Genomic DNA, 121,896 nt, shown 5'->3' with positions numbered 1-121,896 from the left:
CATGAGGTCCTGGATTCATTCAATCCGCCATACCTCCATTAAAATAAATAAATAAACCTAATTACCTCCCTCCAAAAATTAAAAAGAAAAAGAAAAAAACCTCAAAAGCGACAAAGTACTTTTGTATCCTTACTGCATGCCTAAATGCTTATACTTTTTTTTCCATTTTTTCATGGTTGCATAATATATTGGTGTGTAGATTCATGATTCAACAATTTTGCTATTGATGGATATTTAGATTGCAGTTTGAACAAATAAAGGTCTTCATACCTATATCTTTGCATCATTTTCTTAGGGTTGGTTCTTAGAAGTGTAATCACTGAACACTCCCTCTCCAGACAGGTTGTATTTATTAATTTGCCCTCCCCACCAAAGGAGCCTCACCTGAAGAGTACTTTCCGTTTACCCTCAGCAGCGTGGAGTATTACTGTCCTTTTAAACCTCTTTGCTAGGCATTTCCTTGTTTCATTCATAGTTAATTGATTATAACTGAAATTGTACATTTTCCCCACGTGTATTGGCCAAGTGTAACTTATGTGAATTCTCTTCATTTGCCTTTTCCATGTAGGAAAAGTAAAAGACGCTCGTTTGCTCCACCTTCAGGACCATGGTTTTCTCACCGAGAACTTCACTGATGCTTTCAACATCCTTTAACTTGTCAGCCGTGTGCCAAACATTTATACCATGTAATGTGTGGCCTACAGACAACACTTTAAAAATTTACTTGTATTCTTTGTTGATTAACTTGAGAGTTTTCCAGAAAACTTCAAAAACTTGTGATCTTCAGATAGGTTCCCACAGCCAGTGTTGTAAGTATCCAGAGATAAGACCAATTTTGCTATCGTGTCCTTTACACTGTAGTTCTGAAGCTAACAAAGTCACAGAACCGTTGGAAGATATCAATTCAGAGCACATACTCAGCATATACAACACTGTTTAATGTGTGTATAAAAAGGGGTCATATTTCTATTGAACAGCATTGTTCTAGAATGTAAGTGCAAGGCACTGTGACTGTTTATTCACTTGGCCATAGAATCTTCTGACTGCCACATATTCTTTCTGCAAATTAACAGCTCTGTCAGCAGCAGTGTCTTTGATCTTGCACACTAGCCTGATGTAAGTAGCACTGTTAAGATTCTAGCTAGACGCTTGAGGTATGCATTTTCCTTGGAATTTGTACTCATATAGCATTATCATTCTTCTATGGAAAGAATACTTTTTTCCCCCATTTTTTTTTTTTTTTGAGGAGGTACTGGGGATAGAACCTAGGACCTCATGCATGCTAAGCACATGCTCTTAGCTATGCTAAGCATATCTCTCCTGAGCTATTACCCTCCCCTTGGAAAGAATACTTTCGATGATCCAACAACACAGGTTTGGATCTTTCTTTTGACAAGTGGCAGCACTTATCAAAAGTGAACAGGGGAACAGATAGGAGGCAGAGCAACCGGGAGGGACAGTTTTGCAAAAGCCAAGCCAAAAACAAGTACCTCTGCCACGGGGATGGTGAAAAGAAGACGAACTAGAAGCATTTAGAAATAATAGGTAGGGGGACCAGCTGAACGTAGGGGCTAAAAATAAAAAATGTGAAGTCAGGGATATAATTTCCTGCACAAAGAAAACCCGAGTAGATGATAAGAATGTCGATTAAGGAAATACAGAAAGAAGAGCAGATTTAGGGATTCCAAGTGGGGACAAGAGGTTCAGTTTGAGAGTTTATCTTAGACGTGTTGAGTTTGAAGTGCCTGTGGAACGATCAGGTTGGAAATGACGGTGTAAAGCTCAACAGTGAGACAAAAGTTTGAGATGTACAGGTTAACAGGATAACAACTAAGGACAGAGAGAGGAGACGTCAACCAAGGGGGATGCCCAGAGGAATCAAAGGAGATGGAAGTGCAGCCCAGAAGACTGCAGGAGGACAAAAAAGCATGTCACAGAAGCTGAATACAAGAATTCCAGGAAGGAAAGGGTGCTCATCAGTGAGATCAAGTTCAAAGAGGATGGAAAAGAAACCACTAACAGATGTGGTTAGAGTTCACTAGAATCAGCACCTAGGAGGGCACTCGTGATCTTTATAGGACCACAGTCTGCCAATGCCTGAAACTGCTCTAACGGGGGACACAATCTTTCATTCTGCAATAAGAAACAAAAGGCTTAAAATTCAAGTACCTCCTCAAGTTAAAATAACAAACTCATTTTTTTTCTAAAGTTTAATGAATCACAGAATTTTAGAATTGGAAGGGTGCTTGCTGATCATCTACCTAATCCATCCCCCTCATTGTATGGTTGAGGAAAGTCCAGTACAAGGAAAGTTTCAAGGAAGAACCAGACCAGGCCCAGAGCTAATACCGAGTCCAGGCCACGGAGCACACAAAGCCCCTACGTAAAGTCCCCTCTGCTTTAATCAAAATGGAAGTACATGTCCAGAATTAAACATACTATATTTGAGAGTAGAGGCTTTATTTACAATGATACTCAAACAGGATTTAGCAAAAGATCCCCTTCCTCCTCATCAGCACTGACTGTACCTCATAAACAAAAAGAAACATCCTGGGGGCAGGAAGTGAACGCTCTCCTCAGATTTCTTCTCTAAATCCCAAATAAGTTCCCTGCTCCCAGCTCTTAGTAGGACAGTTGGTAGACATTTATTAGCAGCTGGGAGTCAAACTCCTGTATCCGAGGAATGTGTCCAGGGAAGACTTCAACACAGGCAGGGAAAACTTCAGGCTTTCACCTCACTCATGGCCTCCATAAGGCGAGCGCTGTTGGTGACTGCTGTTGTCAGAAAAATGAACCTGTACCCTAAGGAGTCAAAAGCACCACCATATGTGACTGAGAGCAGAACTAGGCCCCCAACATGAGCCATGTCAAGCCTCTCCAGTTCCACGGCCTTAGCTGGGTCAGAGTACCAGTTTAGAGACACAGAGACATCAGTGTCATGCTCTTGGGCACAGCAACTTGCCATGCAAGCTTGTTGGAACCGGGCTCCCTGCTATTCAGCCCATAGCAAATGGAAGCAAATGGTACCCAGAGCCCAGTAAAAAAGGCTTCCTGAGTGCTGCCCTCAGGATCCCATGGAGGCTGGTTCTCACCTTTCTCTCTGCCCAGGAATCGGAGGGCTGAGATCTCCGAGAATGTGCAGCCACCCAAGAACACCACCAAGATGAGGCGCAGGGACTCGCTGGAAGCCTTGTCTTCCTTGGTCATGTCTGCGAAGATCAGACCAGACTCAGCTTTTCACCCAGCTCACTTGCTCGCTCGCTCACTCTACTGGGTGATGCATCCAGCCCTCCTCTCAGTCCACCCAGCCCGCCTCCACCCTCTGCCGGTCAAGGCCACTCACCTGTGAATGCCAACTCACTGCAGTTGAGCAGCCTCACCACTTCATCCAGGCCCTGCCAGCTTCGCCGCTCCAGCACCTGGGAAGGCACAAGCGCTAGGTTCAAGTCGAGTAGCAGTCAGACTGCCAGGGTTCTTGCCAGTCACTAGGGTAGTTAAAAACTAGGCCAGGCCAGGGACTAAGAGAAAGCAGAGAGCGTGAAATATGAATGGGAGCAAGTCACCTGTTCTCACCTGCTCAATGATTCGGCAGCTCAGGGGCACATAAGCCCCACTGAACACATACGCCATGTCGCGTGGCACTTTCAGATCATACTCGCCATCCACACGTGGGATCTAGAGGGTAAAAGGGACTGCATGAGGCAAGTGACAACTCAACCCTCTAGGCCTGTACAGGGTCAGAGAAAAGTGGCATATCCCTAAGAACAGTTCATACTTCAACTAAAGGGAGAACCAGTAATTACCTCTGGAAAAAAAAAAAAAAAAGAATCCGTAACTAAAGATGAAAGCTGTTTAGTACCTGCTGATTCTCTTGAATGAGTTCCCATGCTCCCTAAGAAGGGCAAGAGGGAAGGCTGCCCCTTTCTGACCCCTCAGTGACATGGGACGGGTCTGTCACTGAAGCAGCACTTAGCATATTCTGTGACATTGGCAGCTGCTTGTTACGTGTTTATTAAATGAATGAATCTTTGTGTTATTCTTGTTATTAAATTAAGCTCATGCTATAATGCTACTAAATGAAAGGATCTTTATAAAAACAAAATGACAGAGAAGCTTTTGTGGATTCAAAGTACTCCACAGAGGACTGAACCTGTCACCTCCCCTACCCACCCCTGTTCTACATACCAGATTCAGCTTCTTGCTGATGGCACGAAAATTGCTCCTCTTGGCCAAAGAACTGAAGGCATCAGTAATCTTTCCTGGGGAAGAAATCAGTGTTGAGTTTCATCTAAGGTTTATGGATTAATGATGCTGCCACAGGCTATACCATCCAGGAAATAAGAGGACCGCCTCTTCTCAAATAGCAAGACCTATCACATTTGAAGATCCCCCTCAAAGCTAGTCACCTCTACTTCCCTGGAATTGATGAAGACATTCACCACTCTTCCCACTCACAGTCTTCCCTCTCCTACAGGGTACCAGCTGTCTACTAAATGCAATCTACAGGGTGACCCTAGTTTACTGGTTAAGTGTATGACCTTTGGAGTCAAACCGACTTGGGTTCAAATCTGACTTACTGAGGAACCTCGAACAAGTCCCTTAACCTCTCTAAGTCTCAGTTTCCTCATCTGTAAAATGGAGATAATAAAACTTACCATATAGAAACTCTATGAGGATTAAATGAGGAACTGTATCTAAAGGGCTTAGCACATCAGTGTTCACTAACTGGAAAGTGCTCTTACTAGCAGAAGTAGTGGCAGTGAGGACAGTTAAAAGTAAGGAATCACTTCCTCCCCCAACCCCCAGCTCATTCTTTCCCTCTCAGGGTGCTCTGCCTGTTGAGAAGAGGCAACAACAGCTGAGGAGGGGAAACAGGTTACCTGGGCTCCTGCTCACCTGCAGCCTTGTCCGTTACCAGCTTGCTCACTTTACTCTCTACAGCTGTGAGGGTGTCCCCCGGGGCCTGCTCTGTTAGGAGCCCAGCTCGCCGCAGATTGGAGAAGGTGAGCAGGTGCTCAGGGCCATAGCTCTGAAGAAAATGCAATGCAGCTCTCTACCGAGCGTCTGCCAGAGGTCTAGCACTGTTAGCTGACATGAGGTGAAGGATTATGCAGTCTGTGTCCTGAGGAGCTCACTCTTGTTTGTGGGAAAGATTTTCATGCCAGAAATAACCAAACACCAAAGAAGAATAAAAGCAGCACGAAACAATGAAAGAACTCAGAAAGCTATGGATGTAAGGATGGTGGGGAAGGCTTCACAGATGAGGCAGGACTTGAGGAAGACCTGGAAGGAAAGCTGTATCACTGCCTCTCAAGGTGCTAAAGGGAGGGAGAGTCCAGGGGTAAGAACTCACCACTGGGTCCAATAGCTGAACTATACAAACTCCCCCTGCACTGGCCACATGAGAGGCGAGCAGAGTGATACAACAGCAGTGGGGAAGGGTCTCTGTGTGCTGAGGGGTGACTATCCCCACAACCTCTGAGAGGGAGGCCACATGGGAACAGGGTGGTGATGTGGGCAAGAACGGGACCATTTCTTTTGCCTCTTTCAAAAAGGTCCAATGACCTCCCTCCACCACGTTCCCTCAAGAATGCATTCTCCTGACCTTACCTGCAGATACTGGGTTTTCAGGGATCGGTAATCCTTGGGGATCAAACCTGAGGAAAATCAAGGTTCATGACAACATGTTCATGAGCCAGTTGAGGTGTCCTAAAGTGTATAGCCAAACCAACCAACCAGCAAACCCTCCTCCCCCCACCAAAACAAAAAACCAACAAAAAAACCCCAAAACCCTAATCAGAAGGAAGGCATCAGTAAATGATGTTAACCTTACATCCTATGCAGTTGACTCTAAATTGACTCCTAAATTTAAGTTTGCTTATTAAAAGCTTTATAAAGCCTGGAGCTGAGAGTTCCAAGGAAGAGCCCTGAGGAAGGAACACTGAAACGAATGCTAATCCAATCCGTAGTGGGAGGTGCGGTGGGATGCGGCAGAAGGGAGGAGGAGGGCCTTCATGGGCTTTTCTTCCAGGCTATGGGCCAGTTCTCCTGGGAACTGCTTTACAGCTACAGAGCAATAGGAAAAGTGTTTAAATGAGTTCCCAAAGTGCCGTCTTAGACATTTTTCTCCATAGAGGTAAGAAGAAATGAGCTTCCAACTACACTAAAGGGGATCCAGAATAAGCAGACTACTTCTCTGGGTAGGAACAACCTTAAAGAATGTTCACTAATTGGAAGACTTCAACAGTCAAAACAAGTTGCCATGAAAGGTTGGGCAGTCCAGGCTTTTAAAATGTTTATGAAATTGGTTTTTCTTGGACTGTGTCCTTATTATGAAATCTTATTGAGGATAGGAGGCAAGATGGAACGATGAGAGAATTGCTGCCCAGCTCTACCCCTTTGCAGTCCTATGATGGGACAGGCCTTGTTCTAGGGGCCTGGATATGGTCCTGCTTAGGGCTGGGACAATAAATTACTCTATGACCTGTTTCACCCAAAACAAAAACTGCTTTATTTTACAGGGGAAAGAATCCACAAGATTACACGGAAACATTCTGTCTGCTAAGATAGTTCTCTCTCATTCAAAATGATTTATTCCATTCCTAAGGGCTAGCTTTTCAATCTGGTATCTTTTGTCCCTGGGACTCACCATTCTCAGTGATGGACAAAAGGCACATGAGGCGAAGGCTTTCTATAGGTGACACCTGCACAGGAAGAAAGAGGCAAGGAGAATTCAAGTGTCATAACACATTCTTCTCCCCTCTTCCTTCTGCTTGAGCCCCACCTCTAAATGCCATTCCCACCACATCCCCGCATCCTTCACCCTCCCCACCCCGCTTCACCTGCCGGTCTATGTGCTCTTCAATGTAGTTGGTGCTTTCCCGGATGTTGAAGCCCTCCAGTAGCGCTGTGAGTAATCAGAGGACAGCCTGTTACTAGGGGAGTGGCTTGGCTGTTGCCGTCTATGCTAATGGGCATCTGTCTCCCCATCTCTTTCTCCATCCTTGGGGTGGGTTAAGGGGTCCCCAGGACTTCTAGCAGGAACCACCATTCCACACAGCCAGCATCAGCTGGAAAGAGCCAGAGAGCATCTCTTCAGGGTGGGCTGGGGCTGGGAGCCAGGGAAGCAGAGCATGAGAAGTAGCCAAGTTACCATGCTCAGTCTTGATGAGCTCCTGGAAGTCCTGCTTGGTTTTCTTCTTCATGATGGATTCACAGGCCCCAATATCTGCAGAGAGGATGGAAGGGGAGCTGACATAGTCCTGGTTCAAGAAGGATGTCTCTTTATTGTCCAGAAGAATAAAAACCTCTTAAGGCAAAATGCAAAAGCACTTCTTCCCACTTTAGACCAAATAAAAGCATTATCTGCCAGATGAACGGGGACCTCCTCCTGGGGGCAAATCTCTCAGCATTCCCTCACCCTGCCCTTAAGCTGAAACCTACGGAGGCTCAGCAGGCGGTGCTCCTGTTTCAGTCCCTTGAGCTCCTGGGACACAAAGTTCTTCATCTGCTTGATGTCCATGCCTCTCCGGCGCTGTGGGGACATCCCATGAGTTCAATCTCTCTGCCCTCAGATGTGAGCAACCACTACCCTCCCTCAGTGCCCACCCACTCTAGTATCAGAAGGGGAGCCGCTGAGGAAGCAGACAGAGAACCGGGCGGGGAGCCTCACGTCATACTGGGCCTGCAAGTTCCGGGCCTTCTGGCTCAAGAAGCCAAAGACGTTGGAGAAATGCTCATTACGAATCTCATTAAACACCTGTGAGGGGAACAAGACAGGAAGAACTTACTGTACAGAACCTCACCTTGTTCCTTCCTACCTCATCAGTGTCATGACAGCACAGGAAGAGTGCTCAGCTGTTCCAGCAAAAGTACCAAGACATCTGCACTGGTATCAATACATATATGTCAAATCCCTGCTACGTGCTCTGGGGTAAACTCTAAGTGGTGGGGCATCCCTCTGTCTGGGGGACTCAGCCTCCACTCCCAGCACCGGGACCCACAGCATCATGGAAGCAGTGGCCCTGGGTAAATGCACTGCTGGGACCCAAGCACTCACCTTGTCCTCGGCATTGAGTAGCACCTTCAGGCTCTTGTCAGAGGATGTGACTTCTGGGCCAAAGTCGACACTCCCTTTGAAAGCAGAGGGGACAGCTATGAGGATCTCTGATGAGGCCTTCCTTCTCCTCCCTTTCTTGAACTGCCATTAAAGGCCCCCGAAACTATTTGGAAGCCCTGCCAAATAGTCAGAGTCTGGGTCTCTCCCACAAGCCCCGCCCCACCGCAGGAGGCTCCAGGAGCTGAGGACACCTCCATCCCGCCGAGATGCCACTTACCACATTTGATACGGAAGGTGTCATCCACCAGGCCCTCGTAAACCACCTGGGAGCAAAGTGCCGTCACAAAGTCCACGTCTGAAAGCGAGATCCCTGACCATGAGGGTCCTCCCTGACGCAGCCTCTTACCCAGTTTGCTCAGTATCAGCTCAAGTGCCTTCCAAGGGGCCCAAGGGCCCACGATCCCAATTAACACTGGCATTTACAGCCCCAACTTGAGGATCCTAACTGTGTTACCATGTTTTCCACATTCTCATGTCTTCTAGGTCCACGGATGAGAGGAGTGCTGAGCATAGTTTACCTCTGTCCAGGAGAAAGATATGTCCAATTTCTGGCCTTCGGCCCTTGGTTTCACCATCCTCCTCCTCCTCCAGGTTCCTCCACAATTCATGTGACATCTGCCAGGACCCAAGAAATTCTCAATCTTATGTCCAGGTCCGTACTGCAGCCCCACTCCTACAGAACCCAACCTCTTTGACACCTCATGTGACACTTCCCCTTGACCCCAAGAGGGAAGCTAATTATTAACAATATTACCTACTCGACGCCCATCTGTGTCCATCCCTCCCCATCCTCCCCCACACCAGTGAAGGAATATCTCTGTCTCTAAAGATTTAGGAATGCTGCCCAGAGGACCTTGGCTCTTGCCATTCTGTTAGCCACACAAGCTCTCTCTGAGGCCTATTCTGGAGCAATAAAAGCAAAGTAAAGAATATACCTCACATCACAGGTGCCCATGAACAACCTCAGTGGGTAGACAGCAGGTGAAATAGGGACTATCAGGACAACAAAACTGCTCACCTTGGCACACCTGCCAATTCCATAGCAGTAAGGAAAAGGTCCATAGAGAGTGCTGAGGAGGTGCAAGGCCTGTGCCACAGTGTTGATCCAGCGCTGATCTCCTTCCTGCAGGGACCACATGGGCCACAAAGATATGGATCAGCCCGACAGATCCATCTGGAAAGTGGCTAGGCCTAGAAGCCCTGGAGCAGAAAGGCAGGGTCTGGGCAATGCTTGAAAGAGCTCATTTTCATTGATCCCAAAGGAAGCCCCGTGGACATCAACCAGTAACATTCAATCTCCAAATCACGATCACTCATAATAAATTACATGAGTTGGATGAAGGTTAAATCCACATTTCTAGCCCACGGGACCCCATGTTTGTCCCCACCCCTCAGTGCCAAGACCCAAGGGCCCTGCATTTACCAGAAAGTAGTCCCTGAAAAATTCTGGGAGTTCCATGCTCAACAGATCCACATCAAGAGGCAGCAAAGAGAAGGCCCATTCGTCACAGCTCACATCTGTGGGTACAGAGAGCATCAGCCTCCCTGCAGAAGGCACGTAGCTCCACATTAAGAAGGATGGGGAGGTATAGCTCAAGTGGTAGAGTTCCTGCTTAGCATGCACAAGGTCCTGGTTTCAATCCCCAGTACCTCCACTAAAAATAAATAAATTACCTACCCCCAAAATAAGAATTTTGTTTAATTTAAAAATGTATTAAACAAAAAAAGGACAGTCCACCACAGTCATGCAAAAATTCCTGAGTGCCTGCCACACGCCAGGTACTGCACTAAACACAGGATGCTCAGAGATGAATAAGGTACAGTTTCTGCCCAGAAGGGGCCCACAGGCTGGTAAGGAAAGGAGACACGTACATAACAGCCCATAATACAATGTGATAAATGGTGTGTTTTCATTAGCATGCTGGCAAAACATACATTCATTCACTATTCATTAAATACTGACTGAAAGCCACATATGTGCAAGCACCAGGCTAAACACTGGGGATGTGGTGGTGAAGAGGAACACACTCCTAACTTCTGGAGCCTCCAGTGTAGAAAGAGAGTTGAGCACCAGACAAACGTAATTAGTTTTGTGCTCCAAAGAAGTAAAACAGCAATCCATGGACACAAATATTTCAGGGATCTAACCTCAACGAGGGGTAGAGGAAAGACCTCCCTAAAAAAGTGACATTAGGCTTAGAATTTGAGTATGGTCTGGGTAGGCAAAAAGTTGTAGGGTGAGGAATATTCTAGGCAATAGGAACAGATGTGTGAAGTCCCCAGGGCTGGAGGGTAGTGAGTCGGGAGAAAGGAGAGGCATGTGATGAAGCTAAAGGCCAGGAAGGGGCCAGACTGAAGAGGCGGAGGAGCCACGCTGAGGAGCCTGGGCTTTATTCAGAGCCACTGCAGGATTTCTAGCAGGGAGTACCATGACCAGGTTTGTGTTGCACGGAGGATGGAGTGAGGCAAACACAGAGGAAAGAAGACACAAATTCTCCTGGTGGAAGTCTTGAAAGGTGAGAGGAGAGCGGCCGGTGATTTCCAACTGGAACCCTGGCATCCCTTTCACGCTGTCTCACCAGTGTTCTAATTTGGGGTCTGACTTCCTGTTCTCAGGACCCTCTCCTCCCGATAGGCCGACAGGAATAAGACATGGGAAAGGAGGAGATGGGGCAGGGGAACAACCATTATGTCCTTCTTCCATGTGCCCTCCCCGCTTCCACTCACACCAGTCTCCTCTCACCTCCATAGATGCCCTCTTCCTCGAGCACCATCTCACACGCATAAAACTGGAAGAGAAAGGGAAGCTGATTAGTAACCACCTTCTCTGGTCTTTTCATTTCTTAGGAGTTCCTCTGTGGTCACTGCTGAGGACCACACTTGTCGAACCCAATGAAAAAGATTAGAGAACCTGGACTCTTAGATCTAGAAAGGACCACTGTTATCATCTAGCCTAATGCATTGTTTCCTTTTCAGCCATTTTATTTAGTCATTGAGTCGGTTGTATTTTTCTTCCTGAGAGACTGGAGAAGCTTTACAAAGGAGAAGGGACTTCAACTGTCATGGAAGGGTGAGTCCTGCAGGCAGAGATGGGAAGAAGGGCATGAGAGGTTCTAGAAAAAGAGGAGGAGGAACAGGTGTAGGTAAAGCACAGTGGTGTGAGAGAGGATGGAGGAATTTCTGGTTAGGACATGTCCATGGGACCTCTGGAGACACTGAGGGAGGTCTGGACATACAGCCTTCGGGGGTCAATGGCACATATGCTGCACTTAAAGTGGGTGGTTTGTCCAAAGACCACACAGAGAGAAGAGAGCTAAGGGTAGGACTCCATGGAACCAAAACTAAAAGGGCGCACCATCCAAGACCTGGCAGAGAGGACTGAGGAAGAATACACAGAGAGGTGTGACCAGGAGAAAACGGCACCTCTAAAGGCAAAGGAGGTCAGAGCTTCAAGGAAGAATGAGCAACAGTGTCCAATGACAGAGAAGTTAAGTAGGATGAACATAAAATAGATATCACTGGATTTGACAACAGAGACCTTAGGGGACTAGATGAAAAGATGGAGGTGGATATGAGGAAGCAGAAGCAGTGACAGCAGATAACTCCTCACAGAAGCCTGGCCATGAAAGAAGGGAGAGTCCCTGATAGGGACAAGAGATGAAGGATGGAGAACTGTTTAGAAGAGACCGACATGGCTGAAGATATAAACAGTCTACCTGATGAAGCAAGAGAGTGGAGGAGGAAGGCAGAGATGGAGCCAAGAACACGGGTGAGCTGCTGATCTTAGATGGGACAAGGCCAGTGGCTCGTCCTCCTTTGAGATGGGTAGGAAAAGGATGAAACATTTGAAGGTAATGAGAAAGTTGAGGGCACTTCCATCTGATAAGGATGATGACAATAATAACAGTGGGTGTGTACGACACATTTTACATGTACTAGGCATTGCTGTTAGTGTTTCAGAAGGATTACCTCTCTTGACGCTCAAAGCTCTATGAGATGTGGCAGATTAATGCTATGTGCTCCTTGTTTTATGGTTACACAGAAGAGTCCTAATTACCCCTCACTCATTTCTGTCAGTAAAACTGAAATTGAAGGGCCTACTTCTAATGCTAAATGATGGAATTCCAGAGCCTGGTTTGAAGACTGCCAATGTTCACAATTAACAAAAAGGGTCTCAGGAAGAGATAAAGATTTCCTCTCCCCTACAGCTAATGAGGGAGAGATCATCTTGTGATGGAAAATTAGGTCAAAGAATTTGATTAGATAGGGTGTTAGAAACAGAAAATTCATTTAAAAATATCAATTTTGTTTTTCTGTGTGATATGGAGGTTTACAGGATGATTTGAAACTATTACCAACTTGTCCTATTCCCTATTTAAACAGATCTGTCCTTGGAAGTAAAATTTGAAAAAAAGGGTTTTGTAAGACTCCAAAAACTAGGAATTATTACTAAAGCTCCTTTAATAACATTCAAAAGCAACTTGTAATTCTGATTGGTTATTTGACTCAATAATTTCCTTGCCCTAACAACAATGTTATACTTGATATATTTGTATTCCTGAACAGGATAAATAGCTGTAAGATTGGGGAGGGTATAGCTCAGTGATGGGAGGGTATACCTCAGAGGGTATGCATGCATAAGGTCCTGGGTTCAATCTCCAGTATCTCCATTAAAATGAATAAACAAATGTAATTACTCTCCCCACAAAAAAAAAAAAGAAGAAAAAGAAAGAAAGAAAAGAAACCAACACTAAATAAATAAATAGCTGTAAAATTGTGCTATCAATCTTCAAATGATCTTCAAAGGAAGGTCATTGGTTCTTTCCTTTTCGTCCTTTTATGTGATAAGAAAACAGTAGAAGCCTGTGATTCCACTAGACATCTCAACAGAAACTGAAAGTCATCTCATTTAAAAAAGATAAGCACTATTATCAACTCCATTTTATAGATGAGAAAACTGAGACACAGAACAGTTAAATAACTTTTCCAAGATCACACAGGTAATAGGTGCTAAAGCAAGGATTCACACTGAAACAGTTTGGCTTCAGCATCTTTAGTCTTACCTGCTGCTATTTTCTCTAGAATTTTCTTGGGAAAATAGCAAAGGAATAAATCCCTGTGCTTTCCAGTTTAATTTCTACCTGCTCTAGGTGTGGCATGCACTGCTTGGTATAGCTTTTATAGGTCTATGGCTTGGTACATCATTCCTCCCAATCAATGAGATTGAGGATGTACCTACGATGCACCCCACTGATGTGGGGATGAGAGGGGAGCTCGATGGAATCGAGAAATGGAGATACTCTGATAGATCACCAAACACTTACTGCAGTTATTAAAGTAAAGATGGAAGAAACCTAGCCTGGCTATGCTAACTCACTGTGTGACTGTGGGCTTCAGTTTCCTAAGCTGCCTGAAGTCGGGTACAGTAAAATGGTCTCTAAGTTTCCTTTCCTGTGCAAGAAAAGGTTTTTCCAAAGTACACTGGTATAGTTCTAACAACCCAGGGAAAGCCCAGCCACATGCCTTAGAGGAGCATGGTGAGGGATGATTTATAATACTTATTATTAAAGGGATATAGGTAGAAAAAGCCATAACGTTGTGTACCATTACCATACAGGAATTTGTGTTAGAAGGTATACATAGTAGGTTCTACTTCAAAACTGTCAATATTTTCATTTAAAGAAGTCTCCACTACGCACAAAAATAGATAAAAAACAGATTTCTTCTGTATAGCACAGCGAACTCTATTCAATATCTTTTAATAACCTCTAAAGAAAAAGAATATGAAGATGAATATATGTATCTATATGCATAACTGGGACACTATGCTGTACACCAGACATTGACACATTATAACTTGCTATACTTCAATTAGAAAAAAGAGAAAAGGAAAGAAATCTATGTAGATGCCACCTCTCATAATCCCACAATCTTATCTAGGGAAGTTTGATGACAGACCCTCTGCTAAATGATCAGGACTACATTAAAGAAAAGACAATGACAGGTATTTTGTTCAGTCACACATAATTTGCTTAGAGGGAGATACAGCTGTTGGCCCCTTCCCCTCCCCTTTCCCAGTTCCCAATTCTGTTCTATCTTATCCCATGCCCACCAGGATCCAAACTCACCTTCTGAGGGCTGAAGATCACTTTGTATTTACGAGTTCGGCCAGCCAATTTGTCAGCATTGACAAGACCTACAGACAGAAGGGATGCAACCTAGAATGCCATGGGCCACTTGTTAGACTAGGAGCAAGGAAGTGGAGAGCCTCTACAAGGGGGATGGCCAGCCCAAACAAGTCTTTTCTCCTTAAAGGGTTCTTACGGCCAAGGCCCTTAGACCTTCCCATGCTTCCCCAGGTCTCAGATACATGGTACAGCCCAGCACACTCACTAGCAATGTACCGCATATTCTTGATGCGAGGTCTGACCAAGAAGCACAATCTATGGGAGAGAAGGGGAAAAAAAAAAACCTTATTGAAGAAAAATAATGAAGTTGGTAGAAACTGGAACAATGTCAACCCTTTTACCACTTGCTACAGTTCTCACCCCAGCCAAAGCCATGCCAGCTCTCTTGGCCGACCACATATCAACCACAGGAGACTCCCCTTGATAAAACAGGTATACTGGGGTGAGCTGGGGGCACTTGTTGGCCCTATGGTGGACCCAGGAGCTCCTGCTCTCAAATAAGTTACAGTCTATTGGGCAAAATAAGATGCACCTATGTATGGAGTAGATTAACAGTCAAGCATTAAAAAACACATTACGAGAAAGTATATAAAATAATGCTTTTCAAACTGGGGTTCATGGATGTATTCTCTATGTATCTAGGGGAACTTTTTTATTCCAAGGGAGGGTGTACATTACTTAGGTTGAGAAATATAAAAAATAAAAACAGAAAATAGACAACAGGCAGTATGTGACTGACTGTGCCAAGTGAACAGGACAAACACTAAACCCCATGCAAATCCAGAGGAGGAGAATATCACCCTGGGATAGCAACTAAGAGCCGCATGGAGGAGGGGAGCTGGGCTCTGAAGGCTGGGTATTTTTACAAGAGGAGTGAAGATAGGAAAGAATTTCAGGCAGGGTGGTCGGAGTGGCCAAAAGCACGGAGGTATGCGCACAGAACTGGAAGCACGTGAGAGCGCATACTGAGTTGAGCTCCAGGGCACCTGTGAGAGACCGGGCTGGAAAGGGGGTGTGAGGCCTCCCTGGAGATGGCCTGGGAATCTGTGGTGAGCGATGCGGACTTCACTTGGTAAGTAAAGGAAGCCTTGAAGGTTCTTGAGAGGAGCACAGTGAAAATATTTTTGAAAGATTAATCAATCTGGTTAAAGATGGTAGATTAGGTTAGAGAGAAGAGACAAGGGAGGGAGGAACTGCAGGAAGGGGGACAAATCAAGAGGCTAAAGCATAACTAATGGATGAAACTGTAGAAGTGCAGGGAGGTGAACTGTATCACAAACATCATGGTGCAGATCTTGGCCAAGGAGCCATGAAAGGCAAATGTGCAGGGACCTCCTCCAGCTTGGAGCTGAGACAGACCTTCTCAGATACTCACTGTTCACTGGAGCTGAGAGCTGGCTTGTTCTCCACTTTGTACAGTTTGTCTACTTCATGTTGCTACAGAAAGAATCCAGCAAAACAGTGGACATAAAAGTGCTTAGAAACCCAAAGCATGATACAAAGACAGGGCTCTTCTTGCAGGGCTCCCTCCCATTTATGTTAATTCTAGGAACAAGGTACCTCCCTGATGACCATCCCACTGAACCTTCCTCAAAGTGCCAAAAGAGAAACCAAAAATAAAACAATTCAAAAACAATACAAACAGCATTATCAATCCTCTTTTGTCCACTCAACTCAGCTACCTATATTTACCCTATAAGGGTAGTCACTCTTTAGTACCTCGTACTGTTCACCAAAAGAAAAACTGCTTAACGAGGAAAAAGGGGCCTGTTCCCACCTGGGTAAAGGGGCAGGTACCTTTAGGATGGAGACATTGGCGATTCGATCCAAAGGGCTCATGAGATCTGCCTCAATGAACAAGTCCTTTTTTCCTGGAAGCTGAGACAAAGACAGTATCTTGGGTCACTCACAGGTCACACAAGCTCCCTTGGCTGAGAGCCCATCCAGCCATCCATAAAATGGAAGCACAGTCTCTGAGGTGGAAGGGCACTAGACCTCATCTACGCCAGCCCCTAATTTATGGTCTATATTCACAGCTGACATTTCTCTACATGTTCACCTATTTTGTCTTCTCATTTTCTGCACCAGTGGAAAGATATTTCACCTTCTTTCTAAGGTTAAGTCTTTATCACTCAACCCTCCTGCTCGCTAGTGACCTTGTTGTCCTCCATCATTGCTGCTCTACTGCACTGCCTCCTCCACTCTGCCTCCTGATAACCCTGATCTCATGCTGAAGAAAGCCAAACAAAACAAATCCGTACCGTATATCCTGCAGCCCCTCAACTAACTGCCAAATATCTCTTTAAATAACATTTATCTTCTAATTACAAAAATAACCTAAGTCCAAGGCAGAAAACATAGCCCAGGATGGTCCTCACCCACCCACCCACTCTACCACCCCAAATCCCTGTCATCTGGTTCCCATTTCATCACTCCTGATGCTAATCTCTCATCTGTCCAGAGGAAGGAGAAGCCATACTGGGCAGCAGAGAGGGGGAAGTCATTCAAAGTTTCCTCTCATCTAGGCCTTGACAAATAGGTAGAGTGTTGGCAGTGATAAATTAAGATGGCAAACCAGCAAAGGCCAGGGAAAGCGAACAGGCTGAATGGTGAGGGCAGAACAAGCAATTCTGTCTGGCTGATGGGTGAGGTACATGTAAGGCAGTGGTTCCCAACCAGGGATGATTTTGCCCCACAGGGGACATTTGACAATATTTGCAGAAATTTTTGGTTGTCAACCTGGGTGCAGGGGATGTTACCAGCATCTAGTGGGTAGAGGTTAGGGATGCTGCTAAACATCCTACAATGCACAGGACACACAACAAAGGATTTACGAGCCCAAAAAGTCAGGCCAAAATGCAACAGCACCCAGGTTGAGAAATCTTGATGTAGGGCAATGGTGGGAAACAAGATTGAAACATCTGACTAGAATTGGAGCATGCAGGGTTCCAAATGTCAAGTTGGGGAATTTGGATTTCATCTTCTACAGAACAAGGGAAAACAGAAAGCTTTTGTGCACTGAAGCATCCAATTAGCTGAGAATTTCAGTTAGGTAAACCCGGGAACTGAGGGTAAAATGGATTGGAGATACGAGAAACCAGAAGCAAGGAGTCCATTCATATGATTAATGCAACCGTCCATTCATGTGATTAAGCAGCCCAAGCATGGGGTAATAAATGAGGACCTGATAAACTGGTGGTAATATGAACAAATATAGGTTAAGAGATACATGGAACATGTAATAGAACTTTTTTTAGTGGTTCTAACTAGCATCTCTTTTCAACTCCTCAGACATTTGTTGAGTGTCTTTCATGTGCAAATCACTGTGCTACCATCCAGGACCTATTACAGAGAAATAAAATATGGTTTCACATCCCCTGAGGTTCTCCTAAGTCCCCATCTTCACCCTAGCCGCAACCCTACATTTCTATCTGCTGAATGTTACAAGCAGTATTTCCTACTAGCATCTTAACTTCACCCTATCCAAACCCAAACTAATCAACTTCCCTCACCAAACCCATTTCTCTTTCTAATTCTTTTTCTCATTTCCATTCAGTGTTCATGCAACAAATATTTATTAAGCACATGCTAAGTGCCTGACTCTAAGCTGGGTACTCACTGGGTATACAATGTTGAACAAAACAGATATGTTCCGTGTCCTTAAGGACCTTCCAATCTAGTGGGGGAAATGGACATTAAACAAATGACTATATATGTAATCCTTACAATTGTGGTAACAGCACTGTTTTCCTATTAACCCAAGTTAAAAATCTCAAACTCAGCTTTGCTTCTCCCTTAATTTTTACAACCAATTAATAAATCTTTGAGTCTTCTTTCACCATGACTTAAAAATCCATCACTCCCTTTCATTTCCACTGCCACTAAGTTTGCATGGGCCTTTGTTATTACTTCAGTCTGATCTATGGTCTCCTAACTGGCCTTCTTGTTGCCCATTTACCCAACTCCATGATAGCTATTAGAATTATCTTCAAGTATTGTTTCATGCCACAGATGGAAGAAAAAATCTTCAGTGGCTGCCTAATGCCTACAGTGTAACTTCTAATCGTTCTCTTCCCTGTTCCACATGCCTTGTCCTTCCCTGTTCCTCAGCTCTGCTCCTACCAGTCCATCTGCCTGGAACATCCCCTCCCATCTCCAAGGAAAATATGCTTATCTTCAACTCCAGCTCCATAAAACTCCTAGATCACTCTAGCTAGAAATGATTGTTTCAGGCACCCAAGCTATCACTCCCTTACCACTTACTCATGACACCCTGTGTGTGGTAATTTGTGTTTCATACATCCCACTGGAGTGTAAAATCCCTAAGGACAAAGATGTCTTAACTATATTTCCATCCCCAGTGATGCCTGGCACTAGTGGTGTCTCCCTTGCCTGTATGGAAAAAAAAAAGGGAGGGGGTGATTTCCATTAATTCTCTGGTCAGGTTATCCCAAGCACCGGTTTTCTTCCAGCCACCGGTTTTTTTCCTTACTGCCACCGGTTTTCCTCCGGCTTCATTTTGGACCTGCCACAGAAGCTCCAAGGACAATACCAAGGGCCAAGAGCAAGATCAAGGGAACTCAGGAAGAAAGAACTATTCATCCACAGAGTGCAAAACTGCTGATGCAGTGAAGGCCCCCAGCGTGGCGGGCACTGACCTGCTCCAGCAGATAGATGAGCTGGTCTCGAGCAAGCCTCTTGAGCATGGAGAAGTCAGGTAGCTCTGGGGCGTCCGGCCGATGGGGAAAAGCCATGGCAGCGATCACCTCAGCCGCAGGGTGGAAGAAGTGGGGTGCCCTCCACTCTGAGAAGGCCGGCAGCGGCCCAGGGTAAGCGCAGGGTGGTTCTCCTTCAGGTCTGGCAGCTGACTTCGAAAGAGCCCCCGAAGGGGCCCTCGCTCCTCAGCCACACTCGAGGAATGAATGGCCACCTCTCAGTCAGGCAGCCGCAGCCTCAGGGGACCTCGCCTCAGGCCTGCAGCCTCCGTGCCCCGTCCTGCCCCTCCCGGTCCACTCGGCTTGTCAGCGGGATTCGGGTCTGCACCCGCAGAAAAACCCACCTCCAGCCAAAGAGAAAGGCGACTTCCTAGACCTCCCGGAAGTCCGTTACGCTCGCCCAGCGCTTAGCGTAAGGGGAAAGGGACGGCGTCCTGGAAGGGACATTTCAGAACGAGCGGCAACGCGTCATCGTTCCAGTCCCATACCTGGATAGCGGCGAGCGTTCCTTTCAAAAGAGGATTATGTCTTTAACTTTGAAGGGTACACCAGTTCTCCTCCTACCTCACTCAAGCAAGCGTTGGGCACTTGCTCGATTTTCAGAACTTCCTGAAATGGAAGAAACCACCTCGGAGTCCGGAGGGCACCGAGCACTGGGGATCTTGGCTGTCAATCAAATCTACTTCACAAATTTAGCCTCCAGCGAGGAGCTCTAGGGCTTCCGAACTGCGGCCGAACCTCAGGCGAGACGCATGAAGATGCGGGGCTGGTGTGAGGGGAGAGAAGAGGAACGCCTTAGGAGCCAATGGACGCGCAGTCCCACCAGCTGTTACCTTTGGATACCGGAATTTTCACTCATTAATGCCCTTAGTGGGAAAATGAATAAATAAACTGTGGCGTGTTCATACAGTGAAAATAACTGAATAGACGAAAGAAGCCAGACACGAGAGTGTCATGTATATGATGCCGTTTATAGCAGCTTCTTGAGAAAGAAAAACTTCAGAAAAGTGATTGACTTTGGGAATGAAAATTGGGAAGAAAATTAGTGAATTTTCAGGGGTGATGGTAATGATCTATACCTACCTTGTTGGGGAAAAAAGCTTGTAAGAGATATTATAATGCACAGATCTGGCTGACATATCTGAACTCATTAATCAATGGTAACATCACATCATCGTCTCCTGGTGAGATGCATAGGAAATATACAGCATCACCCATTGCCGAGAGTTAAACATGATCAAACCTAGAGATCTTGGATGGACCTGGAAATCGTCATTCTAAGCGAAGTAAGCCAGAAAGAGAAAGGAAAATACCGTATGATATCACTCATACGTGGAATAAAAAAAAAAAAAAAGAAAGACAAATGAACTTATTTGCAAAACAGAAACAGACTCACAGACATAGAAAACAAATTTATGGTTACCAGTGGGGGAGGGGGTGGGAAGGGATAAATTGGGAGTTCAAGATTTGCAGATACTAACTACTATATATAAAATATGTATACAAGTTTCTTCTGTATAGTACAGGGAACTATATTTGATATATTGTAGTAACCTGTAATGAAAAAGAATATGAAAATGAATATATGTATGTATATGTATGACTGAAATATGCTGTACACCAGAAATGGACACAACATTGTAAACTGACTATATTTCAATTAAAAAAAACCTAACTACTAGTTCATAGGAAATATAGGGAATAGTTAGAATATGATAAAAGACACCATGAATATATGTATGTTCATGTATAACTGGAAAATTGTGCTCTACACTGTAATTTGACACAACATTGTAAAATGACTATTACTCAATAAAAAAAGTTAAAAAAAACTGTAAGGATAAAATCAACCATATCCAAAATGCAGAAAATTATATGGGTCAAATGATCTGTCAAATGACAAGGAGAAGAAAGTGGAAGGGTAACACTTTAGAATAAAAGAGACTTCTGGGCCATAATGACACAATGCATTGTTTGGATCCCAATTCAAAGAAATTAACCAGAATACTATGAGGATATTAGCTGATTAGCTGATATTAAAGAATTACTAAAAATTTCAAGGTGTAGTAATGGCTTATATGCCCATGTTAAAAAGCAGTCCTTATCTCTTTGAGACACATACTGAAGTACTTACCAGTTAAATAATATGATGTCTGGCTTTGCCTTACAGTAAGCCAGGGGGAGATGTGGGGCAAGTATGCAGGATAATGAAAAAAGATTGGCCATTTGTTAAATGTTAAAGCTGGGTGATGGGTACACAGGGGTTCATTGTATTACAATATTCTACTTTTGAATGTTTGAAAATTTCTGTAATAGATTAAGCAAAAAACAAACAAACCTCTTATGCTCACACTAGGCTTCAAGAGCTCATCTGGTATTTTTTACTAAGCTTCCCCCTACCCACCCCTCCTTAGCTTGAATCTCAGCTGTGCAGAGAGGTAGAAGTGGCCCTTTGCAGATGAGTGACATATGTACCCTCAAGGGTGGAGGGACTTAAATCCCTTCTGTTATAGTTTGCAGCCTCTAGAGCTTGGCCCCAGGATTGCTGTGAGGTGCCCATTCCACCCAGTCACTTTCTCTCCAACTTGGGCACAGTCTTGTCCAATGTTGCCTTGTCATCTGTTGCATCCTCCATCAGATGCTTCACCTGTGTCCCCAAAGTGCAGCTCCACCTCATCCAGTGTGGTGTCAAAGTCCTTCATCATGTCCTAAAACAGGACTGCCTGGGGACAGAGCACTATGGAGTCCTAAGACCCTGGCCCAGTGGAACACAGGCTGAATGATTCCCTCCCCCTTTCCAGCCTCCCAGCTTGGGCTGGGGCTGTGGGGGTGGGAGTGGGGACAGTTCCCCAGAACACCTCAATGCTGGTGGATTAGGATCTGAGACACAGTGACAGGACAGGACAGAACAAGAACAGGTCGATCTACAGGAAGCTTAGGCCTTGCTGGCTGAGTTCTGGATGTGTAGGCTGGCAAATGTAAAACGCACAGCTTTCTGCCATTGTGGACCAGCTGATAGGTATGAAGTTCCCTAGCCATTTCTTCATTCACCCAACCAATATTGAAATCTATGTTGAGAGTTGGAACTACAGCAATGAACACAGACAGGTCTCCTGCACTCATGGGATCTACCTTGTAATGCGGGAAAGGTGGGTGATGACAAATAATACAGTCGTAATATATTTCAAATCCTGGGGAAATTTAAACAAGGTGTGGTGATAGAACATGAAGGGAGCTGGGTGATTAGGGAAGGCCTAAGAAAGTAACATTGACCTGAGACCTGAATGACAAGAACCAAGGAGCAAGCCAAGTGAAAATCTGGGGACAAAGAATTAGCAAATGCAAAAGCCTTAAAAGACCAGTATTTGCAAGAATGGAAAAAAAGATTTAAGCTTAGTGAGCATTAGAATGGTAGGGGATGAGGCAAATGGAAAACATATCCAAGCTTGCAATAAAGCTTCTAATTTTCCATAGCCCCTTGGGGAAAGGGCACAACTTGCAGGAGTCATAAATGGAAGTTTAAACAAACAGCATCTTGCTCCTCTGAAATGCCTAAAAATTTCTAATGGCAAAATACCATTTTTTTTAAATCATAAAAATACTGATAAACGTTTGTTACATGATAGTGACAGAACAGGGATAACAAGGTCCTATCTGTCCACTGCTGTTACCAGAATGTGGATTTTCTAACTTTGATTGGCATATGATAGGGCCTTGCCATTTTTACTAAACAAACACTCAAGTTAACAGTAATCAGTGATGTTGCAATTGCTATTAATAGCATTTGAAATAGCAGTGAGATACATGAACAGACTGGGAATGACAGGGTTGGAATATCAGTGTTTTCATTAAATATCCTTCATATATTCAAATTCTGAGCCATTTTTTGTTGGTAAATTGTTAATGTGAGACATCGTTGAAAACTGTCATTGGACTCTTACATTGCTTGCATGTCTCATTCTATCGGTCCATTGATAATCGCTTTCCAGTGTTAAGTATTTCTAAAACAATCAGTAAATTAACAGAAATTATGCCAGGCAGTGCTAGATTTCTGGAATTTTAAAAGCCTTGAATTAAGAATCAGACCTGACACAACATTGTAAACTGACTATAACTCCATTAAAAAAAAGAGAGAGAGAGAATCAGAACGGAGTTCAAGTCCCGCAGTCTCAGTGCTGTCACTCACCTGCAGCTGTGTGGTCTTGGGCATATCCAAAAACCTGAGACCAGCTCCTTATTTGTAAAAGGGGGCCTAGCAGCTGTTCTTGTGCAAATCACAATACCCTTGTAAAAATCTGATAAAAACTGTAAGATACTTAACCTTTTAGAAGTGGCTAGAGATTATGTTGAGAGCCCTTAAGTCTTTGCTTGTTTTGCATGTTTTTGTTTTGTCAAACCCCCATACCCCAATCTCTTTCAGAGCCCTAGCAACTAAAAGAGGAGCTACTTTTTTTAATGAAGTACTGGGGATTGAACCCAAGATCATGTGCATGCTATCTAAGCATGCACTCTACCACTGAGCTATACCCACCTCCTCAAAGAGTAGCCACTTTAGATTGGGTGTTTAGGGAAGGCCTAATATCCAGTTTTTAGCTGTCAAAATCCATCACTGAGCCTGCTGTATAATATAGCACAGGGAATTATATTCAGTATCTTATAACCTATAATGGAAAAGAATCTGAAAAAGAATAGATTTATATATAACTGCATCACTTTGCTGTACACCTGAAACATTAAAAATCAACTCTACTTCAGCTTTTTTTTTTAATAGAAAAAAAAAATCCATCACTGAGTAGGACTGATCTGCGCAGAGCTCTTTGTTGGGGGTTCCTCTAGCCCCATCTCTCTCCCAATATTTAGACAAGGGACACTTTGCCTCTTCCCTTCCCTTCACAGGGAAACCCTCCCAAACCCAGAAAGCACCAATCAACACAGACTGCTACATTTTACTTTATTTCGCACATAATGAAATCAACCAATGGACTAAGCAGTTCCAGAACTGTTAAAGAGTTCATTAATCAAAAAGTAAATGAGGTGAAAATGCAAATTTTTCATTTCCTCCCAAACATATACTGAAAGTATCACAAAAACTCCTAACAACACATGCAACACAACACAGGCTGGTTTCAACAAAGAGCCCAGGAAAGAAGGGTAAATCCTGAAGATCCACGCAGGTCAGACTAGGAGCAGTGCTCCAGGAGGCTGGAATCCACCCAGCCAGTCACTCACCCTGCTTCCATACATATCTGCTCTGTGAAGTTCTCTCCCCTTTGTCAGGTTCAGATCCAAGCAGCTTTCATCTCACATTCCAGGCTCATCATTTCCCCCCATTCCAAGGTGGATAATCCATCCACAGAAATCCAGGCAGATCCAAATATACTTGCTCAGCTGTGTTTCGAGTAGCATCACCACAAGCCAGGTTCCGCTCAAATTCTGTACAGGAAGTTCCCATTGCTGTCAAAGAACTCTCGCCCCCTCTGTACTACTTTGTTGCTAAAGTTCTGGTCATCTGGCTCCCCTGCCTTCAACTCTTCCAGCTTCCTGTCACTCGGCCATCCATCAAAGTCAGTTGCCCTGGTGCCCTCACAGTCACTGGTGGAGTACTTCTGCAGCTCTCTCGGATGACCTAGGGCTTCAGTAACAGGCATGAAGCTCTCCTCCTCCAGGCCCTGGATTCCTTTATTCCTTCCCTTCTGTCTCCTTGGTGTATTTGTACTGTGAGTGTTCGATTTGATCACCCTCAATGCTGTGATGTGACCATGGCCTTTGGATGAGACTTCATCCCCCGGCATCAGCAAAGAGCCTGATACAGAATGGCCTGCAGAAAGTGGTTTCAAGGTAACCCCAGAGCCTGGGAGCTGCCAGAGCGAGGGGGCAAGCCTAACTTTCTTAAGGACTTTTTGATCCTGCTTCAGTTTTTGTTCCAATGTGGGTACAAACTTGCTTTTTAAAACCCTTCTAATCACATCGGTGCTGACCTCAAAGCCTTCAGCCAATCTGGGAACTGACCAGGACTCTGCAAATTCCTTATGTAAATACCTATGAAAAAAAGAAACAGGTTTTCAATCTGTGAAGTCTCCTATCAAGATAGTTAACTGATAATACTAGCAATAAATACATGGAAAGAGGGCTTGGAAAAACTGCAAACATAGTCTCTATTTTCTGCTACTAAATGGCTGTGTTCCATTTCTGTGCGCTGACAATACTCAGCCACTCAAGTAACTTTATTTCATATCAGCTGACCACCTCCCACTGCATACCAGGCCCCAGTTAAAACCTGGGGATGCATGAAGACTGTCCTTCTCTTCAAAGAACATACAATCTGGTGGTGGAGACAGATAAGAACACTATGACAAGTGTCACAGCAGAGGATGCTGTGAGAGCACTCAGAGACCCAGGGACAGGCTATCACAACACTTGCAGTGTGGCCCAGGAATTGCTTCAGGAAGTCTGTGCTAGAGCTGGTCTGAAAGGCTGAGCCTTAATAAGCTGGCAGAGGGGAGTGGGGAGGAAGAAGAGCAAAGGTAATAATGGCAGAGTGAGAAGCATGTGAAATACAAAATGCACATCACCTTTGTTGGGAACAGCTCAACTTGTGTGACAGTGTGAGAAGGAGCAAGATAGTATCATGAATAGTGATTCTGGAGTTTATCCCAAAGCAACAGTGAAGAAAGGATTTTAAGTGGCAGAATGCCATGAGCAAATTTTCCTATTGAGGCTCAGTTCAGTGGTGTTGAAATGGAGGCAGTCATCAATTAGGTAGGGATCTGACCTAGAGAACCCAGAGGATTGGTTCTAGACTAGTGAAGAGCTACCACTTCCCCTGAGATGTGAATAAAGTGTAAGGTAATGGGAATGGAAGGTAAGGAGGAAGACCAAGAAGCTTTAAACGGTTCTTACCTAATGGCCTGTTTTTTTTCTTTGTAGTAAAAGGATATTTATATTGATCACAAAAGGGGAGGTGATAAGTAGGAAGATGTAAGCGTTGAAAAAGCTGGTATCCAAGACAGGAGAGGAAGCTGACAGGACAAAGGTGCTACAGCCTCATAAAATCTTGATCAGCTCTCACAATCCCCTTTACTCTAAGTCTCAATTCCAGAGTCATTCTAATGGGAATGGAAAAATGGTACATGACCTATGGAGGGCTACTTAGCAATATTTATCAAACGGCAAATCCATTTGCTCTTAGATTCAGCAAATCTACTTCTGGAAATGTACAAAGACTTCTGACAGATATGTGAAATGCTGCGTATACAAAGTTATGCACTAGAGCACTACTTGTTACAGCACGTGGGTGGAAACAACCCAAGTGTCCACCATAAAAGACTGGTAAAATAAACTACAGTTTACTGTGCATCTACAAAAAAGAATGAGGAGCTTTCTCTTGGGAAGTGTAAAAATATGTTAAGTAAACAAAGTGCAGAACAGCATAGTATTACACTGTGATTAAGGAAGTGAAAATAAAATTCTATATTCATACTTGCTTGTTTGTATTTGCATAAGGAAACCTAGAAAATGACACAGAAAACTTTATTTAAAATAGTCTCCAGAGGAGACTGGGTGGGATTAATACTTCTTAATACATGTCATGTTATACTGTTCTAATTTTGAGCCATATGTAATACATTATCTATTCAAAACAAAAAACTTCACATTTACAAAAGGATCTCTTTTCAAATATATGGATCCTCCCTTCAGAGAAATGAAACCATGGAAGCTCCATCCCTGGAACTTAGTCAAGAACCTCATGATCTACTTTGAAGGAGTTAAATGTTGTGACGCCTGCAATTTACTATTTAAAAATTTCAGCAAAAATGAACCATGTCAGAAAGTTAAAAACTATTAAAGCTAGATGAGGGTCTTAGGGAAGTTCGTTTTATTTCACTTTTCTGTTAGAAATCTTAAATACTAAAAAGTAAGATATAAAAACAGCGTTCTAGGCCCCAATATCATTCACTTCTCATCACAGCAGATCCGAACTACCAAGAGTCTTACCGGATCTGCTCCATGGCTTCCCACGTCAGGGTCCTGGGCGGGGCACCTGGCACCTCCATTTGCCTTCGAATTTTCTGGAACCGGATGGCTTTTTTCTGTCGTTTCAGGGCGCTAGGGGAGAGAACCAATGGCAGCAGCCATGCGTGGAAGCTAGATGGGTAGTTTAAGAGCCTTGGGCTAAACACAGGGCGCCCATCCCGCATCTCTTTGCAAGGGCAACCTGGCCATATAAGCCAGCCCAGATTTGCTCAGTACACCGCCCCGTAAGTCTAACACCTAGAACAACAGCAGCCCACAAGCTGCTGCCGAATTCTCTAAGCGGGCGATGAAATACGTCACTGGTGAAGGGACCCGTGGTCCCAAGGGAGCTAACACTCTGCGCCCCTGACAATGGGTGAGAAATAAGGGCCACTGCGGACGCCACGGCAGAACGCCTATGAGCCAACAGGGCGAGGCCTGGGGCGCCGGGGTACGAGGCTCTGTTTCAGGCTGAGGGCCCGGGAAGGAGCTGGTACCTCTCCACCTCCTGCAGCTCCCGCTCCTCCGGCTCCCAGTCAGAATCGGGGTCCGGCTCACGGCCGATAGAGCCTGGGCTCGCCACCCCTCGGGTCGCGAACCCACAGCGAGCGACCGCTGCACGTACACGCCCGCCCAGCAAGAGGTTCAGAGCAATCGCCATGTCGACAAAAACAGCCCTCAATAACCCAAAATGCTTCAGCACCGGAAGCCAGGAGCGGAACCGGAAGTAACGGGGGCGGGCAGGAAGCTGGGTTGATTGCGCCTCCTTCCCGCTTCCGGCTGAGGGCGTGACTTCAGAGCTTGAACCGTTCCAAGGCCCACCCTTCCTGACTGTAATTATGGAGAAGACTTCCCTACCATTCGCGGGCCGGAATGAGGTAGAGGACACGCCTGCAAAACGGCATAAATTTTAATAAAAAGACGGGTTCAATTGCCAAAAGCTGCCCCTCTGCCCCAACGGCTGCCCAGGCCGTCCTGTCTCCGCCACGGCGGCGGGAAGGGCGTCCTCTTGGCGGTCCACTGATGGCGACAGTCCCGTACCGTGGGGACTCGGCTCCTCTGGGAAAGGGGCTTCTTGTCTCCCAGATAACCTCCCGTCCCGGGCCTCACCCAGGGGTCAGACCCATCATCTAGTGGTAAATCCAGGCTGAGGTTTGAAGGTTAGAGATGAGCACATCGCCCTGGCTCCTCTTCATCTTATAGTCTTTACTGATCTGGAAATAATCTTATGGAATTGAGGAATTATGGGCGTCTTTGTGTTTTGCTTTATGCAAATAGGGTTCCTGGCCAGGGCTTTTAAAACTGAACTTTGGTGGCAGTCTGAGTTAGCAAAGATTGAAGACCCTTTGCCCCTTTGGAAACCTGAAGGGGGCTCTCCAGGAGAGCCTGAGTGCTGGGCTTCTTTCCTGCATTTACCTGTGGTGCTTGCTGTCCAGGAGTGCAGGGTTGTGCTACAGCAGGGGTGCAGAGGCAGGGCAGAGGGTGAGATCCTGGGCCTTGGCTGCTCTGTTTCCAGAGTCTAGCATGGAGGGCAAGGTGCATTCAATCCATAAGCCACTTACCACTCTTTCCCGTTGCAGAAGATGGCCCTGGCTTGGGGTTAAAGAGGGTGACACTCGTCCTGCCAGGGCTTGGTTTATGGCTTCTAGTCTTCTGCTGGCTTGGCCTTCTGCAGTGGAAACATGGGTCCCCCTGAGTTGATATTCACCCAAGAGATTTGCTCACCTCTTTCCCAACTGTTGCCCAGTTCCCAACACAGAGGAATGGCATCCCATGCTTCCCTCCAGCATCTGTACCACGCTGTATTGTAATTGGTGTGTTTACTTGTCCACAGCCCTGTTACTGTTTGTTGAGTGCTGTGGACTGTATTTCTGCTATTTCTATATCCAAGGTCTAGTACATAGGAGGTAAATAAATGGGTCCAGTACCTTCCTCATTCCCACACTGCTGGAAGTGCCATATAATATTTTGGAAGCATCCCAGCTGTAATGTTTGCTAGTGGGAATTTGCACGAGTCAGAGTGACCAAAGCTGGTTTTGCATACTTACGGCTTGTAAGGCTGACTCTGGCACTGGGAAAATAGTGCCTTCCAGATGTCTTCATTGACAATGAACAGAGGCTGATGGCTGCTGGAGCTCTTATCCAGTTGAAGTTCTTGGGCTGCAGATGGCACCAGGAATGATGTGGAACTGCAGCATTCATGCTTGACGGTGGCCCTACGATCCTGGGGATCAACTCGTGGGGCTGAACTGGATGCAGGAAGTGAGGAACCTGCTCTTTGGCAGCCCTTCTCAGGAGGACCAATGGGACCAAACTCACAGATTGCAGTTCTTGACTGCCCAGCCTGTCCTGGTGAAATCTAGGCTAGAGGAGAAGAGCAGCCCCTTACCACATTTCTTGTGAGTCTGGATGGAATGGTGGAAGAAAATAGGTAACTGAAAAAAATCTCTTCTAGGCTGTGGCCACTATTTAACCAGCTACTCCTTTGGGGTTCAACAAAAACAGAGGACCCAACAGGTTTTCTACTAGCCGAGGGAACAGTGAATTTGGCAGCTGTTTTGTTGGCCCAAAACTGTTTACTTTTCTCCCATTAGAGCCATGGCACTGGCAGTGATAGGGACGAATTACACAGAGGCCACTGAGGGTGGTGGCCTTGTTAGTTGTCAGTCATGAGTTTGGGTTACTGCAAGACAGGAATATAGAGAACAAGTCTCTTGTAAGTGAGGAGGTTGGGAGCTGCACTTTGCTGGATGTCATTACTAAAAACAAGGGAGCTTGGGAACAGATGCAAAAGGAACCAACAGACCCTTTCCCAAGGCCAGGCATACCCTGCTTTCCCAGGCTCCACTGCCAGATACCATCACATTAGCCTCCTTGGCTGTGGCCACCACCATGTGCCAGTACAGCCCTTGTTCCCTTGTTCTGTGAGAGGCTGTGTAGGGACTCTCACCTGATACTCGTGAAGTTTTTTCTGGCCCTGGTGGCTGGGGTGCAGAATGTGGGTGAGCTGCTCTACAATACCCAGACTTCGGATGAGATTTTCCCTTTGTAGCAGGGCCTTCATCCGCTCCAGCTCCTCCTCTTCCACAATTTCTTGAGGCTGCATGGTGTCCAGGTGTACTGGTGGCAGCTGCAAGGTACATGAGAGATGAATGCAGGATCTCCAGTAAGTCCCCAATCATCCACAAAGATGGTTGCAAGACTCCTGCCCGCTCTATCTTTGTCCCTTCCCTGACCTTAGTGGGAGGGTCCCTTTGCTATCCACTCTCTCACCTCCTGGTCCAAAAAGTCAGATTCAGTGTACTGATTAGGAACTCATCTCTCTTGTACAGGAGGAGAAGAGACTCCTTTTCTCTAGTAGTCCCAACCTGTTTTCCTGCAGAAAAGCAAGAGCCACAAAACCCCTGACACCTCTTTCTCCCGGTTCCGGTTCCTATAAGCCAAGTGGGTGGAAAGGCTCCTGAGCCGGGCCCTGGATTGGCTCTTCTCCCCTGCTGATTCACCCTGGTTCTGGTCCTTGTTTTCCTTTCGTCTCTTATTGCCTGAGGTCTCCTGCTGTTCCTGCTTAAGGCGGATCTCTTCCAGTTGCTGCCTGACAAGACATAGCAGCTTCAGATACTGGAGAAATTGTGTTCGGGAGAAGAGGGGTAAGGGAAAATAGTGATGGGGAGAAAGCAGGAAATTATGATCTGCTCTGAGGACTGATGGGAAAGGAAGGAGGGGGAAGATGGGGAAACCTACTAAACTGAGTCATTAAGAGTCTGATAGAATTTATAACTCCATTCCTCTTTCCTCAAGTATCTGGCTTCCTCTCCTCCCTGCAGAGGAGCAGTTCAGCTTCAGGATTTGCCCCCACACAAGTGGACAGAGGAGACTGCAGGGCAAAGTACCTGGCACACTCCTCTCTGGCCTTGGAAGCAGCCGTCTCCTGGAAGAGGGAGCCATTGTGCTTGAAGAAGGGTGCATACTTCTCTGTGTCGGGCCCAGGGTAGATCCGCCGGTACCCCCCAAGGTGGGCATCCTCATAGCGTTCCTGGTCCAGCAGTGCTGCATGGGATGACTCACTTTGTTCTCGCCTATGGAAACCAAGCTCAGGGTGAATCAGGGAAGGGCTATGAGAATGTTCAACAGGGAAAGGAAGGCTGGCTAAAGCATTGAGAACCTCCTAACTTCATGGCCTTTCTGGCCCCTGCCTGTGTGATGAAAGCTGCCAGGCCCATCTGTGGCCAGTCCCACCTGTGTGTAGCCATGAAAACAGGCTTGACTTCCAGAAATCTGGTTTTCATCATAAGTACAAAGGCATCCATTCATAAACTAGCACTCCAAGTTATCATAATATTTTAGGTTTCTGATTACAGAGTAGTATATGTTAATTACAGAAAATTTAGAAGAGCAGAAGGAAGCTAGAAACCTCTAATCTTACTGTGAAATTAGCATATTGGCTATGAGCATGGACTCTGGGGCAGGACTTACTGAGTTTGAATCCTGGCTTTGCCACTCACTTGTTCTTTATTCCCTCCTTTCCTTCCTTGTTTTAGAAGAAAATGGGATCATACAAAATTTTAAAATGGCCTAGTAGTCTAGTGAGTCTATGATTGTACTTTTATTAAGTCCAGTAGTTTTTAACCTTTTTCCCCATTAAAAGGCATGATTCCTAACAGTCACATGCACCATCAGTCTCATGAGAATATCTAGGGTATCTTACAGTTACACTTCACCTTTGTTCACTTGAACATCTGAATGCCTGCTGTGTGCCAGGCCCTCAGGATATCACGGCAAATCAAATACACACTGGTCCTGCATATTGCAATGCAAGTGGTGACGAGTGATGCTATTATAGAAATAATCCTAAATCGATTCCAGTTCATTTTTATTATCATTAATGAATTATAATTTGGTGTCAGCAACAAATTACCATGTTTTAAACCCATCTTAAAATTAAACAACAGTGGGTAAACAATACTGATTTAAACATTACCCTATTATTGAATAACTAAATGTTTTCTGTGTTTTTTTCGTTATAAACTTTCTTAGGAAATGGTTTCTAGAGGAGCTTTGTTTAAAAAAAAATGGCCAATAAGACCACATAAAGTTCCTTATGTGCTAATACGAAATAGCTCTAAAATACATTGGGTACAGAGTGTGAGAAAGTTATGTTACTGTCTGGGTGGATAAAGGGAGAAAAACAGTTTATATAAATACACATATATATGTGCATAAATGTTTGTGAAAGTATATACATGACCCAAGAAACATTGATTGGCTCCAGGGAAGAAAACTGAGTAGTTGGAGGAGGAGGGTAGGAGAGAGACTATTCACTGTGTCTTTTGAATTTTGAAGATATTATCTATGATACATGATGTATTATCTATGCAAGAAAATTGTTTTTAATAGCTAGTTAGCCCCAGGCTGCCGTCTCCATCTAGAGAAGGACTTATACTCTCAGGAAACTAATAGCAAGGAAGGTAAGTTACATGACTAAACACATGTCAAACACCTGGAGCCCTTGGCTTCTCTTGGCTGTTGGTGGCACTGGAAAAGCCTCTCCTTGACTCGCCGCTTGTCCTCCTCTATCACCTTTCTTTTGTCACAGCCTCGGAGGTTGATAAGAGTCATGGCATCACAGAGAAGTGCATCCTTCACTTCCCGATCAAGGCGTGAGTCAGTGGTGAAGCTTGGAGAGTGGTTTACCTGCCAGGAGGAGTAATTATCCATCCCTTTCCTAGTCCACCTGAGCAGGTCATGATTCTTGCAGGCCCAGCTGGAGGGTCTAGGAGACATCCCCCTCCAGTGGCCTCAACCAGGGAGTCTCAATGTTCTGACTTCCAAGGCCACAGGACTCTGCTACAGAGATCCCTCCAACACACAGGCTGGTGAGAGTAAATCAGACAGCCTGACTACAGCTATAGTGTCCTTAAAGGCAAGGCTTACATGAGGAACACTTGGGATCCAAAACCTGGATTGTTATGTGGAGACCAGAGACCACCAAGACTGGACTCAGCAGGTCAAAAGTGCAGAGATATTACACTTTCTAGTTCCTGTCCACCCTTGTGCCTCTGTGTCCCCCATTCTCTGTTCCACCACCTGCGTACACTTCTATCCCAGGTGTCCTGTTCAGGGGCGGACCTTGGTTTTGTAAAGCCCAGGAGATAATCCTCACCTCCAGCAGCCAGGGCTTCAGCTTGTGGTCCAGCAAGATGTCAAAACCAAGAATCTCAAAACAGGCACATGTACCTCCACTCAGATATTGGGGAAAACAGGTTCGGTAGTTGTGGCGAAGAACAGAATGTGCCGAGATGATGGTTTTGATGATGATGTCCTCGATGTCCCCCCACAGCTCTCGGGGGTCGTAGCCATGCTCTCGCAGCCAGGTGTTGAGCGTCGACAGCTTCCTGTGAGGCCCAGTGCTCAGAGGAAGACCAGTGGGGACTAACACTAACCCTAATTCCATGTGTCGGTTTCTTGTGCTTTAAAGGGCTGCCATGAGCTTGGAGCAGGGCTTAGTTACAGGGTGGGGTTTGGGCTGCCCTTGGTGGTCAGGCACAGTACAGGGGTCTATAAAGGCTGAGCCAGCTCAACTTCACATGAGCCATCTCAGTTTCATGGGCTGCTGAGACTGTGGGGCTAAAGGACAGAGAGAGGAGAAAACAGAGTAGGGCATACCTCTTACTGCCCACAGCATCATCCCGGACAAAATTCTCATTGTGTTTGTTGATAGCATAGTTGGTCAGGTGCATGCAGACGTCATCCTGGGAAGACAGTGGCCATGTGGTCTCAGACTGCTTCCAGTCAACTCTCCTCTCCAGCCCTTTGTTGCCTTTTGATTGCCCTCCCCTCCCCAGGATGGCTCATCTCCTGTCCCTCTTCACCAAGGACTGTCCTGTAAGCTGGGGAGGAGAGTGTGCCATTCCTGCAGGCATGGCCTTTCTGCAGTCACCACCCCCTGAATGCTCTCTTCCCAGCTAGGTGCTGAGGTGCTCACAGGTTTCAATGCCTGTTCATGCATGACAAGTTAGCTGCGAGACAAGCCTCTACCTGGTTTTTCCATAGAACCTCAGCACTACTGGCAGTGGAAGAGAAGAGAGTGCTGCCCCGCCTCCCAGCACTGCCAGCTGGCCCCTCACCAGGTTGTTGTGGCTGCGCTCCACGTAGGGCACGGTGGCAAAGCGGGCCAGGCCCTCCTCATACATGAAGATCCGAAGAGGGTCGCAGGATGTGATCAGGACGTAGATTCGCATATCAAACTTGAAGCCGTCAATGAGGAAGGGCTGAGAGCATGCATATCCACCGGGGAAAAATAATAATACAGTGGTCCCTCAGTATCTGCAGGGGATTGGCTCCAGGACACCTCAGGGATACCAAAATCCATGAATCTCATATAAAGTGGCATAGTACAGTCAGCCCTCCATAGCCGCAGTTTCCACATCTGTGGCTATGGAGGGCTGACTGTACTTTTTAAGTACTTAATATGTTCCACCAACTGTTGTAAGTGCTTCAAATACATAATAACTCATTTAATTTTCACAATAACCGTATAAAGTAGTTACTGTTTTTATACCCATTAATAAATGAAGAAACTGAGGCCTGGAAAAGTTAAGAAATTTGCTCAAGATCACATATCTAGAAAGTAAAAAAACTCAGATTCAGAGCAGGTTGGCTCCACACTGCCTCCAAGATTGACGTGGGATAGCAGGAAGGGTGGAGGCCTAAAACTAGCCTCCCTGGCTTTGGGAAAGACGGGGCACCCCAGTGCTGGCAGAGGGACCTGGTGGTACTGAGGCACCCTTCACCTTGGAGATGTACTGCTGGCAGATCATATGCTCTCCTGGCTTGATCTCCCGTGGATTTCGGGTGATGAAGATGCCACGTCCCTGGCAGCCACTGTCTGGCTTGCAGATATAAGTGCGGGTTTTTCGCTGACGACCATAGGACTGGAAGTCCCCGTAGCTATGTGCAGAGAGGGGCTGGTCAGAGGGTTTCTGTGCATGATGGCTGTCCCTGTGGACTTCTTCCTGTTATCCAGTCTATGCTCTTGCTGGAGTACTCAGTCTCACACCTACTTTTCTTTTCATTTTTTCCCCCCTGGGTTTTTTTTTTTTTTTGAAGTTGAAGTATAGTCGATGTACAATATTATATAAGTTATTGTTGATGTACAATATTATATAAGGTATACAATATAGTATATTCACAATTTGTAAAGGTTACGCTCCATTTATAGTTCTTATAAAATACTGGCTATATTCCCTGCGTTGTACAATATATTCTTGTAGCTTATTTTATACATAATAGTTTGAGACCTACTTTTCTTTAACCAGCTCAAACTCTCCTACTTCCATCCATCTAAGACATTCTAGGTCCCAAGGCCAGAGTCTGGTGAGAACTGAGTTGGTGAACCCTTCCCTCCCCAAGTATCTCAACCTGGGGAGTATCACTCACTCTGCGGGGAGGCACCAGGTGCGGGGGAAGATGTTGTACTCTGTAGGATAGAGTTTCTGCATGCGGTTGAGGTTCCGAGCCAGCAGATCTTTGCGGCAGATTTCTGTCATGCCAGGGAAGTGGTTGATTTTCTGAAACAGAGCCAGTTGGTTATACTACCCACCAGAGTAAAGGGCAGTTCCTGGGGCCTGGGCATCCCAGGTACCAGTGGAGAAGGACTGGGAAGGTCAAGGCAGAAGTCACAGTGGAGGTAAACACTGCACCTAGTACCCCAATGGAGCAAAGGAAGGTTCCCTAAGGTAGGTGAGAATCTGCCCATTGGCCTCCCCCCCAAACACACATACACAGAAAGGTTAGGAAATGAGGGGCAGTGAGAAGGGCTAGCCAGGACTTTGGGCCTTTCAGCCACCTTGTAACATCCCTCAGACTACCAGGGCCCAGTCCTGTAGGAATAACTGGTGTGTGTTGGCACAAAGCAAATGCAAAAACATTTCTCCAAGGAGAAAGGAAACTAAGAACCAGCTCCAGGGAATGGGCAGCCCTGGCACTCCCAGAAGGCACGGCGTTGCCATGGTGGAACCCCCACTGCTCGGCCTGCAGTGCGTGGTGCTGGGAGGCTCAGTGCTCCTGCACTGGCTTTCCCCCGCACTAGCTGTGTGAACTCGTATTCCTGAGCCTGTGTCCTTAACATAAGAGTATCTTTAAAATTTTTTAAAGTTTATTTTTCATAAGGCTATTTTTTTGAGAATTTATTGACATGAGAATGAAACAGCACTTAACAGTGTCTGCCGTGTAATGAACCCTCAATAATGCTGTTACTGTTACCCTCATCTTACAACTGTTCCCTGCCTGCCCTTTCTTTGGGGCTTCTTGAGTATGTCTAGCCGTCTCTCTCCCTCTCTCTCTCTCTCTCTCTCTGGATCTTCTCCCATGATTTGTGGGCACATTACAGTCTCAGCTCCCTGCTTAGCTTCACCTCAAAATAAGCTTGCAGACATTTTAAAATTATTTTACTGTGAACCACTACAAAGACCAGAGGGTAACGAAAATACCAATAAGAAGTAATAGTCTGCTTGTGGACCCTGGTCCATCTTTCCTGACTTTCTCACTGCTGTGCGGGACCCCACACTGACTCTTAATGGATGTGGAAGCTAGGCTGAGCTGCTTAGAAGGCTGGATCATTTAGCTGGCTCTACTGTTAGCTCTGAGCTGCCTCCCAGTCTTCCCCCTAGGATAGGCTCACCCGCCCTGGAGGGTGCCAGCTGAGCACAGATGCTTCCAGGTAAGTGGCAAATATTGAGATAGAATGTGCCCAGCAGACACTTCCTTCAGATAACAAAAGTACCAGAGGCCCAAGAGGAGAATATTTCCATTGGTTTAGAAGCCCCTGGCTATGATCTCTCCTACTCTACACAAGGGTACAGCCACCCAGAGTGGCAGCCTCAGGTGCCTGGGCAGAAGGATACGAGTCGTCATTCTGGAGCGGTAGTCCCTTTAGGGTCTGGGGTGGGGAGGTTGTACCTGAAACCTCTTCATGTCCATGACTCGTTCCAGTGAAACAGAGCAGTCTGTCCAGTACACTGTCCACTCTTCATCCTCCCCCACCTCTTTCAGGCCACACATTTGAGCTGCTCGACGCACTGTGGAGAGCGGGAAGTCAGTGGAGCCAGCCTGGGCACTGGCAACAAGCTCTCGGACTGTAGCTGGGTCGGGTCAGGAACAGACCTGACCAGAGAGTGGGTTGGAGAGGGGGATAGTTTTTACCTCAGCTCTGCACTCTAGTTACCATGTGACAGTTCCAAGCTCATGAGGCTGTCAGGGCCCTTCCAAAATCTGTGACAGAAAACTAGAGCCTGGCTCCCTGTCCTTGTCAGTCTTCTATCTCAATTAGGATAGTTTCTGACCCATAGAGCTGACCCTTAGTAGGGGTCACACTGGCGCCTCACACTCTGGGGGGCCCCTTGTATGATGCCTGGGTTGGGGGGATAAGGGGAGTTAGAAATGACTGACCTAACTGGTGATTTTTTTTTTTAATTGCTGAAGCGCCCTCAAAATCTGAGTTGAAAAAACAGTTTTAACCTGGTTTCATCTTATCTCTGGTAAAATCTAGGAACGGTGGAGCAATGATGACCCTCAGTCATTCTCTTGTTGTTGTTAGCCAACTGTGGAGATTCCCGCCCTGCCACTGAGACAAACTCGAACTATGATGTCTCAACTGCCTGTAGCTGAGCCAGGAGGCTCAGTACAGGTTATAGACCAGCCTCAGCCTAACAAGATCTGGGGGCTGGGAGCAGCTTGGAGGACCATCTCCAGGGTGAAAGCCACAGCCCTAAGTGCCCTCTTATGCCCAGTGGTGTGAGTGACGAGCTGGGTGCTTACCACTCTCATATTTGCAGTTGGTCAGGTTGATGGCCAAGGGTCTGGAATGGAGGCAGAGCAAAAATCAGGCAGAGTGGAAGAGAAGGATAGACCCTGGGCTGCCAGGCACCCCAATAAAGAGACACCCAACAAATGCACAGTGCAATTCATTTTCTCTAGAAGCCATTCAAAGGAAAGGCCAAGATGATATCAACTTGCTGAAATTCTAAACTAGACAAGCCCAAATTGTTCTGAATTTTCTTTGTTTTTGTAGTATCAAAAGGTTAATGATCTACTGTATGCCCTGTCCTCTTTCCTAGGCTAAAGGGAAGACCTTGGATCCCAACTGTTGAAGGGCAGGAGATGACTCTGGAGCTAAGCAAGTGAGGGGGTCCAGGGAACCATTACCTGTGTTTCCGCCTTTTCTTTCTCCTCCCAACTTCTAAGTCATCTGGGTCAGCTGGGGTTATGACTTTCTTTGGTATTTTCTTGGCTACAACGGATAAGGCAACTCCATTCATAAATGCATTGCAGTCAGCTTTTGAGAGTGCCTGATGAGAAGGGTTAGAAGGGGTGGTACCTTCCCCTTTAACACATTCCTCCTCAGATCCCTCCTCTTCAACATAGTCTTCCTCTGATTCACTGGTCTTACAGGTACTTGGCTCCATCCTTTTAGATTCTGAAAGGAGAGGGGTGGGAGTGAAATATATATATATAGATGTCAGACCTCCCATATGTATGTATGTATGTATGTATGATGTCAGGCCTCCCGCCAGTCCCGGGAAGGCCTGCAGAAATCCAGCTAAGGACCTTCATTGTGTTATAAGGAATGTTGCTGCTCCTTCAGAACAGAACAGTCCCACTACAGAATGCGATGTTTCCAAGTAGGTAATGGGGTCTGTGGTTTGCCTGTGAGATGTTGGATTCGCTGACAAGCCCCCATCATCCAAGATCACTCCAAATAACATTCTAGGAAGCATTCAGGGGCTGATCTGAGCTGGCAGCGACCATGACCATAGCTTTTTTTATTCTTCCATGTGATGGTGGATGGCTGGGGGCGCTGGGGCGGGGAGGGGGTGCTTTGCTTTTAAAACAGAGCTGGGGACCAAAGATCGCCTAGGCCAGCCTTTTTTCCCTGTCCCATGACTCAGTTTCTCTATATGCACTGGGGCCAGGCACCCAACGGCCAAGACCCCTTGGGCTCTGAGAGCAAAGGGGGAGCCCCCGACAGACACTGCCCACCCGAGGTTCCGAAGAGGAGGAGCTGCTGGATCTGCCCCTATCGGCCCGGTGCTGGACTCAGCTGGTCGTTCATGTCCGCCCTTCAGCTGGCTCTTGCTCCTTCTTGGGCGTTGCTGGTCCTCCGGAGCCGCCTCCTTGTTCCACAGGACTGGTTGTCCCGGCCAATCGCGAGGGGGAGCCCGCTCCCCACTGCGCCCGGGGTTCGTGCCTAGCTCGGAGATCCCGGCGGCGGCGGCGGCACCTCCTTCTCCAAGGCGGCAGCCGCCGCCGCCGCCGTCGCCATGGACACGAGAAGGCTCCCATTAGAGCAGCGTTCTGGGGGCGGGGCCTCCCCGAAAACCACACCCACCTGGGCGCCCGCCGAGGCCATCTTGGGCAGGGGCTGGCGGTGGAATCAAGCCCGCGGCCCGCGAGGCCGAATTCCTGTTGTAGCTGACTGGATGCATAATGGAACTTGCAGGCCTTCCGCTGTCACGCCGGTTCGCTCAAGCCCTACCCAGATCCTTTCCTTGAACCCACAGGCCAAGCACCGGATTTGGCCAAGTCAGTGCTCGGGACAAATATCTGCTTGCCTTTCTTCATTTTTTTAAGTTACCATGTCTTGAGCACAGTCTCAGCACTTACGAGGGACGGCCGTGATTAGTACCCATGCCCTCAAGGTGCTCATCAAAGTTCACTGTGGTCTCTTCCTGACGTCCAGCCACTTTGACTTCTGATCACCACCTCTACCAAACCCAGCCCAATTTGTCATTTTAAGTTCATCCCACGTGCCTAAATCTAGACGACACTTAAAATTTTTCCCTCCTTTAAAAAGACACGGTCATTTTTGATTCACAGACTTTTTTAACTTGTTTGTGACCCGAGGATGGGGGAGGGGCACCTGGAAAGACATCATCTCTGTTACCCTCTCCTAGAGATGCTTCGAAGTCCCTTACCTTCCAGGACACACGTTTTTCTTACTCTTTCAAGTAGTGTTCCAGGCACTGTTCTAGTACCTGACCCGTCATTTCTTGCCTGAATTTTCATCATTCATCAACCTCTTAACTGGATTCCCTGATTCTATTCTTCCCTGCTGCATCCATTCACTGCAGCTTAAGTATCCTTTCTAAAATGTAAATTTGCTGCTCCCCAATTTAAAACTTTTCTTTTAACGGAGGGAGGTAATTAGGTTTATTTATTTAGTAGAGGTACTGGTAATTGAACCCAGGACCTCATGCATGCTAGGCATGCACTCTACCACTGAGCTATATCCTCCTCCCTAAAACTCTCAAAGTTTCCCATTAGATCAAGTCCAAAACCCCTTAGTACCAGAGACCCTCCATTAAAAAGCAAGCAAAGAGGTGGAGAGGCCCTGGGCTGGATTATCCCTTCTTATCTTCCTACTGTGCTCAAAGCTCAGGGCTCTGAGTACAAAGGGCCTCCTAAGTGTTCCATATTCAAACTTAGAAAAAGCTTCCATCTAAATCCCCTTCTTGATGATTCGCAAAGTATATGTGGCTGAGAAGTACCACCATAAAGAAAACCTACTTGACTTTTTAAAATTTTTTATGGAAAAACTTAGTTTTTGCTGGAGAATGCTTTCCTCTAAACATCAGCCCTAGGGAAAAACTGGAAAATCCTCGTATTTGGGCTCATCACCTTGGACACAAAGTCCACTTTTGCTATAATGGTCATCTGCACTACCTTCAGAGAGAGAGCAAGCAAAATAAAGTGATGTTATTGGAGCCTGCAAGGTAAGGCCTTGCAGAAAGAGGCATTAAGCTAAAATCACTGCCAAAAACATGAAGGTGACCAAAAATTCTTTATAGGAGTTTAAATTTTAAACTTTTTCTTATGAAATGGGTTGTGATGCATATTCTGCCTTATCTCAGTGAGACTTTATTAACTGGCAGTCGGTCGCACGTGCACAGCCCCAGCAGCTTCTGGTGTCTGACTGCCCTGTGCTGCAGTCCTGACTGCACTACTTTTGAGCTACTTGGACAGGTTACTAAACCTCTGTCATCTGTTAAACCTGTTCTCTTCACCTATTAAATGGGGGTATTAAGAGGACCTGCAACTTTCAAGTTGTGAGGACACCTTGTTTTCACATGAAATGAGAACATTCAGCTCAGCGTTGGGGATGTAGGAAAATTCAAGGTGGCTAGGTGGCGAAGAATGTGCTACAACAGGGGCAAATGGATGGGGGAGCCAAATCGGGTGGAGGGATAGGATGAAGAAATAAAACTCAGTGGGGGGCAAAGGAAGACCAAGCAGAGAGGCAAGAACAGAGGAAGTGATTAAACTATCACTTTGCTAAGACTTGATACAAAAGGAAAAGTCTGCACATATAAAGTCAGGAGTGTGTAACTCTTGAACACACTCCCTTCATAACTATAGGTTTGACATCCCTAGGGCTTGTCTAAGAAGAAAGGTGAAAAGCAGCAGATACATCCACGAGGGCTCATTCATTCAATTTATTCCCAGGTTTCTCCTCTTTAAAGAGACGACTTACCAGTTCTTTATCCCTCCCCTTAGGCTGAGACAGGTGAGAAGGCATTCGTGAAAGTGGCCACATGACCATGAGGGACAGCTCTCTAGAAAAGACTTAGCTCAGTTACAAAATAAATACTTCTGGAAGGATTACTGCTCCTCCTGGGCTGTCAAGGCTACCAGTGCTGCCTGTACCTCTTCTGCCTGGGCTGGGGGCAGCAGACAGTCTCGGATGAGAGCCAGAGCGGCTGCCTCTGTTAGGCTGCTGAAGTCCTGGGACATTTTGACAGGGAGGTGCCCGGCCAGCTCACAGAGGGCAACATTGAACGCCTCGCCTTCCTTTACTCCAAAGCTGGGCTTCCGGGCCCACAGAATTACTCGGACCCCTGTAAGGGCTGAGGAAGACGATGTCTTTCCAGGTGGGCCCCCCCGGGTCACAAACAAGTTATGTGCAATCTCGTGGTCAGTCAGATAGTCAGTGGCCCGACAGACCCTGCTTATCAAGGCTTCCAAGTCAGGTCCTGGGCTGCTAGTGTAAAAAAGAAAGCCAGGAGCTGGGAGGGCCTGGAGCAGATGCAGACGGCCCCCAGGGTCCAGGGGTTTGCTGGGGGCCCCCTCCACAGGCAGTCTGTGCGCCAGGTAATAGCCATGCAGGTGGAGATGGTTCACCGAGGCCAGGCCACCTAGGCTGTTGAAGCCAACGCGGAAGCCCGGGTGTGAGCTCAGTAGCACGGCCTCAACCCCAGCCCGCAGTGCCCCTGGCAGCAGGCGCTGGGGGAGCCCTCGGGTGGGCTCAGGCACCAGCAGCACGTGGCCCCACTCCAGGGGGCTGACGTTGATCACCACAAGGATATCCTCTTGCTGGAGCACACCAGGGAGATCGGGTTCCCGGTGCAAATGGAAGAGGACTTCTCCTGGCCGGATCTTATTGAAGTTAAACTGTTCAGGGTCAAACGCCTGCCTCACACTCCTGATGTTCTGGGGGCGCCTTCTCTGCACACCTCGCTCCACATTCAGCTGAGCCACAAAACCCACAGCACCAGGGAGGGTTCGGGTCTGCAGCTCCCCTAGGCGGTAACGGAACAGCCCCAGTTCCATCCGCTGCCTCCAGGCCGTGCAGAGTGCAGAGTCGAAGCGAGACAGTGGCAGTGTGTCTGGGAGGCTGGGTGTGTTCCTCGGCCACTGAATCCCTTCTGTCACAAGTTCCTTCTGCCCATAGACAAAGTCAGGAATGTTGTGTCCTTCCCAGTCCTCAGTGTTTGGAGGTAGCAAATAGGAAGTTTCATTTGAATCATGTGAAATAGCCATGGGGCTGACCTGAAACAATCATAAGAGGCGAAAAATGCATGATGATATCCCATTTCCAGAGATTTTATTTTTATTTTCAAATAATCTTTACTTTTTGTTCTGATTACAAAAAGTTAATACATGCCTTTGGTAAAATATTATGAAAATACAGAAATCACTCATAATTCACTCACCTGCAGATTAGCATACTTTTTTGCTGAATTAAAAATATAAATCAAAATTGTTTTATTTCTATAAATTATTGAGTAAACTTTCCTAATGGAGGAAAAAAATAAAGATAAAATACAACCTTATCCAACGCCCAGGGGAAAATCACAATTTACGTTTAACCTCAATTTCACATGTAGATGGATCTTGATTTTTTAACCAACGTTTAACTTGTACATTTAGGTTGTTGCCAATTTTATACTATTATACACAATGTTGTGATGAACATCCTATGCATCTATCTTTGCGGATGTTTTTATTTTCTTTTAAAATAAAACCTTAGTAGATCGCTGGGTCAGAGTAGGCTCATGGCTCAGGTCAAGCTGCCCTCCAGGAAACTGTACCAGTGTTCCAGTACATGAGGATGGCCAGGGTTTCAAAGCTGACTACTCCTTTTGTGAGAATAGCTTTTCCACTGTTGGGTAGTGATTCCAAATGGCCATGCTTAGAATCATTTGGGTGAGGATGTCCCAATGTGTGCATAAGTGCCCTGGGTCAATCCTTTAAGGTAGAAATCTATGCCTGTCTTCATCTTCCACTGGGCCCTGGGAGCCCTGCAGACCCAGAGGTGTCAGGGAGACGGCCTGCTGTTGGCCCAGATAGGACTTCAGAACAAGGTTTACCTCAATAGTCGCTTCAGAACAAGTTTTGGTATCCTCAGCTCTGCTTGTCCAGAAACTTCACATTAATAAAATACAAAACATACAAAATGACATATTAAAAGTCAGGCTGAGTTTAATGGGTACAGAGTTTTAGTTTGTAAGATGAAAAAGCTCGAGAGATTGTGTGAAACAATGTGAAACAATGTGAAAATACTTAACACTACTGACCTATACACTTAGAAATAGTTCTTCCAAAAGAATTAAAAGCAGTGTATCAAAGAGATATCTGTACATCCATGCTCATAGCAGCATTATTCATAATAGCCAAAAGGTGGAAATAACCCAAGTGTCCAACAAAAGAATGGATAAACAAAATGTGGTATATACAGACAATGGAATATAACTCAGCCTTAAAGAGGAAGGAAATGCAGACATACGCTGTAACATGGATGAACCTTGGGGATATCATGCCAAATGAAATCAGCCATAAAAGGACAAAAATTGTATGATTCCACTTATATAAGGTACCTAGAGTGGTCAAATTCATAGAGACAGAAAGTAGAATGGTGGTTCCCAGGGGTCGTGGGGAGGTGAGACTGAGGAATTGTTTATTGACTAATGGGTCTAGAGTTTCAGTTTTCCAAGATGAAAAGAGTTCTGGAGATTGGCTACCAGACAGTTTGAATATACTTAACACTATGGAACTATACACTTAGAAATGGTTACAGTGTTAAATTTTACACTAAGTGTTTTTTAACCACAATTTTAAAAAGGTCAAGATGGTAAATTTTATATTATATAATTTTACCACAGTTAAAAAAAATTTTAAGTGAGTCTCAAAATAGATTTCAGAAATCCAATAATTTGCTGAGCTAAACTTAAGACAGTATTCACTTACTCTCTCATTCATTCATTAATTTATTCAGGTTCAATGCCTATCTCATCCTTACTGCTGACATTCTGGGGGCACGTCTTCCAGGCACCCTGCTCCATGTTCAGCCAAGCCACAAAACCCAAGTACTTACGGAGTAATGCTGTGTATGAGGCAATGAGGACACGGTCACAAATAAGGAGAACAAAGTCCCTATCCTCATGGCACTTACATCCTGGGGTGGAGTCAGATGATAAGCAAGAGGAACACATTGACTCCCCATGGTGATAGCATTTGGTGGGAAATAAACAAGTGATACAACAGAGGAGGGGGATCAGGGCATCCTACATCTACAGGAGGGCGGGGCAGGGCTCTGAGATGACAGCTGAGCTGAGATATGAAGGATGAGAAGAGGCCCCCAGTGAAGAGCTGAGGAAAGTGTGCTCTAGGCAAAGAAAACTGCAAGTCCAAGGCCCTGAGTCGGGCAGGTGCTCGGCCTGTTCAAGGAACAGAAAACAAGCCAGTGTTACTGAAGCGTGGCCGACAAAGGGGAGATGAGGGCCCCAGATGAAGCTGGAGGGGGAGGCCAGATTAGCTGCAGGGCCTTGGTCAGGAGATGGAATTTTTAATTAATTAATTAACTAATTAATTAATTAAATGGCAGTACTAGGAACTGAACCCAGGACCTTGTGCATGCTAAGCAGATGCTCCACCACTGAGCTATACCCTCCTCCCAGGAGATGGATTTTATTCTAAACAGTAAGAAATCACTGGCAGGTTCTAAGCATGAGGATCGTCTGGTATTTTATAAACCTTTCCTAACTGTTGTGTGGAAAGTGGATTGTAGGGGGAGCAAAGGGGAAGCAGAGACCATTTTGGAGGCCTCTCTGAAGGCCAGGTGAGGGATGAGGGTGACTGGACAACACAGATGGCAATAGAGAGAGAGAGGAGCTGGGGGTATGTTGAAGCCTGAACTAACAGGGCCTGCTGACATGCTGACTCTGGGGACTAACGGAAAGGGAAGAACTGGGAGCAACTCAGCTCCAGGAAACAGGTGCGGCAGTGGCATTTACAGAGGTAAGGAGGCTGGGGAGGTGGGGTGGCGATAGGGTGACTAGAGGAAGAGAGAGATCAAGAGGTCAGTTTTGATTCTTGAGTTTGAGATGTAGCCTGGGTATCCAAGAGAAGTGGTGTCAGCAGCTGGATAGTCAAACCTGGAGGTCAAGGGTAAGGTCTGGGCTGGGTACAAATTTGGAATAACATTAAAACCCAGGGGGAGGGACCAAGGACCCAGGACCAAGGTGACACCAAAAGACTAAAAATATGAGTAAAGACATACTGGTCGACAGAATCAATTGAAAGTAGGTACAGTTGTAATTAAGTTAAAGTGAACTAGGAGGCAAAGAGTATTACCTAGGAATAAAGAGGAATACTTAAGTGACAAATCATGGTGACCACTGACTGACACGACAGAATCTTTGTAAGAAGAGAAAGGGACCACTAGTTGCATATCTTTATCATGCCAGCTATGGGCTGGGGGCTTTCCAAATCTGCTTAGGTGACTTTCACAATAAGCCTGTGCAGTGGGTATCATCCTGGGAGAAAGGTGAGAGATTAAGTTTTGGAGGCTGACAAGGTGTCTGAATTGTAGTTCTACCATTCACTAGTGATGTGACCTTGAACCTCTAGAACAAAGTCTCCTCATCTTGGCCTCTGGGCTCTCAAGGCTTAGCTGTGCCTCCCTCTCTCACCTCTTCTCATACCCCTCTTCCCCTTGCCTATTCTCCTCCTCCCTCTTCCTAAACTTGTTTCTCTTCAGGACCTTGGAGCTTTCTGTTCTTTTGGCCAAAAATACCCTTGTCCCAGATTTTCTTCTTATGGCTGGCTCCTTCAGGTCTCAGATCAAATGTCACTGCCTCAGAGAAACTTCATGTGGCCATCCTATCTAATGTCTCAAGGAAAACAGGAAGAGGAAAATAATATCACAAGCAGGGAAAAAAATGTCTTGGGAAAAAAACAAACAAAAAAGGTGGAATTCAAAATCCAAGCATTGACAAAATATGATCAGTGAGCAAACTTGTACAAGATCCAATCAAGAAACAAAATAATTTTATAACAAGCAGCACTAGAAGCTATTTTTAAGTCAGCCAGTTTCATCACTATTTCAAGGGTTGATCAGGCACAGGAAGGACAATCAGCTAACCAGTCTCACCAGGGATGGCTGGGTGACTCAGTAATTTATAATGAGAATCATACCAAATGGCACAAAATGTTCTTATTGGCTGGTTGGTACAGCCCCTCCTCCATACAGAAATCTACCAGGAAGCAAAATTATAATCAAAAGGTTGTTCAATAAAGAAGGGTTCAGTCAAGTGAGGTGGCTGGGAGATCTAGATCATAGCTGGTCACCACGGCACATAGCCAATTCCCATAGCTTCACCATGAAGTGAGAGTCTCACCAACAAGTCCAGGGATTCACCTTGGCTGCCCAGCACTCCCTCTCCTCAGTTTAGCACAGGAGAAACTGTGACAGCTTCTTGCTCTTTACCTTTAACTAACTGAAGACCAACCCTTTCTTGGACAGAAAGAGCCAACAGTCAAGGGACCACACTCCAGTCACTTGACTAGTTTTGGTATTCCCACTGCTCTGTAGCCTCTACTTTCCGGAATGGGGTATTTCTACAATGGTGGGACTCACAGGTTGATATCTGAGTCTTACTAAGTCACTCTCAGATGATCACCTTATTTTTGGGTGCCGGGAAAATTAGTCACTCAGCAAGCATTTACTCCACAACTGCCACATATCAGGTCCTGGAGATCATGATTTTCATCGCCCCTCATGGGGCATGCAGTCTAGTGGGGGAGACAGACATTAACCCAATTATCACCCAAGCAAATACAGATTGCAAACATGATAGCATGCTGTCCAGAAGCACTGGGTACTCTGCAAGTGTAAGACAGATTCCTAATCTAGTCTAGGGAATCAGGAAAGGATTCCTTGAGGATAAGACGGAAGAGGAACTGAGAGCCCATAGTGGCTGAAACACAGAAAGCCTGAGCAGAAAGAGAAAGAGGCTGAAGTCAGATTACAGAGGGCTGCTATTTGGTATTTAACTCCTTAAAGGCTTTAAACTGAGACTGACATGCTCATATTCAGACTTTACAAAGATCAGCAAGTGGAATGAATTGAAAGAATCAGGAATTAATTCCTACAATTTTGTCAATTATACCTCAATAAAGCTGAAAACAAAGAGAATTAATCTCAGCTCCACTTCCTCAACTCAGGAGGTTGTAATCCTCACCTTTTGGAATAGTGTAGATTCATTCATTTATGCATGCATCCAATAAACACTGAGAGCCTACTATGTGTCAAACATTGTCCTAGAGATTGAGAAGGGACAAGGGCAAAGAGGTCAGCTTCAGTACCTACCTCCCCTGAGCAAGCAGTCTGGGCGCAGGGTGGGGTCAGAGGACAGCAGTGGGGAGCCTTGAAAAACAGCCTTAGATTGGAGGGACTGCTTTCTAAATGCCGGATCCTGTACAAGTCACTGAACCACACTGAATCTCTGCATTTCCACGTTTGTAAAACGAGAACTTACCTTGCAGAACTGTTGTAAGAATCAAGCTAATCATGCGCAGCGCTTGGCATTCAGTGGACCCTCAGTAAACAGCCTCAGTAGGCAGCAAGGTTATGGTTATTTCTGGAGAGGTAGAATGAGGGTTGCAACACGTATAGGAAGTGCCGGGTGGCAACGTCTCTGGGTGGAAAAGCTCTCGCTCGGCAGAAGGGCAAGTGACAGCGTCGGGTCACTCAGCGAGTCTTGAGATTTTTCGGTTACCCTGGCTCCAGAGACTTCCCAGATGCCCCTTACCAGACTCCGCCCAAGGTTGCCGTGGCCGTCACTACCTACTGCAGGTGAGGCGGATGCAGCACGCGACTTCCCGCAGGGTCCGACTCGGGCCATATCGACGTCTTGGCGCCCTTAACGCATGCGCAGCCTGCACGCAAAAAAGCACGAGCCGCGGCCCGCCCCGCCCACCCAGGAGGCGGGGCCGTGAGGCCTGGGCTCCGCCCCGGAGCGTCCGGCCCCGCCCCGGGCCCCGCCTCCAGCTGGGCAGGGACCACCCGGAACGGGGATCCGGCAGGCTGAACCGGGCTGGGAGCGCCTGGAAACTTCAAGGAGGGGGCGGGCCCGGGGACGGTGGCCCCTGGAGCGGTTGCCGCGGGGACCGGGTGGTGACGCGGCCCGAGGGCGGAAGTGAGAAATTTGCCGGCGTCCCGAGACGAGTTGGCGGAGCTGTGCGCGCGGCGAGGCGATGGGGGGCTCTGGCAGTCGCTTGTCCAAGGAGCTGCTGGCCGAGTACCAGGTGCGCAAGACACCGGTCTCTAGGGAGCTTGCGCGCGGCTCTGCGCTCGGGAGAGGGGTTCCTGAGTATCGGCAGGGCGGGCGCGGCCTCTGGCCTCCCGGCGGCCCACTGACCTCCTGTCTTGTTTTGCCTTCCAGGATTTGACGTTCCTGACCAAGCAGGAGATCCTACTGTAAGTCCTTTCCCGAACCTCACCTCCGGGATCCTCTAGGGACGGCTTTCCAAGACGGGGGATGGGGGTGGGTGTCTGTCTTACAGATAGGCACACTGAGGCACCGCCAGAGGGAGGGGCAAGGGCCTGCCTGAGGTCAGCAGTTGAGCCAGAACTGGAGTCCAGGGCCCCCAGCCCTAGGCTATGCCCTGTTCCCAGCACGCCCGCCCTGCCCGCGCCGGCGGCCCCAGCTATGCACCGCGGAGCTACCTCGCAGCCTCCAGCCATAGACAGGCGCTCTTTGACCCCGCGCTCCATTGCTTTCTGCGTAACCGAACTTCCTGTCCCATTCAGTCAGGGGCTGCTGTAGTTCTGGGCTGCTTTGCCTATTGGCAAAGCCAGAGAAGCCTTGCGGAGCCAGGCTCCTTTCCCCAACTTTACCAGAATAATACTAGTAACCGTTAACGCTTATGAAGTACTTCCCATGCGCCAGGAACTGTGCTAAGTGGTTGCCTACATTACCTAACTTAACCCTCACGAGGGAGGTAGATGGACAATGAAACAGGTTCAGATAAATTTGGTAACTTGCCTAAGACTATACTCTGAATAAGAGGAACCCCTTTCCTAGCCAGGTGCTAGCTTTCTGTGGCCTGGGCAATTGAGTAAGGAGATTCCTGGGCTTCCCTTGGCAAAAAAAATCCCAATTGGAATGAGGTTGGGCCTAAGGAGGAGACAGTTCAGGATAGCTGCAGGAGCAGCAGGAGATTCCTGGAATGAGAATGAGATTTCAACTTAGCTCTTTTTCCACTGGTCTTCAGGGCCAGCTTCTGGCTCCTTCCTGACCTCTCCATCCTTTGGGGAGCTCTAGAACCAGGGCCCAGCACAGTGCCTGGGATACAGCGGACCCTCAGTAAATACCCATTACAAGAATGGACTCCCAGTCTGTACTGCCTTGTGATATAGCTGCTTTCGGCTTATCATGCCTGAGACTCAGAAGTTCAATGTCTGGGGCTTAGCTCCTCACCTGGTTTATGATGGGTAGCAAGGCAAGGAGTGGGGATGTAATGCACCCAGGAAGGCGCACCAACAGTTTCCCCTCCTTCTGCCAGAGCCCACAGGCGGTTTTGTGAGCTGCTTCCCCCGGAGCACCGGGGTGTGGAGGAGTCACTGCAGGCACGGGTGTCCTTGGAACAGATCCTCAGCCTTCCAGAACTCAAGGTGCCAGCCCCCCAGTCTCCCTCTGCTACTCCTTTTGAGATCATGCCATCACTGGTCCCCATTCTAGTCTTTTCTAATTGGGTTAGCCCCAATTTCCTGGGGGCTAGGGCTTTACCAAAATTATCCAGGGGAATTATCTAGAAGGATGTTTTCAAACTGAGATTCTCAGACATATTCTTGGAGGTTCAAAGAAGTTTTGTCCGTTAAGAGGAGTTGAATTACCTTATTTTGAGAAATCCTATTCCCGAGGTTGATTGCCTTTCCATAGGGCTGCTGGGAAAATTTGTACTCAAAGTGACTGGCCTAGTGCCTGTAAGACAGTAAGTGCTCAATTAAATGTGTTTTAAAATAATCAGCCCATCTATTTCTCTTTGCTTAGGATGCCTTCCTCTTCCTTTTCTGCTGCCAAGCTTACCTTTGGGTTAAGCTCTGACTGCCAGGAAGCCATCCCTGTCCCTTCCCCGGCTGAGTCATTGGTCTCCCTGCCTTCCATGCTGGCCCCAAAGTGCTAATAGTTCTCCCCCGCAATCCTGAACTGCTCCCTCCAGTTCTTGGTGGGGTTGGAGTGTGTGACTTAGGCTGCGTTCCATGGCGTTCATAGAGGGTTTTCTTGCCTAGGCCAACCCCTTCAAGGAGCGAATCTGCAGGGTCTTCTCCACATCCCCAACCCGAGACAGCCTGAGCTTTGAGGACTTCTTGGACCTCCTCAGTGTGTTCAGTGACACAGCAACCCCAGACATCAAGTCCCACTATGCCTTTCGCATCTTTGGTAAGGACCGGGAGCCGGGTGGAACACCAGCCCTTCCCAAGCGGTCTTTGCAGTGGTACTGCTTGGGAGCTGGAGGTCATTCATGGAGCCTTGGAGCTCATCCTGACCACGTCCTTTTCGGCTTCCTGTGTCTGCTCTCTAGACTTTGATGATGACGGAACCTTGAACAGAGAAGACCTGAGCCAGCTCGTGAACTGCCTTACGGGAGAGGGTGAGGACACACGGCTCAGCGCTTCAGAGATGAAACAGCTCATTGACAATGTGAGCAGCTGGGCCAGGCTGCTCCGGGGCAGGGAGCAGGAGGGAAGGGTTGGGCTTTGGCCTGAAGCTTTCCCTTTCCCAGATCCTAGAAGAGTCTGACATTGATAGGGATGGAACCATCAATCTCTCTGAGTTCCAGCATGTCATCTCCCGCTCACCAGACTTTGCCAGGTATGACTGTGGTCCCCATCTGCTGCATCGGGTCTGGGACGTTATTATGACAGGTGGTACCTGGGGTGAGAGAAAGCTTCCTTCTTCCTCTGAATACCTTAGAGTAGCTCTTCTTCTGAAGGGAACTCACAGATATGGTACCTAGCTCATTCCAAAGGGTCCTGGGGGAGAGGTGGGTAAGTTTGGGTTTAGTCCCTACCCTCCTTTTCCAGCAAAAAACCCAGTGCACTCTTCTTTTATTCAGCTCCTTTAAGATTGTCCTGTGACAGAAGCCACAGCGTGTGTCCCAGCACCTTGTCAAAGAACCTTTCCACTACTGAGCTGCGGGCAAGGTTACACCTGTGTTGCCAGGGCCGGCCAAGCCGGCCCAGCCTGGAGCTGGCACTGCGCAGTCTTGCCCGGGGCAGGGGAGGGCCCTCCACGTCAAGGCCTCTCCCCTTCTCACTGCCATTGTCATCCGCTCTGTTTGTGTTTCTACTAATCAATAATAAAGGTTTAGAAGTTTTGAGCCTTTGTGTGACACTAGAAATGCTGGCATGAGGAAGGAGTGGGTTCCAGGAGCCTTTGGTCACACTGGGAATAAGGATCTAAAGAAGGAAGTCAGACTGTGGCCGCCTCCCCACCCTCCTCGCGAGGAGCCGGTGAGGGTGTGAGTACGCCGGGGTAGAGCTAGGGATGGAGCTCTTCTGGATCCTGACTGGTGGTGTTTACATGAATTTCTCCACGTGTTAAACTTTATAGAACTGTGTCCTAAAAGAATGTCACTTTTACTGGATGATCCTTTTTAAAACTTTTTTTTCTAAGTTAAACACACACACACACACACAAAACCCAAGACCCTGTGCCCCATCCCTGGACTGAGGTAGAGTGAACAAATCCCCCACCCTCTCACTGTTAAAATTCCCACCTTAAGAACCTGGGAGGTGTGGTTGGCCAAGATGGGCTGGCTCTGGCCCACAAGCACCTCAAAGAGGAGGCCTAGAACCTCCCAGAACTCAGAGAACTAGACCAACCTCAGAAAGCAACAGGCCTCTAAGAGGATGGGCCATGATTCAATTTCAATTCTAGATTTTATTAAAAAAAAATGTAAAGTGCATCTTATTAGAAAAAATATAAAACCCACATGAACTCAGGGCCCCTGTGCTCAGGGCAGTGTCAACATCCCTTAGAGTGGAGGCTGGCAGGGTGTCGGGGTGAACTGGGGGACTGGGTTTGAAGATAAGGCCAGGGTGGGTGTGAGGAAAAGAACACAAGTTTGTAGGCTGGGATAGAGGAAGGCAGGCAACCGTCTCTTCCTGGAATTCCGAGCGAAGGTAAGCATTGTCACGTACTCTCTCCTGGGCTCACGCTGCCCTCTCTCCTGTGGCCACAGCCTGATACAGGCCGGAGAGGTCCAGGAGGTGGGTCCAGGCCCAGAGCTTCCTGAGGGCTGTGGTGCCAGCACGGCCCTCCGGTCCCTGAGGTGACGGGATGACAGCTGCAACAACCTGGCTAGCTGGCACAGGAGGACCCACCGGAGCCCAGATGGCCCCGGCTCTGCAGTGAGGAGCAGCCTGTGGCAGTAGGGTAAGGCTGAAGGTAGAAGAGGCCAGTTGGTGTCTCCAGCAACCACTTTGGGTGAGCCCAAGGCCCCCACGAGGCTGGGAGGCTGCGAACTGGGTTGGCTGTGTGCGTGGCACTCCTGTGTTGTCTCTCACTCTTCTCACTCTTGTTTCACATTTTCAACTGTTTTTAAACGAAGGGCTCAGTTTACATAAGGAGCACTGTTCTGCCCACCTGGGCAGGCCCCCATCTTCAGCCAGGACCTGTGGGGCCATGGCCGTCTGGCACGGAGGGGGCCTCGCTACTTGGCAGCAGGCCGGCTGGCTCCATCATTCCCAGGGGCTGGGCCCCACGGTGGTGGTCCATGAGGAGCAGAGGTCCAGCGAACTCCTCTAACCTTTCCCGGCCCCCAGAGGGTGGCCGCCTCTGGAAGTCTGCTCTCATACCACGGAGTCCCGGATCTCAGACCCCAGGCGGACCCGGGGCCGGGGACACACTGGGGACACCTCCACGAAGCTGTCCTGGATGCTGAGCGGCCTCTTCTCTGACTCTGTAAAGACCCGGGGCCCTGGGGAGCTGTCTGACAGGGCCTGGTAGCCTCGGTGGTCGAGGTGGGTGCTAGGGGGGCCCACGCCATTGAGCGGCCGGGTCTCAGGTGGCAGCACCACAGGCCGGGTCTTGGGGTGCACGCTGGCACACTCCCCCTGCTTCAGGAAGACTTTCATGCCGCCCCGGTGCCGGTAGAGGAAGAATAAAATGAGGAGCACCATGGCAAACACAAACAGCGCGCACATCACCAGGAACTCGGTCCAGTAGGACTTGTCCACACCCCAGCTGGCCCTGCCACCGGCCGGTGCGCTCACTCGGGATGTGTTGATGATGACAGGCACACTGCCGCTCTGGTCTGCTCGGTCCGCCACCACTTCTTCCACTACCTTTGGGCAGTAGCTGACCTCCAGCTGCCGGAAGCCCTCCTCCAGTGACCAGCACTGGAACACCCCCAGCTCCTGCTGGCTGCCCACCAGCAGTAGGTCCCCAGTGGACAGCACGCGGCAGGAGGCCGAGGCATTGACTGGGGCTCCATTGTGCAGCCAGAGCCGGGTTGCCAGGTTGGAGAGGAGGGGGCAGGCCAAGGTGTTCACCGTGTTGGGCTGGAACTGGACTTGCTTGCATGGCTTCTCACCTGCCGGCAGAAGAGGGACAGTACAGGGTAAAGCAGGGCTGGTGTCCACAGCATCCCCAGGCTCACCCAGCTCCTTGTACTCTTGACGGCAACACTGGGACTTTGAGGACTGTGGGTCTCACTTGCCAGGGCCCTGCTTGTAGGGCTGGAAGGATGAGGAAGTGAGGAAAGGCATTTATACCCATCACTGCCTGCAGGAGCCCTCTAGGCAGACTTGGCCCCGCCTCTCCTCTACCCTTAGATGGGACACCTTACCTGTTGTTACAGAAGATCGGCCCTTGGAGGAGGAAGTGTTGCAGAGGTCCCTAGCATTGGCCCCCTCAATGTCCTGGATCCATGGCCTGAGAACCAAAGAGAGTCTAGGATAGGCCAGGAACCCGCCATGAGCCTGCATTTCCCCACCCTCAGTACAGTGGAGGCCCTCACACGGCCCTGCAGACACGGGCCTGGGGAAAGGCTCAGGGACCACCAGGTCCAAAGCAGAGGTGAAAGGCAAATGACTTCCCCACCTCGCTGGGTTGAGCTAGCATACTCCATCCACACAGTACTTAATTCAAATAAAAGTTACTGTAATATTTTCCTGACTTATAAAAGCAGTATGAGCCCTTAAAAAAAAGTCTGGAAGGACAGCTGGAGCTGCATGAATGTATATATCTCTTAAAATTTTTTTAGTTTTACTTTTTGGGGGGAGGTAATTAGGTTTACTTATTTATTTATTTTTAGAGGAGGTACTGGGGACCTTGTATATGCTAAGCATGTGCTCTACCAGTTGAGTTATACCCTCCCCTGTCTGTCTCTTTTAAAGCAATGCACATACACTGATTTGTTTTTCAGGAAATCTGAAAAACTCAACCAAGCAGAAAGGCTAACAACATTACAAAAATCACAATCCACCATGCAGTGATAATGGCAGGTAGCATTTTTTGGTGTGTCGCTTCAGGTGTACATATGTGTACTCATACTGGTTTTTTGAAATATAAAACTGGAACTGGAATCTCCAAGTGAAACATGGACACTACAAATGAGACAGATCCCATTTTTATTTTTGTTTATTTTACACATACATGGAAAAATCTAGGAGGATGTGTATCAAAATCTCACTGTGAGTCTCTGTAGGTGGTAGATTAGGGTAGTTTTTATTTTCTTTGTGCTTATTTCTGTTTTCTAAGATATCTATATTTTAAATCTAAATAAGTGATTCTGAAAGTAATTTTTAATGGGTTTGTTAACGGACTGTTACACAGCCCTTACTTTTTGTTACTTAACCTCATTCACATGACAATCCACATTCTCCTGCAAGGCTTTTCATAACTGTAACATTTCATAATTTACCAAACCTTGTCTCTGCTTTACAGATGGGTAAGGCAAACATAATCTGAACTACAACACTTTTGAGAGTCAGAAGGGAAGCTGACTGATAGTTACACCAAGACCGTGGACACAAATGAGGCTGTGGTGATTCTACAGAGGGCCTGGGGAAGGCACTTGGAAGCCTGGTGCATAAGGATGGGCAAGTGGGAGGAGCCTTCAGGAGCTCTCACCTGGAGGCCACCTCAGGCTGGTAGAGGCTGATGTGCCTGCAGTGGGAGCCGCTCCAAGCGCAGTAGGGGTCCCGGGCGAGCAGACAGTCCCCACAGCTCTGGTACAGGCTGCAGTTGGCCATGGGCACCTGGACCATGCCAGAGTGTGAGGCAGCATACAGCAGTCCCTGCACAGACACGGGGGATGAGAGGCAGGCACAGGCAGCCAGGGCCACCACCCAGAGTCACATCCGGCTCAAGTGCCCACCAAAGCCACCCCCCAAGGGGCCTCCTCTCGTGCTCTGGGCCCCCACGTGCTGATAGCTTATGCCATAAGCCTGGATCTCTCCATCTTGCTGGGGCAGTGGGGCACTCCACCTGGATTCTTCCTTTGCCTGCTCACCCTGTCAGTGTCCAGGAGCAGGTTCTGCACAGGCTGTCCTGGTAAGAAGATCTGCAGCTCCTCGATGATGTGCACTCCAGAGCCCACGCTCACTGCCTTGTGCAGCCAGCCATCACCTGCAACACGGACAGCACTCAGGCCCTGCTCCCCACGTCCCGACAGCCAGGCCCCCGTGACTCCAAGCCCGCCCCACTGTGGGCACTCACTGGTGCCCAGGAAGAGGACGTCGTAAGTGCGGTGCAGGCCAGGGATGCGATGGACCGCCACACGCTGGTAGCGGGCCCGGGGCTGCAGGAGCAGCAGGTGGCTGCGGACCTGCCCATCCATCAGGAAGTGGTCCTTGAGGAAGTTCAGCACCCGGTCGGGGAGTTGCAGGGACGAGTTGATCTTCCTTTCCCGGGCACTGTTGGTGATGCACTGAAGGAGAAGGTGGTAGCTTGAGGTGAGTGGCACTCAGGGCAGCCAGCAGGATGGGGGTCCTGCAGATCCTGCTAGCACTGCCAGCCCTGCCTCTCCAGTGGACAGCAGGGGTATCTGCCCCACCCAGGAGCCATGGCACAGCACTCGCAGTTCTGTGGAGCCGATGTGCTGGTCTGGAGGCCCAGGAGCAAAACCAAGGGTATGGGGCACCCAAGGACCCCAGCTGCCAGGGTTCCCCTCTCTGCCCACCCACCACCCCTCCTTCCTGTCCACTCCCCCCATCCCCCAGCCCCAGGCCTCAAGAAGCGTGACCACACTTCCTGCTCCTGTAGCTTCCTCTCTCCAGCGCTCTCAGGAAGCCCAGGCTGACCAAGGCTTCCTAGCGTAGGGGCATGAGGGCGCCTGCAGTTAGTTCCCATACTGCCGGGAGTTTCCTGACTCTCTCTGCCTGAGGGCATTCTCTGTAAAAGCCCCAAGAATTGATACCCCGCAGTGACCCTCGACCGCCAAGTCACAGGCGTTGGTGATAAACACCCCAGTGGGACAACGCTGAGATATGCTCCACGAAGCCTCTCAGGGCCCCAGGGACTGAGCTCCAGGTGCGCACAGTGGTATTAGCTCTGCCCCCTCCTCCCCTTCCCTGTTTCCTCCTGCTGCTTCCTGGGATCACCTCCCATAGAACTGCAGGCACTCATCCTTATCTCAAGGGCTGCTTGGTGAGAAGCCCACTGGACTGGAAGGAAAGAAGAAAGGACTATTTCCCCACAGCCTGCCATTCAGTCACTTAATAACTAAATAAGGAGCTCACAGCAGTGGGGTGGCGAGAGGCATGTGCAGTCAGTACCCTGAAGGGAGCTCTGAATTCATTTCAACATTCGTGGTTACATCGAACCCAGAAAGACAAGCAGGCCTGGGCGTTGTCCCCACTTTCAAGATGAGAAAGTGGCTCAGAGAAAGCAAGTGACCCCAGCATGGTGTGGAGACCCATCCTCCCAGCACCCTGCCCTGGTGCAGGGAGCAGCACTCACCGCGCCCGGCCGGGGCGAGGGCACGGGGTGCGTCACGGTGTACCACTGCTGCGTCTCACGGTTCACCTCCTTGTAGAGGCCATTGAAGGCCCTCTGCACGTCCCTCATGGTGAAGACACAGACAGCAGAGCCCTCTGTGGTCCCCCTGTGCCTATAAAGGAAGTGGCTGGATTAGCCCAGTAGCCCTGGGGCTCACAATGAGGCCAGCAGGGCCCAGAGGCTGGCTCCTGGGCCCCAATCCCAGCCACCCCTTGTCCCCCCACCCCTTCCCAGCTGGGTCCTGGGGGCCCTACCACTGGGATGTGAAGACCCCATAGAAGAGGGTGTCACGCCAGTCCTGGGGGCTGGGGCTCAGTGTGAAGACGTCTTGCAGCACGTTGAACGGGAAGCCATCATCAGGCCGCAAGCACAGGAGCTGGGCCTTCAGGAAGGACGTCCAGCGCTGCTGCAGGACCCGCTCGCCCCCCTCGTCGCCCTGGGAGAGGAAGAGAGAGGTCGGGGTTAGGCTCAAGCAAGAGTGGGATGCTTGGTGTCCCTTACTGGCCCCTCCCCAGTGGTGGCTGAGACAGACACAAAGCGAGGCCTGAGTTCCGTTTCAAATTAAGAAGGTTGAGGCTGCAGCATACAGGTCCTGTCACCAGGAGGCTGGCCAAGTAAACAGAGTGCTTTCTTTACTGCAGGATGCCAGGAGAAAGGACGAAGGGGAGTCTGTCCATGAATGATTCACTGCTGAGCAAAAAGGGAAGCTAAAGAACTGAAGAGTCAATGGTTTTAAATAATATAAATACATATGTATTTATACATATGCAAAAACAAAAGGATTAGCAAGGAACATTCTAAAATGTTAACAGTGGTCACTTATTGTGATGGGATGGTGGGATTATAACCCCAACAATCAATAATTAGTTATTGCTTACCATGTTCCTAGAAGCTTTCCACAGATCCTAACAACCCTGAGGGAGTTTTGTTATGATTCCCACTGAACAGAGGAGGAAACTAATTTCTCAGTAAAGAAATTAACTGCCCACGATCACACGACCTGCAGGGTTTGCACCCAGGCAGCCTGGCTCCAGTCTATGCTCTTCATCACAGTATCGTGCTGCCTCTTTATCTTGTAAGTGATTTTTGTGTGTATTTTCCTGTATTTTCACATTTTTTTAAGTAAGAAGAAAACAAATGGAGACATTATAACAAGAGAGAGAGAAAAGTCAGTAGCCAGGCCGTTCCTTGTGAAGGACAGGAGAAAGCCACATGCAGGGTCTCTGGGATGGCCCGCCCCCCTCACCTTGCAGATGCGGGCGATGCGGGACACAATGGTGTTCTCAAAGAACTCAAATTCCTGGCCAGTCTCGCTGAAGAAGAAGTAGATCTTGTCGTCGTCCCCCTGCAAGCTGCCCAGGCTCTCGGGAATGTAGGCTGAGGCCACAAACGCTGGGTCTGTGGGGGCCAGTGGGGAGCACAGTCAGCCCAAGAATCCCAGATAGGCAAGACTCTGTTCTCAGGCCCTGCTGGGGAGACAGGGCCCCTCCTGAGGGCTCCCGTGACTGCCCACTGGTGGGTGGTGGGAAGACATCACCTTGTAGCCAGTTGAGGGAGTTCTCGGTCTTGGTGGGGCGGAGGCTTTGGCTCCGGGAGATGGCCGGGTCATTCCCCTGGAAGCTGCTGACTGTTCCAGTGTACAGCTCACCATCTGCCAAGAGAACATTCCCATGGGAATGGGCCCTCGGCACGGCCCCTTCCCGCTCAGGGCCTGGAGTGACCCGAATGCTCCGCATCTTGCTCAAGATGGACAGAGGAGGGAGTAGGAACTAAGAAAAGCCCATCCAAAGGCAGCCCAGGGTCACTGCCCCCCCCCCGGGAATCAGCCTGGTGTGGACCAACCAGCTCAGACCCAGAGCCCTCCCTGCCCCCCGCCACATGGAGCCTCAGTGAGCCCCCTGTTCCCTGACTCCAACACTCACCAACCACCAGGGCCGTGGACTTGAAATTGGGGTCAAAAGGACAACGGCCCTTGCCATCTTCAAGGAGGACATTCCCCACCTTGTCCCGGGCCAGAGTGAAGTTCTCCATGTTCTGCAGGGGAGCAGACGGCAGAGCTCAGGGGCATGTCAGGGAGTGAGTGGGCTCGGTGGGAAAGGAGTGGGGTGTGCCAGAGAGAAGGGAGGTGTCTGATAGGCCATCCTCCTCATCCCAGCACCCAGGGCATGGTGCCAGCCCCATCTTGCAGTGACCCTATGTGGTGGACACTATTGCCCCACTTGGCAGAGAAGAGAGGAGGCTTAGAAAGGAGATGTGAGCCAGGGAAGAGCAGCGACATGATTCAAACCCAGGTACGTCTGACTCCAAAGCTGGTGCTCCAAACCACACCCTCATAACGCCATCCTCTGTGAAGGTGTGCATAGGGCAGAAATGCAAAGGTGTGCGTGAGTTGAGGAGGGTGGACAAGGTGGGCAGGTGTGACTGAGCGAGAGCAGGGGAGAGAGCTGGAAGAAGCAAGCAGGCGAGACTGTGGGTGCACCAGAATCTTTGTGCGCTAGTAATCCCATCCCCATCCCCTACAGGGCAATTCGGCCATCCGGGCTCTCAGGGCCCACTGCTGCCAAGAAGCTGCTGCTGGGCCCTGCTCTTCAACAGGGGTCGGTGCTAGGGGCAGAAGGAGGGGTAGTTCTCAGGCAAGCCCAGAGTGAGGAGGGGGCACTCACAATGTAGGTGCATGCAGGGCTGAAGGCAGCTGTGCCACAGACGAACAGGTGGCTGCTGTTGAGAGGCAGGAGGATCTTGATGTAGTTTTGACAGTCCCGCTGGAGGAGGGAGGAGGGTGTCAGGCCCAAACAAGCCACCAGGGGGCACCACCGAGTCCTTCCCACCAAGGCCAGATTGGGGTGGGGGTGGGTGGTGGTGAGGCCTCTGCCTCTTGGCACTCAAAATCCAGAGTAAAAGAGAATCCAGGAGTCTCGTAGGGCAGTGTAGATGGAGGACCAGGAAAAATGTGTGCAGGAGGGGGAGCTCAGGGCTCAGCTAGTTCTGTTTGGAAAACTTTTCAGTCTGGGGTGAAGGCACAGAATCCCTCCCTTTTGAGATGTCTTGGCCCCACCTGGTAAGGAAGCTACAGCCCAGAGGAGGAGGAAACACACAGCCCTGAAACCTGAACCCTGAACCCCAGACTCGCAGATTGCCTCTGAGAGGGCCCAACAGGCATCTCCTACCCAACTTCTGATAGTTCCCCCAAAACTCTCTCCTCCGAGATCTTTCCCCTTTCACTAACGGCAACTCTGTCTTCTCAGTTCCTGACCCCAAACCGTACAGCCAGCCTCAACTCCTCCTCTCTCACACCCCTCGTTTTTCCATCAGGAAATTCTGGTAGCCTCATCTTCAAAATACACCTGGGACCTGAGCATTTCTCACTCCCTTTATTGGAACACCCTGGTCCAAGCCACCATGGCCTCTCGCCCCTCCCTGGTCTCTCTCCCTCTGTCCTCGCTCTATGGAGGCTGCTCTCCACCATGGCGGCCAGAGTGACCCTTTAAAAACGCACGTCAGACCATGTCACTCCTCTGCTCAGCCGCCAGTGGTTCCCCAAATACCTTACTCCGAGTAAGATCCACAGTCTTATTTCTTCTCCAGGTCAATTCCCTCACCTCCTTCTGATCTTGGCTCAAATGTCACTTTTTTAATGAAGTGTAATGTGACCACTTTTCAAACAGACTGATTTCTTCTTGTTCACAATGATATATCCAGTGTCTAAAAGCACCCGGGCACAGAGCAGGTGCTTAATACATTTTTATTGAATAAAAGAAATCAGGACTTGAACCTGTGTCTTGACTCCAAGACCAGTGCTCTTCTGCCCTCAACTTCGCCTCCCCATCCTGCACTCAGGACCAGCAAGCCTCTGGGAATGGTGGGGAGTCCTCCAGAAGAACCCCAGGCTGGTCCAGCCCCCACCCAGTGGTCTGGCCAAAACCAAACCCGACTTTGTCAGACCTGCCACGTCAGGCACCATCTTCAGAGGGACAGACTCCCACGCCAACCCAGTCACTGCTCATCCTGGAAGCCAACGTTTATCTGGGCACTTATTATGTACCAGGTACTTTATACCTATTAGCTCATTGAATCCTAAGTAAAATAAGGCTTAGACAGGCAAATCTACTTGTCCAAGGTCACAGAGATATTAAATGCAGGGCTGAGATTCAACCCCAGGTCTGGCCCTCTCAGAAGCCTACGCCCTTTCCACCGTAGCTGGCTGCATCTGCTCCCCCCTTCCTGCCTTCCTCCCTCCTTCAGCCCCCAGGGGCCAGCTCACCTGTGGGTCCTTGCCCTTGAAGCTGCACTGCTGTTTCCTCTCGGCATCAGCGCTCCACAGCAGCTGGGGAATGAGAAAGGGGAAGGAAAGTGCAAATGGGAATGAAGAATATGCCTCTCTTTTCCTTCCTCCTCCCGCTTGCATCATCCTTGGACCCAGAAGGTCCATTTTCCTGTCCATCTTCCCAACTGCCTTCCTCTGCCCAGCCTAGTCAGCCCTGGCAGCATCTCACCTCCTGGTACCCCCCGCCTGGCAGGAAGCTGACGCTGCTGTTGAGAGCAAAGAGGGCCTCACGGGCACCCACGTACACAGTCCTGCCATCCCTGCTCAGCAGAAGGGCTGTGTAGTTGGAGATGTTTTCAGCTTCAAATCTGAGAAATGGTCGCTTTTCGGAGCCTGGAGAGAGGAAGATGGACATTACCTGGGGGCCATCCCTCTCACGAGAACTCTCTTATACCAACTTCTAGAATGGGCCAATCTTACTGAAGCAGATCAACAAGGCAGTGGGTGGCAAGGGGCTGGGGACAAGGGGAGTTAAAGGGGAGCAGCATTCCCGGACTCTCAAATATAATAATAAAATATTATCTCAAATCTCAAATATTACGTAAGAAACAAACACACAATGATGAATGTAAAAGAACATTAATTATAGCACCACACATATTCATGACAAATTGAAACCACCCAAATGTCCATCCACAGGGCACTGGGTGAAAACAAATCTGAATACTTTATTTGCTGGAATACTATGCATCTGGTAAAATGATGTTGCATTAGAAATTCCAGAAAAACAGGCAAACAAAGTTATATAAGAAAGGCATGGTCAAAATATGAAGTGAACAAAAATATAAAGTGATGGATTCTGAGCACCTAACAGAATATAAGCAAAGAAAGTGTATTTGACACTCTCCTTTGAGTGGCATTAGACCCAAGAGAAGGTCTTGTAAGCACAGCCCACCGCCGTGGGTTGCAGAGAACACGATCTCCATTGGCAGAGGAATGTAAACATCGGGGCACTGCTCTTCAACCCCTGGCACCACCTCACAGTCACTCATGGAAGATTCATGGTTAAACAGAATGTAAATACTACCAACCTTGACCTAAGAGGCTTGAATGTACAACAGACGGACACTGTGAGGCTGCGGGTGAGGGGAGTTAAGGAAAAAGTGGTCTCCATCTCTTCCTCTGAGAGCAACGAGGACCATAAGGGACTGTCAATGTTAGTGGAACAAGAAACTGAGGCTTAGGTATATTATTTTAAATCACAGAAGTGACTAAATGGAGTGGCAGAAAATGTATGGAGGAAGTGGGGAAGAGTAATGAAAGTGATGGAAAGCTTTATTGTTCTCAGCAGCAAACCAGTAAGTCAGATAAGCCAAGAAATCATGGAATAAGCATTTGACTTAAGGGGAGGAAACCAGCGTGTAAGTCTGAATGATTAACACTGCCTCTTTCACCCAGGCCTGGGGGAGACTGAGGCAGTTGTTGCTTTTCATGATAAGAAATTGTACACTTAAAAAAAAATTAACAGCATGTATCCTTAATATAAATTCTAAGTATCTTTCATTGCTGTAAAATATGTAATAAGATACTAATTATTTACCATGAAATGAAAATTAAGATTATAAAACAGTATGTATAGTTAGATTCTATTTTTTGTGGGAAAAACATAAAAATAGAAAAAAAAATCCAGAAGGATGAATCACAAAATGTTGAAAAGTGGTATCCCTGGTGGGATCATATGTAATTTTTTTTCCTTTGCTCTTGTTATCATTTTTGGATTCTACAGGTTATACTTGCGTAATGTTAAAGAAATAAATTAGAAGGAGAGAAAGAAGATAAAAAGAAATGCACACATCTATCCACCAGGGTACCATTTGTGCTTTCAGTGACTAAAGGATTTGGAGAGAAATTATTTTAAAAATTCTAAGCAGCTGATAAGAAAAGAAAAACAAGCAAAAAGCAGCCACCCTGCTCAACCCCAGGCATCTCCTAACTGACCGATGGATCACAACCACGCAAACAAATAGTTTCATGAAGCTGAGGAAGCAAAAAGTGCAACATGCCAGCAAAGCAGTTGTGAATACGGCCTCATGTGTGTTTGCATGGTGGGTGTTTTTACATACCCCCAGTGTGGTTCCACTAAGGGCAAGGACATACAAAGAAAAGAAGGTAAAATATAAACACTAAAATCAGGAGCAGAAAAAAAAAATCTGAAGAAAATGTCTAAACCAGAAACAAAGGACAGATTCACATAAGCAGGTCATAAGGTCCTCAACACAGCTATTGGAGATAGGCACCGCATTTAATGGTGAGCCTCCCAGTGGCCAAGAGAAAAGGGAAATCAAGTTACCTTATCCTCATTATTCAAGAGGAAGAACACATACCAGCCCTTCTGGGGAAGCTAAGCTTTTTTCCTAGCCACTGATGCTGAAGGAAGCACTTAGGTAGGACTTCCAAGCAAACACACTGGGACATCCCACCAGCAAACAGAAATGATGGCGTTCCCAAGGCTGTTCCTCACCATGTCTCCTGGTGAGGGAAGGTGCTACCACAAGGTACCAGTGCAGGAATCTATAGGGGAATCTGCAGTTAGGAGGCTTGTCACTGTAGAACCAGAGTCAAAACCGGGGCTGCACTAGGAATTCACAGGGCAAAGTCCTGCCTAATATCCAGAGTCTGAACTCCGCTGCTGAAACCACACAGGGCAGCTGTGGTCTGAAGAGGTTAAGGCCTCTCTTTGAACTCTGAAGTCCAGAATCATACAAGATTGAAGGTCTTTTGCCTCAAATTCCCAACTCCTTACCACTTCCTATCAGCACTCTACACACTGGGAGGCTCAAGGAAAGTTTCCAGCACTAACTCTCCACTTTTCTCAACCAGAAAATTTCCCAACACACTGGAGCCCAATTATGCTGCTTTTACTTTGTGCCACTGAGCTGATCAGCCTTCTGGAACAAGCAGCCTGACCATTTTGCATTCTGCAGGGAAGAATCATCTCCTGTTAACCACCACAGTGCACCCAGCCTGCCCCAGGGAGGTGCTGTGCTAAATGTGTTGTAGATATTCCCTGCGTGCCCACAATGGCCCTGTGAGGTAGGAACTGCTGCTATCCCCAGGTTACAAATGAAGAAATAGAAGCTCAGAGACCTTAAGCAACTTATACAAAGCCCCACAGCAAAAAAGCAGCTGTAGTGGGAAGCTTTCTGGATCCTTGGTCTGCAAACTGCAGGATGCAGCAAAAGCACCTAGAAGATCTAAACTCCAGATTCAGGACCTGCCCCTGGAGACTCGGATGCTGCTGACCTGAGATGGTGTCTGAGAAGGTGCAATTCTATGAGCTCCCAGCTGATTCTGGAGGAGGCCCAAGGAGCACACTTTGAGAAGCACCATGTAGGCAGGTCCTTGTAGGGCAGATGTCATCACACCAAGCTGTAGTCTCCTCATTCGTATCCCAGGGATAATGAAAAGAAGATGCCCAGCAGGCACGGGAGGAGCCAGTGAGACCAGGGTAGCTACAGCAGCCCCTCCTCGTCTTTTGTAGCCCTCCACAGTGTCTTGACAGCAAGGGCTGGTTCAAATTTGCCAGTGCTTGTCTGCCTACAGAGGAGGTGAATTCCTACCCAGGTGGGTCCTGTAAGTCTGGGCAGGAGGCTGCTCCTGGAGTCTGACACAGAAATGCCAAAGGTCAGAGATAAGCTGAAGTCCAGGTGGCAGCTCAGCCTCACTCAGGCTGGGGTGAGGTGGGGGGGACCGGCCAAGGGTCATGCAGACAGAGCACAGGCAGGCTGGAGGGACAGCCAGGGCACCAGCTGCCAGGCCCTGGTCTAGCCCAGCCCTCCAAACAAGCCCACTGCTCAAGAGCCCACCACACCTCCTCCAGCCACGCTGGGAGTACAGTCAATGAAATGGCAAAAGGACAGAAAACACCAGCGAGAAGCAGGCGAGGGGCCCCCAACACCAGGCTTTCCCATTCTGGGGTTGCTCCCTCTTTGTCCCTCTGCCCTGAAACGCTCACACTCAAAGCCATGGTGTCCCGAAGGCCTAGCCCTCCACGATCCCCTCTGCCCTGTGGACTTCACCAGGGCTGGTCAGTGGGGCTGGCTTCCCAAATGGGAGTCTCAGTGAGAGAGAGATTAAGACGCAACTTGAATCAGAGACCTCGGTTCAAATCCTGCCTCTGTCACTTACTAGCCACCTGCCACCAGGACAAGCCACTTAACGTCTTGGAGCCTCACTTTCCTTATCTGTAAAATGAGGATAATAGCACCTCGCCTCATAGAGTTGTTATGAGAAGAAATGAGATTATATATGTAAATAACAATGTACATAATAACCCACATTTACTGAGTGCTTTACTCAACTTTGCACACGTTGTCCTGGTGTTGGCATGGTGTCTGGCACACGATCAACACTCAACTGGATCAAAAACAAAATCAAAAGCCCTGCAGGAAAATCCAGCCCAGCAAGAGCTGCCAGAGGAGCAGGGCTGCTTGGGAGCTGGGCCTCCCTGGTCCTCATGGTTAAAAAAACTCCTCCTGGGCGATTCTAACCTAGGCCTGCACCAAGTCACAAGGGTCTCACAGCCAAAGAGAGGGCATCAGCTCAGACACGGGCTAGTGTCTCAGGCACATCTCGTGTGTGTGAGCTGGTCCCGGCTCCGCAGTGTTCTGAGTGGTGATCCCACCTGAGTGCCCAGGTGCCTAGGGTCACCTCCAGAGTCACTGCTTAGATGTCTCTGTGGGTCCTGTCTGAGCTTGCCCTGTGTGTGTGTGTGTGTGTGTGTGTGTGTGTGTGTGTGTGTGTGTGTGTGTGTGTGTGTGTGTGTGTGTGTGTGTGTGTGTGTGTACGCCCTACTGCAGGGCTTGCCTGTGCTTGTGTGTTTGCTCTGGGGTGCTATCTGTGTAGAGGTTACCTGGGGGGGGGCAGTGTTTGTGCTCTCGGCTCCCTGTGAGTGCTGGCACACCTCAGGGTCAGTCTTGGCATTTACCCTGCTCTGTGTGGCAAAGGGAGTGTGTCTTGTGTGGTCTCTTGGACTGCCTGTGCCTCTCAGACATGCTCCATATCCTCTATGCAGTGGGTTAGTTCAGTGCGAAGAAAGCTGGGCTGCGAGAAGCTGTGGCTGGTTTTCCCAGGCGGGATGAAACCTTCCCATCCAGCTTGGGCAGGCCTGAGCTGGTGGCTCCTCCAGAGCACCAAGAAAGTAGGATGGGGGCTGGCCTAGGGCTGTCTGGGCCACTAGCCTCCTCGGAAAGGGCACATGGGCTGGGCCTGTCAGAGCCCCCTGCAGGGCCCCATTCCCACACCCTCAGGGCCTGGGATCTCAGCAGGAGGTGATATGGGAACAACTCAGCCCCCAGCCTCATCTAGAGTTTCTCCCCTGGCCTGTGACTCACCGGATGCTTGGAGATCTCTGGGGTGAGACAGGAACAGGGCTCAGCACCATCCCCACCCTGGGCAGTCCACACCCAGGCCAGCCAAGAGCTGAGCAGGGCTGTGACTCAGAGCCCCACCTCACCTTTCTCTCCACTGTGGCTTCCCAGGGGCACCACAGCTGACGCTGACCTGGCCTTAACATCCCGCCCTCCGCAGGCCCCAGCAGGATTAGGCCAGAAAACAACTTCTCTGGGGAGTCAGAGTCAGGAAGGTACCCCTGGCAGGGGAAGGGGGGATAGGCAGCTGGTTACCCCTCAGCCTGAATCGCAAAGTCCCCAGAGGAGGGTCTGGGCCCTGGACAAGTCCCCAAGAGCCTCCCAAGAGGCTGTGTTGGAGCACCTCTTCCCCAGGGAGTTACACGGGCCCCTTGGACCCACTTGTACCAGCAGGAGCACCACCTCCAGGACAGGAGCGCTGACTCAGCGGCAAACTAGGGCACAGCAGCGGCAGACCTGCATGCCCGCCCTCCTTCCACACCGCCCAAGTGCGGGGCAGGGCGGCCTGTAGGGCCGGAAGTGGTGGGCCAAACTCTGCCGTCACCAGAGCAGTGCCAGGGCAGAGTCCCTGGCCAGGGAAGGGGGCCTGTGTGGCACAGGTGCTCCCCATGGACAGAGGTAACCAAGAAAGAGGAGAAATCAAGGGAACCCAGCCTAGAAGCATCCTGTATTCCTGGGCAGGCACACTCAGGAAAGCCCACTTCCCAACTGGCCACTGCTATGGCCCCAAGCAGGCTGGCCAAGTGCTCTGGCCAGAATCAAAGGGTGGCCCCCAGCCCCTCACAGACACTTGCCTTGTGCCCAACTGGCCAGCGGAGTCCTAACCCAGGACCTGCCATGAGCTATGATCATCTTGGGAGAGGCACCTCCCTCCCATCCATGCCCCCACCCCCACCCCACCCAGGACCAAGGTCAGCTCCTCCAGCCCCCTGCTCAGGGGCTGGTTGTTCTCCACGGACCCCTCTTTCCTGAGGCTCCTACCCTAGGGTCTACCTTCCTCCTCCCACAGATGCCCTCCTTTTTCTGAGGAAACTGGGGCCATCAGGCACAAACCTCAACTTCCCACTGCCTCCCTCCATCTCCCCATAAACTTGAGTCCTGTATCAGCAACTTTTCTGCCTCTCAGAGAGCAGTTTTTCCCTTCAGTAATTATCCTGGAAATTCATGTGCCTCCCTCCCCTCCTTCTCAGCCAAACTCCTGAAGAGAAGAGCCGCTCAGCGCCGTCTCCATTCCTCACTCCCACTCACTCCTTGACTGGGAGTCAGGCCTCATACGGCCTCAGGCTCTCCAGGCCCAGGCACCACCTCGCTGCCAAACCCCAGATGCCCGGGGACACGGCCTCCGGGGCATGCGGAGGTCCCCTGTCCTCTGGGTGTCTGCCACATGGGTCTCAAGGGTCACCTCATGTCTCCCTCACACTCCTGGGCCTCCATGCCTCCAAGAGCTAACGTGCTGTAGCGCTTACTGAGACTTTCAGCGGATTAGTGCATGTAATCCTGGCAAGGCTGTTGTGAGGTAGGTAGCACCATCTGCTTTTTTCAGGTGAGAGAACTGAGGCACAAGTGAAATTACTTGCCCTCGATTACCTGGCTAGGAAGAACGTTGGAGCTGGGATTTGAACCTGGGCCACCAGCTCCGGAGTCTAGGTTACTAGTCACCTTCAGGCTCTCCAGGCTTTTGCTCTTGAATGTTCTTGTTTCCTGGGGTCAGCCCTTGGTCCTTGGGCCACACATCCATTTCCATCCCCTTCAATGGCATGGACGCTGGCAACTCCTAAATCTCTTCATCCATTGCAGGTCTTCCTCCAACACGCCTGACCCCATTATGCAGGAGACCCTCCATGGGCACCTCCCCCACTGACCCCCCTTCCCCAGATTCCAGATCACTCCTTGGCCTGGGATCTTGTGTCCCCGTGTGACATCGCTCACCGGGCAGGAAACCTGGGTGTCACACTTTTGATTTCCCGCTCCCTCACCATGGACATCCAACCCATGATCAAATCCTGCCAGGTTTCTCTTCTCAGTATTTTCCAAATATATTCCCCTCACCATCCCCACCACCACAGTTCTGACGGGGGCCATCATGCTCTCTCACCTGGGCCACTGCAGCTGCCTTTCAACTGAGCCCTGCACCCAGCTGCTACGCTGCAGCCAGAGGGCTCTCTGGGAACCGTCACTGTCCTTTGTAAAAACCCTCAGTTGTATCCACTGTCCAAGCCCTTAACGCCAGCCCTACATTCCCTCCTTCCCCTCATTTAAGTCAGTGAATTGTAACCCAAGGTCCTATTTCTCCTTCCTAGTCTTTGCCCAGCCAGTCCCCCTGCCTGGAATGCCCTTCCTTTTGACTAACTCCTACTCATCCTTTGAGACTCAGCTGAGTTTCAACTCCTCTAGGAAGCCTTCCTGAATCCCCAGTGGGGCGAGGGCCCCTCCTCTGTGCACCCATCATTTCCTGCTCACACCTCTCCTGGGGCACTGGCCACACTGTTTGATGATGAAGGGCTTTCTGTGCCTGTCTTTCTCACCAAGCTGAGGGCGCCTTGAGGCGCAATGCTGTTTTATTTGTTTCCCACATTTGTATCATCTGGCCAGGTGAGTTCCAAGAGTTGTTCATAAACATTTGTCGACTGAATGAATGACTGTAAGAGTCCCAACTCCCATTTCAGGATGCTCTGGTCCAGGGAGGGACCCTAGATTCAAAGGGACAAGTCTGGAGGTCCTGATGCCTCATGCTCCCAAGAGTATGTTTGAGAAGCACTGTCCCTCACTTGTCCCTTCCCCAAAGCTCAGTCCAGGAATCCCAGGTTCTAGACGGAAGTGTGATAGCTCAAAGTGCTGCAGGGAGACAGGAGAGGCCACAGGGACCGGATAAAAGAGTCACAAGGCCTGTGTGTGAGTCCTGACTTTTATCACTGACCAGCTGGACAAGACCTGCCGGTCCTGGGAGGGACCCCTGCAGGGTTGCTGGGAAGACGGAATAAATGCAGCATGTGGAAACGACAAGCTCCCAGGTTAGGGGGTCACCACCCATCAGGACTGGCCCTCCCCACATCCGCCCCCTCCACCCCTCCTGCTGCCTTCCCTCTCCTCATCCTTGCTCTGAGTAAATACCCAGCCTCCAGACACCTCAGAAGCCCAGTTGTGCAGGGAAGGGGGACAAGGGCAGGTGGGGGTGCAGCCACCTATGGCAGGAGCTCCTCTCAAGGGGTAGCTGCTGCTTCATCCCAGACTCAGTGGAATGAGAGCCTCACCAGACCTTCAGAAGAACTGGAAACCTGGATTTTCATAGAAAATTTCCAGAGTTTTAAATATTGACAATGAATTAAAGTTTTTCTAAAATACTTGGAGGCCAAACAAAATATATCTCCTTGCTGGCTCTGCACCATCGCTCCCCTCGTTTGTGAACGTCTGTCTGAGATGTCTGCCCAAGTCTCCAGTGTGCTGTGTTCCCAGCCAAGTCTGCAATGTCTGCCCTATTTCCAATCACGGCTGTACCATCGGGGGCCTCAGCTGGACCCCCTGTCCCATCCAAGGGGTGACCTCAATAGATTTCTTCACCAGATGGAAATATATAACCTATCAACTATTCATGGGCCAAGCTGGGTCATTTCACTGCTTTTGAACATTTCACAGGTGAAGCAGAAGGCAGATGTTCTGATGGAAAGAATGTGATTCTTGAGGCAGAGAACTTGTGGCCCAAGGCTTAGTCCCCAGCCTTCTTGTTGCATGACCCTGACCCTTTGAGTTAGCTTCTCTGAGCCTCAGTTCCCTCATCTGTATGAGATAGAACAATACCAGCCCCACACTCAAGAGCAGTGCTCAGCACACAGTGGGTGCTCTGTCCTGGGTGGTCTTCTCCCCTCTTCCTGTTAACATCTCTCTCAGAAGATGGGCAAGGGAAGGCCAAAAATGAGGCAGTGTATTGGTTCACTTGGCTGCTCTTTAGAGTTAAGATAAAATGAGAACCATCTGTCTAATAGCCTCACTGAAACCCCTTCACCACAGGCCCCCCGCCTCCCTCATCCCCACTAAGCTGCCATGATGGGCTTCACAGATGGACCCAGGAGCATAGGCCAGAGAGGTCCCATGGCGAACAGGTCGGGTCACAGGCTTTCAAGGCAGAACTGTATGACGTGGACAAAATGCTTCTCCTCTCTGAACCTCAGCTATCTTATCTGTAAAATGGGGATAATTCCATCTATCATGAACGTGGAAACAAGACAACTAAAAGCCTGCTGCCCACAGTAGCCCTGTACCTGTTACTGCACCTTCTACCTTCCTCTAGGTGCTAAATGGTGGAACCCAAACATAAGGACGTCAGCTGTGCCACCTAAGGGCTGGCTCCTGCCCCACAGTGGAGACGGTCACACAGGAATGGTGGCTAATGAGTGACTAGGAGCGGAGAATGGCGGGAGATGGAGTGGGGCCCTAAGAGTCCCCAGGTATCTGTCCTAAGACAGCTTCTTCTGTGGAAACCACTCTCCGTCCTGGACTCGGGCGCACTGCCAGGACAGGGAGGTGAGAATGCAAGGAGGACGGGAGGAGTGCTGGCGAGGAAACAGCAGTGGGAGCTCCTGAGGGCAGGCAGGCTGAGAAGGTGAGAATCTCATGCTCCTCTTTCCATTTGCCCCCCCAGTGTGGGCACATCAGAGGCCTCTCCTCTGATCCTAGCACCCAAGGATTTGAGGGGGGGAAGGAGCGACTGACATGACCTGAGCCCAGCCTCTTCTCCATGCCTGGAGCCATCCTCTCCAACTCCCTTGTCTGGGCGATGAACGTGCAGATGTATCCAGATGTGCCCCAAAAGTTGTGCAAGCTCAGAGCTTTGCTGGGCTGACACACAGGCATTTCCACATCAAGCCAAATGTGGGTTATGCAGAGGGCAGAGTGAAACCAGCAAGGGGCAGGGAGAGGGAGAGGTGCGTCCAGCCTCAGGCAGAGGAGGTTCTTGGGGCAGAAGAGGGCTCTGAAAGGGCTGACCAAGGAGCACTTGAAAAGTGGAGTAAATCAAGCAGGACCCCTGGGGATGGTCTCCAATCAGCCCCAGGGGTCTTGCTTGGTCTTCCACACCGGGGAAGGGGGCAGGGTCTGCACACCACTTCATTCCCTGGCCTGAAGCTCCTGGCACCTAGCAGAGAGCCTGCATACAACCAGCACTCAGACAGTGTCTACCAAATTGATGCAAATAACCTCACCCAGCAAGGCGGGCAGGGAATTTCCACCACAGAGAACAGAAACCGCTACCTTTTACTGGGGCTGGAGCACGTGCCAGGCACTGTGCCAAACACTTTACATACATTATTTCATGTAATCTTCCCAGAATCCTGAGAGATGGGTCCTGCTATTATTCCCATCTTGCCAATATGAAAACAGGCTTGGAGGAGGTGGGCACGTGCCCCAGGTTGTGCAGTTAGCCAACTATTAGCACCCACAGTTACAGCTTTTTCCACCCCGGCTATGAAGATGCCAGCCCATGGGACAGAGCTGAAGACAAAAGTGCATGTCATGCTGAGGCCACATTAAGGAGGGAGGCCAACAGCCAGGCAGCAGAAGACTTAGCAAGAGGCCTGCACGGGGCTTCTCAGGGCAGCCAGGACCCTGGGTGCCCACGCAGGGTCAGAGGACAAGCAGCTGACTCAGGCCAATGCCCTGTCCTCTCTGCTCAGTGAGGTTTTGTTGGTTGCAGTTTGCAGGCCTATGGATTTATATCCACTCTAGTTTGGAAACACTGTGTCCAGAGCTTTCCAGCCAGGCAGTTCAACGGCAGGGATAAATTGATAACTGCTTTTAATTGCCCAAATAAGGGGACTCAATATGACTTTCATGAGCCCAGGAACAGGTGTGTTTTGTTTCTTCCCACGTGGCCAGGCTGGAAAACACTGGGCCGCGCATTGTGCACACCCGAGGCCATTTTTTCCACTCAGCATCTCTCCTACTCTTGACTACTGCAAAGCCTTCAGTCCTGAAACTCCAGACCGCACAGTCTCCAATGCAACAGGACCAAAATCCTACAGCCTTCTATGAAGTGTTCCTTTCACAGAGACTAGAAACTTCCTCTGAAGGCCTCTGCTTGCCTAGATGACCCTGGAACCCCCAGTCCTCTTCCTCCTTGCCACTAGGTAAGACCACAAGCAGGGAACCTCCTCCTGATGGCCCCAGGAACCTGTAGCTGATCAACAGTAATGAGGGTTCCATAGGAAGAATCTCAGATGCAAACTAAATGCTCTACTTCCAGGGATTCTGTTTTAAACCACAGACACAGTCCATTCCCCCTAGACTTCCAGGCCCTTGCGGAGCTTGGGTGGGAATTCAGTACAGGAGGGCAGGTGGCAGGAAAGGGGGGCATGTTCTGTTCCATGCCTCTGTCCCTGTTCTGTGAGGGAGGGGCCTGGGGCCTCAAGCCCAGCGTCCCATGGTCAACATGGGCCTGCCCAGGGTGGGCACACTGCCAGGAACATCTAATGAGCCCCTGGGGATGAGGCAGGAAACCGCCTCAGGCCACACTTGGAGGGTGCGCCTGTTCAGTCACCAGGGCATTCCCCTCTGGGGCTCCCAGCCAGCTGGGAGGACCTGCATTTAGATGGGATGGGGCAGCAGGGATAGAGGGCCCAGAGGAAGCCCAGGGAGGCCAGTGAGGCCAGCTGCACACTCTGTGTGCAGTGCAGTGTGACTCAGCAAAGTGTGAATATGTGCTCACGAGTCTAGGTGCTGGGATGCTGCTAAACAATTCCAGGGCTCTGGTGGAACTAGAAAGAGGTCTCCTCTGGGGAGACCCAGCCTCAAGAACATAGTGGAAGGTCTTTTTCTCTAGGATGCACAGCTTGGAAAGCAGAGTCTGCACTGCATTTCGGGCCCTTTCCACCTCTCAGCTGGGTGCCTCTGTGCAGGGCACAAAACGCATGCCATCTGTGCAGTCCTAACAGTGAGCATGAATGTCTTAGCATATGAATTTTGGGGGGTACAGACAACCAGACCATAGCACCAAGTGATGTGTACAGGGGGTGTTGGTGTATGGCAGAAGCCTACCATAGTCTGGCCACAGTCCTGAACTTCTGGAAGTGGGCCAGGTCATGGAGCCATGTGGGTCGTAACGACCAAGTGTTCCACCTGCTCTCAGGAAGCAGGTCCTCTCACTTCCTCTTCACCGCTCCTCCACTCAGCCTTTTGGTCCTCCCACTCCAAGAGGTCCCCAGCCAGCTCCAGCATTGGACACAATACCTGTTACATTTGACATGGCCCTCCATGTGAGCCAGCCCAGCTTTTCCAGGGCCAGAAGCAGAGTCCATCAGAGTATTTGCACCATCTCACAAAGCTGAGAGGGTCTAAGGGCAAAGGGAGTTATGGCCACAACAGAAAAAACAACAAGGCAGCAGCAGGCCTGGGTCCGGATACACCTGTTATCCTCACTTACCCAGCTGGAGCACCCAAGGGGCTGTCGTCAAACTAACATATCAGCACTGCCCCCACCCCAGGCAGAGTCACCCAGCTCTGTGCAGGATGTGCCAGAATGAAGCCTATGCTTAACATGTAGCAATAATGATAGTTAACACTTAACGGAGTGGTTTCTACGTACCAAGCCCTGTCTTAAGGACTTTCCAAACATAGACTGATTTAATCCTCACAACTTCGAGGTGGGTGCTATTATTATCCCAATTTTCAGATGAGGAAATCAAGGCCCAGAGAGGTTAAGTAGCTTGCTCAAGGTCACATGGTTACCTAGTGGCTGAGGCAGGATTTGAACCCAGGCCATATTCTCAGTACTATCCTGCAATGTTTCAGATTGGGTTTCCCTAGTGACCCTGACTTAATTTAAGTGCTGATTCTGCTACTCTTTCCTTTTGTAAATGGAATGCCTTTAGAGATGGGGATACTGTAAAGAGAACGAAGTCTGGTATAGTTTTAGTCTGTAACCTCCAACGTACACATCTTTTATTCTAACTCATACAATGTGACAACCAAGAAGTTAAAGGCTTGGAGAAACATCTATTGGACATCAATATACGTTGCCTAGTAATACACTCAGTTTCATGAAGTCTCCAAGATAGCCTTCCAAAGTACCTATGACAATCCCTATTTCACTGATGAGCAAACTGGGACACAGGAAGAAGGGACTCACTTACCGAGTAGTAGAAACGGGATTGGAGTCTAGGTCCCTCTAATTTCAAAGAGTTAGAAAAGCAACCAGATGAAAGGGGGGGGGGTAAGGAGAGGGAACACTGGAGGGCTGGAAAGGAGGGGGCCACAGAAGCAGATGTTAGCACCAGACTTGGGACCTGGTCAGTGAAGATGGTACTCCTGGGTGGCTCCAAGAAGTCCTTCCCAGGGCCTGTAAGTCTCAAAGCCCAGAGGTGCCCCATCCCTACCTAGTGTGGTGGCTCCCAGCCCCTGGGGGGATCCCACCAAGTCTGAACAAGGGGTGGAGAGAGAATGGGGCACCCACTTCGCCGCGGTTACCAAGTCCTGCCACGACTTGCTGGAATACCAGAACCCCAGTGTTTATGGGATGGCAAGCAAGGCCCCTTCCACCCCGCGCCGCCCTCAGGGGGCGGCACCGCGGCTGGTTCTGGTCAGCATCAAAGACAAGCAGATGGGCAGGCAGACCAGCGGGGAGACAGCGGGGGGTGGGGGTGGACGCCACCGCTAAAAGGGCGCCCTACCAAGGGACGAGCAGGGGCGACAGAGTGGGCGAGAGACTCCCCTCCCTGCCCATTAAAAGAATGGAAGAAAGGGGCCTGCGGCCCCACAGCTCCCTTCTCCCTCCCTCCCTGCAGCATTCTGAAAGGAGGAGGGGTCCTAATGGACCCCAAGCCTCCGACAGACCCATTCCCTCCCTTTCTCCTTTGTCACCACAACCTCCGAGCGAGGTACCTCTCGGGGCCGCCTCCCCTTGCCCCGACCCCAGCCCGGGCCCCCACAGGGGTCGCCCCAGCACTCACCCAGAGGCAGGCTGATCCGAGGGGCGAGCGCCCGAGACGGCGGCGGCGGGAGAAGCAGCAGCAGCAGCAGCAGTAGCAGCGGCGGCCGGCGCTGCAGCGCACCCAGCGGAGCCGGAGGCCGGCTCTCCCGGCCCATCGCGGCGCTAGGGACTCCGACAGCGGGGAGCCACGGCATCCTCCGGGCTCCGGCTCAGGTGGCTCAACTGGACTCGCGGACGGCGGCCCCGCCCCGAAGTCCGGCCCCGGAGTTGATCGTCGGCCCTCCGCCTCCGGACCTGGGAGGTGGAGCGGAGTGAGAAGTGGGGTCACGTGGGCTGCCGCGGACGCTGGCCCCTCCGCCCCCCGGCCCCGCAGCTCTCCGCCAGCCCCGTTCGGTCAAAGCTCGCCCGTGAGCGCGGGGGGGAGGGGCCGAAGGAGGAAGTTGGGCGGTTAGTCCTGCCTCTCCCTGCTCGGCTCCTGGCCCAACCCGCCCCTTCCCCCTTCCTCCTTCCTGGGCGACGGAGGCTCGAGGGGCGCCAGCTGGGCTCTCCTAGCTCGGTGCGTGCTCGGAGGGGGCCAAGCCCAGGGATCGGTAGCTGCCGAAGCCGCGGAAGCGCCGGGGCGCGCAGGAAAGCAGACCCCTAGTTCCCCGCCCCCACCTCTCAGACCCTCCCACCGCCGCCCCGGCCCCTTCCGGCGCCTTTGGGACCCTCCGTGAGCCTGTTCGTCTGGGGAAAACTTGTGGGTCTCTCTATTGTGTGCCCGAGGGTCGGGCCTCGGTCTTCCCCCCTTATCCTCCCCGCTCCCCACTAATGCTTCTAGCATCCCCTTGTCCGTAACCAAATGAACTCCGCCAAGCTCGTGCAGACTCCGCAGCTAGTTGCTTCTGCACCTTATTTCTGCACTGGGCAGTCCATCTTAGGTCTTAGCTGTGCGTTCACTACAAGCTCAGCACTTAGTCTAGGTACCCTGCGAGGTCGTCCACGCTTGGAATTCTGTCCACGTAAAGACAAACCTCGGGTCGGGGAGCTGGACAAGATTAGCTTAAGTGGGATAATAGGATTTAATGCTCTGCCAAGGAGGTGAGACCTCCACAATCTGCACGTGGCCTGGCAGGGAAAAGTACTCCCTAAGGCTGGAACCCCAGAGGCACCCACCCCCAGTCTCCTGCAGTTTGAATCCCCAGGGGCTGAGAGGAGGGTTTTCAAAATGCAGACTGGGTCCTGAAATCAATTTAGTGGATCCCGGTCAGGATTAAAAAAGAAAGAGAAACAGAATGAAAGGTATCAAAGTGCAATGATCAAAGAAAGGAGAAGTAAGCTTTGGGAAACCTGTTTTAACTTTTCCTAAATGTGCACAGGATCACAGCACAATGTAATTCTTCCTGTAGTTTGAGTCAAAAGGACTTTGAAAACCTCTGCTAGTCATTTCCATGGCAGTGGGGACAGTTTCTCCAGGAATTAGCTGCAGTGGCTGGAAAGTTCCTCTGCACCTCCAGCCAAAGTTAGCCTTCTCAGAGCCAGCACCTTTTACTCTCACCCTACTCCCAGGGCCTCCCACAGGGTGGCTGCCAGGGTGTGGGCACAGCACTCACATGGTCCCAGGTCTCCTCACTTGCAGCCAAGCTTCCTCATGCTCCATGATTTCTGTACCTCCACTATCCCAGTACCTTTCTATGGGTATGATCCTGGCCAGCAGTACCCCTTTTAAAGGGTCTCCCAGCAGTGGACACAGACTTCCACATGGGATGTGGGCAGCACCAACTACCCATAATTCTAGCATTTCCCAGGCCTTGGACACTTTACCTCTATTAATGGTGACAATCCATCATTAGTCAATGATGCTCATGCTTCTGTCTGTATGTAGGAGCTCTGTCCTAAACTCCAAATGGCCTCGACATTTCTACCAGGCTGTCTTGTCTGATAGGCATCTCAAATCCAACATGTCCCAAACTAAGCTCCTGATCTGTCCCCTCTCCTCCCCAAAACATGCTCCATCTGTATGAGCCTTTCCCATCTCATTTAAGCTGCAAATCCATCTTTCAATTGCACAGGTTAAAAACCTTAATTCCTTTCTTTTCTCTCACTCACATCCAATCCACTAGCAAGTTCATAATCTGACCACTTACTACCTCCTGGGGTCCCAGTTACCTAACTCTTTCTCCTGGATACTGCAAGGGCCTCCTAATTGGTCTCCCTGCTTCCACCCTTGCTCCCCTGCAACCTATTCTCATCTCAGCAACGAGAGTGAGTTTTTCAAAGCAAAGTCAGGGCATGGCACTTCTTTGCTCAAAACCCTCCAATGGTTCCTCACAATAGTCTGCAAGGCCTTCAGTTATCCTCATCCCATCAGCATTGCATCATCCACTGCTCTCCCCAGCTCACTCCACTGCAAGAGCACTTACAGACACTCCTGTGTTAAGACCTTTGCCCTGGCTACTCCCTCTGCCTGGAGTACCCTTCTCCCAGATAGCCACACAACTGAGTTTCTTGCTTCCTTCAAACCTTTGCTCAAAGATCACCTTCTTGAAGAATCTGAACTTCCCCCAATTCCTCTTACCCTGAGATTTAAAAAAAAAAATTGAACTACAGTTGATTTACAATATTGTGTTAGTTTCAGATATACAGCAAAGTGATTCAGTTTTATATACATGTGTATATATATTTTTTCAGATTCTTTTCCAATATCTTATTACAAGATACTGACTATAGTTCCCTGTGCTATACAATAAATCCTTGTTGTTCGTGAGATGTTTTTTCAAAGTACTCATCATCTAGGTGCCCAACCAGATTTGGGGGAGCAGGATGGGTTGTGGTGACCCTAATAAAACAATGAAAAACTAAATATACATATATTTATATATATATAACTACACACACACACACACACATATATATATATATATATATATACACATACATACACACTCATCATCTTCTAATACACTGCATGATTTGCTTATCTGCTGTGGTTTTTCTTCATTGTCTGAACTCCCCACCTGCCTTCTTACCCCCAAGAATGCTGACTGAGGAGACAGGGATTTTTTGTTTATTCAGCTTGTTAACTAACATATCCCTAGCCTCTAGAACAGTGCCTGGCAAATGGTAGGCTATAAGTGTTGGCTGAATGAATGAATGAAACCTAAGAGTCATGGAATACTGCTGGCTCATGTCAACTAATTAGAGCTACTTTTTGATATCAACTTTGGTCTAGAATTCCCCCAAACCTGAAATTATGCTATTAACTTTTCAACCTAAGCACAAGACCTTGTATTGATTTCTTTTAAATCGAATGGGTCTGGTCTAAATTTCATCCCATTGAAATAATTTTGAATATTGATTCTATTATACAGTTGGCTTCCCCTCCAAGTTTTGAGTCATCCTTAAATTTGATAAGCATTCCTTAACCTTTATTGAAGTCACTGATAAGAATATTAGGTGAGCAGTGCACCCACTTTTTGGTTTCTAAATACCACTCTCCAATAAAAGGTATCAGGACTCCTTAGAGAAATGAAAGGGAAAGTACAAAGGTGAGCCCGGGACGTTGTATTGGGCCGGAAAGCAAGGAAGTGACTAGAGACTAATGGGGTCATGTCAAAAGGATATAGGGCCAGCTCTTGACCAGACTTGGGACAATTTGAGCATCAGGAAGCATAATGAAGTAATGCATTCTAATGCGTTATAATAAAACAATCCATTAGTCCACAGTAAAACTCAGAGAAGCACAGAGGAAGAAAGAGAAGGGCTAGAAAAGAAGATTTTCTCTTTAGAAAAGTGCTGCCTGATAAATGCAGAAGAAATGGCAAACTTAGAAAATCTAGATTCAAGCAAGGATAATCAATGGATGCTAACACATTGGGTGGAAGATTGTTAGGAAACTCTAAGTCTCAAAGTCTCCTGCAGGTGACTTACGAATTACCAATGGGAAACTGTTTCTCTAAGGGAGAGCTCTGGTGTCCACCATCTTAATCAAGGGGTTGAAAGTAACATCACTGGTAGTGGGAACACCTGACATCATTTACCTCCTGATATGACTCAATAAGAAATACACAACTCATCAATCCTTGTAGCAAAAGTGTTTAACCTGGATCTAGTAATGAGGACACAATCAGATATATCCAGCATTCTACGAGATAAATCACCTAGACTCTACAAAAAGATCAACCTAATGAAAGACAAAAAAGACAGGGGAACTGTTTTAGGTTAAGAAACTAAAAAGACATGATAACCAAAGGCAATATGTGAACACTGATTAAAACCTGAAGAAAAAAAAAAAGCCATAGAGCAATTGGGAAAATTTTAACATGCACTGTAGATTAGATGTTATTATGGCATTGTTGTTCATTTTCTTAGGTATGATAATAGTATTGTGTTAGGAGAATGTCATTGTCCTTCAGCGATGCCTGCCAAGCTCTGAAGACGTGAAGTGTCATGATGTCTGCAACTTACTTTCAAATGATTCAGCCAAAACAAGTGTGTGTGTGTGTGTGTGTGTTAGAAATAGTGTGAGCATCTTTGTGACAAAGTTTAACAACTGGTTAATGTAGAAAAGTTATGGCTCTTTTTATATCAGTGTTTTGTAAATCTGGGGGGGAAATTTAGTGAGACAGGGCCAAAAATTTAGTGAGACAGAGCCCAGTGCCACTGCAGACCACCATCGGGGGTGAAACTGATCAATATCCTTTGTAGGTTGAACAATTAGCTATGTCATCTCCTAACTACACTATTCAGCCCACATTTCTTCATAGTATCCATTAAGAATAGTGTGAAAAAATTCACAAGAAACCGTATTGAAATCAAGGCACTAGCTACAGCATTTCCTTCTATCTTCTGCTTACTGATTTTCCCTAGAACAGGACCTGATGAGTGGCATGAGCTCAATCAGAATTTGTGGAGTGCCTGGATCTCCACACCAGGTAGCTCCTCAAATGGCGGCAAGGCTGGTTGGCCCTAGTGTCTGGGCAACACATGGGTCGTGTGACTGCTGTGCTGGTCTCTGAGGAGAGGAGGCAGGGAGGGGCTGATGTAGTTTCGCTTGGTGGTTAATTATATCCTGCTCATGGCTGCTCAAATGCTTCAAGTGTGTCTTATGCCACGTGGGTGGCAAGCCCCTTGAGGACAGTGACAGGTCTTGTCTTTGGAACCTCCACTGCCTTGAATGGCACTCAAGTAGGAACTTCACAGGGTGGACAAAATGAGGGACCCAACTGTTGGCCTGGAGAAGAGCCTTCTAGTCCATGCCCCCAGCACGGCAGCCTTGGCCCTGTGGGCTCCACTGCCTTCTGTTAGCGTGCTAATTTGTTCTCCCCAGAGTAGAAAACACAGGAGGATGCCTGACAGAGAAAAACCTCATTTGAGCTGATTTCCTGTGGGCTAGAGAGTGGTTCCCAAGCCAACGCCATGTCTCCCACTCCCCTTGGCCACTCTTGGATGTAGGCAAGTCTTTCTCGGCCAGAACGCTGGTGTCTATAAAGAGCTCGGGGGCAGCCTGGAAAGAGTGAATAAAAGAGACGGAGAGAAAAGCAGCGCTTCTTCTGTGCCTGCAGCCAGCAAGATGAAGTCATCATTCGCCTGGCCCTCCTTCTCGGTCCACATTCACACAGCCCTTGTCCATCCATCCTCACCCTCCTCCCTTCCCTCTCTCTGAGGTTCTCTCTCTCCTGTGCACACATAAGAAGGATAAAAATACAAAAATGAGAGGTAAAATGTGTATAGGAAGACATGCAAAGAGGCCAAACAAAACTTCTCTGTGATGAGCAATGTCAGACCAGGGGCCACATGCCTCATGGATAGACAGAAAACTTCAGGGATGACAAGAATATTTGATATCTTGATCTGGGTGTTGGTTTTCCAAGTAAATACTGATATTAAAATGTTTTGAGCTGTACACTTAAGATTTGGGCATTTTCCTCATGTAAATTTATACCTTATACCTATTATCATGAGAGGAAAGAAAAGCAAAGAGACCAAAAGGTGGAAAAGAAAAACCCAACTCACCTGTAGGATCAGGTAGAAAAAGAAAATGAGAATAGCTATAGAAAAAGGAGAGAGAGAGGGATGTAAGAAAGGCTACAGGAGAAAGAGAAAATAAAGGGAAGCATGGCTGAAAATATAAAGCAAATGAACGTATGTGCCCACTGCCTCTCTAACCTGCTCAGCACAAAGGAAAAGGGCAGTGAACTAGACACAGGGCAAGTGTCCGCAGTGGAATGGTCAAGCCAGACTACAGTCAGCCTCTCATTAATCATCTATAGGTACAGCTTCTGCCCTGGCTGCCGCAGGCCAGCCATGTCCCTGGGCACAGATGGCTCCTGCCAGGCTGCCCCCGAGCCAGGCCTGCCGCTCTCATTCCCACCCAGGGGAGCCTGGCTCTCCAGCTCCCACAGTTCTACTCTGGGAGTCATGGCTTTGTTTGCTGGTGGTGGAGGAGGGGCCTCCTGCCAAGCCCAGTGGAGCTTGAACCCAAGGTCCCACCCGCCTCGTCCTGTCCCGGAGTAGCACTCAAGCTCCTCCCGTCCCCTCCCATTCCCGGGTTCTGGCTGGCAGCTGCCCAGCGAGGCCTTGCAGACACGCACTGGCTGCGGCCCAGCTCCCCAGGCCTTGGCCCCCTGCCACCATCCCCTCGTAGCCCTGAGCCCTCCTCTCATGCCAACCTGCAGCTGCAGCTCCCCACCCTGCTCTGGCTGGGCGTGCTGCTGGTGTCTCCTCCCCAGAGGCTGGGCAGCGGATCAGCTGCAGCATCAATACATTTTGATGAGGAAGTGACACCAGCTGGCACACCCTGTGTGTGCTTTTAAATCAGCCAATGACTTCCAGATCCCAGGGGCCAGAGCCTCCCTGGGGCAGTGCCCTCTGTAGCAGAGGGCATCCACAGGGCCAGCGCCAATACTGCCTTCAAATCTCACAAGCAGCTTTTAACCAGGGACTGGCAATAAATGCAAATGGCCCATCTCTGTTCCCAAAACCATACTCCCCTCCACTGGTCCCTTGTGTGTTTTGCGCTACTAAGTGTTTAGAATCCAGGGGTTAAGCACATCAGGTCCTCCACCAGAAAGAGACTCTCAGCACTATCGGTTATTCTGGGGACTGCGAGCAAACCACACAATCTTTCTGAACCTCGGCTTCCTCATCTGTGAGACGGGAGCACTGACAGGACTGCATGGGCTGTTAGGAGAGCCGATGAGACACTGCACACAAGGCGGATGCTCAGTGAACAAAGCCGTGCTCATTGTGTAACTGGTTCACCTCACCCACCTGAAAGTGGCCGTGACCATCTTAGATGCCCAACCCTGAGGACCCCCTTCTGGGCTCTCTCCTCAGGTCCAGCCGCCTCCTACAAGCCCAGTGCTGAGACTGCAACTCTCACAGGGAGAAGGAACCGGCCCGCCCGGCCCAGGCCCCAGGTGTGCCGCTGCGGTAAAGAGCCCGCCGCCGTCTGCCCAGAGCCACCCCCGCTGGAGCCTGTTGGGGCCTGAGCTGGCCACTCCCTGGGAGGAGATCCCCCTGCCCCACAGGGCTGTGGTGCAACCAGCAGGGCTCAGCCTGTCCCTGTCCTGGCACGGCAGAGCACGAAGTTGCCACCGTCACACCCCTGCCCCCAACACAAGTTCAGGAAGGATGCAGGCCTGCTCCCCGAGGGGGCCTGGAGAGCCTGGGTAACTGGCCTGGCTGATGCTTGGCACCTGTCATCCCAAGAGGCACAATTACTGCTCAGTGATTCTCTTTCTTCTGAAACCACTATAGCCACTCACAGGTGAGAAGTAGATGTTCTAGGCCAGGTAAGGATGAGAAACAAGGAGCATAGTGTCTAGACGAGAGTCTGGTTCCTAGTTTGGCTTATCAGACCTGAAGGCCCTCCATTCCCAATATCTCAAAAAACCAGGAATCTTCTTCTCCATTTGCCACCAAGTTCTTCTTCCTTAAATTCCACTGAGCCCCAGACCTCTGGCTACTGCTACCTGAAGGCCAAGGCCCTTCTTCCACCCCAGGGAACAAACCTTCCTTTCCAGAGGACAAGGCTTTCCCTCCCAAAGAGGAAGGGCTCTCTGACCCCTGTAGTTTCCCGGTCACTTAGGTCACCTGATGGCTACTACTGTGTCTCCCAGACAGAGTCCTGCTCTTGGTTTCTGCACTGCCTGCGGAGAGTAGGCCTAGACAGGTGAGCCCATCAGGTCGAAGATGGACAGGGGTGTTCCACTGATTTCCTGTGGCTCTAAAGACTGCTTGGATAGGATGGAGGAGGCAAGCACTACCTGTGCTGGTGTGCCCGCTTGCCACTCTAAAGCAATGGCACCAGGAGACAACACTGGCAGAAAGCTGGTAGGAGGACGGGACCAAAGATTCATGCTTGGACAAGGAACTTACACACCAGCCTAGGCCTGAGACTCCTGGGACTCCTGGCAGCACCGCTTATGTGCTGTGACTGGCATCAGGCTGGAGGACGCCATGAGGCTCTGAGTGGGCCCAGCTTGGCTCTAGCAAAGGAGGGGGCTCTAAGGGGCCTAGACCTGGGGTCTGACCCACCCAGTCCACAGGGTCTTCACAACCCCCCTGAAAGGGAGCAGACCCACCTTGCTTCTCCCAAGCTCTCTTTCTATGAACGCTGCCTTAGTTCTTTTGTTACAGCCTGTGAGTAGTGGAGCAGAGCAGGAAGCAACTTAACCCCAAAGGTCGGCTCCAGTGAGCTGTGAACCCCAAGAATGATAGGCCATTTCTGATGAGAGGGATCAGAGCTTTCATCTGATTTCAGAAGATCACTGCTTCCCCCCAAAAAAGTCAAGAATCATTTCTTTGAAGTATGCTAATCTAAACATTCAAACATTAGCTTTTATCAGGTAAAAAGAAACTATACCTCATTTAGGAGTAGTTATATAATCTTGACATGAATTATTTGGCAAACTATTCCACCTAAAGCAAAGTTGACATTTATAAGGCTAACATTTATTGAGCGCTTACTATAAGTGAGCCACTGTGCTAAGCTTTTTACATTCAGTCATTTATTTAATTCTCACAAGAGAGTGAATAGGAATTACTATATTCCCACTTTATAGATGAGAAATTGGGGCACAGAGAGGTTCAAGGACTTGCTAAGTAAGGTCACGTAAGTGGTAAGTCAGGGCTAGGACCAAAACTTGGATCTAACTCCAGAACCCACGAAGATACTCTATCTATAGTTAGAATTTCAGCAAGGGATTTGTCTCAAGTTATAGCCATCCTCCTGTTGAAAATATAAGCTACTGTCATTTCTTCCCTTTCTCCCTCCCCTCTTCTTCCCTTCCTTCTTTCATTCACCCAACAAATATTTCTTGTGCACTTGCTGCCTTGTAAGCATTGCTGAAGGTGAAGGAAACTGACATGGTTCTGCCTTCACAGATCTTGCAGTTCATCAGGATCCCTTCAACTCTTCCTTCCAGAGAATACCTGTCCTTGTCCACATTTCTTTAGACACTTTCATTCATTCATTCCTCTGTGTCCAACCAAGATAGTGACCAGAGCCAACTTGGCAGCGCTCCAGAAGTGCCCCAGGCTCTGCAGGCTAGAACCGTGCTGTTTTCAACTGATTTCCAGAGTTGCTCCTCTCAGCTCCCTCTGCACTCTGCTCAGATATCTATTAAGGCACTCACAATGCTGTGGTGAAATATTTACACACCACATCCTTCTCTTTCCATCTTTTCTACAAGCCCCTTGAGTTCAGGGAGTAGGCCTGCCCAACTCAGGTTTTTAATCTCCAGTGTAGAGCTTGGAAATAGCAGGCACCCAGCAAATGTTTACTAAATGAGTTTTCTGCTCTAGCTGACTCTCAAATCATTTTCAAATGATTCATTCGAGTGTTTCTTCCTGGATCTCTTTTTCCACCTTCCTCTAAATCTTTTCTTCTCACTGATGTGGGAAGTCCCATTTCCCTGCTTTAGGGCAGCAAAAGGATTTCTCATTCCCACAATCTCAACAGACTTGTTGGCTTCAGAAGAGATGGTATTTTGGAGAGCTGCTGAATGCTTGGTTCCTGGGGATTTATTTAGGGCAAGCCTATCAGATACTACATTAAAGTGAGAGCCCCTTTTAAAAAAAATAAATAAATACAGAGCCCCAAGGCACAGGACATATGCACTAGGGAGAGGCTCTTTCAGCTTTCCCCAAGGCTCCAGCTCCATTCCCCATTCTTTAGTTCACCTGCTGCCAGTGTCCTCATCTTTAGATCACCTGTCACCAAAAATTTGATCCCCAGGTTGCAAAGAGACATAGCCTAGATTTCCCTGAGCTTCAGTAATATAATCACCAAAGGAAAGAGTCATGGCCTGGAAGTCAGGAGACTGAGTTCAAATCCTGACCTTCCCAAATCACTGTCCTCTTGGGAAGTGACTTAACTTCTCTAGATCCCTATGAAAATGAGAGGGTGGGACCGGGTAGATTTCTAAATCTTTTCCAGTGCTAAATCATCTATGGAAAACAAGTTTGTTTGTTTTTTTTAAAATTGTGTGCTTCCCTGTCCTTATGGTATACGATCCTTACAAGAATCCTGTGGTTCATAAACCAAATGACATACTCACAGGTGAGGAAATGTGAACAGAGGTTGATAGTGTTACCCAGGTGACCCCCGAGTTTTTTCCCAGACCAGAATGTCTCCAGAGAGACCACTAAAGCAGCCTCACTTCCAGCACCCTGACTTCCTTTCCCTCCCAACCATACATACACTATGTCACTCAGAGAGTAGAAGCTAGGACAGAGTCTAACTCAAAGGTCATACCCACTACCATTCTGAGGAGGGGCCCAGGCCTTTCCCAAATTCCAGACGATCTCCCTCCAGGGCCAGGATTACTGCCTCTTAGTGGCAGGTTTGGCGGAGAGGCCCCGGGTGGCAACGGGAACGTGAGCCCAGCCTCCTGCGCTGCCATGGCAACAGGCTCCCCCAGTGGCGGGCGCCGGTGCCCATCAAGGCTTGCAGATGGCGCCCTCTTGGGAGAGGGGCCCGGCGGGAGGTGGGAGGCAGAGGCAGCGGCCGCCTCAGACGCCCTCCTCGGTTTGTCTCCTCCCGGGGCCGCGGCTACGTCCCGCCCAGTCCCCTGCGCCTACCTGAGAGTGTCACGGCCCACTTCCGACCACCGCCCACGACAGGGTCACCTCTGCGCGGCGGCTCGGACCTTCTTCCCGTAGTGTCCCCAGACCGTCCCTGCCTCGAGGCCGGCCCGATGCACTCCCGAGGGACCTGGGGTGTCCCGCGAACACTCAGTCCAGCGCGGCGTCCCCGGAAATACTGGGCGGCGGCCAAGCCCCGCCCCGCTGGTGTTTATGGGAATTCTCCGGAGGCGCCCTCCGGGACTTGTCCGCTGTCCAGCGGTCCCCCACCACTGCCCCGGGCGTTGATTGCGACTCTAGGCTCGCTACTAGTCTCAGTCGGGACCTGTCTCCACGACGGCTCGGCGGCCCCAGTAGTTCGCTTGGTCTATGGGGCTGCCCCCTCCTGACCTTGGGAGCCCCAGCCTGGCCTGAACTGGGCCCGGTAGAGCGCAATCTCACTAGCTGGAATCCAGCGGGCCGGGGTTGTCATTCTAGGTCTGTAATTGAACCATACCTGGGGCCGTTTGCCTGCGCCTGCATAGTAAAGCCAACTACCTCTCAAATGGCTGTGTTACCTAGGGCGAGTTCCTTACCCTCTCTGTGCCTCGAGTTCTTCATCTGGAAAGTAGGCCTCAGAACAGTAGGGACCTCACAGGGCTGTGGTGAGAAATGTAATTATGCAGGCACACACCTGGCACATGGTCAGCTCTTAATAATGGTAGTATTGTTTACAGTAAGAAGCAAGTGAGAGCGGAGCATTAGAGCCACCCGTCACGAAACCACCCACATCTCCGCCCGCGGTAAACGCTGCTCACCGCGTCCCTTAATCGGCAATGGGCCACGCTGTAGGAGTGAAACAAAACGAGGAGATCTGCGGGAGGGGTGAGAGATACGGTTATAAATATCTAACATTTATCAAGTGACCTTGGCTCAGCCCTCTGCAGCCTTTGCCTCCTGGCTTGCCTATCTTCCAGGAAAGCAACAGCAGCTCTCAGGAGGTTCCTGAAACAACCAGTTCTGGGCGTGTAAGCGACTGAGCTGGCCAGAGCTGGACAGTCAAGGGGCTGGTGAAACCAGAGGCCAAGGACCAGCCTCTTCCCAGGACAGGCTAGGCTTAAAGCCCACTGTTCCTCGGCTGCCTCTCTTCTAGGAGGGGGCTAAGGGACTGCCAAACTCCGCGGAGGGTGCTCTCCCATAGATGAAAAAAGGTGGTTCTTTTGTTGTCTGTCTACAAAAGTGAACACATATTTACTACAGTAAAGCTTCAAAGAAAAAAAAAAAAAAGATACCCTCCCAGAGGCCACCAGTGTTAATATTTTCTAATACTTTTTTGAGATACAATTTTCACGGAGTCAAGTGCACAAATCTTAAGTCTATGAGTGTTGGATAAATCGGGAGTTCGAGGTTTGCAGATACTTACTACCATATACAAAATAGATAAACAATTTCCACTGTATAGCACAGGGAACTATATCCAATATCTTTTAGTAACCTATAATTAAAAAGAATATGAGAAGGAATATATATGTATATGACTGACTGAAGTATTATGCTGTACACCAGAAACTGACACGACATTGTAAACTGACTATACTTCAATGAAAAAATAATTTAAAAAGTAAATTAAGTCTATAGGTGTTACTATTTTGGAGAATATCCTCCTGTCTCTTTTCTATGCATAGTTATACGTTTACATTTTTTTAGCCAAAAGATTATTTAGTACATACTCTTTTGTGACTTTTCCCTAGGACAGCAATATATCACAGACATTTTCCCATAACATTAAAAATTCTCACATACCTTCATTTTTAATATATATCTATCATGTGATGTAGCATACATTTTTAACCAAGTCTCTACAGTTGGACATTTAACTTGTTTCTAATTGTTCATTATCCTAAGTAATGTCCGGAAGAGCATCCTTATCAATAAGCCTTTACATTCTTCCTCAATCATTTCCCTTTTGTTCTTTGTATTCTTCCTTCCTCCTCCAAGTCTCCAATTAGTAGTTAAACATACTGTGTTTATAGCTAAAGTAGTGCACTTGTGCAAATGGCTTTTAAAATAGTCCAATTGTTTTATTAGCTCTGCCTTCCAAACCACCCTCTGCTGGGGGTGGGGGTGGGGGCAGGAGAATATGCAAAAATCAGTACTTCCTGCACGTGGGTCACGTAGTGTCTTGCTGAGCACCAGCTGCTCAGAGGAGCTCCTGGAATCTAGGCCCATTGTGGGGCCTCAGAGCTCCAGAGGGCTTTAGGTGACCCTGACCCTTTCTGTCTCCAGATCAGCCCAAAGCCCCCAGGAAAGAATGCTGTCCACATCCTCCCCTCCCCACCTTCTCTGTCTCCACCATCTTTTCTTCCTTCTCCCTCCTCCCTTTTCTGCCTCTTCTCCCCACCCCCTTTTCCTGCCTCTCCTCCTCATCCAACCTTCTTCCAGCCTTTTATTGAAAAAAAGGAAACATCTTTAAGGTATTGAAAAACGACCTTATCTTTAATGTCTTCAATCCCCCTCCCTTTCCTGGCTGTGGGACCTCAGGTGCAGAGAGGCTGGAGTTAATCACCTTCTCAGTTCACAGCACATTATCTGCACAGGGTCCCTTGATTAATGTGGCTGTTCTTTTCCTTTTATCTTTCTCCTCCAACCCCTCCCCCCATAAGCTACCATTTTACGTTGCTTAATATATGCTTTTGTTCATAAGCATTCTTGCAAGATGTATTGGAGAATTGTACCCGTGTACTTTAAAAAAAAACTTTTTTACTTTGAAATAATTATAGACTCACAAAGTTACAAAAAATAGTACATTGTGTCCCATAAGCACTTCATCCAGCTTCCCCCAATGGTGACATCCTCCCATTGCAGAACAATAGCAAAACCAAGAAAGTGAAATTAGTGTAATACTGTTAAATAGAATAGAGACCTTATCATTCAGTTTTCACTTGCCCTTATTTGTGTGTATATTCTATGCTATTCAATCTTTTTTTAATTCTTATTTTTTATTGAAGTATAGTTCATTTACAATGTTAGTTTCAGTTGTACAGCAAAGCAACTCAGTTATACATATACATAAACATTTTTTTTTTCAGATTCTTTTCCATTACAGGTCATTACAAGAAATTGAATATGTTCCCTGTACTATACAGTAGGTCTTTGTTGTTTATCTATTTTATATATAGTAATGTGTATCTATTAATCCCAAACTCCTAATCTATCCCTTCCCCTGCCTTCCCCTCTGGTAACCACAGTTTGTTTTCTGTGTCTCTGAATCTGTTTCTGATTTGTAAATAAAATTTGTATCTTTTCTTCTTTTTTTTTAGACTTCATATATAAGCAACATCATAGGATATTTGTCTTTCTCTCTCTGACTTACTTCGCTTAATATGATAATCTCTAGGTCCATCCATGTTGCAGCAAATGACATTATTTCATTCTTTTTTATGGCTGAGTAATAGTCCATTGTGTATATATACCACCTCTTTATCTAGTCATCTGTTAATGGACATTTAGGTTGTTTCCATGTCTTGGCTGTTGTAAATAGTATTGCTTATGCTCTTCAATCTTATGAATAGATTAGTGTAACCACCACCACAATCAAGATACAGAAGGGTTCCATCATCACAAAGGATCTCCTTCATGCTGTCCTTTTATAGTCATGCTCTCCCCTACTCTCATCCCAGTGCCTTGGCAACCACTAACCACTTCTCTATCCTTACAGTTTTGTCATTTTGAGAATGTTAGATAAATGGAATCTTTTGAGATCGACTTCTCACTAAAGATGATGCTCTTGAGATACATCCAGGCTGTTGCATGTGTGGGTAGTTATTCCTTTTTATTATTGAGTAGTATTGCATTGTATGGGTGTAACCAGAGTTTAGCTAGTCACCCACTGAAGGAGGTTTGGATTGTTTCCAGTTTGGGGCTATTACAAATAAAGCTGATATGAACATTCATGTCCAGGTTTTTGTATGGATGTAAGTTTTCATTTCTTTGGGATATATGCCAAATTTGGGATTGCTAGGTTTTATGGTAACTGCAGATTTAGTTTTCTAAGAAATTGCTACACTATTTTCCAGAGTGGCTATATCATTTTACACTCCCATCAGGTATGTACACGAGATCCAGTTTTTCTAAATCCTTGCCAGAACATGGTATTATCACTGTTTTATACTGTAGCCCTTCTAACAGGTATACAGTGATATCTCATTGTGGTTTTAATTTGCATTTCCTTAAAGGCTAATGATGTCAAACATCTTTTCATATGCTTATTTTCCATCCAGATCTCCTCTTTTGTGAAATGTCTATTCATGTCTCTGGCCCATTTTCTAACTGGCTTGTTTTGTATTTTTAATTTACATAAATGGCATTTTTTCATATACCTCATTCTGGTTTTGGTTCTTTTATTCCACAGACCCATCCATGCTGCTCTGGGTACATCTTAGCTACTGCTTCTAGCTGCTGCAGGGTACTCCACGGTGTGTGTCTACCACATTTTATCCGTCTACTCCCCAAATAGCCTACAACTCCCCACCTCCATAAAGAACTGTGTGGTGAATGCCTTCATGCCTCTCTACCTGATGGGCCATGTGAGAATCTCTTTGAAATTATTTGAAGGATATGACTTGCTCTGGGTCACAGGATACCCTGTCTACTTACACACTAGCCATGGACCCCTCCCCTCTGCCAACTCGTGGCATTATCCAGCTGTCTAATTCTTCCAATCTAAATGATATAAAGTTATAACATTGTATTTTGCAGGGAGAGGGGGTAATTAGATTTATTTATTAATTAACAGAGGCACTGGGGATGGAAACCAGGACATGCTAAGCACACACTCTACCACTGAGCTATATACCCTCCCCTCACAACACTGTATCTTTTAAAATCAAGTTTACTGAGGTATAATTTACCTACAGTAATATTCACACATTTTACATGCTCATTTTGATGAATTTCGACAAGTGTATATACTTGTAAACACAACCCAAATCAAGATACAAAACATTCCCATCAACTCAAAGATTTCCATATGCCCTTTGGCCCAGCCCTCACAACCAGTGGCCTAATTTCTATCACTAGATTTTTCTGCCTTTTCTAGAACTCCATATAAATGGAATCAGAACCATACAGTATGTTCTTGTTTGTGTCTGGCTGCTTTCACTAAGTATAATGCCTTTGAGAGGTGTATCAATAGTTCATTCTTTTTTACTTTTGAGTAGTATTTATTATATAAATATCAATTTGTTTCACTTATTGATGAACATTCGGGTTGTTTTCAGTTTGGGAAGTTTGGAGCTACTGTGACTAAAACTGCTAAGAGCCATTGTTTTAATTTATATTTCTCTGATTTCTAATGTATCTTAACATCTCCATCTGTATTTATTAACTTTTAAATTTCTCCTTCTGTAAATCACCTGTTTATATCTTTGCCCATTTCCCCCTCATTTGAGTCTCATCTTTTTCTTACTGACTTGCAGCAGTTCCTAGTATATTCTGAATCTAGATATTAGCCCTTTGTTGGCTTCAGATATCACAAATATATTCTCCCCAGTCTTGTCATTTGTTAACCTTGTCAATGTATCCATCCTTGGGCAGAAATGTTTTATTCTGATTAATCAGACAAATAAAAAAACCCTTTTTTTTTGTCTTTTGGTTTGTGCTTTTGAAATTGTGTTTAAGAAGCTAATTCCTGCCCCATGGTCACAAAGATATTCTTCAACATTTTACATTATTGACTTCATTGTTTTCTGGACGCATTTAGGTCTTTAATCCATATGGAGTCCACTTTATCATGTAATGATAGAGGTTCAGTTTTACTTTTTTTCCATAAAGGGAACCACTTTTCCCAATACCATGTTCCCAATACCAAGGTCTCAAACTTGAACATGTATCAAATCACCAAAAAGCTAAAAGTACAGATTGCTGGGCCCCGTCCAGCTGATTCGGGTGGACCCCAACATTTACATATCTAATAAGTTCCCAAGTGATGAGGTGATGCCACTGCTGCAGGTAGAGAGCACAACTGTCATTACTAAAAACCTTTAACCTCACTGAGCTTTTTCTCTGTCTCACTGGCGTCCACTATAATACCCTCTACTTCCTGGCTCTCCTCCTCCTGCACCCCTCCCAACCCTTCCCCAGGTCTCCTGGGACCTCAGGCTCCATCCACACATTTGATGATCACATCCCCCTGCCTCTCCTGAACCACACTCTTCCATCCTCCTGTAAATGCCCTGAGGTTGTCCACCCACCTCCTGGCCACACCCCTGTAGTCACTGCAGACTTTGGCACAGGGCTCCCCATCTTTCTCTCCACCTAAAGCCCTGTCATTGCCTTGGCTGACTTCAGCATCCACGTGGAAGACACGTCCTAAATCTGGTTTCTCAGGTCGCCAGTGACCTTCTGGACTCCACCTAAGCCACCACTCCCATTTATCACCAGTAATTGGCTCTATCTATCCTCAGTTCAGACAGCATTCTCTGGCACCATCTCTCTTCCTTCCAGCTTTCTGGTTTAACATAGTCCCTCTGACCTCACCAGCATCTCTTTGGACCTCACCAGCATCTCCACCTTCTTCCCATCCACCCCCATCTCTCCTTCCCCCTTTCTTAGAGTCCACGAGTCCAACAACCTTATTGCCTCAATCCTCTATAAACTCCTTTGCTGCTATATTTTCACTCTCCGGCAAAAGCCGTGGGTGAGTTCTGTGATCCACCTTCTTGGTACTTCTTCCTGATCAGCGGCTGGGGAGCATCACTCAGGAGCGGAAGGTTACACTACAAACGCAGGTCACCAGAAGAGCCCTCAACACTGCCTGGCTGTCCTACTCATCTCTGTGCTCACCTCTCTGTACCACTCCCTGTAACAACCCTCTTAAGCTTTCTCTACAAACTTCCAATGCCTTCACTTTACTTCACATGTAAAATAAAAATCATGAGCTGGGGTCTTCCTTATCTTTTTCCTGTTCGAATTAAGAGAGACCCAGGCTAGTTTCATGAAAAGGGTGGTGGTCTTGTGCTAGAGAGCATGCCAAAACCAGGCTACAAACAATGCAGCTATTTTAAGTGTTTCGACAAATTAGTGCTTTTTAACACACTCACACAAATACACTGGTGATAGATACGAATACATTTGGCAATAACATCCGAAGTCTTAATCTGAGGCCCCTCCAATATGGGGGACCCTCCTGGGCCCCAATATGCCCCGCCCACTTCCAACCAATGGCCCGTCCCCTCCTAGCCTTTTTCTACTGCACGAGTGGTTCTCTGCCCTGGCTGCACATCAGGGTCACGTGGGGGAACTGGCTGCACCTGCAGATCATTTAAAGCAGAGCCTCTAGGGGTGAGCCCAGACATGGCTATTTCTTAAACTCCCCAGGTAATTTAGCTCGTAGTGGGGTTGAGAAGCCCGCGCTGTAGGAACGGCCCCTCCTCCACCTATGCCTCCACTGTACACTGTCTTCCACTCCCTCCCTCTCTTCTGGTTTCCTCCCAAAAGCTTTTAAGCATGCTCAAGTCCTGTCCACTTAAAAAAAAATTACAGTCGACCCTTGAATAACATAGGGGTTGGGGTGCTGACCAGAGCAGTCTGTTACTTTACAGTTGGTCCTCCGTATCCATTGTTCTGCATTGGCAGATTCAACCAACTGCAGATCACGGAGTACATATTTACTGAAAAAAAATCGGCATATACATGAAGTCGTGCATTTCAAACCCCTATTGTGGTTCAAGGGCCCGCTGTACATAAACACACACAGAGCCTTTGACTCTAGCATCGCACCGCCTGCTCCTTCCCAGCCAGGGCTCTTACCCGGAAGGTTCTCTTCCTGTTTCAAGCTGTACCTAGATCGGTAACTCCTAGTTCAACCCTTAGCACCGCTTCTCAAACTTTAAATACGTACTCAGATCACGTAGGGGATCTGGTTAAAATGCAGAATTAGACTCTGCAGGTGTAGGGTGGGGACTAAGATTCTGCCTGTTAATAAGCTTCCGTGAGATGTGTGCAGATGTGCTCAGTCTTCAAGCAGGAAAGCTTTAGAGCTTTGCTCAAAGGCTCCTCAAGAAAGCCTCCTCTGACCTTCCGAAATGAAACCCCCGCCGTCAGACCCTCTCAGCAGTGCTTGTCCCCTTCCCAGCACTTTACTCTAGTGTTGAGGGGAGGGTGTATCTCAGTGATAGAGCACAGTGCTGAGCATGCACAATGTCCTGGGTTCAATCCCCAGTACCTCCATTAAATAAGTAAGTAAACCTAATTTCCTCCCCCCTCCAAAAAAAAAAAACCCTATAATTATTTGACTTTTGGACTTATGATTATTTCATCATAGCCTACTCCCTCATAAAATGAGCCTTCCAAGAAGGCATAGGATGTTTCTATCTGGATTGTCACAGGTGCCTCACACCCTGCCTGAGACGCAGTCGGCACCCTATAAACACTTGTAGGACGTATGAAGGAATACATTGCTCAGTCAGTCCAAGGACCAGTTCCCGCTCCTGCCCTGAAGTTCTGGCCTGCTTTGTTATTGTCTCTGCCCCTCTCCTCCCTCTCAGCCCTCTGTCTGGTTGCCAAGGCTCCTGCCCCTGAGACCAGGAACTGAGAAAGTGATGCAGGAGATGTCTGGGCTGAAAGTCTCTTTTCTGCCCCAAGGCATGGTTTACCTCCCCCAGACAAGCCAAAGGAAAACAGGCCCAACAAATCTTTCCAGTTCCTTGGAAACTGATCTCTTTTTTTCGTTGTTATAGTTAATGGTTCTGTGGAAAGGCTTAAAGCATTTACAGAAAGCGAGGGACCTCCCTCCAGCCTTCCCTGACGACTCTTGAGATGCTCTGCAAAAGGTCAGATGTTTCCAGAATCTCAACAGACAGCCTGTGTCTGTTTAAAGGGAAAGACAACAAGTTCCGGGCCCCCAGCCAGCCCTCGTGGGCAATTCTGCAGGCACCCGGCCAGATGCCTGGCGAAAGTGCATGCCCGCTGTCCACCTCTAGATGGCTGAGGGTAAGCCAAAGCTCCCCAACCCCAGCCTGGAGTCCCTTCCCCCGGGGAAGGCTGGCATCTGACAAATAGGGCATGCATACCAACTGCTTGGGCCTGTGATGCACCGGGAATGACAGGGGAGGGGCAACTTCCTGTGGACACTGACTCTTTTCAGCTGGAAGGGACTGTGTTCTGACCCTGTCATTTTAGAGATGAGGCTCAGAGAGGGGTGGCTGTGATGGAGTGTAAGAAAATCCTGACCCAGAATCAGGAAACCTTGGTTCAAAATCTAGCTCAGGCACTATGAACTGTGGGGCTTGGGGCACGGTGTGGGGTCTTTCTCTGGGTCTGTATTTGTAAAAAGTTCACACAGATACCTCCCACTCCAGGTAGCTTGCCAAGGTCACGCACAGCACAAACCAAGGTTTCCTGACTCCCAGCCAAGGGCCCAGTCCCCTCTCAAGGGGAGCAGATTATAATTGTTCTATTGATAGATAATAAAAAGTAGCTGAAGAAGGAGTTAAATATCCTTGCCTTTTGCTACTTAATCATGTTCTTTGCAGAAAAAGTAGACAATTCTGATAAACACAAGGAAAAAAATCCATATTCCCACCCCCTGGAGTAACTAATTGCTAATATTTTGGTATTTATTTTTTCATAATGTCCAAGCATATATGAGGTGTGTGTATGTATATATATATACATATAATATATAGTTAGATAAACAAAGGGTTCTATAGTTTGTTCACTCTCCTGTGACTAGACATTTAGGTTTTCAATTCTTCATTATGAGCCACAAAAATCCATCTGTATTCACTTGTTCTGTTATTTTTCTTAGGCTGAATTCCTCTCTGGGGACTGCTGGATCAAGGGATCTGTGTATTTTTAAGTCTGATAAATGCAGCTGGATTATCCTCTAGAAATGTTGGGATGATTATTATTTCTTAAAGTAACATATTTATATATGAAGACGGGTCCTTTAACTAGAAAGACATCCTCTTTTGTTTCTTTTGGGGGGGAGGAGGAGGTAATTAGGTTTACTTATTTATTTGTTTGTCAGTTTTTAGAGGGGGACCTTGTGTATGCGAAGCATGCGTTCTATCACAAGAGCTGTACCCTCCCCCTCTAGAAAGCTGTTCTCTTCAACAGCACACTCAGCCTTAAGAAGACAAGGGCTGGGAAAGAGCGAAGCCCAGATCGGCTGAACGGTGTTGGTTGACACAGAGCAGCTGTTTTGCACCTGACCCACCGCTCCATCTCACCAGGCAGCTACTGTCTGGCCGTTAAGATGCCCCTGTCTCCTAGCCCACAGCACAGCTGGGGCCATGGGATATAGGGAGAGCTGGTCCAGGTGTTGCCCTAGAAACCTCTGATAGATGGGAAGGGCTTTCTTTCCCCCATATTTCTTTGTACAACCCACCTCCAGCCCTCTAAACAACCACCCTCAAACCTTTTTCATTTCCTGGTTAGACATCTCTACTTTTGTAAGCCACTGTTTATGAAGGGCTTCATTTACACTATCACATTTCATGCTTACATCAGCCCTGTAAACAGGTACAGTTGAGAAAGCTCAGTCTTGGGCAGACAAGCATCTTGTCTCAGGGAACCCAGCAGGTAAGTCACCTATTTGAGATTCAGACATAAGTCTGAGTATCAAACCTGTGTTCTATTTTAAAATTACTATAGAACTGCTATGTATATCAGTGTAAACAAAAAGGCCTGGAACGATGCCACCGGCTTGGGGTGGGTGGTAGACATTACCAGGGCTCACCGATATTTCCAGCTCTCTTGTCTTTCTGGGTACATGGGAGGATTATACTTCCAAACTGTCTGGAAGTTAGGTGTAGCCATGTGACTTGCTCTTGCCAGTGAAATATGAGGAAAAGTAACAGGTGTCCCTTTTGGAGGAAGCATTCGAGAACCAGCGTGTGGTTCCCATACTTTCTTCCCTTGCAGTGTTGAACCCTGGAGGGTGGCATCATAAGAGGATAGTGGTGCTACGATGACTAAGGGGCTGACTACAAAGAGCTCAGCCTATGCAAATCATGCTGGGAATTAAAGCACGGACAAGAAATCAATCTCGGTTGTTTTAAGCCAGAGCTGTTTAGAAGTGTTTGTTACCACAGCATAACCAAGCTTATCCTGACTACTCCAAGGCATAATGGGAAGTTTCATGTCAGTCTAAATTTTTCTATAGTTTTTATCTTTTACCCTGTGAAGATATCCATTTTTTAAAAATAAGAGTCATAATACACATTCACATACATGGGAGCATAATATACACCCTACTATGCACCTTTCCTCTTATTCTTTAACCATTTCCTATGTCACTGTGCCCAGGTCTACTTCATTCTTTTTAACCACTGCATAGTAGTCTATTCTCTGAACATAATACAATGTGTTACAACTGACCACTATTGGCCGACATATAGGGTGTTTCTGGTTATTCACAAAATACATGCTCTAAGCTATAGCTGGGCAGTTGCAACATTTATGGGAAAGGAAGTACTACTATTTACTTTCCCTTGTTGGTTCATACCTTACAGTCTGTTTACAGCCTGAGCTTGGCAGTCAAGAGGGCTGCAAATGGATGAATCGACAGATGAATAAGCCAAGCATGCCCGCACCCTTCCCAGGATATATGGATGAGGAGGCGGGTGAGCGACGGTGCGTGTGCATGCGTGAAGGTTGGGAGCTGGCCCCGGAAGGGCAGGGCAGGGATGCACGTACACAAACCACCTGGGCTGGACTGACCCTGACTCACAGGTTCAGGCAGATAAGTTAACGGCCTGGAAACTCCAGAGCGCTGCGTGAGTTCTGACTCATTGATTATCATCCATAAACAAGTCATCTCGCTTCTCATTTTTCTTTCCACGCCACCACACAATCTTTGGGAAGGGCTGTGACATTCATCCTTAGGAGTCTGAGAAAGATGAGAGCTGTTCAGAGAGGCTTATAATCGGTGGCCTCATTCAGAGGAAGATGTCCAATTTGTCCTTATTACGTCTGTAATTTGAACGGCCCCCTAACAGAGAGTCCACGAGCAGCTGACATAGGTTTTCCCTGCGTTGTATTCCCAGAGCAATTTGACTGAAAACATTGGTCATACACATATCAAGCCCTCTTCCTGTTCTTTTATTTCTCTTCAATAGCTTTTTTCAATTCCCTTCAAGATGAAAATGGCTTTCTTTTTTCTGATTATAAAGGAAATATATGCTCAGACAATACCAAAACACATAAAAAGAGACTGGAAATCACCCAGGAGGCCATCCCTAGAGAGGCCACTATTGACGTTTTGAAGTACAGCCTTCCAGACCATCTCTACATATGCCTGCATCACCACACTGGCATGTATAAGCCAAATACCAGTTGGTATAGATTTCTGCTCTCTTTGGGAGGAGCTGCTGCATATTCTATCATATGAGTGCAGCTGGAAGCCTCTCATCTCCTCCCTGTCCCGCTGCAGGATCTAGCAGAAGACCACGGCAAGACTTATTAAGCTCTCAGTGAGCTTAATAAAGGCATCTAAAGATGGCGTTATGATTTGAACAATTTATGTCTTGAAGAACTTCATCTTCCATGCAGCTGAGAGTGAATTCACATGCAGACGAGCATGGTGGGAAAAACAGCCTGCTTGGAGTCAGACCAGCTGGTTCTACAGCTGAGTTCTAGAGCTGCCTTTGCCACTTTCCTGGTGGGCAAGTCCCTTCTCCTCTCTGAGCCTCATCTGCAGTTGAATATACGTGAAACTAGGTGTGACATACGACTGTGGGGAGCACTAAGTATTATGTACCACGTACTATTTAGAGGCACTGCTGTAATTCCATGGCGGAAGAGCAAGTTAAAAACAGATTTCTCAGCCATGGTAGAGGGCAAGAATTTTAGAGTTTCCCTGGATGTGACTTAGGGTAACACATATATCACAGAGACCTAGAAAAACTTAGAGCAGAAAAGAAACTTGGAGATCAGAGTTCTACCCCCTCATGCAATGATTCAGAATATCTGTCCACCTAGAACGTGATCTAGTGGAAAAATATGTTCGAAATGTGAATTTTCTCTTTTAAGGCATTCTCATGCCTGGCTTGGAGTCCTGGAAAGAGTTTCCTAAGTCTCAAATTATAGTCCTGGTTCTCCACCTCTGACGCATATGAGTTTAGGCAAGTCCTTTAAGCCTCTGGGCGCCTCAATTTTCTCATCTATAAAACGGTGCTTCTCTCTTGCCCTACCTGTCTTACGGGTAGCTGTGATGTGAGGTTTAAACGAAGCACCACATGAGAAAGTGTTTTGGAAATCTAAAGTGTTTTCATACCTGCAAAACTGCCTCACCACAGCTCTGGTCCATTGCCCAGAGCAGAAAGACATGATGGAAACGGACACCAAGACCCTCTTTCAAAAGTGGGTCTGACAGAGGGGAGATCTAGAGAGACCCCCTGAGTGCCAGGGACTCTGGAGCTGGGGAGGCAGCAGACAGAAAGGCAGACAAGGCCCTTTCCCCGCAGAGCTTAGATTCCAGTGGAGAAGCAGACAATAAAAAGGGGGACAAATAAAAACGAGGAAGCTTCAGAGAGAGGTGAGGGCCCTGAGTGAAATGAAACAGGATGAGGTTGATAGAGGGGGATGAGGCAGGGGCTAGTTTAGGAGGTGACCAAAGAAGGCTTCCCTGAGGAGGTGACACCTGAGAACTAAGACGTGAGTGACAAGGACAGCCAAGCGAAGACCTGGAGCACAAAGTGTTCCCACTCAAGGGACTTCAAGAAGCTGGTGGCTTGGAGCTGCAGTGGGAGAGGGCGGGCAGGGAGGCGGGCCAGGGCTAGTGGTGGGTTTGAAGGGGAGGCGAGCGGGACATGATCTAGTTGGTCCTGTACTAAGATCACCCTCCATTGGGTTGGAAGTTCCATCTCCTACAGGCTGTGGTGGGTGCCCGAAGGAATTTTTAGGGATTTCAAGGGCTTTATCCAACCTCCTGAAGCTACACACTAGGAGAACTGAGAGGCAGAGAAAGCCTGCTTGCCTAGGGGGCTTCGCTGCTTCCTTCCTGGGCTGGCATTCAAGTCCAAGTCTCTGGTCCTGACCCCTGAGTCCCAGCCTGTCCCCCCAGGGTCACGCCACCAATGGAGGATAGGACAGGGTTCACTAAAGCCACAGAGCTGGAGGAAGGGCACAGTGCCCCAAGGCTTCCTGCTTCAGCCAGTGATCTCCCAGGGCTGGGCTCCAGAAAGGAAGTGCATTGCCCAGCTGGCCAGGGGCAGGGAGGAGGGGTTGCCAGGAGCCCAGCCAGCCAGGAGCAACCTGATCGAGCAGGAAACAGGCCTGCAGCCAGACAAAGCATCAACCCAGCACCTGGAGCCTTTGTTCCCTTTATTCCCGATGCAAACTTTCCCAGGCACCTGCAGCTGGGCCTCAGGAGCACCTGGGCCAGAAAGGGGCTCCCACGGGATCTGGTGTTTCTGCAACAGGGAGCGGCCTGACTTGTGACCCAGAGGGAGGTCTCGTGGTTTAATAACAACAACAATAATAGTGTCTGCTTACGGTACTCTTACTACCCTAAGAAGCATTTTATTTAATCCTCACAACAAGCCCAGGAGGCATGTCCTTTTATCACCCCCATAGCACAGATTAAAAAATGGAGGCACACAGAGATAAAGTGACCTGTGCAAGGTCACACCATATAAGGAAGTGAAAACAGTATGGGCTTTGGAATCATTGCATTCCAGCCCTAACTACCTCTCTGACCTTAGGCAAGGTGTTCACATTTTTCTAAGCTTGTCATCTTATTCTGATCTCAGAGGACTGCAGTGCAGATTAAATGATTTGAGATACGCAAAGCCTCTGGTGCATGGCTCCTTATCCAGGCATGTCTTGCTGTCCTCCTCCCCGCTTCCCATAGCCCTGTGACTTTGGGCATGTTACCATTGCCGGGCCTCTGTTTCCTCATCAAAGAAATGGGTACAATAACAGTACCCAACAGGGCTGTTGAGAGCCTGAAGCTCTTCCGAGAGGAACGCCTCATCTTTTGAAATGGCCACACTCCTGACCCCATCCAAGGAAGAGGCCATTTTAGAAAATTGCCATCTTTGCTTTCTACCAAAATACACAAAGAAACACAAACAGAAAAACCAGTCTTAGAGCCATTCCCCATTTGAGACAAAAAGCCAGTGTTACTCACACTGCTGGGCTTAGAAGATTTTCTCAGAAGGAAAACCGGAAGCGACAGCTCAAGTCATAACACAGCTACCAGGATTCTCTCTAGTTCCGCACCCTGAGACAGGTGACCCCACCTACAGCAGCCGTGACAAAAATGGGCAGTTGTAGGCTCATGCCAAGTGCAGGCAAGTTCCACCAGGGATTTCAGCTAAAAACAAAACAAAACACTAAACTCCTTTTCCTATAAATTAGTATTTATCAAGTTCTTGTTTTCAGCCAAGGCATTATGTGCCTGCATGATCCTTGTCCCCAATAATGGGGAGTATACATGAAAACACGAGCACCCTCACTGTTGTAAATATACATCAGGGTGGTGGTCACAGCTCTTCCCAATGGCTGTGTCTGTTTCTCTCATCCATCTTTTGGGGATCAGCTTCTCCTTCACTAGTCCAGCTCAGCTATTCATGTAAGGGCTGCCAATCACCCTACATCACTGCCCCTGGTTACAGTGATATATCAAAGATAAGGGTATGTGATCCAGAAAAGCCAAGCCTATTAGAGCTTTTACCAGGATTTCAATGTTGGAGCTGGAGAGGAAACTCCTATTCCTTTTGGATTGCTGAGCTTGAAGGGTGTAAAATCCAGACCAGCTAACAGCCGTTTTCTGAGTGGAGAAGGCCTGTTTGCAAAAGCAGGGGATGAAGACATGACAGAGAGAAGCCATGATGAGTAGCAGGGTGTCCTGACACTATAATCCCAGATTCCTGTCGTCCCTAAGGCTGGCTTAGCCCTTCCTGCCCATCCTCTGGTGGTGTGTTTCAATGAGCCAATAAATTCCTTCCCGTCCCTCGTGAGTTAAGAGCCCTGCCTAATCCAACCCACAAGCATTGGGTGGTAATAAACACAACAGTTCAGTAGGAGAGATGTCACAGGCAGGACCTGATGATTTGCGAGGTGAAAGTTTTAGACAATCTGGGCTGTGAAGTCATAAACAAATAAGATTACTTGATTCATTCAAATCAACAAACATTGGTTGAGCCCCAGCTTGCACCAGGTATAGTATTAGGCATTCAGGATATGACAGCAAATGGGGCAGACTAGGTACTTTTCCTCACTTTGGCGTCATCAGAAGGGACTTCCTAGAGCAGGTGAAGTTTGAGGAAGTCAACGAGGGAGGGTCAAATCTGGTCAGGAAGAGAGTGATAGAGAGAAAAGCATGACTAAAGATATGGAGGCATAAGACCGCTGCCTGTGAAGGGCCCTGTCTTGTATCTTCATAGTGCCTGGCTCCAGTGGGCACTCCATAGAGCTTAGTGCGTGGTACGAGTAAGTGAATGAATAAATGAGTCAAGTAAAGTACAAATCATTTGGGGGAAGGGCAGGTCACTCGGCTTGGCTGGAGACGAGCTACTTTTAGGGAAGGTAATACCAAGGAAGGGAGATGGAAGCCAGACCGCAGAGGACCTCGCTGAAAAGTGTGGACTCTGCCTGGGACACACCACACAATTCCAATTCCGGCCAGGCTGGGAGGAGCTGGCCGGGGACAAAGTGGATCCCACAGGCCCCATGTGGCCCTCATCTCTGTTGTGGTTGCCACACCCACGCTCTCTCAGCCTCGCCAGCCTGGCTCTGCCCAGCGCCCTAACCAGCACCACAGCCACCCGAGGTCATGCCCCAGACACCACCGCCCTCCTGACTCCTGGGCAAAGCTGCCAGCACAGCACTCCTGCCCAGTCTGTAATTTAAACATGACCTCCTCCCAGACAGACCGCTCGTGGCCTTCTGCACCCCAGACATACCCGTTGCGGGAGCTGCCCAAATAGGAGAAGAGGTCTGCTGTCCTTCGAGCCCCTAGACCTGGGCTACAGGGAAGGGGTTGAAATCCCTGCTGGGCTGAGCCTGGGCACAGCGGGAGCCGCCATGGTCAGCTCCTTAACCCAGGACTAGGGAGGCCACGCCCTCTCGTGGCCAGGAGCCACCTAGCATCCTGGTCTTCCCTGACAATTTGCACCTTTAATTTTGGAGGAAGGTGTGGGTTTAAAAGGAAATACATTTCTGAAAAGCTGAGAACATGAATCACATTGTTAGACAGTTTGATATCTCAAGTAAATTCATAGTGAAGACTGCTGGAAAAACCTGTTTTAGATTTTCCAAAGCCAAAGCAAATGTTTTCTGGCTCTACATTTCTTTTATATGTATCTGCGAAGGCAGGAGGATGTGATCTCTGAAAATGGTTGTTTTACGTATTTGCCAGCTCTATGAAGAATCTTCCCAGGTTAATATGTTCCGTGAGGTTATGGAACACGCCTCTCACTTCTTTTTTGATTCAAATAGCTCAGCCAGGGAAAATGGGTATCTCGTCTGTAAAATGAGCTGTGAGAGCTCCTCTCTTCACATTCCTCAGCTTTGAAAACTCAGCTTTTCACCTACATAGTGTTTGTTTACCTTGGGGGCAAACCTCTGAGCACTGGTGATGTTAACTTATTTACAAGCATTTTTGTCTACTTTACGTAATGCCCTGTATTAGGTGCTCATTGTTTTTGCGCGGTGCTGGTGTTTGTGGAGGAGGAAGATGGAGATTAAGAAAAAAACAAACAAACAAAGTAGAAGACAGATTCTGATCTCAGGGGCCTGTATCCACCTTAGACACAATATACACGCATGACACAACCTGCAAACCATCACAAATTAACAGCAGGCTATAAACTAAACATGCATATGCTGAGAGCAGTAATCAGAGTGGGTGGAGGGCTGATGACAGGACACTTGCTGGAAATATGGTCTGAGAGGAGCCTGGAAGAGTGCCAAGCCCACAGACTGAGGCCTTCTGGTGCTGGAGAGATGTCAAGGAGGAGGTCGGCATCTATACACCTTTGGAGGTATAACCATTATGCCCCCAAGGCCTGGTGGCCCACCTGGCAGCTTGTCTCACTGTCCACATTTGTCAAAGACCCCACACTCCTTCCCACCCTTCTGCTCCTGCCATTGGGCTGCCACGTGATCAAATGTGACCCACTACCAGGGAGACCTGGCCCACCTGTATATCTCTTACTGCCTCTAGCAGACCTAAGGCTGTACTTGGGGGCATCAGGGTATCCCTTGCCAGTACAATCTCGGTGGTGTTCTACGGGTTACGCCTTGGTCCTGCCTCCATCTTAGAAGGGAGCAAACCAAGTTCTTTGGCTCCCCAGAGCCATGAAGTCTCCCAGCCCCAGAGGGCAGGTGTTCTCCCTCTCACTGCATAGAACACTTGGGCAGAACAGATAGATGCAGGCCTACACATGAATGGGGCTGTCGTACAGGTGGGAGCCATGTACTCTGGCCGTGAACATCCTGGAAGTGTGTTTTGGCCATTGGGTTCACTATAGAGGTCATGGGTTATGAAGTACGATGTAGCTGGAGGGCATGTGCCAACTGTTTAAACATCTCAGATCAGGAAGTTCATTAGTGAGGAATGCTGAGAGCAAGGATTGAGGGATTCCACCAGGACTTTCCATCCTACCTTAGCAATTTTTCAAAAGACAAAGAGAATACCAATTTGTTCATTCACAGTGGAGTATACAATTGCCACACAGTTTGGAACTCCTCAGGAACCACAAAGTTGCTCAGCCAATAAGAAATTCAACTAAAGACAATCAGATGAACCAAGCAGCCAAAGACATAGGGTCAAGAAAACCTAAGGCAGTCATCTCACCGCCCCAAGTTCCAACTTTTAGGACCATCTCTCTCTGGATTCCACCAGGTCTCTCTTTCTTCTTCTTCTTCTTTTTTTTTTTTTTTTTTGCAGGGTGGGGGAGGAGGTAATCAGGTTTATTTATTTATTTATTTTAATGGAGGTACTAGAGATTGAACCCAGGACCTCATGCTAAGCGCTGTGCCCTACCACTGAGCTATACCCTCCCACTCCTTCCACCAAGTCTTTTAACTGCTGGGGACACAGCCCCTTCTTGTGACCACAAAGATTGAATATTACCCTAGGCAGCTGCCCACCCACTGCTTTTGGAACAATTCGTGGCCCATTCTCTGGGAGGGATTCTGCTGTCGACAATGATCTCAGCATTTGGACCTGTACCTGTTAGGATTTGACTAGTCCCTGGTTGACCTCATTAGACTCTGAGATCTGGCTTCTAGACAGAATGACTTTGCTCCTGGGCTCAGGGTGGGGGGCAGGGCATCATTTGAGATATTTTTGGTTCTGGGTAACAGAAACCCTACTCAAGCTGGCTTAATCAGTGAGGACATTTATGGTGTCATTTAATGGGAAGTCCCATGGGAGAGTGGGCTCCAGGTAAGCTGATATGGCATCTCCATGAGGACATAAAGACCCCAGTTCATGTGTTCCTTTGTTCAGTCTTTCTCTGCCACTTTGCCCTTCACGCATGAGAGTGCCTGCTTCCTCACAGTCTTACCAACAACGTATTGGCAAACATTTGGGTTTTTGCCAATCTGATCGGTGAAAAGTGGTGTAACAGCGTCATTTCCATTTTAATTGTTCTCATGCTGAATGAAGTTGAGCATTTTTTCATATGCTTAAGGGCTACTTGCTCTTCCTTTTCTGTGACCTTTGTCTTCACCTACTCTGCTTACTTTCCATTTGGGTTGTTGACCTTGGATGCAGGTTTTTTTTCCAGCTCTCTGCTCTGGCCTTTTCAGTGCTGCTTCCTGCTCAGGCTGGAACCAAGATGGCAGCAGCAGTTCCAGACCTGAGATGTTCAGAAATTAGGCGTGTCACTTTCTGTTTGGAGCTAACTCAGTGCCAGTTCCCAACTCGCTTCTCCCTTTTCTGTTTCTTCTTTAGACAAGAAGAGCTAAAAACTCACTTTCCCAGGTTGCTTTGCAGTGAGGAGTGGCCATGTGACATAGTTCTGCCCAATGAGATGAAAGCGGGAGAGCTCTGGGGAATTTCTGAGAAAACTTTGGTTAGAAAAGGGACAGGTGTCACTAGCACGGCCCCTTTCTTCCTCCTTTAACATGGACAGAATGACTGGAGTGACAGCCTTCTTGACAGCAAAAACCAAAGACAATCACAGAGATGTTGATCTTGATATTATTTGAGGCACCAACCCAATGCCAGGAACCACCTACCTTCAGACTTTATACTGAGCTCATCAGATAGCTTCACTCTTAAACTGTTATTTGTCAGGATGTGGCCAGAGGGGTGTGTTCTGTTATTTGCTGATGAAAACGTTCCTAATTGGTAGACTGTGGCTTCCTCTCAGTGGGGAGAAGACTTCCCAGAAGTCACTCTTCCCCTTTACCTGGACTTCTCCTCAAGATATTGGTCAGATTGGGTCACATGCCCTTTCCTGAACCAAGGGGAATAGGATTCCTCTTAAGTGCGTGGGGTCACTCCTGAGGTGTGGGTCAACTTTCCCTGAGGCATATGGATCCAAGGAGGAGAGGTGGGGAGGATTGCTGCACTTTTAAGAAGAAAGAAGTGAAAAGTTGCTGGGGAGGCAGCCAGGAGGGTCTCCTCCATGAGTGAGAGAGTGGACTCACCTCAGGTTTGTGCCTGGGGGGCGACTTGTGCCTCACCTGCAGAGGCCAGCTGCCCAGTCGCGCTGCCCTGGGACACTGCTGGGCTCCACCTGCGTGCAGAGGTTTGCACCCTATCCCACCTGTCAAGCCACAAGGTCCTTTAGACCATGAAGGGACAGTACATGAGCTGTATAGACCTCTCTCAATGAGGTCAAAGAAATAGTTGTATTTCCTTAGAACAAAAACAAACTTTCCTCAATAAATGAGTAGATTCTAGTACTGGTAATAGGTTATACTAGTTTATAAACTCCACGAGGGCAGGGGTGTGTATCTTTCTTGTTTTCTGCTGCATCCCTAATCCCTAGTAATTGAGAAAACATGCTGGGCAGGACAGAGCTTTTCTTTTATCTTTTTTTTGGTGGGGAGGAAATTAGGTTTATTTATTTATTTTTGGAGGAGGTTCTAGGGATCGAACCCAGGACCTTGTACATGCTAGGCATGTGCTCTACCACTTGAGCCATACCCTCCCCACTGAGAGCTTTTTGATACAGACCTTGACATCAATCCACTGATCTGGGGTTATGATAATTTAATCTGCTACCATCTGACCGACTTATACTGGTATCTGCTCCAGACTCTCCCTCTCCACAAAAGATGACAACCAGAAGTCTATTTGGAGACCCGCCGGATCCAGGCTATCCACATCTAGCATTTCGAGCCGAGGGTGGGGTGGAGCTGGGGCTGATGACCCCATTCTGGCTCCCAGGAATCATCGCTTCCTTTTCTGGGGCTTCTCAAATCGCCCCTCTGTTTCTGCTCAGCCCTCTGACTCAATGTTCAAAGTCTCCACTTTCTTCCCTTTCAAAATCAGAAATGGCCATTTGACCCTCTCCAGCCTTCCAGCTCATTTTCCGTTGTAATATTTCAAAGACCGCAGGCAGTGACTCAGCATCCCATTTCCCGGTGGTGGGGATATAATTAGCCCAGGCCAAAGGACCTTATTTCAAGTAGCCAGGAGCTCATTTACAAACTCTCCAACTCATCTTGGACTAGCTAAGAGCTACTTCCTCCCTGGCGATGCTCATTCATGCACCCACTTCTTCTCCAGGTCTGAAAGCCAAAGGCCCTGTTGCCTGATGGGTTCCCACCCCTCAGCCTCCCTCCCCCCAGCGTCTAGCAGCAGACCTGCTCTTTCTTCTGTCTCCTGGCTCTGGACAGAACTAAAAGTCCCTTTTCACTGTCCTCCCTGGTGGTATTCTATTACAGCTGTTTATTTCCTCCACTATAAAAAGTAATATAAACTCATTTAAGAACATGTAGAAAATCCAACTTAGTAGGAAGATGGAAGTAAGGAAAAATGACTGCCCCATTACCTAAACTCAAGCACAGTCAACATTACAGCGCCTTAAGGAAGCCATCGTTATATTCCTTCTTTTTACAATTTCCTTTTAAATCTGAGCTCTAGTGATTGGCATTTTGTACACCCTCCAACAAAACGATTCTAGAATCATTGTAAATGTGCACAGAGATTTAATCCACAGCGCCCCTCACAGGGATGTTTTCTCCAGGAACACATGGACTGTAGGGCATGGCACGACCAGGGATGCGTGGACAAGGATGTTCCTGGAAGCAGCTCGTACAAGCACAGAAAAGCTTCGAGACGTGGCCTCTGTTACTACAGTGGTGTTCTTTATGGGGGAGTGGGTAGAAGCGAAGACAGCGGGGTAGGATTTCACTTTTACGTTACATACTTCACAAAAAAACTAAGAAAAAGAATGACCTTTGCAGAGATTCTTAACTTAGTTTCTTCATTTTTATTTTCTATGTTGAATATGTTACTTTTGTAATCACAAAAATGTAACTTATGTGTTGTAGGCTGAATTGTGTCCCTCAGATTCACATGTTAAAGTCCTAACCTCCAGTACCTCAGAATGTGACTGTATGTATGTATGTATGTGTGTGTGTGTGTGTGTGTATTTATTTATTTTCATTCAACAAACATTTATTATTTTGCAGACCTGGCTCCTCACCAGACCCAGGGGATACAAGAGGGGACAGACGGGGGCATGGCCAGTACAGTTCACACTGTAGGGGACAGTGACCCTCTCTTGTCTTCCATCCTCACCTCCACCTGGCAAGGCAGCTGAATGTTGGGGGGGCCGCCACGCAGGTGACTGGAGGGAAGGTGTGCTCATTTCTGAATTAGGGACCGTGGAGCCACAGGAGGACAAGGCAGCAGGTGAAAATGGAGATGCCCAGCAGTGAGATGGAAGGCTCTGGAACTGCAAAAAGAATTCTGGGCTTAAAACGAGATGTAAGTGGCAGGGGCTCATGGGTAAGCAATTCAGAAATTGTGGGGGGAAGAGCCTCATGCACTCTGGCTGTGAGAAACTGCCATCCTTTTAGAGAAGAGTTTGTGTTGCTTCCGGTCCAGGCTGGGCACAAATTCAGGCCAAGAGGCATGGCCAGAAAAAGTACAGGTGAGTAGAAAGCTCAGAAGATGTACCTGACATGAAAGCAGACAAGCTAAGAGGGATGTTAGTTTGGAATCGAGGGGCTCCCTGGCCAACGGCCCTAAGATTCAGTGGGGGTGCCCTCTGAGATGAAAGCAGTCCTAGTTTAGACAAAGATACTGAAAGGGAAAAAAGGCAAGTTACCCGTCATTCCTCAAATAAAGTTACATCTTTACCCTGAAGACAGATTCATAAACCATCCTCCAAATCACACTTTTATTCCCTTAAGTGATGAGGACACCAAGGAGAGGACTGTCCTGTGTGGGCGACCAGTAGCCCCAGTGCATGGACGCGATGTCTCCCCATTGTAAAGGGGCATCTTGTAACTTTCACTTTTCTACTCCTCTGTCCAGAGTGTGACTGTATTTAGAAAAAAGACCTTTAAAGAACTCATTAGGGTGGGTCCTAATCCAATATGAATGGTGCCCTTATAAGAAGAGATTAGGACACAGACACTCATAGAGGGAAGACCATGTAGAGACACAGGGAGAAGTCAGCCATCTGCAAGCTGAGAAGCCTCAGAAGGAACCAACCCTACCAACCCCTTGACCTTGGACTTCTAGACTCCAGAACCCTAAGAAAATACATTTCTATTGTTTAAGCCCCCTGGTCTCTGGTGCTTTGTTACGGCAGCCCTAGCAAATGAATCCACTATGTCATTAAAAAGAAAGAGAAGACAATCAACACCACAAGCTCTTGGCATTTCAGATTTTCACATTGAAAGTTATTGCTGGTCATGAGAAACGCACTGGTTCAGGAAGTAATTTGTAACTTTTTTTGAGCCTCAGCCTGTGGGGCAGGGAGCAAGCAGGATCCAGCAAAGGTGAGGCCTCCCTACTAAAGCTGCCCCTAGCCATCTATACACACTAAAGCGCATTCATAGAGCCCTAAAGGTCTCTGGGTGATAGGTGGTCCTGAATAGAAAACCTACCCCTGCGGTGGGAAAGAGAGATGGAGGAATCAGGAGAAAGGTGATTCTTGGCCAGAAAAAGTCTTCAAAAATGCAGACAGTGCGATGTCCAGTCTGGTGGCTGCTCGGGCCAAACATGTACTCCAGGTGTGGTTCTGACCCTCTCGTGGGTCGCAGACCCCTTCGGAAATTGAATGAAAATAAGCAATCTCTCCCCAGAAACATGCAGACACATAATTTAGGAGGTTTGTGTCCTTTCCCTCCAATATTCATGCACCCTGCTTTAAAACCTCTGCTCTAGTTAAAAACACAGAAAGGCAATTTATGGCACTGTGTTAGTCCAGCTCCCATTGGCACAAAAACCACCCACTGAGTGAGATCAAACCAGGCTGAAGGGTAAAAGGGCAGTCAGATGTAAACTGGAAGGAAGCCAGGACCTGCACAAACATTTCCATGAAGCAGGAGGCAAAGCTCCATGTGGCTCCAATATGACTCCCCTGAGAGCAGGGCTGAATGGAGGACCTGAAGAAGGATCTTTTTTGCATAGGAGAGGTGGTCCAGGCCAACTCCGTAGCCAAAGATGTTTCCTCTTGAGCGGAAGCTCACTAGAGGGCAGGACGATGGGTGGCTCCAAGTGTTGGATGCAGATGAAACTAGCCAATATGACTAGAAGGTGAAATTATGAGCATACAAGGAAGTGGCCAAGTGCAGGGATTCTGCCAGGCACCGGGACAGGTGAGGCTTTGCTGAGATCGCTGAGTTCCCTCCTACACTCCTTGAATGCCAGACAATAAAGTAATGGAGAATAAAAACTTTTTGCCTGTACACTGGATTACTGGCAAAACGAATTTGCAAGAATGTTCATTGCAGGGCTATTTATATTAGTGAAAAATTGCCCCGAAATGGGCTCTGCTGAAATCAATTATGGTGCATTGTTTGCTAGACTATTAGGCAGCCATCTAAAATACTGGTGTAGACAACGGTGCAGACACCCTTTTCCCTCCCACTTTGAGTCTTGGGTCATTTTTCCTTTGAACTTTGCCAAGTGGACTCAACTTGGAGGGTGGGATGCAAGTAGCCACGCCCTTTCCTTTCTCGGTGCTCACTGCACTATGAGATGATGTGGCCCAAGCTTTCCCCCCACATAAATCAGATCCCACTGGGACCACCTAGAGGGCCAGATCCGTAAGCCTCTCTTATCCTCAGCTGCCCCTCAGCAAAGCAGGTGGAATAATAGCAGGCTGCCTTTTTCTTTAAGTCCTAAGGGGGAATGAGACACAGAAAGGTGACAACAGCAGCCCAGATCCCCGACCCACCCTTGCTGAGCCTGGTGGTACAGATCCTGGCTTAGCCACCTTCCTTCTGGGTGGCCATGGGCAAAGTGCTTACCCCTTCTGTAAAAATGAGAATAACAAAAGCACGAGGATGGGGACTAAATGCATTAATGTATCTAAAGAGCTTATACTGAGAATTAATGCATCCAAACTACTCTGTCCACTAGAGTAGCCACCAGCCATCTGCAGCCATTGAGCACTTGAAATATGGCTCCTTCAAACTGAGATGTGCTGTAAGTGTAACTTCACATTGGATGGGGAAGACTCAAGAAAAGAGAATGTAAAGCATTTCACAAATAGTTTTTTCTATTGATTATACATTGAAATGATAACATGTTGCATCTCCTGGGTTAAACAGAATACATTTTACAATTAATTTCACTTTTTAAAAAACCTTTGAAAACACGGAGAAGTTACTAATTTCCACTTGGAGATCTCCCAGGTATACATTAGGTATACATGTCAGTAAACATCTGCTTGTATTTTTAAACAATAAATAAAGTAAAACGCAGCTACTAGAATATTTTAAATTACGTATGTGGCTGGCATTGTCTGGTTATTAGACAGCTGGCTTAGAACAATGCCTGCCTGGCATGTAGCAGGAATAATTGTAGCTACTATCAGTGTTTAGCGCCTGGCACTTGATAAGTGCTTATTAAGTGGTAGTTTTTGTTCTGAAGACTTCTCACAGGCCTCTCTTGCCTCTGTTTTGGAGATCTATGCCTGGAAGGCATTATCTGTGTGCTAGCCAGGCTTTTCATATTTGCCCACGGTGAGAGCTCCTGGTCTTTACTTTAATCTTCCCCACCCCCAAGACCTCTCCGGGGACATCTACACACAGATACACACACACATATCCCAGGATTTCCATGCAGGTGTGGACTTTCTCAAAGCCCAGTCCTCCATCACCTCCAGACTTTCCCAGGTTCTAGTCCCCAAGCACCTCTGTATCCTATGCTAAGTTCACCGGGCCTGGGCTTGGTGATTCCTCTTGGCCACCATCACTCTCTGCTTTTCCTCAGGCCCTGCACCTCTGAGGCTTGATCTGTGATGCTCAGACAGATGGAATGTAACAGCAGGGGCTGTTAGCAGGTTGCCAAGAGGCTGCCCAGGGCAGCCTTTACTCTGATGAACTTCCTCCTGGGGTCCCCGGGTCTGCCCTCAGCCTGGCAGCTGGTGGAGAGAAGATGGAGTCTCAGCTGTGGATTTGGGCGACTCCATTTCTCATGAGACCAAGGTATATGCCAGATGCCACGTTTTCCATGCATTTAGCTGGGTGAGAAAAGTTTTTGTTTAGGAAAATATCTCGATCAACCACTCTGGTTGAGGAAAGGGAGGTGCCAGAGACATGAGGACTAAACATCTTTATGGGGGTCATTAATAGGAACTTGGGGGAAAGGGATCCCCCCAAAAGAGGAGAAGATGGAGGAGAAGGTCAGAAAAATGAAGAGGGGCTGGAACAAATTGGTAGGAGCCTCAGCCTGGGAGGTAGGTATACAGTGATAAATTCCCAGAGGCAGGGACAAAGTAGCAGTGGCAAAGGACTTTTTAAAAAAATTATGGTAAAATACACATAACATAAACTTTACCATCTTAACCATTTCTAGGTGTATATTTCAGTGGCATTAAGTACATTCTCCTTGTTGTGTAATCATCACCACCATCCATCTCCAGAATTCTTTTCATCTTCCCAAACTAAAACCCTGTGCCCATTAAATAATCTCTCTTCATTTCCCTGGTCCCAGGCAACCACCATTTTACTTTCTGTCTCTTTGCATTTGACTCCTCTGGGTACCTCATATAAGTGGAAACACACTGTGTTTGTCCTTTAGTGTCTGGCTTATTTCACTTAGCATAACACCCTCAAGGTTAATCCACGATGTAGCATGTGTCAGAATTTTCTTCCTTTTTAAGGCTGAGTAACATTCTATTGTATTTTTAACCACATTTTGTTTATCCATTCCTCCACTAGTAGACACTTGGGTTGCTTCCATTTTTTGGCTATTGTGATGAATGCTGCTATGAATATGGGTGTACAAGTATCTCTTTGAAATCTTGCTTTCAATTCTTTCAGGTATCCACCCAGAAGTGGAATTGCTGGGTTATATGGTAATTCTATTTTTAATTTTTGAGAAATTGCCATACTATTTTCTACAGTGGCTGTACCATTTTACATTCTCACCAATAGTGTAAAAGAGTTCCATTTTCTGAAAAGACAACCTATTGAGTGGGAGAAAATATTTGCAAATGATATGACTGGTAGGGGTTAATAGCAAAAAATATATAAACAGCTTATACAACTCAACATTAAAAAAACCCAAATAACCCAACTGAAAAATAGGCAGAAGACATGAACAGATATTTTCCCAAAGGCATACAGATGGCCAAGAGGCACAACAAAAGATGCTCAACATTATTAATCACCAGAGAACTGCAAATTAAAACCACAATGAGATATCACCTCACACCTGTCAGAATGGTATCATCAAAAGACATAAACAACAAATGTTGGTGAGGATGTGAAGAAAAGGGAATCCTTGTACACTGTTGGTGGGAATGTAAATTGGCTACAAATGGAATATAACTTTTAAAAATTATGAATCACTATTTTGTACACCTGAAAATTATATAATATTGTACATCCTCGAATACTCAATAAATAAAAAAAAAGAATTCTAATTTCTCCACCTCTTCACCAATATTTATTCTTTTTTTAAAAATAGTAGCCATCCTAATGTATGTGAAGTGGTGTTTTTTTTTTTTGAAGTGGTATTAACTTGCATTTTCCTAGTGATTAGAGATGTTGATCAACTTTGTATATGTTTATCAGCCATTTAAACATCCTCTTTGGACAAAACGTCTACTCAAATCCTTTGCCCATTTTAAAATCAGATGTTTGTTTTTCTGTTGTTGAGTTGTAGGAGTTATATTCTTTGGTCATTAACCCTATATCAGATCTATGATTTCTAAATATTTTCTTCCTTTCTGTGGGTTGCCTTTTCACTCTGTTGATTGTCTCCTTTAATGCACAGAAGTTTTAAATTTTGACATCGTTCAACTTGCCTATTTTTAATTTTGTTGTCTGTCATATCCAAGAAATCACAACCAAATCCAACGTCATGGAGCTGTCCTCATATGTTTCATTCTGAGTTTTGTAGTTTTAGCTCTTGCGTTTAGGTCTTTGATCCAAAATCCAAATTTTTGTATATGGTGGTAGGTAAGGGTCCAACTTTTCATTTGCATGTGGAAATCCAATTTTCCCAGCCTCAGCTGTTGAAAAGGCTGTCCTTTCCCTATTAATTGGTCTTGGCACACTTGTTGAAGATCATTTGACTCAATACGAGAAGTTTATTTCTGAGTTCTCTCCTATTTCTTTGGCTTACGTGTCTGTCTTTATGCTAGCAGCATGCTGGTTTGATTCTGGAGCTTTATAGTAAGTTTTGAAATCAGAAAGTGTGAGATCTTCAACTTTGTTCTTCTTTTTAAAGATTGTTTGGCTATTCAGGGCCTCTTGAGATTCTATATGAATTTTAGGATGGATTTTTCTCTTTCTGCAAGAAACATCATTGGGATTTTTATACCAAAGAACTTTTTAGCCCAGGATCAGTAATATTTCATGTTGAACTGTTTGTTTTCCTGCCAAGTACCCTCCTCTATTGCCCCAATCTATGTTTTGTGTAAGGACAAATCATAGATAAAAAGTCGACTGACTCCAAGTCCAGGATGGGTGCACAACAGAGGGATGTGAGGAAGGGGCTTGGGAGGTCAGTGGTGCAGGACTGCAGCCAGGGGGACTGGAAAACAAGCCATCTTGAACCCTGGAAACAGTGAGGAGGATGCTAGGCACCCCGCCTCCTGTGGGATGGAAGTGGGAAGAGATTTTATTTAGATCTCAAAGTCCAAGGTCAGCCCAGCTGGCACACAGGTCACTGCCTGGGTACTTTGTCCCTGCCTGGCCTTGCCTCATGGGCAGACCAACTCGGGGACCAGGCCAAGGGAGGAAGACCTGGCAGGTGTGGATCAGGGCAAGGGGCGACATGGGGCTGCACACCTGGGTGACTCTGGCTGTGGTCTGGAGAGGGTCATCTCAGCCAGGGGCCCTGCCCACCACCCCTCCCTGGGTAGACACTGCCACCTTCTGGCTCTTTGTCGACCAACTGTCCTGCCCCATCCCAAGAAGAGCTTTGTCTTGACCAAGTAAAAGAGATAGAATGAGGTTTCTTTTACCTGTTTACAAACCTGTCTTCCTGGGGCCCCATCCAGGTTGCCTGCATTAGCCTTTTCAGTCTTTTGGTCTCCTTCCACTGACAGCTGAACACAACTCTCATTGCTTCCCTCTCTCCAAAGATAGCTTTACCTGCCTTAATTTTCAGTAGACTGGGGGCAGGGTCTCAGGATGGACTGGTGTCAGGATCACTGGTGTTGAGGATCCAGGCCACAAGCACTGTTCGTAGTCTCGCTCCATTGTTTCTTTGTTTAATGGTCGGCTGGTTGTTTTTTCTGGGAATTCCCCAGGACCGCCCCAGCTGTTTTTTGTTCCTACTTAAGGCAGGCCTGCTGGGATCCGATTAGCAGTTAACCAGTTCCGCAAGTTTATCAAGGTGATTTTCTACCTCCCCTTTTCCAGCTTGACTCTCTCATTACCTGAACTGTGAGCGAACATTTTCCTCCTGGCCCCGCAAGAATCACTCTGGCCTGGCCCCAAGCCCATTGTTCGGATGGCTCACACGCACTGCTGCAACCCAGTCCTCTCTGGCAGCAGACACCACGGGAGAGGAGACCAGCTCTTGCCCACCTGGTCCTCCCGTTCCCAAGACCCAAGCAGGTGGGCTACCACATTGATTGGTTTCTTGCTTTAGATTCCAAAGCATGCAGGGATGTTGTCCTGGCCTTGTCCAGGGAGGCCCTTAATCCCTGTGGATTCCTCTGGGGCGCGGTGGGGGTGGAGAGCCCGAGGCTTCCTGGGCCCTGACCGCATCCCCCTGCTGCTCCAGCTCCACAGGCCCCAACTGCCCCCTCCTTCCCTGGCTTGAAGACTCTCTTCCCACTCCAGTTTCCCTCCCCCTTCACCACAGGGCAGACCTATTTATGAGCCACCTGCAGCAATACGACTCCTTCTTCCTCTCCTCCTGAGCGCCAGGCTTCCAGCTCGAGGCTGGAGCATCTTAGAGGTTCCCATGGACATCAGTCATCTGAAGACCGAGGAGCGGGCATGGCCGCCGCTGTCCCAGCCAGATCGTAGCAGGGTGTTTGCTCAGAGGGCTTCGTTCCCTTCCACCTCAAACATGGCTGTTGGATATGCTGGAAACAAGGGTGCTCATTCCCGGGGTCCTTGGGGGTTGCTCAGGGCACCTTGAGGCTGTCTATATGAAACGGGTTTGACCTGGGATTTCCGAAGCTGTCCAGACCCACCAAGTCCAGCAGTGCAGGTACAGATCAGCCCTTGGTTTCCCAAGTGCTCTGTGGGGTGAACGTGAGTAATGGGCAGGCTCATCAGAGGGAGCCTCAGAGGAGATGGGAGGAACCACCACTCTGTCCCCGTGGCTGTCCCCCTGACTGTCAGACCTAGAAGGGCCAAGTCCTGCTGACACACTCCCACCCTCCACTGGCTGTGCTCTTTTTGGAATTTTGTACAAACCGTTCTCCACACACCACTGTAACGCTCCTTTTATATTTAGCCTCACTTAAAAGCCTTCAGTGGCCTCCCACAAATCCCAGAATAATGGTGTCTTTACCAGGCCTTCAAGGCGCAATGTGAACCAGCCCCTGCCCATTCTTCTGAACTCACCACTTAGCCCTCTCCCCAGCTCACCATACTCTGGGTACACTGATCTTCTCCGGGTCCTGGCATTCCAAGCCTGTTTCAGCCTCAGGGCCTTTGCATGTGCTGTTCCTTCTGCTCAGAATGCTCGTCACACAGATGGCCCCCTGGCCAGTTCCTTGTCATTTGGTTTGCAGCTCAGAAGTCAATCTTCCCTGAGGACACCAGTCTAGAGCAGTCTCCCTCCCCCTCCTTTATGCTCTATCTCCTCATCCTATTTTATGTTCCTTTCCACACATATCTCTTTCTGAAGCTTAGGCTTCCAGGTCCCTCACTTGCATAGGCCCCTTCCAAGGGTCTACCTAATTTTGTACTATTTTCTTAAAAAGCATCCCCTGCCCTGGCAACCCCACTGTAAGCTTCAGGCCCCATAGACTCCAAATTCATCTGTACCTAGAGCAAAGGACCAGGCTGTATTTGGTACATCCTGTGCCTGCCTCTGGCAGGAAGACAAACTCAGCATTCCTCCTGCCAAGCTATTTCAACACACCCTTAGCCTTGCTGATCTTTTCAGGTCTGAGTGCCAAGAGGAAGCCTTGCCCAGGAATCCTGGTAAATGCCCTGGTCACTGTACCCTGGATTCAATGGTGGTGGAGAATGGGATGGGGGATTCCACACTCCAAGAGCTGCTGTCTGTGCTTCTCCCTTCTGAGTACTCCTGCCTTGACTTCCCAAGTAGAGATAAGAGATAAACATTCTCCATCAGAAGCCATACCGCTCTCAACTACTCAGCAAGGAGGCTGAAGAAACAAGCCTCCTGTAGAAGCTTTCTCTTTGGAGGTACTGGGAGTTGAACCCAGGACCTCATGCATGCTAAGCACACACTCTACCACTGAGCTATAACCTACCCCCCTACCCGGCCCTGTCCTGGTAGAATCTTTAATCTCTTTCCTTTCTAAGCTTTCAGCAAAGCTAATCCTAATGTCTATCACCTACTCCACCTGTTACTGCTTGGACTAATATTTAGCACGCAGGTCTTAACTTTTCCGCTGCCTCGCCTTTGGCAGACCCGACTAGTTGATCACAGAACTCTCTCCAGATGGGCCTCCTGTGTAACCACCATTGACTGACCAAAGGGGAAACCTAGTTGCCTCCTAATGAAACTCAGGTCTAAATGACTGAAGAGGTTAAGTCTGGTTCAGAGAAAAAGGGCCATGCTTGTGATGAATTTCTTCATCTACACTCAGTCCCGGGAGGTCAATTCCAAAGATATATTTACTATTTGATCAAGCAAGGGGAGATCTCAGGAGACCGCGGTCCCTTGTGATACATCCCGTGACACGGTGGAAAATTCACTGACCTGGAGCTGGAAGTCCTCCTCTGTTCTGGGCAGAATGACTCACTTCTTCATTCTGCACGTGGAGTTACCACACATGTTGTTTCAGTCAGCTCAGGGCTGCCCTAACAAATTACCAAAGGCTGGTGGTGGCTTAAACAAATAACATTTATTTCTCACAGTTCTGGAGGCTGGGGAATCCAAAAACAAGGCGCTGGCCATTTCCGTGTCTGGTGAGAACCCTCTTCTAGGCTGCAGACGGCTGACCTCTCCTGGTGACCTTGTGTGGTGAGAAGAAATCCAGAAGCACCCTCGTGCCGTGCAGTTCTTACTGGGCGGCAGTGGGGAGCTGTCTTTAGTGTTCAGAGAGAGTGTCACCTCCTGCTGGCAAAAGCAGTAAGAAAGTTGATGATGAGTGAGTTTAACGAGCTTCAGGGCTACAGACACACCCGCATTCCCAAAGAAGTCTAAGTCTACGGCTGCTGGGTGAAGCCACCTGCGAGGACTGTCCCACCGCACCTACGTTAATTCCTGCTTCAGCTGGCTCTCTGCAGCCTCCTTCTCCAGTTCCCCCAAACTGCTTGTCACAAAGTCCACCACTCTCCGCAGTGCCCCCGACTGACCATTCACCCCCCTCACTCTCTGCCTCCCACCTGTCAGAGGAAATAGAAGCCACCATGCAGCAACCACGGCAGCTCCCTCCTCCCCAGGAGAGAAGGCGGAGGCTCTCCTGGCTGCTGTCTGGGGCTTGGACCCCGCACGGGGCTGTGGCCTTAGCCACATTTACCCTCTTCTCTCACTGGCATTGTCAGCCTTGCCTCTGCCAGCTCCTTTTCCTCAGCTTTTACATTTGCTAAGGATATTTCCAGCTACAAACAATCAACCTGAAACCCAAATTCCCAAAGCCCCCCTTCCGTCTAGGACCTCCCTCCTGCCTCCTTCTTGTGAAAGAGAAGCCTACACTGGTGGTCCCACTTTGCTACCTCCCAGCCTTTCCTCAACCCGCCGCTGTTGGGTTCCTGCTCTCCTCACCATCCTGCTGAGAAATGGAGGAACGGCCCCTGCCTAGGCCACTGATGGCCTCTGGATTGCTAAATCCAGGGGACACCTCTCAGTGCTCATTTACTTGTCCACTCTGTAGCTCCCCCTCTGTGGTCCATCCCCTGGGCAGCTCGCACTTTCTGTGACAGAACTTCTAGGTCTCCTCTTCCTCAGGGTCCGTAGGTGCTGATGTCCCCCAGGGTCTCAACGATCCCTCCTCCCCTCCCCTTCTCCATCCTCACAGCCCGTGTTCCCTTTGAGCAATCTTTTGGCTTCCACCACCATCTCTGTACTGAGAATATCTAGTGGTAAGCAACATGTTGAAGAATGCAAGATAATCATGTATGAACTGAGGCTACCGTGTGAAGGAAGTCAGTTGAGGGAGAAAGGAAAAATACTGGGTCCTTCCCATATGACTGTGGCGAAATCAGCACTGCACCCTAAGTCCTGGATTTCTCATCCACAGAACTGGGATAAGAATAGTACCTACTTCACAGGGTTGGTATGAGGCTTAAGTGGGATAATTCTAGAGCAAACACACAGTGCACGTAGTTGTCAGCATTATGGCTGTCTCTGTTACTTGCAGGGGTAGAGAAGCAACGGACAGAAGTGAGGTTAAACTGAGATGGTAGTTTGAATCCAGGTTTTGAAACATATGAGGGCAAAAGACTGATGGTGTCTATTTGCCAAGGGCATTCCTAACCCAGCAGTGCAAATGCCATGGGGCTGAGAGTCCAGGAGCCGGCAGCTCCTTCCCATGCTTGCTGCTCTCCTTCTGGTCGTCTGGATGACCTTGTGAGCACCTGATTATCCTTCAGCAAGTGGCTGGCCAAAATGCCCTCCGTGCATGTCCCAGGCATTCTCGAGACAGTCTGTCCTGACGTTGGGGGAGGTGCTGGTGGATCAGAACAGTAAACAGTTTAGAGCCAGGGAAAGAAAAGGTCACCTTTTAGGCTGTGTCCTGGAGGAAGGGACACAGTTACCAGGGGAACGAGCACTGGTTCTTAAGAAATACATTGAACTTGCCCTTAGCACTTGTCCAGTTGCCAGGTCCTGAATTTAAACATGAATGCTATTTGTTCACAGCACAGGCCCCAAATGAGGACCCTTGGACCAAGTCAGTGGTGGCTGGAGCCAGCTTATACTGGC

The 121,896-nt window shown here is 48.1% G+C and overlaps 5 protein-coding genes and 1 long non-coding RNA gene across 19 annotated transcripts; 2 read left to right on the top strand and 4 right to left on the bottom strand.

The window, feature by feature from the left end:
• Positions 1-2,439: 2,439 nt before the first annotated feature.
• Positions 2,440-19,416, bottom strand: VPS33B (VPS33B late endosome and lysosome associated). Its single transcript, XM_006198440.4, has 23 exons — positions 18,966-19,416; positions 16,105-16,185; positions 15,683-15,744; positions 14,513-14,562; positions 14,248-14,315; positions 10,863-10,908; positions 9,543-9,637; positions 9,138-9,242; positions 8,638-8,734; positions 8,337-8,414; positions 8,060-8,133; positions 7,673-7,759; positions 7,444-7,534; positions 7,154-7,228; positions 6,843-6,907; positions 6,650-6,704; positions 5,611-5,657; positions 4,897-5,029; positions 4,186-4,259; positions 3,574-3,675; positions 3,344-3,419; positions 3,093-3,209; positions 2,440-2,802 (listed from the first exon to the last, which is right to left on the bottom strand). The coding sequence occupies exons 1-23, from the start codon at positions 19,059-19,061 to the stop codon at positions 2,723-2,725; spliced, it is 1,854 nt and encodes a 617-aa protein (XP_006198502.2). The 5' UTR covers positions 19,062-19,416; the 3' UTR covers positions 2,440-2,722.
• A 4,540-nt stretch (positions 19,417-23,956) lies between these two features.
• Positions 23,957-39,340, bottom strand: TTLL13 (tubulin tyrosine ligase like 13). Of its 12 annotated transcripts, none has more exons than XM_072950778.1 (19): positions 39,072-39,335; positions 38,238-38,508; positions 37,851-37,891; positions 36,993-37,111; positions 35,472-35,602; positions 34,826-34,982; positions 34,160-34,303; positions 33,699-33,784; positions 33,196-33,427; positions 32,533-32,726; positions 30,926-31,111; positions 30,447-30,627; positions 29,986-30,165; positions 29,355-29,440; positions 29,084-29,284; positions 28,598-28,704; positions 27,533-27,926; positions 27,018-27,128; positions 23,957-25,061 (listed from the first exon to the last, which is right to left on the bottom strand). In XM_072950778.1, exons 2-19 carry the CDS (start codon positions 38,495-38,497, stop codon positions 24,449-24,451), a joined length of 3,423 nt encoding a protein of 1,140 aa, XP_072806879.1. In that variant the 5' UTR covers positions 38,498-38,508; positions 39,072-39,335; the 3' UTR covers positions 23,957-24,448. The 12 variants fall into 12 exon arrangements, with proteins under 12 accessions (XP_072806879.1, XP_072806880.1, XP_072806878.1 ...); XM_072950779.1 differs by having other exon boundaries at positions 29,084-29,394; positions 38,238-38,322; positions 38,410-38,508; XM_072950780.1 differs by having other exon boundaries at positions 24,678-24,840; positions 25,001-25,061; positions 29,084-29,394; positions 39,072-39,340.
• On the top strand, positions 27,824-38,366 carry LOC140689715 (uncharacterized). The gene is made up of 2 exons (XR_012064787.1): positions 27,824-27,913; positions 38,150-38,366. It is a non-coding gene; the product is annotated as an uncharacterized lncRNA (long non-coding RNA).
• A 2,169-nt stretch (positions 39,341-41,509) lies between the features above and the next one.
• Positions 41,510-48,573, bottom strand: GDPGP1 (GDP-D-glucose phosphorylase 1). 3 transcript variants are annotated; one of them, XM_006198446.4, is made up of 3 exons: positions 48,128-48,573; positions 43,679-43,733; positions 41,510-42,857 (listed from the first exon to the last, which is right to left on the bottom strand). In XM_006198446.4, the coding sequence occupies exon 3, from the start codon at positions 42,846-42,848 to the stop codon at positions 41,691-41,693; it is 1,158 nt and encodes a 385-aa protein (XP_006198508.2). In that variant the 5' UTR covers positions 42,849-42,857; positions 43,679-43,733; positions 48,128-48,573; the 3' UTR covers positions 41,510-41,690. The 3 variants fall into 3 exon arrangements, with proteins under 3 accessions (XP_006198508.2, XP_072806890.1, XP_015108183.2); XM_072950789.1 differs by lacking the exon at positions 43,679-43,733 and having other exon boundaries at positions 48,128-48,229; positions 48,436-48,572; XM_015252697.3 differs by lacking the exon at positions 43,679-43,733 and having other exon boundaries at positions 48,128-48,572.
• A 28-nt stretch (positions 48,574-48,601) lies between these two features.
• On the top strand, positions 48,602-51,974 carry CIB1 (calcium and integrin binding 1). The gene is made up of 7 exons (XM_006198447.3): positions 48,602-48,896; positions 49,034-49,068; positions 50,157-50,265; positions 50,884-51,034; positions 51,177-51,295; positions 51,378-51,466; positions 51,711-51,974. Exons 1-7 carry the CDS (start codon positions 48,846-48,848, stop codon positions 51,730-51,732), a joined length of 576 nt encoding a protein of 191 aa, XP_006198509.1. The 5' UTR covers positions 48,602-48,845; the 3' UTR covers positions 51,733-51,974.
• A 1,069-nt stretch (positions 51,975-53,043) lies between these two features.
• SEMA4B (semaphorin 4B) lies at positions 53,044-87,463 on the bottom strand. Its single transcript, XM_072950775.1, has 15 exons — positions 87,279-87,463; positions 76,231-76,505; positions 62,095-62,258; positions 61,863-61,925; positions 60,265-60,363; positions 59,524-59,635; positions 59,139-59,252; positions 58,848-58,999; positions 57,856-58,037; positions 57,563-57,713; positions 56,321-56,531; positions 56,115-56,230; positions 55,733-55,899; positions 54,447-54,532; positions 53,044-54,191 (listed from the first exon to the last, which is right to left on the bottom strand). Exons 2-15 carry the CDS (start codon positions 76,403-76,405, stop codon positions 53,449-53,451), a joined length of 2,535 nt encoding a protein of 844 aa, XP_072806876.1. The 5' UTR covers positions 76,406-76,505; positions 87,279-87,463; the 3' UTR covers positions 53,044-53,448.
• Between the last annotated feature and the right edge of the window lie 34,433 nt (positions 87,464-121,896).

This window comes from Vicugna pacos, chromosome 27 (genome assembly GCF_048564905.1).
Source record: "Vicugna pacos chromosome 27, VicPac4, whole genome shotgun sequence".
Classification (NCBI taxonomy): domain Eukaryota; kingdom Metazoa; phylum Chordata; class Mammalia; order Artiodactyla; family Camelidae; genus Vicugna; species Vicugna pacos.
Note: the sequence above shows the minus strand (reverse complement) of the source record. Positions and strands in the feature narration are given on the sequence as shown.

What these genes read in the sequence shown, in the direction of transcription:
- TTLL13 (XM_072950777.1), bottom strand. Translation starts at nt 38,497, where the DNA reads ATGGAGCCAAGTACCTGTAAGACCAGTGAATCAGAGGAAGACTATGTT. An exon ending in AAGAAAAGGCGGAAACACAG is followed by an intron (nt 37,892 to 38,237) that starts GTAATGGTTCCC and finishes CCTCCATTCCAG; the next exon opens with ACCCTTGGCCATCAACCTGA. An exon ending in CAGAGTCAGCCTTACAAGCC is followed by an intron (nt 28,705 to 29,083) that starts GTAAGTATGCAA and finishes TTTCCACTGCAG; the next exon opens with AAGGCCAAGCCAGCAGAAGA.
- GDPGP1 (XM_006198446.4), bottom strand. Translation starts at nt 42,848, where the DNA reads ATGGCTATTTCACATGATTCAAATGAAACTTCCTATTTGCTACCTCCA.
- VPS33B (XM_006198440.4), bottom strand. Translation starts at nt 19,061, where the DNA reads ATGGCTTTTCCCCATCGGCCGGACGCCCCAGAGCTACCTGACTTCTCC. An exon ending in GCTCTCAGCTCCAGTGAACA is followed by an intron (nt 14,563 to 15,682) that starts GTGAGTATCTGA and finishes TCTCTCCCATAG; the next exon opens with ATTGTGCTTCTTGGTCAGAC. An exon ending in GGAAGAGGGCATCTATGGAG is followed by an intron (nt 9,638 to 10,862) that starts GTGAGAGGAGAC and finishes CTGTACCCACAG; the next exon opens with ATGTGAGCTGTGACGAATGG.
- CIB1 (XM_006198447.3), top strand. Translation starts at nt 48,846, where the DNA reads ATGGGGGGCTCTGGCAGTCGCTTGTCCAAGGAGCTGCTGGCCGAGTAC. An exon ending in CTATGCCTTTCGCATCTTTG is followed by an intron (nt 51,035 to 51,176) that starts GTAAGGACCGGG and finishes TCTGCTCTCTAG; the next exon opens with ACTTTGATGATGACGGAACC. An exon ending in TGAAACAGCTCATTGACAAT is followed by an intron (nt 51,296 to 51,377) that starts GTGAGCAGCTGG and finishes TCCCTTTCCCAG; the next exon opens with ATCCTAGAAGAGTCTGACAT.
- SEMA4B (XM_072950775.1), bottom strand. Translation starts at nt 76,405, where the DNA reads ATGCCGTGGCTCCCCGCTGTCGGAGTCCCTAGCGCCGCGATGGGCCGG. An exon ending in TCGGATCAGCCTGCCTCTGG is followed by an intron (nt 62,259 to 76,230) that starts GTGAGTGCTGGG and finishes TCCTCTCTCCAG; the next exon opens with GCTCCGAAAAGCGACCATTT. An exon ending in CTCCCTCAACTGGCTACAAG is followed by an intron (nt 59,000 to 59,138) that starts GTGATGTCTTCC and finishes TGGCCCCCACAG; the next exon opens with ACCCAGCGTTTGTGGCCTCA.